Source organism: Lytechinus variegatus, chromosome 5 (genome assembly GCF_018143015.1).
Source record: "Lytechinus variegatus isolate NC3 chromosome 5, Lvar_3.0, whole genome shotgun sequence".
Taxonomy (NCBI): Eukaryota; Metazoa; Echinodermata; class Echinoidea; order Temnopleuroida; family Toxopneustidae; genus Lytechinus; species Lytechinus variegatus.
The window spans coordinates 5,680,691-5,795,712 of record NC_054744.1 but is presented as its reverse complement, the minus strand read 5'-3'; the positions used below and the strand labels follow the sequence as shown (position 1 = coordinate 5,795,712).

Here is a 115,022-nt window from a genome sequence, read left to right as displayed (position 1 = left end):
GCTTCCGTACGGCTAGTCGAAAACAGCCGTTTTAACATTTTTATACCAGCTACATAATAGGTGGTATGAATAAAAATGAATAAAAACGGCTGTTTTCAACTCGCCGTGCGGCCGCCGTAGAGCAAATGTGACCGAGGTATTAAGGTTAAAAAAATGAAGGCTGCTACTTCGTTTTTCATGATTTCAAAAAATTTCCGAATAAACCCCGAGCACGTGGAAACTGACCCCAAACATGCCCACTAAATAACAGAAGCTTGAATGTTTCTATGTCGCCGTTGGCAGGCTACATCAATCGTTTGTTTTGTCATTGAATATTTCATTTTTAAAGTGCTTTGAATTTCCTGTAGTATGCAATATTTGCCCTTTCATGCACAAATGATAATACAAAAAAAATGTAAACACAATATTGGTGACAGTGCAACAGATCCAAACGATACTAACCACCCCAAGGAGCAATCACATTACATCCAAACTGGATGCCTATATATGCGATTAAGTTAATCCATATAAATAGCCAACAAACTCAGTTATAATTATTTCCACACTTTTAAGATATACATTATCCTCTTTTAAGGATCTTATCGACTTTTTGGACTTCACAATGGGACAACGTTGGTCCTGGGATTCATCCTCTTTGAAGTTGGTAATGAGTCTTCTTTTAGATCTCTTTAAAATAATCCTTCTTGCCCCGCCTTGTCGTTCTCCACAGTTCTTAAACCCCTTTGTAGTATCTTGAAACAGGTTTTTGTTGAGACCCTTGATCTATATAGTTTGGTTACCTCGAAAATGTGTAAGGTTGATGATAATTCAACGGTTTTTGTGGCCCAAGTTCGGGTTGTCCTTTCAGGGTGTTCGATGGAGCGAAAAACGAGCGAACAATACAGGTTAATAGACTTTCGGCGGCTTAACGGGACGGGATTGTAACTGTTATTTTCATGCAATTGCAAAGGGTCGCCCCATTTCATTCTGTTGTTGTCTTGCACAACCTCACACACCTCTTAAAGGGACAGGATAGCAATTGAAATATTAGACTGATTGAATACATTTCCTGGTCACTACAAGTCAGACGGTAGTTTCGCGGGCTTTATTTATACATTTTGGCCCCCAAACAAGTTTGTCGCCAGAATCTGACCCCGGGGAAGAAGCTTGGGGGAAACAATACCCTAAACACGTTTTGCTAGTCTGTAAAAAAAGTCTTTTGAAAAAACATACCCTAAATACGTTTAACTCTGCGATTAACTAATGACTAGTCTTTCAAAACTACCCCTTTAAGAGAAATCTGTGCTGTTGATAGCCTGTACGAGTGCACACATCGGCCCGCGTCCAAAACTAAAAACACTCCTTAAAATGCGTTTTTTTTGGTCACGCGTGTGTACAGCAATATATCTGACTGCCCCAGGTAATAATTATCCATTATCTTTTAATAAATTCATTAAGTAATATTCATTCCTTATTTTTTCATTTGAATATATTCTTGTCATTTAATATCTTTTCGCACATACTTTCTGCCACTAACTGTAGGCCTAACTTGCGTTATTTTATTCATTCATTTGAAATTATATCCATGAACTAATCTATTGAAAAATATTGAGATGTGTATCTGTGTTGCACTATCGGTGAGCATGTATCCAAATAAACCTTATAGATTGATTTTCCAATCGTAAGAATTTACAGAATACGACATTCGACGAAGTCCAGTGATAATCATGAAATGGAAGAACGGATACAAGGAAATATGGAACTGACGTGTTGCGAATCCCCCCTATTTTAGCTATTTTTGTGAAACGTATGTGATCTTTGAATGCCAGGATACTGTTTGGTGCTGAGACTCTTCCAAAATTATCCACGCAGTTTATTAAAGATCTGCTGAGAATATATTTTTGAGAACTATATAGATATGTGCCAAAGATCAACGTACATTCCACTGACACCAGGGAGAAGGGGGGGGGGGGTGTTAAAACATCACAGTCCATCTTCTTAAACTTTTTAAATGTGCAATATATTTTGACAATTTGACACTTTTGCTCTAAACTTCTAAATAGCAAGTGCTCAACGTAATTGCTTATCTGTGATTTATTGGGAAACAAAATTGCAATAGTTGCTATAGATACAATAATTGAACAATGTTTGAGCTCTAGGCATGCAGAAGAAAATGATCGCTATAAAAAATGACGTGATATCGAGGGTAGACGAGTGGGTTTGGAGCGGGCGCTGTTCATATCGTCACCATTGCTGAACGCGACGAGGGAAGACAAAGTGAGTAATGCCTCCGAAGGCCATTATGACTGACCCACGATCCATTTGGGAACAAATCGCATTTTGCTCATCTTCTAAAAAAGAAACTGAAAAGTATGATTTAATGTGTGGTTGAAATTAATTGTAACAATACTAAAATAGAATTTTTGGATGATTGCGAGCCTTTAATTTGGAGTATAGGCCCAATTGGTTTCAAATTTTAGCCAATCGTAAGATTGAAATGACGTCATACCGAATGATGTTCAATTCCCTTTTATTCTAGTACGAATGGTAGCATAGTCGTATGTTGGAACTAAAGTATCCATACGATGATTGAGATATTTCATGTTTCAATATTCGCATCAAATTTGCTACATTTTATTCCAAAAATTGGGATTGCAGCCCAATGGAAAGGACCGCGGTGGCCGTTGAGAATGATGAGAGATTAAACGGAAAGGAAGGACAATTTGACAAGCGAAAAAAAAGATATCTCTCAAATCTGTTTTACTGATTGGAATGAGTAAGAGAGAGAGAGAGAGAGAGAGGTAAACAGAAAAGGTTGGTTTCAGAATGAAAGTTGACATGTATTTGAATTCAGTGTACCTTCGACTCGTGGTGAAAGAGAAACATCCATACACCCACCCATGTTACTGGAAAGGATATTACACAGATCCCAAGACCTTGGAGCGTGCTCGGATAAAATCATTCATGTTCCAACGACCCCTGTTATCTTCAGGGTGGTAACCAAAATGATGTATAAGCAACATTAAAGAAAGAGAGAGAGAGAGATTGAGAGTGAGGGAGAGGGTCATGGAGGAGGGGAGAGAGGGATACGGAGTTAGAAATGGAAACAATTATTCAAGAAACCACCCAACTCGATCGTACCCTAAATAACACGCAGACACAATACAAATCTAAAGACTGTAAATTCATACTGGATCGCAACCCCCTTGTCCGAACGATAACGAGCCCCTCGTAAATTTAGCAACTTTTATGAAAGAAAACAGGGTAATTCGAAACAAATCAAGATGCCTATACCTCGATCCCACATGTGCTTTTATTGCATAATAACTAAAGGCGACTTGGGATGAGCAACGACAGTCATTGGAAATTTGATTAAAAACTGAAGAAAAGAAAAAGGCTTGTTTACATTTCTCGTTAGATCGAGATTAACAATTTGATGGTCAATTAAGGGGTCTATATTCGAGCCCAATCACTACACAGTTATGTGTGAGGTGGTTTTATTCAAAACAAGTCATGAAGAGAGAGAGAGAGGGGGGATAGAAGGCCGACAAAGAAAAAAATAAATTCGCGTTCATTCAACAACAGAATTACGATATATCCTGTGCAACATTCGTCACCTAAATGTTGATAGCCATTTATTATCAACATTCAAAAGAAAATCGTATAATCATTGAAATTAGCCCAAGAATCTGGTGAGGTAACTGACTATTTACGAAGACACATACATTTTACTCAATTGATACATTTATATTGAAAACACGGAAATCTCTTGAAAAAGGGGATTCATGTTATTGAATTAAGGACTTGTTAAGGTGATATTATTGAATTAAGGTCACTTAGCTGAGGGCAAGAATCTACATGAGAGCCACGTTACATGCTTCATCCCCTCCAAAAGTCTAATTCATATTGACAAATATAATCTATTGGGATTGAAATAAATGAAAAATAGTCATAAAAATGAATGTAGCTTTTACGCAAAGTAAAACAAAACTACAATTTTATTGGCACATCTACACCAAGAATGTGTTAAATATACTCTATTTATTAAAACATATTTCTTTTTGTAATGAATGACAAGCTCTTGTTGGTGCTAAAGCAATTTGTAATGCAAATGAGGACGATCATCTCTCATCTGAGCAGCATACGGCAGACGATTGCTGGAAAGCTTGACGATGATATCGGGAGCGACGACCACCAATAATCGACGGCCATAGGCTGGTCACGTGCAGGAGAATTCAACCAATGAGCGCCCGAGTCCCGCAAAAGGGTTTTTCAACAGAAACGTCTGTCAGCTAAGTGATTTTGTTCGTTGGTCTTGCCTGTGCGCGCAGTGCGAGAAGAGTGGAAGGACCAACCCCCTCCCTATACATAACCCACGATTCACTCTCCGTGCTAAACTGTATTCTCAATACACTCGACGCACTGAGGTGAATGTGTGTGTATATAATATTGTCCGACCCAATGAGCCTGTTGTATATGTGTTTTGTGGTGGAAAGTATAGAAAACGGACCCGCTTGAGCGAAGACGCTGTCACTTTCGAGGGTGATGCTCATGGGTTAAGTAGGCCGGTAGATGCGGGGCTAGATTGTCGGAGCATCTCGCACGGAACCACCTGAGCACCCGGACAATTTTTTGCAGTATCTCCCTCTGCAATCTCCATCTCGCTCTCCGCCACCATCACTACCACTTTCCTCATCAGTTCGATGTCAGATCGCCGAACAACCACTCCAGCGATAGCATCTCCCCTTCACCAGTAATTGGCTACTTGTTGGTGAAGAGGCTTCACTTCAATCGGATTTAACCCACCACCTCTCGGTCTAAACATCATAAGACTTTTACTTTTCATCACCGGTGTCTTCGTCATCCTTGTTCGGTCGCTGGTCGGCTGCCGTACCGTAGACCAGACAGACTTGAGCCGCTCCGTAAAGGAGGAGAATTAGGGGCTCCAATGCTCATCAACTCACTCCCCCCTCCCCTCGCACACCCATCTAAACTGGAGTCAGAAAACACAGTTTCGTCTTTGGATCTAAGGAGATTTTTACCATTCGCCGCCATGGAAGAAATCACGAAACGTAAGTCTTACTTTTTTTTCTTTCACCCGCTTCCACTGGTCTACTCGTACCAATATCTGTTCACTCTTAATTCATCATTGCAAAATATCCTGCCTTTCTTTGATTTCCCTCCAAATCTCAAAACTTCTACCATGCACTGAACATGTTGAATGGTACGTTCTTGTAATAAAAAAAAATCGAGATGTAAATTGTAATGTGAATGGATAAAGATAAACTGTAGTGCTAAATTTTCAAGCATAATGCTTCAGCAAAATTAATAGAAAACGGGATCTTAGCGTCATAGCAGAGTCATGTATGGTTAGTTCTTGAGTTAATTCAGTATGATAGTGAAATTAATATTTTTGACTTGGCGCGTGTGGCTAACAGTTGAATTGAATAGACTTGGAATTTTGCAATTTGAATATCATTCGTCGTTTGTCGTCTTTAGGCCAATATATTTAATAACCGAAGAGAACTCTAAAAGAAGAAATGATCGCTTAAAAATTTACCAAGGATGAGACTTGATGCTGCATGCTTTTTTATGAATATAACATTATGTTTTTATTAAGTGGAAGTAATAAAACGATGTTCCATTAAGCGAAATAACTACATGATGTTCAGTGTCTGTCAAACTGCAAACATAATGATCGTCAACGGATCTATGATTATAAATTATATTTTTTTCATTTCCAGATAGAAGTAAGATCAGTAAAATATTTAAATAAATATTTAAAATAAAACCGGCGTCGGTCATGACACGGGCATTGATATTTCATATCGTGCTCATCTATTCTGTTTGTACAAGAGAACAGCGATTACTGAGGTAGATAAATCGAGAGCAGAGGGCTCAGAACACTGCAAGAGTGCATCATCTTATTATCATAATCATGATAATGAACTTACTTTATGACAATGGTGGAGCGAAGCGTGATAAAGCGGCCATTAAAATGCATTTTTACGACAGCTCTGCATGTACTGACTCACCGAACTTGTGGGAGTGCATTGTTTTCTTAAATTTTCATTTGTTACTATACAAAATACAAAATGGAAAAGTAATGCAGAACTATGTCAAGTCCTTTCCATAATTTGCGATTTGATTCATTTTTTAAATTGGTTTTTGTTGTTGAAACAGCATGTTTTATTAAGCAACCGCATGAATGTGGAATATTAAAATATTGCATACTAACGCCTTGAAATTTGATATAACATAAATCCTTTAGAGTAATTATATCAATCTCAATATCCCCTCTCAAATAATGGTCATATAATTGTTTAGTTCGTCGTTATTGACTTGAAAAGCTAGATCTCAATTACAAAAAAAACTTTGCATATATTCATATACCTAGGTCTGTATGTCAAAGTGCTTTATTTTCGTATTTAATTAAGACCCAAACAACGTAAATTGAGAAAATTGAACTTACAAAAAGCATAAAATTTTAAAATGGAAAATGCGAAATTATGCACATGTAACGTACTTTTAAGCTCAGACCAAATTTATGACAAGGATTTTAAACGTCTTCACAAATTTACCACAGAATATTTAGTATTTGCAAGTAAGCGCACACTGTCTAATAGATTGTTTAATATTCTTATCTATCATCTTCGAAATTTGATGTAAGAGGAATATGATATTGAGATTTTAAAAACACGATAATGAATCAATAATGTTCTTTTTCTTCAGTTTTCAAGTGTAAAAAAATGCAAGTCGAGATCAAACTTTCTAGAAGTACACAACACAACTTCAAACTTTCCTTACTTATTGCTGAAACAATTTTGAAAGTGCAAATCAAACATTAGTCCAACAGCGGTTTAACATCACTGATACAAGCTAGGTACTCAAACATAATTTCAATTGCTTTCTTGATATGATATTGGTTTTCTACTCGCCAAACCCGAGGTATGAATCTTTCTCATTCGATCACCTCTATTTTCTTCTACTTAGTGAACTGCAAGCCGCGGCGGGCCTCGTTGTGTGTAGGCTGCGGTGGAAGCATACAGGACCAGTACATCTTGCGGGTTGCACCGGACCTAGAGTGGCACGCAGCTTGCCTCAGGTGCGCCGACTGCAGTACTTATCTCGACGAGACGTGTACGTGCTTCGTAAGGGACGGCAAACCCTACTGCAAACGGGACTATCTCAGGTGGGTTAAGTAAACATTCTACCATCGAAGGAAGTCAAATGTATCAAATGAATCATCTATTAATATATGAGTACTTATGTCTTGGAATCGTGGACATATTTTGTTGTCCACGAACTGCGGATAAAGTTGACCGAAGTATTTGAATTAGTGACAACATCTGCTTCTTGAAAATTTGATCCTTCTCGTATTGGAAATGCAGGCCTAGTGTTAAACACTTGAGGAACGCTATATTTTTCTCCTCGCTTCCCTTCAATTTTTTTTTTATTGTATTTCAGTGTTCAAAATTATCATCACCGGTGTCTTCGTCTCCGACAATCATGACAATGATTTATGGAAACATTTTAGCATTTCAAGACAAAGTAAACATTGTATTTATTGTAAAAGGGAAGGGAGGTGTTGGGAAAATGTAAATTATATTCTGTTGAAAACTTTCATCTTATTTCACTTTTCATAATTTCATGCCATAATTACTAAGTGTAATCATATTCGATTTTTTTTACTCTTAAATCAACACTATTATACACCAATCATACCCGATATATTACTCTATTTCAATTGATTGGAAAAAATATCAGTGATAAACCTACAAACTTCTTAAAATGAATAAGTTGATGATAACATTAATCAAAACCACATTAAGGTTTAATAATAAGTTTCAGACTAATCACGAATGGTGTCACGAAGTATGCATATTGCTATTTCATGGGTGCTTACGAAATACGCCGATATTCGCTAATACGCGATATGAAATTTTGTCAGTGATATTACATGAATTTGTCGGAGCATGCACGATGAAAATGGGTGTTGAAATATATAAAGGAGCAATAATTATTACATTTACCATAACCAATAATGTGCTTGATTTGTGAAAGGTGGAAGTATAATATGACACACCGCCCTTTTCTATAACATAGACTGGCGTGATGAGAAAATTGGGTCTCTTCAATCAATTCAGTTTAAGATAGAACTGTTATCAAAACATTTGGACATAGGTAATTTGATCCCCACCCAAATCGGACACCCCAAATATTGATCGCGAGATGAGGGGGGTAAGATGGGGGCAAGAGTGGAGCCCACTTCCACCAACCGTGTGTATTTCTACCGTTGTCCCAGGATGACAGATTGGGTCATTGGTTTATCATCACACACGCACAGCCGCCAAATTAGACTTTCTGTGTCCTCCGTATGTGGCGCTCATTAGTTTTTTGGGGGGTTTTCCGCCACGTAATAAAGTACATCGTCATATATGTGAGTGTGTGTGTGTGAGTGTGTAAGGGTGGGTGTGTATGTGTGCAATACCACCCGTAGGACGACAGACGACCAGCGGGTCGCGTACGAAAACCCCCGATATATACCCTTTGACTTGGCTAAAAATCGAACAGATGTATAGCGCGCTTTTCGGGTTTGGGCCATTGGTTATTGTGTGTTCTGTAGGGTAAGAAGAGGCGAGTTTGGCAGCATACGGGGAAATGGATAGCGACAGTTGGCAAAATAAAGAGCAGGAGGGGGCAAACATACACCACAAACACGCTCCAAGGGAAAGTGATGTGTGGGGGGAAGAGCCGATAAAAAATTATAATTCAATCTGGCCCTGTGGTATGCAATGACGATTTCAATTAAAATTGTCACTTTCTCTTACATCCTTATTTCAAGAGGAAAATATAATTCGTATTTTTGTATTATAATGTAACAATCATGTAACAGAAAACGTTTTGACGATAGAATGTATTCTATTTATGTCAATACCCATTCAGAATTTGCTGAATTGTGCCCCAAAATATTTATCATTAGATTCTTGTTTCTTAATTAAAACTTAATTTATAAGAATGCCTGCTTTCGAGTATTTTCAAGAAAATGTCAGGTAAGACCAATTGGTTACGTGTTTTTGTGCATGTCAGATCATTCACAGACCTTATCGATCGATTCATTATCATAACATTTTATAAAGGGTTCAATGATTGACTTCATACACATTTGAAAATTTGATAATTTTAAATCACATTCTTGGTCATTACTAGTTCAAACAGGACTAAGATTCGTTCAGTCTTGTATCTTTGTATACATAATAGTGACACGCATAAAACGATAAATCATCCATACCACGTAAAATGACTTTCGTCCACCTTTTGCGAAACCATGTCCATTTCATAATGATCTTTTTATACGAATTTAGGAGTAGGCCAAACTACAGTTACCTATCGGTCATGTCGGTATCCACTTCTACCTAGTTGGTATCGCACATATCGGATGCATATAATTATAGGGTACTTGCCGTTTTCTCTCCATAACCAGTCAAGTGTTGTTGACAAAACCCCTTGCTTTATTTCTCTCTTTTATTCAGTGCAAGCTATCCGCGTCTCGACAAGTCCCATTGTACCACACATAGCCCAGAGATGACTCAACCGAAATCTTGAAGTTGTCTTTAAGTGCCCCCGAAAGAAAATCTACATGTGTATACCAAAGCTAAAATGAAGTTGTAAATAAGTTGTTTTCTTGATGAAAAGATTGCATCTCACCATTGATATTCATACCGCAATACTTGTTTAAAGGGGAATGAAACCTTTGGAACAAATAGGCTTGTGTAGAAACAGAAAAATCAAAGAAAAAGAATAAAGAAAGTTTGATAAAAATCGGACAAATAGTGAGAAAGTTATGAGCATTTGAATATTGCAATCACTAATGCTATGGAGATCCTCACATTGGCAATGCGACAAGGATGTGTGATGTCACTGATGATCAACTTTCCCTTTGGTGGATTGTAAAATACCCTCAAAATGTCTCTTTTTGCTTTTTCTTATAATGAAACAAACTCTTTATCCATGATGTATTTTTAAAAAAATAAGTATGTATTACATGCCCTCATGTAGACAGAACACATGAGTTATGGATAGATGTGATAAAAGAGGCAATTCTAGTGAAATATATACTAAAGTAATGTGGAAAGTTGTTCACAAGTGACATCACACATCTTTGTCGCATTGCCAATTTGCTATCTCCATAGCATTAGTGATCGCAATATTCAAATGCTCATAACTTTCTCATTTGACCGATTTTTTCTCAAACTTTCGTTGATCTGTTTCGTTGACTTTTCTGTTTTCACACAAGCTATCTTGTTCCGATGGTTTCCTTCTCCTTTAAGGCTGAACTACACAGGTTTCAGTGTAATGGATACCGTACCTATCATACTGAACATGGAACACAGGTATAATCAATGTCATTAGGTATAGTTTGACCAAATGTATTGTCAGGAAGAAATGGGCGGTGTCTACCCAATCAATAGTCAGCGATGACTCCCTCATGCATTAAGATATGGGACATATAGGTATCAAAGCATACACATTAAAACAAGACAAAACTAGGTAAGAGAGCCATAATGTAAAAAGAAAATTTATTCTGAATCGGATCCATTTTGTGGATGATCTGTTTGTTATTCCCCTGTAATCATGGTAATCAGCGTGTAGTCAATGGCTGCAATTTTCACACTGCATACTTGATATTAACCCGCTCTTCAGAATTACTCCACTGACAATTCATTGATTTTTTTTTATTTATTGGTTTATCTAATTTCTTTATCAATTTTCAACATAGGCCTTCAAATCAGATACGGAGAAATAAAAATCGAAGATAAACAAAGTAAATGATAAAATGAACAAAATAATGAGTTTAGAGTGAAATGGGCATTAACAATACATAAACGAAATACAATGAACTCAATCATTTCTTAATTAAACATTTTAAATGTTTTATTCACTAATTATTAATTAATTAGAATAAAGGATTTCCGTCGGCAATGTCCATGGTGGATTTTCAAAATCAGTTCACCCACGTCCCACATCATCATTTCCCTTGAAATAATACACATAATTAATGCATACCGATTAAATTATTCAATATTTCCGATTGACACAAAATCGAGGTTAAACAGACTGGTGCCTAGGCAGATTTATATTTATCATATTTAAACGTTTAATTGCACTATGAAATAGTCAAGTTTCTGCTTATGGATTTCATCCCTGGGTCATACAATAACCTTGTTCGTTGAAGAACGTTGTGAAGCTGCATAGGTTTTTTTTAATCTAGAGGATTTAAAGGAATGCCAAGGTTAATATACTGCCAGTGAACCTGATTAAGAAATGTAAAGCTTCTACGTACTGCGACTAATTAATTAGTCCACTTGGTATTGAATTTTGCTCTCGTGGGTTTGTTTTTCTGAAGGGAATTTGATTAGAAAGTGACTATCATTTCAAGGTGTTGTGAGAAGTATTATTGTTGATAATAACTCAAGTCTATGGATTGGAGAATTTGATGATCCAACCGATGATTTTTTTTAATAATGTATATGTGGTGTTGCCCTTGTAGCTTGTAATATCATTTTACTAATTCTGGATATTGTATCGTACTAAAATATTTAATACGATGCAAAGTAATTGTTGATAATGACATTTAATTAGGCCTTATACCTTTACCCACCATGTCCACAATGCCCTATTACTATGCCAAAATTAAAATCAATTTTCAGATGTTTCCATTGGAGCCATTCCTTGAATCAGAACTTCTTTTAAAAATCAAGAAAAAATAATGATGGCGTTCACTTTTTAGAACATTATTACAATTCCTCATTCTGGTGTTTAAGAATAAATTGCAGCGATTGAAAATTCTACACTGTTTCTTGCTCAGCTCGCAAGATGAAGAAAATTGTGCTTTCTTTTTATCAACTCCCATAACAATTAACCTTCAATATCTTGCACTTCTACTTTTTATTCTATGACCTTTAACCTCTGATTTCGAAGGATGTCCTTCTTTCACTCTGTCTCCGGATTTCACATGGTGATGTGGAAAGTAGCTCGCAAATGGCGGGCCCATACATTGTAACAATCTAATCAGAGCAACCTCCATAAAAACCCACAAACTACTCAATAGAAAGAAGGACTTGTGGGACGGAGCTCTGACCTAAAAACGAGCTACAATAATGGCAAGCGTTTTGTGCATAAATAGCTTGAGTATTTGTTTAGCCGAATTGCCGAGAAAGGCGAGCGGGACGGAGTCCCGGGAGCGAGGGCGCTGAACCCCGCTCGATCCATTGATACACGGGCTTCCCTCTCTTCTATAATGCATGGGGATTCCTCAATGGGATGATTTCGTGACGTGAGCACGGGCAGGGCGCATTTATTCTCCTAGCCCGCGATAAGTCACGGAGATTTTGAGCTCCGGTGAAAAGGCCTACGTGATTTTCAAAGAATAAAAAGAAGGCAAATGTTGACCGGGTATTCCTCCGACTTCTAACAGGCAGGAACAGCAGGGGAGGCGTGAAAGAAATTCATTTGATTTTCTGTCCCCCTACTGTCTGGCTCTCCTTTCAGTCCGATCTTTTCCCTTTACCGTTTCCATGGTGAGGAGTAATCCATGCGAGTTGGATTGATTAGCCCATGTGGAACACCGAGGGAGCGAGTCAAAATCTTCTTCAAGTAGGACTCCTTTCCTCTTCCCTTTCCTTCAGCTAAACACACACGAAGAAAATCGTTACCCGCGCTAACTTACAAGCAGACGACAGAAAATTAAACCTCGCGCGCAAAATGGTCTGTACAAGCCTAGGGTGATACACCGGGATGTAATAAGCGCGTGAATACCTCACAAAGCCGATCAATGCCTCATCCGTGTCTTCTTCCTCATCCATCCCTTCTATTTCCTCTTCTACATCTTGTTCTCTTTCATCCTTCATCTCATGGGAGACGTTTGCTTGGATGCGAACATGGCTTACCTTCTCATTACCAAGGCGATAAGTGGATATTCGCCGCTTGATTTCAATTCGCGGCAATCTAATTGCGTCCGATTGCAGGCGATCGGCGTGGCAACCCAATCTCTCACCTAGCTGACAATGCCAAGACCTTGCTAATTAACTCACCTGTATGGCTGTATGAATCCCATATAGTCTTGTACTTCCAGACCCTTCATTAAAAAAGTAATTCTTCCGCCAAAATTGCTGCTTTGTGCCGTCTTCCTTAAAAGAAATAATTACGATACAGTACTTCTAGGTCATTACATTCCATTTGTTTCACGGGTAAATTCAACGTCCAATAACAAGCTCATTTCCTGGTGTGCCGTACAAAATTGCTCGCCATAAATTGGTTGTGGACTATAAGTTTATCAATTAAAAAATATACTTATTTCATGGATCTTTGGTAGGTCCATGCATATATCATGGATTTGTGTTTTCATTTAGTAAAACTTTTGTCTTAGAACCAAGGCTGCATGCATGAACCTTTTCCTTCCTGAAAGACGTAAAAAATTCGAAAACATAAAATTATTCAAGTGACAGAGCGAAGCGATCGACCGTTTTTTCAATTTTTTAAATGTAAAAGTTAAAAAACAAATATGCCTACTCTCGGGCTACTCTTTGTAATATTTTGAAATAAAAAGGTAGGGTTTCAACCTCCGCACGGCCATGCTGAGTATATTAATAAATATCAAATTTAAAGATGATCAAGGTGATATATCAGCCTTGTAACATCCCAATTTCCATTTAAAAAGTACCAAGCTTATGCATTATTTATGAGTAGTAAACGTGTGCATATTTACCACATTCTATTGAATATTCGTTCATGATAAGGCAGAAAACATTAAACATACTCCACTACATGTACATCCCTTTTACTTCATTAGATTGGATCGCTCTTTCCCTTGACTGACTTTAAATGTAATTTTGCAAGCCCTTTGTAACTATTCCTTTGGTAATAAATTAATTTTCCTCGAAATATACCACCCAACCATGGTGAAACCGTCATCACCATGCAAACTGCCAGCCGCTGAATAAAACAAAACCCCCCCAAAATGTAATGTCTGATATCATCGTTCCATAAATTGTGTATACCCAATCATGAAGTTGCAAACAAATGAAACAATATCACCCAGTTCAAAAGGCTCTGTGTTTGTAATTATACCTCACACGCCCCGTTTATAATTACCCCCCTATTGTCTGGCACCTTCATTCATCGGTACTCGAATGTACAGCGATAGTGCGAAAATTAGTTCCGAGTAAATTTTTGTCAAGGACGGACATACGTTTATAATGTATGCCTATGCGATTTATCAATAACGTTCGTAATAATTATTGATCGTATGTTATTTCCAAAGTGTATTACTATCGTCATGCACGTCATTAGGAATTATGCCAAGTGTCATCTCATTTTGTAAATGGTCATTGTATATTCATGGACCAGTCCTGGTTTGCATGACTAGTTTTGTAACACATATCCAAGCTACATATAGACTTGCATCGTCAGGGCAAGCTCTTTCGAATTCATTGTGTGGGTGTGGGTGTGTGAGTGTGTGCAACTGTTGCAACAATAGGAAAGTATTAATTTACAACCAGTGTTGAGTTATCTAACTTCGTATTAAAATCAACAAGACTGAAAGTAGTAGATGTGTGTGTGTTTGTGGTCAATGGGTGTGTGTATATATATATATATATATATATATATATATATGTATATATATATTTTTTTTTTTGGGGGGGGGACAGAGGTGCAAGCGTAGATGCATGTACCACTTTTTCATATCATATATAAACTATAATCATAAGAGGTTTCATCCCTTCTTGTTTGATTTATTTATATGAATTTATCGATATTTAGTGTGAAATCCAATTAAAACAATCATAGAAAAATGTTAATTTTTCGTTAAAATCTCTGTCAAGAATCCACCTCAAGTACTCAGTGTTAACCTCATTCAAAATAGTTATGTTTATTACATAGATGACGTGAATTGGTAAAACCGAGGTAGATTCTTAACTGATATGTACCACGAAATTCAAGAATTGTTGGCATAATCTAGACCATATGCATGTTGGTCATGTTGGTGGGAAAATAGTATCATTGCTTTCTCGGAATCAATTCTCTCCGATTCAATATTAGGTAATTCCTAGTGTTCATTAGAAACGAATGACTGTGTTGACCCAAGTCTTTCCATTTTTACATTTGCTATTTTTATTGTTGTTTTTCGTTTGTTTTTTACCGTAGGTTATTTGGCACAAAGTGTGCGAAGTGTGCGCAAGGATTCACCAAGAATGACTTCGTGATGCGAGCGCGGAATAAGATCTACCACATAGACTGTTTTCGTTGTGTGGCTTGCAGCAGACAGCTTATTCCTGGGGACGAGTTTGCGCTCAGAGAAGACGGTCTCTTCTGCAAGGCAGACCATGAGGTGATGGAGAGGCCTGGTGACAGGGACCAAGCACCCAATGTCAACCATAGAAATTATATTAATGGTGAGTTTAGACCGAAAATAGGGACTGACTATAATTAATCTTCACATCGACTAAATTACCAAAGATGAAGAACGTACATATATTCTTAAAATCCTTATCAAGAAAATCTGGCAATTAACTTGCTATATGACTTGAAGAGTTGGGTCACATGACCTTGTTATGGTTTAATGAGTTACGCCTTTTTCTCCATATTTCTATATTTGGACGTAACTATTGGAAATCAACACCCCCGTAGCTTTAGTGTCAGCACATTCTGTTGATTTGATTGATATGATGGCAGTACTGATAATTGGAAAAAAAAATATTTAAAACTTTTATGATAAATAATCCACGCTACTTTTTCGTTGTAACATTATTTATAATTTGGAATTTTTAGAAGTAATTGTGCGTGTAATATACCTTCGCTCGATTGACATAAAATCCAACATGGGACCGTAAACCTCGGTAGTCGTAATTATGGCTTCGTAGCAACTGCAATATTATTAAACAACCTTGAACTTCACTTACTAACAAACATCTTGATCCGAAGTAGATCACATGACATGGGAGGTTCCCCAATCTGAAATAGAAATAGAACAAAAATGTAGTCAAATTGCGATTTTGAAACGTATCATGTATCTGCATTTGACAGTTGACACCGATAAACACGGTATTGGATACCCCGCTTGGATGCAGGAATCCTTAATTTTCTGGTCAATTTGGACTCTAAAGGATGAAACCTAATAATAGCCAATACAAACAGAATCTGGGTAGTACTTCCAAAGATGCGTCATCTCGCTATCTCCTAAATTGTATTCATATTCAGATTCATAGCGGGATGTCTTCGTTACCATATTTTCTTTAGCACGAAACGGGGGAAACGGGACGACGCGTTTAGATTTCAGCCATTCGTTCGTCAAAATAGGGCCTTAGTTGAAAGGGAATTGCATTTTTTTTTTCATTATTATTTCGATGCAATAGTTTATGATTCAATGTCACCAACTTCACGATCCGAAATCTTTCTCCTCACTATCCTACCCCCTTCTGCTTTCATTATTCATGTAAATATGTGTTGTGGGCGGAGGCAAACGTTATGGATATTTGTTTCTATGTTTGAGCCCCTATCTCTCTTTGTCTCCTATCTTTCCCTGAATGTATTTTAAGGGTACTTTCGAAAACAAAGACATACAATATACATGACCATGTCGCCTGTTCTTAAAAATTTAGAAGGCAGATCAACCATTTGACCTGTCAAACGATAGATCTATTAAAAGGTGAACTACGAAGAAAATGAATATAGAAATAAATAATTGAATGAAATAATAAATAAATATGTACAGCACACACATGTTTCATATTTCTTAAGTTTACAAATTAATACGAAAATTAAATTATGCTTATCATTAAAAACATTTAAAATTTTCAATTACGATAGACCTTTGTCCAGTAATCAGCTTCTGTCAATATCATGAGACGTAATCATATTAATAGCTCTTACTCTGAATTTTATTTTGAGTGAAGCCTTGATTTATGGTGGTACTACTATAATTATGTCCAATCTTTTTACGGTATATCTAGTTTGTTCAGTTCCGTTGCTTATTCACGCTCCAGCGCTAAGGGAAAGTATTGATAAGCCTGTCTGCTGAAAGTATCAACTGTCAAAAATGATGTCAGCTATTTTGGCTATCGTTATTGAAGCAACAGAATCAGGGCCCCGTCTTACAAAAAGTTACAATTGATCCAATCAGTCGTAACTCTGTGGAAATTCATCAGTGTCATAATTTTTATTGCAGGAAATTTGAACAATTATGTCCTTTGTAAACAAAGGCGATCACATCAACCTGCCAGGAAAACGATGAATATAAGAAAATACCTCATATCCAGAATTTTGAACCAACCTACATTTTAGATGTTGCTGTTGCTGGCCGTCCATAGTTTTGGTTGATCGGATCAGTCGCAACTCTTTGTAAGACAGGGCCCAGGACATCAGAAAGTACAAACCGGTGTTCCAAACAGGGAATGGTGTATCCTGTGCGGGTCGTTGTCGAATTTTTCACAGTATCCATCGTTCGATGACGGCCTTTAAAATCATCATTGAGCACATCCCTAGCCTACTCGTCCACGCTGCGTTCAGTGGATAGAAATAGGAGAGAGATGTTATTACAAAATCGAGTTTGGCGCCCTGTGGGTATGCATGCTTCACTCGAATGAATCGAGAGATTCGTCGAGTAGTGACGTTTTCCAAGTCCTCCTGAGTCAGTGACAACAACCAAATTAGGGTTCTCTTTAAAGTTGAAGATTGCGTCCATTCCTGGTTAAATGATTCATCCGTATAGAACAAAATCGCAACCATTGAGAATATAGATGTCCTCAGTAATGTAGATGTCATGTTAGATGTTCAAACATGGTTGCCCACGGTCATTATGACAATTGACTCAGCAATAATGGAATTACATTACTATTATTCAGCCCACATAGAAATAGGTTTATGGGACAACGCATAATTATGACCCGAATGTTGATTGGAATTTAACGAACATGACGAATGCTCATTATAATTTTGAATAATTAGAACATTCAAAACATTCTTTTTAAATTGTCCCACAACGATCTATTGTTTAATATAGGAAAGATTAAAGTTCCCTTTACATCTTTCACTGGCACTTTAAACTTACCTTCTGCCGTTTTCCCCATCACAGTCTTCATATGCCCTCTCCCGAGTTTAGTCATCCCCTCACCACAGGGCCTCGTGTTCACCTTCCTCCTCGCTCGCGCCGACATCATGCACGAGCTCCTTGACGATTTTGGCTTGGGGCAGGACTGTGGTCGACAGCATGTGGAGTAGGGTACATCCTAGGTCGTCCTCGTAGGTCGTAGACTCGCGAGTGAACAAAGGAATAATTTGTTTTACAGAATAGAATTGTGCTGCTCCTTGTGCTAGAGTTCTGTTAATGTTAATGAAACAATTTTAACCCACAATTTGACCTTATAAATGCCGATGATGAAGATAGAGAAGGAGGAGATATAGGAATTAACCAATTCTTGTCTGAAAAGAATAATCAGTCATAAAAGTAGTATTGTAATGAAAGCAATACAAAGCGTGCATTTAGCATGTCCACGATGTTTAGTACAATCGCATGTTAGACGGTAGGTCCGTCATGTGGACTGCCCGAATGCGAAACTAATACGGGAATAGCCACTATCATTTGATCTGATTTAATTTTGTTTGATTCATTTATTGAATTAAAGTTAAATATCAGACTTACAACCTGTTACATTACCACCAAATAAAGATTCGATTTGACATCGAACAATAATTCTCATCCTTTTAAAATAATTGGATCTTGTACATTAACGCCCCGAAAACAATGCTAATACGGATTATAGATATCATATCATAGTTATCATAGATTCATGGGACAGTTTCGATGCTTCTCACGTAAAACTTTGCTTTCAAATGTTACATGACTTACGGCAAAAAGCCTTCTTTCTCATCTCCTCTCATTCCGCCTCTCATTATTTTTCCCGTTCTCCCATTCACACTCTATTTTAAAAATCATTTTACTCCTTGATTGACATGAGAGTGGGTCGTCTGAGAAGTAAGACACGACACCCAGACAACACAACAAATCGAGACATAATAATCGGCGGTTTCATTCAAGCGACATTTCATAGTCCTGCTGCCACCTGGGGGCCCTTACACCCAGACCTTGCGGCCGGCATTTTCGGCGTAGTGTTACCTCGTCGAGCCGCTGTGTTCATGAACGTGCGGGCGACAAGATCCCGCTGCATACAACTTGCACAGATTGATTTCACCGGGCGCGAGTTGAACGGCTGTCGTTCATTGTTACCATTCAAACGGCTTCAAAGGGGGAAAATAGACTGAATTTGCAAGAAGGGAAAAAAAGTCCAGCTTAAACGAACAGACTGCTTCTCTGCTTCTCAATCAAAATACACCAGCTCATAAGTGAAATCATTCCCACTGCGCCTAATATCTTTCCAATATTATATCGTACACCTCGAAGATACATGCCTTCCGGGTATGAGCCCGTCTTCACTATCCCAGCCTTCATTGATTTATCTTTCCTTTGCTTTGGCATCTTCGCGAATACCATATCACATTCCTCCCGAGGAAATTCGAGGATGATTATGGAATCGGTGATTTTTTGTCCAAATGAATGAACGCATTTATCCTATATTTCTCTCAGTATCAGTGGCGGGAATGGTATCTAAAATTACGACTCCGTACATAGACATGACTTGCTCTTACATTTCCTTCAGAAAATGTTCATCTTGAGTGAATTTGTCATACTTTTGAAGAGTCAATGTCCTTGCGCTATGGCATCCCCTCATTCCCATGTATATAAAGTACCAAGCTATTTGTCATAATGTTTTTTTTTATCATGCATTGCAAGCCATAACCATCGGAACAACTGAGATCACAACCAAAATTCAGAGGTAATCATTAAAATGCTGCTCAATGCTGATTCGGCAACGCAACAATCAATCGACATTGTGCATACAGGCATGGCTAATAAAACATGTACTGTATCTTGAAGGTCATGTGAACTTATAAACGAGTACCTATGCATTAAAAGAAAAAAGAAATCTACGATAATGGCGATGGACTAGACAAGTATCGATTATATGACATACTAGTGAAAAAGATAGACAGAATAGTGTAAGCTGCATCTCTTTTTTTCAGGTTGTTAGGGATTTTCCCCTCAATTATCACATTCGTATGAGTATATAAAATCCCCATCAACTTATGTAGATAGACGCTCAATTACGGCTGAAGTATCCACCAATCTTGCAACCAGAATTGGTGAAAAGGAATGAAAAGGACAGTTTTCACGCGGTAATTCTCACATCCATTTGTAAATGTCAGATCGGATCTTTACGTTATGTCAGTTTCAAGTGACGCGAGAGAAGGCAGAATCGGCTTGTGACTCGTGGAATCGTGAAAACGCAACATTAAGTGTGTAGCGACTGGTTTGATATTGGGGACTATATGACTTGCAAAATACATGCGCGGATACTGGTGAATTAAACAATATTGTTTTCAAAGAATCGAAATCGACATTGCGGTTCTCGGTATATACATAATGTCTGGCATTCGTTTTATTTTTATTTCTAGTACATTCTGTCAAAAAATGCCATAAAATGATAAATAATGTAAAATTACTGAATATATTCAAAATCTATTTTCGTATATCTATCTGATTAGATATTACAAAAGCAAGATTTTTTTTTTAATTTGGCTCCTTGCCATACCAAAACTTTTATTGTTTCTGGCATATCCTCTCATTCAGATTCCATAAAGTGTGCAAGAGACACAAAAATCTATATATTATTTATATACAATATATAGTAATATAATATTATCTTATATATTTTGGCTTGTTTGTTTTTTTCTGCAACAGTGACTACACTCTGTCTACATCTACATGAGATGATAAAATGCTTAACTTTTTAATTGTTGGCGCCGCATACAATCTGACGGCGACCACTCAATTATTTCCCCTTTCACATTCATCCGCATGCATACCCCATAGGGGCACACATACCTTCTTACACACACACACACACACGCACACACGCACATCAGGCGCACCCTCCCGCACTCACACACATATATCCACTACGAAACCCCAAAGAAATACACATTTACACACACGACTGCACGTCACATCCCTCTTTAGTACATTTATCTCACACACCCTCTATTCCCTCTCTATTTTGCTCTCTTCATCTTTCTCCTCCCGTCTCCCTCTCCTCTCTGTGTATACGCACACGCCATCTTTTAGTCGCCTTTTTTCTCTGTTTTTCTTGAATTTACTTTATATCATGCTCGATTATTGTTGCTTTGCTTATTGTCAAGTACTTTTATTTCTTAATTAAGCCTACTCCTGTAAGCATTTTTGTACCAAACTCTCACTCCATATAACCTTTCCTCTGTGACTGTCTCTCTCTGCTCAAGTTGGGTCTTAGAATTCTAAACTCTCTCTTTCCATTCTCTATATTTTTTCATTTGCCATGCTCCCTTTCTCTCTCCCTCCCTCCCTCCCCCTCTCTGTGACTATTCACTTTATCTTCCGCATGCAAACATTGTCAGTCTATCATTTCTATGTCTTATTTTCTCCCTTTCATTTTCCTTTTATCAACGACTCCATTTGCCCCTCTCATCCTTTCGTTCACAGTATCTGTATCCCTTCCATTCTGTCTCCTTCCCGATTCCACCATCGTCACCACCATCGCCACACCACAGCTCTCCATCCACCTATAAAGCTCATCGCGATTAGCTCCCATCTCATGCTTCACATCTGCCTGTAAACGATGGGGCGGTTTTTCCTCGCTACCTTAATGCATATACAACAAACCAAATTAAATCTAACGTAAACAGCGAAAAGTGAGCTTTTCATCCGACGTCCCATTGGGCGCATTATGGTTTACGTGAGCACAGCTCAATCATAAATTTTCCCGCCATTTCCACATCTAGACTTATGTATGTATCTTCCCCAGCCGATGTAGCCATTCAAACATTTTATTTATCTTACATATCTGTCTCTTTCGCTCCATCTTCTACGACCATCACGCTCTATTCGTATCTCTTTTTTAGCCCTTTTCCTTTTCTCTCTCTCCCTTCTTTCCAAAATATTTCCCTTGTGTTTTCTAAGAACAACCGATTTCCTGTAGTATTCTAGAGTTTGTCTCACATTTTAGTTGATGTTGTGCTTTGTAGTCACATAACACGCTCCTTTATTTATAACAATATCCTCCATGCTAGTTGACTTTCACCATAACCACATATAATGGAGCTGTCTTTTCATAATGTTTGCGCGAAATCTCCCTTCTCTGTACGCCGACTCACGGAAAGTATGAAATATTTATTTGAATATTGAATGTTCTGCGCCGACAAGCTCTTTCATATCTAGTCACACATCTCTTATCACCACGTTCCATCTCTCAATAATCATTGTTATTTTCAGTGTTTCCTCTTCTATACCTCTACATTTCAACCTCTCTCTCTCTCTATCCCTTTCTATCCATCGTTCTTTCTGCTCTTGTCCTAGCCCTTCCCATAAAAGCGAGATGAGCACGCATGCAGGTAGGCGTGAAATCATTTTTCAGCTTGAAATTTTCCAATTAATTCTACCAGCGCGATCCGTGAAATCTAGTGCTTATGGGGTCATTAAAGATTCATGCACTCATTCCAGGCCCGGGCATCTTCTTTCCACTCTCGACTCAATGGCACGGAGGCGAGACGCGCTTCGATGTCAAAGCTACCGGCGATATAACAAGCGTCACATGTGAAATTTGTCTAATCGTGTTTTGTTTGCCGTGTTTGCGTAGATATAAGAACTAGAAAAAACATTGTGTCTTGTTGCTTTACCCATGGTTAGCGAAAGACAAGAGGAAAAAAAAAACATACCCAAAACTAACAGACAAAGATACGTTACATGACTGGGTCATCAGGTCAAATGTTGAATCTCCATTAACTATATATTCCCTAGAAGATAGATGAAGAATAATGTTGGTTGATTCCGACAAGAATACTATAAAACCAAAATTAATATATATACTTGGATGAAGGATTGATTTAAAATTTCACAGTTTAACAGAATGCCTGGTTTATAAGATTTCGATATTGATTCCCTCAACATGGTGTAAGAATAACTATATTCCCTGTAAAATAGATGAAAAATTATTTTTGGTTGATTCCGACAAGAATAATTTACCAATATATATATATATATATAAATACTTTACCAATATATATATATATATATATATATATATATATATATATATATCATTGGATAAAGGATTAATTTAAAGAGTGACATAATGCAAACGAGAGTAGGTGGTTATCATTATAAAAATGGTTTTACTATCATAAGCTGTGTTTAGTTTCAATCATGAGTATAATGTGTTGACCCACAAACTTTGGTCGATATGTTTTGTTGCTAGGTTTGCAAGGATATGATTATGATCTCCCATTCCTCCTCGATTTCTCCCCATGTCCAAATGTCTCGAGTGTATACACTACTTGTTTACGGGGCGTGTATGAATTATGATATAGCGTGACCGATGATGCAGAACGTCGTCGCTTTGCGAAGATGAGACTGGTGATAATAAGTAGCTTCAATTCGCGCTCTACTTGCCAACCGCGAAAGAGCCGGGGTTCATGCTACGGAACAAGTAACCGTTTGGGGAATACGGGGAATATTCTCATTTGTTTCGTGTGAAAGTACTTTAGGCAGCCTGTTGTAAAATTGATGGCTTTATTGCAAAAACCTGTTGCTTAGCCCAGCGCCTTAATCAAACCCCTGTCATTCCAAGTTTGTAAAACATGTGAAGATCATGACAAACACTCGGTAGTAAAAATGATGAAATGTTAATATGAAGATGAAATATACTATAGCAATGCTATTTTTTTCCATTGGATAAACCCAATGTGACAATTTGATTCTGTCGATATCGTTTCTTTAAATAATAATTAATGTTGGCCAATAATTACTTGTTATTTAATGTGAAGAGTGTACGCTTGCTAGACAATCCTCTGGCGCAGAAAGAATTGGTGCTACAAGAACTTTATGTATCCTCACATGCTGCTGGCTACCAGATCCCCCAATGCAGGACAGTACTCTACCAACAATCCTTCTTTCCAAGAACTGTCAGGGAATGGGATGCTCTTCCATCCAGCATCATCAATGCCTGAAATCCGACAGCCTTCTTTCAAAGCTTGACGGAAGGCAGAATCTAAACCGCCAATACGCACACTGCACTTGACCCCAGCTACTTACACACACTGCGTCAATCGTATCTGCAAAGAAGAATTTGATAATTGGTTGAGAATTTTCGTTGGAAAATACTACTTCTCCTTCTAGAACAAAAAACTACTGTTGCTTCTTCTGCTCTCTGCTATTCCCGTGATCTTTCTCTACTATTCCTATTGCAACAAGAACTGCTGCTAGTACTTCTACTATCATGAACATTGTCTTATGTTTTATTAGTTAATTAATTGATTGATTAATTAATTAATTTATCAGTTTATTTCAGTAAAGTAAGAAACTTATCTTGGTTTTCTGAGCTCTTATTTTAAATGCAAAAGCTAGACAATTAGAAAAAAAATGATGAATGGCTATAGAGAACTGAAACTGTGGTTGAGCTTTCTCTTTGCAACATGGAGCGATGTTCTCTTCATCAGGTAGTTCTTCAATCGCTTTACATTTCGACAAGCATCCACGATGGAGCCTATTCCCTCTCCTTTCCTGTCCATGCCAACCAGATTTCTATAGCATATCAAGACCTCTCAGGATTGTCGTTGAACGTAAGATTTTCTATAGAATTGAAACACAGACTGTATAACGAGTGACCTCCGTTTGGTTAAAACTGAAAAGAATGAATCGGTGGTCATAGGAAATAGTCATCATGGTCACGGCGTAGAAGGTGGGTGAAGAGTTACAAGAAAATCAATTTTTACAATAGTAAGGTAGAGAGCATGGAGAATGAGGATATAAAGATAAAGGAGGAGAGAGAGAGGAAGAGAGACGATGAAACGTTAGAGAAGGGAGATTGAAGGTATGGAGGGGATAGTTTTGTAGGTATTGAGAAGAGAATTCTCCATGAAACACCGATGACTTCGGGTACTACAAGGAAATGTTATAACGAAGCAGTGAGAGGAAATTGGATGAAATTCTTGATGAATTAAACATGATGATAGATGAAGAAAAAGTAAAGGAATAGTGCAAACATTCATGAAACCATACTCAAAAATCATTTAGCAGATATCATGAAGCAACTGTCAGATTTTTTCTTCTAAAAAGTGGGAAAGTGATATTGAATACACGATTACGTAGAAGCAAAGATTTTGCTTTGGCATGATTGGCTCTTTGGAAAACGCAAAAAGTTACTTATCCTACCCAAGATTTCATTCAAGATTTATTGAAGAATTTCATCATACTCCTCGGAATTATTTATGACGTGATTGGATGTTTGTCATGCTTATTGATTTTTAAAACGAAAAATATGAACATGATTAGAGTACTTTTTTATGAGCAATATGGTTTCATTGAGAGGTCACGTGATCACATCCAGGTCAGGTGACTATTTATTGGTAGGGTCGAAAGAACTCTCAACCAATAAACATACAATCATTGTGTAAATCAGTCCCAATCTATGCGATACATAGATTTATGGAAAACCTGAATGGATTTCATGACTGGCCGATTATCTCCACATGCGTTTTGTATTCCAAACTTTTCATGAATCCGAGATTGATCGAGAAGTAGGGCAATTTTTATCTCTCTTTTGTATTTAGCATCGTTCATATCTTCTTTTTGTATTGCATTCCTTCCAATCCCCCCTTTCCAATGTAAAAATCGCCATTGATGACGTATCGTTTGTGAGAGCGAACTGCAGGCCCTATTTGAAGTCCGTAATCATCGGATGTAATGTTGGTTTCATCGACGACAAAGTCGGATCCAATATTGAGTTGATTTAGTGGAGAAATTAGATTATGCCGAACAGAGTTGCCCGAATTAGTGTTGAGATATGCCGATGGTATAGACGCGGGTTGGTTTTGAATAGTAGCTAGCAATCATGGGGGGGGGGTTGAATTTCCCTTTTTCTGTCAAGTCAACCAAAGTACACAGGCTCCAGTCGAGGCTATCTTTCTATACAAGAATGAAATATAAAATTAAAATGTAAAATTGGTATTCAATTAGTTGATTCTTTCCTCCCACGATAGGGCATCGAGAAAAGACGAACATTTTGGGTCGGGTTCATCGTCGATTTTAATGAGATGTCCTCTTTTGAACTTATCCTAAGCTTAAAGTCATGTACAATATATTTTGTCACAATAAAAATATCCATCAAAAGTTAAACATTGCACCTTTCATCCTACGTTGAATATTTAAGCCGACTTTTGTTTATTAAGTCAAAGATTACGTAATAGTCTGTTGACATCTTTTTATCCACATAATTCTTCATCAATATCAGTTCAGCTATTGTATACCATGGAAGTTGATGAGGGGAAACAACAGCAAATAGATAAATCTAGCATTGAAAGGTCGGTGGCAAAACAAATGGTTACATATTTTATTTAATGCATGGTAACACCTGATCAGTGTATTCGGCAAGTCACTTACACCACAACAGATTGTAAGCTGTTAGGTAGGACATGCCAAACCCACTCAACGGGATCCTCAAACGAGTTCTTCATAGGTTGTTGACCTGTCACGCTGATTTTGAATAAGTTTGATCACGTGGTCTGCCAGCATTGTACACACCCTTGTAAATGCATGATGTTCCTGCAGGCGATAGCTCAGGCGCCATAGAATGGTTACGTCTAAGCTACGAAGGGCAGTAGCACGTATCTTCAGAATGAAAGAAGAATGGCGGGAATCTGGGGGGGGGAGAGTTCCAAAGCAACTAGATTATAACAGTCAATAAACATTTCATTACGGTTTGATTGGCGACGAGAACAAAAGTGACAGGCCAAACTCATCATTGGGAAGTTACTGTTATTACTGACATGCCAAATACCCGGTGAGAAAGTGATAAGAATCTACACCGGCTCGTCATGGTCAATAAATACTTGATGAATGTATGAGATGTAATACTGTTGGACATCATTGGCGGCCATCTTGGACTGCCATCTTGGATCTTAAAATGGGGGCTTATTGAAAGAAATGGAATGGATGAAACCGCAGGGTAGTAGAACTAGAGGGATCATAGACCTGAAAAGTTGACAATCTGATTGTAGCAATACGCAACTATTTTAATACCTTTACTCAAGAGTGTGAAAGATTGCTGAAAATCCCTTACAGCGCTTCCATTGCAGTGCTATCACAATGCTCGCAGTCGGATATCTTCCATTATTTTTTGCGAAGCTGATTTCATTTTATCTGTCAATAATACGTTACTGTTATGAATTTAATACTGGTACTTTCAGCATGAAAGAGGAACACGAACTACTTACTATTAACTGTATACACTAATGTTACGACTTGAGAATTTGTGTCATAGGCCAAAGGTTGATATGTCACCTTTTGTACACCGATTGCCATATTCTTACATTTACAATGACGAATTAGTGTGTCTGTATGGTAGAGAACACTGTTGATATTCTAATGTAACTTATATTGTGTCGTTTTCTGCTCTTACCTTTACAGCAACCCGTGCTGAACCCATGCCCAATCGGACCTCCTCTGTTCGCTCCCATGTCCATAAGCAAGAGAAGCCTACGCGCGTGCGCACAGTTCTAAACGAGAAACAACTCCATACACTACGGACGTGCTACGCGGCCAACCCGCGTCCTGACGCACTCATGAAAGAACAACTGGTCGAGATGACGCAGTTGAGCCCCCGTGTTATCCGTGTCTGGTTCCAGAACAAACGATGTAAGGACAAGAAGAAGAGCGTCCTAATGAAACAGATTGCCGAACAGCAGGCTTCTAAGGTATGTTCAAAATTAAAATGAAAAGGGAAAAACGTAGCAAACAAACTGAAAAAAGGAAAAATAAAATCTTCCTTCTTTTATGGGGTAGTTATGACTTTTCGATTCTAGTACGCTCCCAACTAACATACATATTTCCAAACTGAACGGGAAGAGGGGCGTATACTCACCTTGGGACGATTTACTGATATAGAAGGATGAGAAATCAACAAGAGTTTCCATCTCGTAGTTCTTATGTTTCATGTGTTTATAGCAATGCTGATGAATTGATTGTGATGGTGATCTTGACATGCTTGATATTGATAAAGGGACATTGATGTTGATGTTATGGACAGAACAGTTGAATTATTAAGTCGTAATTGTCATGGTTTGTGATATTGAATATTTCTTTCAATGGAAAAGCTAAATAAGTCAACCCTGATTCAGAATCTGTCATGAAGATTACTTGGCGTTCAACAATAACAAATATTCCTTTTTCATCACACGAACTTAATAATTGCAGTTGTGACACCTCTCAATTTTGAGTGGACTAAATTAACATTTGTCACATGGAGTTTTTTTTATTTTTATAAAAAGTGTTTGATATTTTGAATTAAAACGGAAGCGATCGTAAATTACTGGTCATTCTCAATTAACAAAAAATCGTTTAATCTTGAAATGTTGGCACGTGCATATCTCTAGCATCATCAACCGTATTTGTGCCGTATAATAACCGGAATATTTACCCTACATCCCGAGCTGGGCAATTTCTGCGGTCTAGTTATTTGATGATGTTTGAAATGGGAACAAACATTTGCGTTTCGCCAAGAGAAAATGGAGTACAGAAAGGAAGAGTGTGTGAGAGACTCATCGTCATACCCCCACCCCCTACAAATTGACCTACGTAATGAGAAAGCGATAAGACCGCTTAATATCACATTCAACTTGTGTGATAATGACACATTGACAGTTTGTCAGACAGGCGATCGCAGGCACGCAAACGAACAAATTGCTCGCAATATCGCGCCAATAAAAGTGGTAATATTTTGAGGGATTCCTCCGTAAGCCAATACACATCACTAGCGATCAGTCACAGTAAAAGATGAAGTGATGTGCGTTATTAAAATAAAGCCCCAGTGAGCTGAGGAAATTGAAACGCAGGATTAATTTAGGTGAGATTTCCGACCCAAAATATATGTTTATTTAAGAAGATGAATCGGCTAATTCCAAGGGGTTTATCAGCGTTGACGCTGCGCTTGATGACATGACACTATTCTCTTTAGTTAACATCTACTCTCACGTAAGAGAAATGTGCATTTATATGTTCAGAATTGTAATATTCTTCTTTCAATTTATGTAGAAAGGCAGGGTGGGAGGATTTTTTTGTATTTTGTACCCATAAATAATTCATTTCATGAAGAAACCATTTAGGGAAGATTAATTTTGTAAGACCATTTTACCCTCCGCTCTCGTTCAATTTCCCTCTCGCTCATTTATTATTCATATATTGATATAAGTTTACAATTATGAACCAGAACCGAGGCAGGACTACTCCATGGACCCCCGCAAACAGAAAACAGCATCATTACACAGCGTAATATCGTTTTCGTTATGTTAAGCAACCATACAAAACCCGTGCAAGCATGCATACATTTAGCCGGTCTAATCAGGTTGAAAAATCAAAGGCATATTTTTATCGATATTTGGACGAGGTCTGTAAAACACGTCATCTTTGAGTCTTGCGCTAATTCCATCGATCTCCGCCGTTCTGCATACGCAATTGCGGACGGTCTCCGTCGATCGCGGTAAGCACCAACATCAATGGTAGATTTCATAAGAACCATTAAATCGTTCAGTGACGACCAAGTGAGCACGCAGTACAGGCCCAAAAGATGAATTTAGGTTTACAGCAATCGGATGATTAAATGTTAAATTGACGGTACATTACTTGTCTCTGATAGATGCTTGATGATTCTTTCTCTGCGAAACACAAATGGAACAGGTTAGTGCGCACCAGTATTGCGCACACTGTATCTTACTCCCTTGAGACAAGAATTACCGTAGTAGGAATCTTTAAACAACAACAGCAACGATGTGAATATTCGGTTGCTTTCTCAGTATTTCATGTGCTCGTCATTCATGATATCGCATAATGTTACATTGCCCTAACTAATTTCAAGTCAACTTAAAGTTATGATGGTGTCTTGATCTTAGGTAGATGTGGAAATAGCGAAACTTATTCTCAATATTTTGCATAGCGAAACCTATTCTCAATATTTTGCATACTCGTCCGTCATTATATTTCATATCTATCTACATTGTCCTGATAAATCACAACGTTATCTAAACCTTATTACTAAATCTATATATACATGATCCAAGGTAGATGTTGATATAGGGGAAATTGGTTTAAAAGGAAACGAATCCATGGAACTTGCCATAATAAGACTCTCTCCTCTCTGGACAGTGTTTGGATAGCAAGTGACCATTGACATTGCGTGTATGGTGAGCCAATATTTCAACCTTGTCCAGTTTATATCAATAAGTACAAATCATTTAGCATTGACTGGTATCGATCCAGTTTGTTGGTAAGGTTACATTGATTTCCCCAGGCTCACTTTGTCGGTGGATCTTTTGTTTAAGAATCCTACTAGATTCATTTAGAACAATATTGAACGGGCTAATTAAGGGGCTAGTCGGTAATTATGTAGCTCTTTTTTCTCCCCGGTCTGCCTCTGCCCTGGGGAGTAATTAATGAAGACAGCGCTAAAGAGATAGTCGGTCGCTCCAACCAAATACTTTAGATCTTGTTAACACTAACGAATGAGGTGGTACATAAATGAATTGTTAGAGTCACAGATGAGGTTGTAGATGGATCATTGTTAATGTTTCGTAAGAAAAGTAGGCAATAGATTACGATATCTTTTAGTATCTTCATCCCAGCGATACTTCAAAAGCTTGTTGACTGCGCATTTCTGATTCCTCCCTCAGATTGTTTGGATTTTTTAAACTAGATTTCTTCGCGCTAGTCATGTTAAAAGAAATAATATAAAGAATGAAATAAAGAATATTGTATATAGCGCTAAATATAACAAAGGTATATTGCATAGGTAACATTTATGTACATTTGGACACAATTTAAAATATACATGTTAATTACAGGCCAACAGCCTTGCAAGCTTGCTTACCTTACTAATCATGTTCATTTACTAATTCTTTTGGATAAATCATTTACCCTGTTTCCATTCTCCTTTTATCAATTATGCTATCAATGCATCCTGGCTTTGATATTATAGAGGGGTAAAATAAGAGAAGCAGAATAGGATATGAAAAGAGGAAATTATCACTAATCGTTATTTTGCAATATAATGTAATTGCTAGAAATATACCTTGACTCATCTTATTTTGCAAATATAAGACCTTTCCTTATTGTGAATTACGTACGTTATAAGGCCCATAGCGATGTCTGTATAACAACAGACTGGAACGACAACAACTGTTTTCTAGGTGGATCGGTCGTCAAATGGAATTAAAGCCCGTGCCACCTCCCTGCACCCTCCTCTCGAATATATAATTACTCGCCTCTCACAGGAACAGAAGCCAGATCGGGGGTAAACTTGACCGGGAAAGAAGCACCCCGAGGAAACGTTTAGTGACATTACTCGCTTCACTTGTAATTCCCACTGCTCCACCCGCCCAGAAGGCGCAAAAACACGGATGCAGTACCGATCACATCATGCTATCCCTTACGGTGATATCATCGTCGCATCCTTCCATAGCTGCATCGAGCCCTGTATCAGACACCCCCCCCCCCTTCAACATCCCACTTCATCCTTCCTCAGTTTCTTGTTCCTCTCTGCTTCCGTGTCGGCTAGAACAAAGTGATTTACTCGTGAGTGAATCATAAGAACGGTTTGGCAAAACTCCTGTAGGTATGTAGGCTCGACGAAGCTAACCGAACTCTAGGGAAACCTCCTCTGCACAGGAGTGTGGGCTATTGATTGTCTCTACACCTCTCAAAGAAGATGACACGAACGCGGGGATCGGTCCTCACTTGTCACGCAATGAAAGCGATTGATTAATGAACATCCTTAACGCAACATACCATGCTGCTTGCCTAATATAGAATACACAGTATGAAAGTGGACTCAGAAATTCTGACTCAAATTGGTGAAACTTTATTTCTACTTCTCATGGAAATATATTCCTTATCGATTTGGTCCGTCTTTAACACATGAAACCTTCCTTTGCAATCCACATCTGCGAATTATTGGAGATGGTTCTCTTCTGCAAATTTTCTAGATGGTGGGTCGGGGTGGATGATGAATTTCGCTTCCCCAAATCTTGGTATCTTTTTCAACTTGAGTGGATGAGTAAAGTGTTGTCGTGCAGTCAAGGGTGACTTGGTCCGTACGCATCATTGGAGTAAAAGCATTGACAATCCAGTTTCGATTCGAACGTCGTCCTAGTGACATCCCCACCATTTTTACACTCCATCTGCTACACCAACCAACCCCGTCTTCCAGTTCCACTTCCAATCTCACCACCTCCCACTGTCACCTACCAGCTTGGCTCAGTCAAAGAAGCTTTTACCTCTACCTGGTCATATTTAAAAATCTCAGTTAAACATTTTTGTCACGGTTGCTGTGATGATGATCAGAAATGAATCATCATCAATGAAATCCTAAAATGACTCCCACAACATGACCACCTATAGGTGCGTATAATTATGAATAAAGTATATCAGATGTCAGAATGAATCTTGACATCTGTTGGTCACCGGGACTACTGGATTAGCTCCAACCTCATTACGACAGTCAGGAATTCGGCATCCTTTAACATGACCGGGACGTGAATGTTTGGGGAACTTAATCAGCTTTATCATCTCTTATGTTTCCTTTGGAAATGGTGCCCCATTTGATTGCTGTGGGCTGAAAGTGTATCAAGACAATTTCCAGGGACCAATCGGGATGCCTTTGATAATATTTATTGATCGAATGAGTCCTCCTCCTTATTCATGAATTACATGCATACCTCACTGGTATTTCTAAGTACCTTACTGTTGAATACAGGTGTCTTTTAATAAAAAAGTGTAAAATATACTCACTGGAATTTCTGAATCCAGAAACCAGTAGCCGATAGCAAGGTAACTTATGTTTGTCCAATATAGGTTACTGAAATTTAGCCATGATTTCACTGATCGAAGATTAAATGAAAATGAAATTCGAGATCGTCCAATCTTGAATAAGCAACTCGGAGGAAGGAATTTGGAAAGTGACATTGTTTAGATACACATTTACCATCTGCAGCCTTATTTTACATATAAAATGAAATAATAAAAACAGCTCATCAGAACTCACTTTCTGTTGATACTGTTATCAAGAAATCTCTACTGGTATTTAATCGTCGGAATGGTTTAAATGGCAGAGAATATCTCGTAATCTTAGGTTAATAAATTGATATTCATCATTCTAATATTCAATTTATAACATTATACAACTTAAGGAAGAAAAGGACGAATTCCCGTTTTGTGGATATCGTCTCCTCCTTAACTGCCGATATCCCCTATAGCTTCGATGAAAATCGTTCGGTCCTTGTAAGGGTTTTCATCACTATGTAATAGAATTTCGAGAGAATCATTTCAGATCCATACATGATCGCCAATTGTCTATAGTAAGGAGAGCCAACGAATGAAATACTTACCAACAGCCTTCATTTGCAGACCATTTTAGATTTTTTTAGATACAAAAGCAATGCATTGGCCATACAGTAGACATAATTCGAATGCTATATCGGCTACTACGTACAATATTACAGCTTTCGAATCTTGTAGAATCGCAGTCACAGATCAAGAAGACAGGTACATGTCCACTATGCTTAAGATTATTTTATCATTGATTCTTATTACGTAATCATAATGATAATTTATCGAAAGCTGTGTGATGTGTCTACCTTCATACATAGATAAAATATTAACGTAATACATGTAATATTTAGTGGAACTAAAAAGTTACAATAATCGAATCTGTCGGCTGTAAAGGTGTATTTTTCAATTTACGTCCAAAATAATTATAAAAAATATGTACTTTTATATAATTTTGACATTATCTAAACAAATAGACTCTGTTTGTTGTTAGTATGGATGATGCTATGCTTATTCAAACAAGGGTTTATTTCATTTTGTAATCGATTTCTATCAAGCATTAGTATATACAAATTATTATTTTCCAAATCACTAACATTTGAGATGTAACCATGTACGGTGGTGGTAAACGGATGACGAAGGATACAAACAAACATTTCTCTCAGGTATCGTTTTCAAGACTACAGGCATCTCGGTTCATCAGCCAGAACAAGATGAAATCCGGTTTAGGATTACACCGAGATCGAGAATTAAGCAAGGGTCTATTTACAATCGAATAGGATAAGCGGTCGAAAATTAGAAATTATAATTACCACAATTACCGCGACAACGACATCTGTGTCTGACCGCGCATACTATAATGCAACTATAGCGTGCCCCGGGGCTAGCATTGGGTATTCTTTTCCTAATCATTGAAATAAAATACGACAAATTAACATATATTGGATGGAATTATATCTATTGCTGGAACAAATAGGGACATCACTATCCTAACAAAGTAATTAAGTTGTTTTTATTTTTGGTAGTTGCAATGTACCTAAAGATACTTGAAAGACGAAGACACAATACATGTATAATGTAAAGGTCATATAAATACTATACTACGGAACATACTTTAAGCCGTGAATTGTAGGCCTGATTTTAACAAAGGATCCCAAGCTATTCACCACTCAATAATATTCTTCATCACGAGGCTCGTGTCTGAGTCATGTCACAGAGGCCTAGCCCATGGACAATTTGCCCTGACCACATTATAGTTATTTTCCCAATTCAAATGTCATCCTTTTACTATGACATTGTGTATATACTCCACATGACGGTGTAAAATAAACATTCCTCTGCTATGTCGACACGCATGTGTCTCTGCACATACACACTTGGGAGAAATATACTTGAACATGTTCTTATTCATTTGACCTGAATCGCGGGCAACCTCCTGCACTGCTCCCAAGCGCACGAGGGTTCTCCTTTGTATTTTTAACATGAACTACAAACAGTGTTGGGCTCTTGAGGCTGCGCTAACAACACTCGACATGGCGAACACACATCGTGTACCTTCCCTGAGGATATACAAGGGTGATGCGAAAAAAAGGAGGACGAAGAGATGTATGTGAATTTATGTGCGAGATTACAAGTGTGTATGTGTGTGTGTATGTGAGGGTGTGTGTGTGCCAATGTGTGTGTTTGAGGAGGGAGGGGGTGGTCGACGGCAATCTCCGCCCTTCGTTACACTACCCAGTAAAAAAAAGCCTAAAAATGACATCGTACCCAAGGGTTCGGATCTCTCCAAGGCATGCCAGATGGATGACTGAATACTGACCAGTTCATTCTTGTTCCAAAAGAAGCGGGTTATGTGCCACTCTTCATTGGCCCTTGAATACGTTACGACCCTGTTGTATTATCTGGTGTGGATGTCAGTGTTGTCCTCCTGAACCACATTGGGTGAAGATAACCCTGAAGTGGTATGATTTCGATCCATGGATAACGGACCACTGTAAGGCCACGAGACCAGTGTTCCAGAAACTTGGTCATCTTAAGCCTGTTTGGTAGCAGGTTTTGGAGTCGGGTCGACTGACGTATACAAGTCAAAGGGAGAAACTTTTCTCAGCATCCTCCCGGTCTCAACCCCAGCCCTGCCTGTATCCTATTTACATACTCGATCAAAATAGCTATAAATTATGAAATAGTTTCCAGAGAGTCAAATCTATAAATCTTCTACCTTATTGATTTATCGTTATGCTGGTTCTTCACAGTTTTGGATTGACCTTCAGCAATCAATTTCATTTCTTTCAAATCAAGCGCTGGGGGATTTAATGGAGAGGAAAGCAAAACACCTCATGAATTGCCTCTTGACTCTCTGCTCTCATTTTTGAGCATGTTCTCAGTCGGATGAAAACCACCACCACCGAATGGGACACCGCGTGATACCCAGTCTCTTCACTTGGCTTCTGAGGAACCTAATCCCACAATACTAGTTTCTTAGAGGAGACAATTACACGACGACGGAGCTTAAATCTTGTTAACGGCCTCCAACATGCACCATCCTAAACACCTACTTCATCCATCTCCTTTCGCACCTCAATTACCGTCCCAAATGTTCCATTCACAAAAAACACAGAACCAGATTGAATCCTCGACTCTAATACGCTCTTGTCCTCCTTTTTCTATCACCCTCGTTCTCCATCCCCGTCTCACCATCTTGTGTTACGCCACACGAGCCCGATGAACAGCGTTTTGGCGGGAAATAAAACTCCGCTCTCGGACAGATTTTCCCTCTCCGCCTTCGTCGTCTGGCCCGTAATTACGACATTTTATATCGGGGTGTATACATACAACAATCATGGTGGATAGCGCTTGTATAGAAAATGGACACGTGTTCGAATTGCGTGGCGCTCAAATCCTCATTTACCCAACTGGAGTTTTCCTTCGAAATGCGATCACTCACATAGTGGAATTACCACTACCTTCTTGGCGAAATTGAAGGATGGGCGGCAGAGGGGTTGGGGGAAGCGAAAACGCCATAAAATAAATAAATTAAACAACAAACAAAACACACACTGGAATAGGGAAAATAACATTTCGTAAAAATGTAAAATTAGGAAATAGTATCTTAAGCCTAGTTGTGATAAATGAAAGCCCTTCCCAATGAAAGTGGCAATGTAAAAGGATTATCATGGCAAGCTGACTGCAAATTGTGAAAGAAAATATTGTTTCCGAGATAATCAAGCACGTTAAGAATAAGAGACGTACATTATTACTAGTGAATTCTGATACAACTGACTTTTTTTGCTTGAGCCTTGAGCATGAATACACCAAGAAATGGTCCAAATTATTGTCTCATTTGTAAAACATGAGAGTTGATATCACAAGCAATTCAGATAAGGACAGTAGTACACATGATTACAACGATATGCGTCACGCTGCCGTCGGAATTGCATGCCGAAAGGCAGATAAAAGATGTCAAACGTCAAAGTATATTATTGAACCAAATTCACACCGTAATCAACTTGTTTGCCTTAATGAAACTGTAATATCATTGTCGACAGTTCAAATTATCATCAAATATGCTTCGGAATGAATTATCACACACCCAATTGAAATTACTTATATTTTGCCTCGTCCTCCGTTCAATTTGCTAGAAATGGCTAAACACACACAGTAAATTATATCCCCGGTAACGCGTGAGGATATGATTGGTAACAATCTATTGGAATGAGTGTGTGTGTGCATGTGCGTTTGTAGTGTGGGTGGGTTCTAATGAGCGTGTATGGTAATCTAGGGATTATCTTTAAATTGACCTTGCATTCATTTCGTGCTGAAACGCGTCATAATTTATTAATTTGGTAATAACCGTAACCGGTGGATAAAAACAGGCAAATGTCAAAATGTAATTTCTAGAAACAGCTGATTTTAGATAGGTGAAAGGCATTTGAATCAAAGGTAATTTGGTAAAACCAACATTCTCTTTTAAGCGATAAAGTAAGTGTTAAGCATTATATAAGCAACTATCATTATTATTATTACTATTGATATTTTTATTATCAAACATGTTATATTGCCCATTGAGTATACTGTTTAAAAAACACTGATTTTACAGAAAAAAAGAAAAATTTGCAGAAAGCAATAACGGAATCATTCTGTAAATTCAGGATTTTTGGCATTTAACAGAACAGGTCTGACTAGAAAGGGGAAAAGGGTGTTTTATTAAAGGAAATTTGTAAGGTTACATACACCAACACCAATTTTCTGTAATTTTACATGATCTGGTAAGATTACAGGTGTTATCGAGACTCTGCTGCAGGAACTTTTATTTTAAGGATAAATTTTCTAACAGTGTATTTTTGCTGAATATGCAGTTTTGTTTCGATTGTTGTTTACATTCCAGGTGAAATACTCAAACAACACACATTATGCTAGGGCGGATAGAGTAGTATACATCTTCACCCACATTCAAAGCCCCCCCCCCCCCCCACACCATAAAATATGAATATAAGTCTTCACAAATTCACAATCAAACTAAAATTGATCAAAGATTGTATAGCGTTTACGTCACATCTATTGCTCCGTGTAAAGAATTTATGCATTTTAATTATCTAAACCAGAAATATATTTATTGTGCTAGATGCATAAATAGAACGATGTCGAAAAAATATGGAATACACCTATTCTTTGGTCTAGTTCCTTTCTTGAATATATTGCAAATTAGGTTGATATATTACCGTACGATAATAAAAGGCAGATATGTCAAAGTAAAAGAATCATTAATGTAGTGAGCTAGACCGCGCATCTTTCACGTGCGATGGTACATGTATTTCCGCAAATGTGAGGAAATAGTTACCCATGGTTGTATTTTTAAGTTGATACCCCCTACCCCTCTTATCTGGAAATACTGCGCGTTTACACGCCATTCGACTCCGGCAGACGCCACCGAAGCTTGGTTTGGTCAGTGGCGTTGTGTTTATGTTGCAGCCGCCTGTGTGTCCATATGCAGTGATCGTAAATCAAGGGATGATACAGACGAAATTTGTCTTCCTTACATTTCCCCCATTTACTAGAGCAACATTCTGAGAAGCGTTAACAATTTCATTTGTTTATCAAACAACGAATGCATTATCATTATCCAGACGAGCTCTGCCGTACGTAGCACGGTGCAAGCGGATATTGGCAAAGAAATATGGAGGAATTCTATCTGATGTTCTGATGTTATTATCATATTGTCATGTACAGTTGCATTTGTACATGATTGACATTTTATGCAAAGCACTGTAAGTTCTTTATACCATCACTTGGCAAAACGTGAAAATGTCTTCACATCGTATTAGGGTAGGGGACTTTAATGCACGCACCTACAAATTACAGTATTTTTTCACATGTCATACCCCTCCTTTCGCTTCCAACCGTGACCTGAATACTTGGATAATTTATCAATTAACTATTATGTGTAAAGTGTAAGAGGGCATTGTATCAAAAGACGCTGAAGTTCTTCTACATCATTTTCTTAAAATGGCGTCAAACAAGACAGTGATACTCAGAATAGAGAGAAAACGCACTCTCGCAGTAAAATACGTGTGGGAGGAAAGTTGGAAATAATTTACTCGCTAATTTTCTTCGGTTCTTAATTGAGGAAACCCAAGTAACTGATATGAATGTGCAAAAAAAGGACAGCATACGCTGTGAGAGAATGAAATCGAGAGAAATAGATGGGCGAAATGAGGCCACAGAATTCCACTTTGCTTGCAGCGGCGATCAATACACGCTCAACTACCAGTGACTGAAAGAGAAGTGATTTTGTGCATTGACTGGTGAAAACGATTAATTTTTCAGATGACCAGGAAAAAGGATAGAATTCTATTTTCCTCGCCATTTATGAGGACATGATCTCATTCCATATTTTGCGTCGGGTATTTGTATCCACACTCTCAGTTCTTTAGTGTTTAGCTGAATATTGGCATATTCTTCTACCTCGTTCCTCTATTTTTGGATTTTGGTTATTTCGATATGCAATTTTTCCATACTATCTGATATGTATCTGTATTTATTTTTTTAGTAATGAGCAAATGAGATGAAACTGATAGACCTGCAAGAATTGCTTACAATTTGAAAAATATTGGGTAATTTTTTTAACCACCACGAGGGTAATTATGTGTCCAACCAATTTGGGGCAGTATTTTACCCAATGCGGGAAGCATATTGTCCTGTATTGAGAAATAAGCAGTAATTACTTTAGAATGGGCAAACTTATCATCACACTGGATAAATAGAAATGCCCAAAAGAAATGCCCAATGTTGGTTGGACACATAATTGCATTTTTTTTAGAGTGTACGCTGGCATGAAATACCCTTCCAAATTCAAATGACACAATATGGGAAATCATGATGCATCCATAGCACCAGAGCTATCTATTTTCCTGTCTGTGTTCAGAGTGGCCTTGCGGAGACCTTTGCATATGATTATAGATGGTTCAATTTGTAACATAGAATGGACGAAAGGCCCATCATTCCAATTTGGTTTACCTCTGCGTCTACGCTGTCAAAACAATGCCAGATTACACATCATACCTAAGCTCGTGGACTAGCGGCGTATGCAAGGAGAAAAGGAAGACAAGGAGAAACAATGAAGAAGTAAAAATGGCACCGACCGCCATTTGTCAAGCCGATGACAGTGGGGCTTTGCGTAGTATCATCCTCCATTTCATCGAACCTATTTTATCTGCCCAGGGATAAGTGTATCCTGCCTGCTGCTGGTAACGAACTATGTCCACCGATACTGCTTGAAAGGACAGACCTGACACAGAATAGAATAGCACTTTGCACTATCATGAATAAATGTCATGTCGGCTAAAATATGCAACTCCTTAAAGCATGTGTTTTCATATAATGATAATCATCTATCTACAGTACTACATTTGAAACCAACGAGCAAGCAATTAAGGAGGCATCTACATGCTCTACATTCAAAAGTCGCCTCAAAACTTATTTGTTTCTAAGCAGTTTTTGATTCAGACATTCTACATAATAGCTTTAATCCATTTTTTTCTGTATCTATTTTCCTATATATGCGCTATACAAGCATCGTATTATTATTATTATCATTACTAGTATTGATTGATATATTTCATCGATTCTGTTTCATCATTCCAATATTATAGGCATGACGACTTAAAATCGTGTGATAATTACAGTGAACTAAATTTCAAGTTGAAAGAAAGTGATCTTGTTTCTTTCCATTTCGTGTCATTCATGGTTTGGGTATTTAGCCCCAATTAAGCAATGCATTGAAGTGCAGTTTTGACAATAGGAGGTAATGTTACCTCACCAAAATCAGACTTTCATCTCAGTTCTTTGTGGTCTGCAAAAGCATCCATTTTGCCTGGATGTTCATCTCTTCTTAGGAGGTGAGAAAAAGGCGCCACTTTTTCACATTTTGCTCTGGCACTTGGCAACGGAAATCTAAATGGCTTTCTAATAGCCACCGATTCCCCCAAGCCGGATAGACAGGAAGACAGAGAATGAAGAAGAAAGTGGTAAGCATTAGAAGGGGACCGTGTGTTTTTAGGCGCTCTGTATAATCAGCCTTTACAAACATTTACTTAAGTCGAAGAAGCCAAGATTAGCAGTGTGTGTACATGCAAGCAAGAAGCTTCTGTGAGTGTGAGTACACTGTGCCTCATTAAAACGACAGCTACCCGATAACAAATTTGTATGCACTGAGCTCATGGGGTGGTAAACTGATACTCGAACCCTATGTCAGGTATCTTTTACGATTTTACTGTTCCTACATTTTACGTTTTGCTAACAGTCTTACAAATAAGAGGATTATGCATGACGAACAAGAAGCTAAAACAATGTAAGCAGTTGGACGACCCTAGATAACCATTACATGTTTAAGTACTAGTGTAGGTACATTGAACAATAAATTCATGGTATTTGGAAGTTTTTTTAAAGGAAGTTCCTATATGAGATTCCGGCTGATCCGGTACTGGGCCCGATATATATATGTAAAAGGTTGATTTGTTTTGTTTTATTGAACAAGACAGGGGAAGGCAATCAGAAACAATGAGCACGAGATATACTGATTGTTTTGTTATGAAACAATTGAAAATACTTTAAGGACGATTTCATCTAAATACCAATGGAAAATTGATTTCGATTATTATGTCCATGCGATTTTTTTTTTCGATATCGTGTAGAGATGCCCGTTCGTCATCTCTCCACACGCAACTGAATCAAACGAAGAGTTTACTCAGGCTGTCTTTGGCCAAACCGCGTGCGAGTGCGGAGAATGAAACGGCGATCTCATTTGGTTGCCAAATTCAGCCTCTATGTTACCCTCGTTGGCGATTATTGAGCGGATAGAATCTCGCGTTACTCTCCTGAAGATGAATGGGAAGAAAAGGAGAATGAGATGAAAAAGGGAGGGGAGTAGAGGGAAAAGAATTCCAAATGCATGAGAGGATAGTAGGCAGATGATGACAGAGAGATAGATAGAGAGAAGGGTACTAGAGAGAGGGCTGAATGGAAAATTCTATTCTATATTTCATTTTTTAAAATATATATTTGTCGTTTATTGTTACGTAATAGTATATCAATATCATATTTACAGGTTTGGGTTAAACGATTTTCTTTTCTAATTCATTTATCTCATTTGTCATGTTTGTGGGATTGGACATATATCATTACCAATTTCAAATCTTTACATTTATCAAAGTTTGGCGTGTATTTTGAGTAACTGCAAAATGTTGTTTTTTTTAACAAAGAAATTATATTTTGTTATGAAATTGGCTTAGTTTGTCCTGAACAATTAATGATAGTTAATCAAAAGAAGAGATTCGGTGTTAGGGAGACGGATGATTTGTTTTATGTTAAGGCTGCTGTCATCATGTCGTAATGATATACTTTTAATTTAACACAAATCCTGATCTGAATGATTGTTCATTCGTGGTCCTTTGATGGTAATGTGTTTGTGGTATAAATACGGAGAGGAACAGAGTGAAAGAGAAAGAGAGAGAGAGAGAGGGGAAAGTGGGGGGGGGGGGGGTTGTAGGAGAGAAGGTTTCGATGGGCAATGCGATTTTTTGTAAGAAAAAAGGATGAGCTAAAAGCATTCGAAACCTGTTAATGCATCCATTTGCATGCGCCCCGCGCGCGCTTTTAGCATTTCTTGCCCCAGTACATTTATCGATTGGAAAGAAACTCCCACTGTCATCCGTGTGTTATGGGTCATTACCAAACGCAATGAGAGGGGCTGTCCAAAAAGGGGATGTTCCCATTTCCAGAAAAAAGATAATGTCTATGGTGCCACAATAATAAAAAAAAAGTTGTGTGCATCACATTCACGTGTCTACCTCATTCTCCCGACGAAGTAATACTAATAGGTCCAAAAACATCGAATTGAAGTTATATTTACCATGTTGGGGTGACCTCAAACATGCACAGCGAAACAAAAGTAGATCCAAAATGTACAGGAAAAATACAATGTATGCTGCATCAAACAGGACAGAAGATTTTGAAATTCAGCCTTAAGAGGCAATGCGAACCACCGTTATTGACCGCCTTTTTTGCTCTTCTTATGTCACATTACACATCAAGCGGTAACAAGGATGTCTCGCAGAAGGGAGTATTCCTCTGCCTTGGTGTGTCTATAATGGTCAGTCAAGGATATAGAGCGTCCGAGGGTGGGCAAGACTGGGTCATGCGGAGCATGCAAGGAAGGCTTTCAGAGTGAAAGGCAAGAATAAAGAGGTGTCTTTGAAAATGGAGGCTGTCTCTTTTTTATTAGAAGTGGCAGTAATGCAATGATGTTCCAGTATTTTTCGATTCATGAAAAAAGTTATCTGACTTTTTACATGTAGGCCTAAAAATATTTTTTAAAGAACCAAACATCTGATTATTTTGGAAATCCTGAAATGATATTTTCACCCTCGTTATTATGATTATGTGTATTATTTTGGTTTAAAGACTGCTTTGGTCAAATTGCTTTCAATCGGACAAGTCATCCTGCAAGGTATCTCCGTTGCAGCGGAATTGCCTCACCGCCTCTTGGAAGTCCAATACCACAGTGTAGTGAGGTACTTGAAAACACACACCGTAGAATGCCCCAGAGCCTACATGTGTACCCCGCTTTGTCTTTCGCTCTGAAAACATCAATACGAATCTCCCCTGAACGACGTAGCCCGAACAAACCAAACCCCGATCGGATTTCACACCATTTCTTAACTGCCTTTACACTCGTTCCCCCTTCTTCGTTCGAGAGAAGCTGCCCCGAGTTTAGGAAAATATTTGAGCAAGATGAGCCGCGAAAGCAATCCTAAAAGTTTTTAATATCCCCGGTTTGGTGTCTGTCAAGAAACTCGAGTGGAAACGAGAAAGCCTATTCGATACTGCACCGCCTTTGGAGTGAGAACTTTGAGGGCATACACAGAAAGAGAGGGTAGAGGCTGGTACAGATTGGAAGAGTAAGAGAGGGAGAGAGAGAGCAGGAGGGGAGGGATCTGAGCATCCGACATCCCGTCCGCATTTTTGTTTTTGCTTCATTGGGGATATACGGCATGAGATCATTTCACCACAAGTACGTCTCCGAGCCATATATGACACATCCATGCAGATTTATTTGCAGATAATATAATTTTATGAACATACGATTTTCTATGAATAATAAAAGACTTTTTAAGAAGTGATGCTAACTGGTCACGAATGACATTTCAAGAGTTTGACGATGCATCACATTTCCATTCAAAAGCAAGCCAAAATGAGAAGAAATATTTACTAGCATTTTGTTTCTTTCTATGACACGCAATGCCCTCGCCGGCCTTACCGAAATGATCAAAACGCACGCACCCATCCGCGTACAAAAGGTATGGAAATTGGCAACCAACCTAATTTGTGTAATTGGATCTGCATTTAAGCGGAGACAAACCCAATCAGTAGGCCATGCTGGGCAACTAAAGAACCGTGCGTTTAATCTGCAACCAACATCAAGCTTGACCGAAAACACACGCCAAATTTGAATGAATTGTGACATGCCAAATTAAGACATTGAGAGGGACACACTGACATGTAAGAAAATTACTCTGCCGCCTTTTCTTCTCCAATTCTTCGTTATGCGTTTATGTCCCTATATCTTCATAAAAGAAAAGCTACTGGTTCCTTAAGGCGAAGGAAATCCCCTGATACTCTCTTTTGTCAAGTTTCTTTCATTATTATACTCACGATGAAGGCGATCGTGAATAGCAGTTGATGAAGTTAAGGGAAGAATGAACTTCCGTTTATACACACACCAGCTTCCCTTCCAAAGGAGACGCCGGATATATCGTATAGGGAAAAAATTAAAAGAACCAATTCGTTCATGTTTATTCTTGTCTTTTTCGCTGTATAAAGGCATCTTAAAATCTCCAGGCGAAACTTACAATTCATCCCCCATGAAAAAATGTCTTTCAAAAGATTTAGCCATGTACTGGTATTTTCACTTTTACTACTCTCTTAGCATCTCTCTCTCTCCCTTCATCTCTCCCTTCTATAATATTTATTTCTTCTATCCCTCTTCCATCCTTCATTACACTTTCCCCCTCTGTTTTCTCTCTTCGCCGCACTTAGTTTTTCTGCCTTTCCTTTGAGTCTTACTCCGAGCTTATTTTGCTCTATATTTGTCTCTCGGATACTCTTAACAAGTCTTGTCGGTGTTTGCGTCTTCATAATCCCGTATCTAGAGACTAAATGTGGGAGAAAAATCATCGTTTATTCCAAGATTTGTCAAGAAAAAGCGAACACAGCCAACCCGTCATATCTTATGCTGATGTAGAACTACCGGACGATACACGCCAATGATATCAATATTGCATTCAAGAGATTTGACATCGTGTAACGAAATGGAGGGTTTGTGGTTGCACCGAATGTGCATTATTTGACATCTTGATGACCTTAAATACTGTCCCCCTCCCCGTCCAATACGGATGCACACACCCATTGGTATTTCATATACCTTACGCGTGTGATCAGGGTAATAGTTTAGAAAATTACGGCTTTCTGGCTCTCCTTAGATTTTGATTACTTTTCTTCTGAACCAGTTAATGTAATTAGTAATTAAAGATATAACTCCCAATTTCCTGATGTAATTTTAAGATTATATCCATATTTCTATCCCAGATTAGGGCCTAGAAATACAGAATATGGCCTTTGGTAAAGGAGCTAACGGCTTGATTGCCTGTGTAGCGTTCAGTGGCTTGATTTTTATAGCCACACCCTCAAATATTCGTCCCACCTATCTCTTTATCCTAACAGCTTTCCATAAGTTTCTCCAGTCATGACTGGATGTCAGTGATACCGTTTCGTAGTTGGCTTCTTCATGCCCCTTATCATCTTCTTCAGAAGTATGACGGTATATATCATTACAACTGCCATTGTCACTTGCTTCGACCTTTGGTCAACCTTTAGAATGAACAAAGCACATTAAAACGCCAATCCGTTTCACTGATACACTTTCATATTCCAAGGAAATCAAACTGTCCATAAAGTATCATTATGACAATCAGCGATATTACGTTATGGCGTCCTCAACTTAGAGTCGTGCCATACCCAGGCGAAGCACAATTAGCTTCGTATTAGCAAACCATAACTTCTTGGAAGAACCAAGCAAGTTAAACATGTTAAAGAAAGAAGCAGAAGAATATGAACCCAAAATGAGACTGAATAAGTAGAGAAAAGACCAACTACACGACCCATCCATCTCCATTCCCGATCATTCAGCTCTGATTTTCATCAAGATCTATCTGTCTCCATCTTCCATTAGACCCCTGTCTCATTGCCATCATCTTAATTCCCCGCCTTTTTTCCATTCTCTCCCGATCTCTCTCCATCTTCATTCATACCCTTAATGTGGTGTTGAATCCGCACTCTAATCATCCTTGGCCCTTGTTACGCTCCAACGCCAAGTCCCTTCAATTCATCCCTTTATACAACTGTCGATTTTAACCTTAACCCCTCTATGTATACACCGTGGAAGGAAGACGATGGCGGAGGAGGAGAGGAAGAGACGGGGTCAGAAGAAAGACCGTCACTGTCACTCAAATTTGCGATTGTGTATGTTTGATCGATCCGCAGAAATCTTACACAGGCCAATTTTCGGAATAATTACATGTAGCACGATCAATCAGATGGGCGGTCTCTTGAAGCACTGCTTTTGCTTCAATTCGCAGTCTTCATCTTATCTCTCCCCGTCCTTTTTTTTTGTTCTGAAGCGGCGCTTTTTCACCTTAATGGTGCGGATAGTCACTGCATTTCCCACGTCTGTTTCCTCCACGTACAAGCGTACTTGTATCTCCATACAATTCTGCAATTTTGTGTCGTAGTATTGTCTACCCCTTTGAATCCGAAGACAAACAAAACATTTTTGTTAATTTGTGGGCATGATGTCTGGAGGCCCCTCTTAAGATCTTGCCAAGTTTCGTTGGTTATAATTTGCCACTATCAGATCTCATTTAGGACACACCCATTTTGTCATTAGGCCTATTGGCTTTAAAATGTAAAGGAACGGAGGTATAGGTGTCTTGTGTGTTAATGTGTGCGTGAGTTTGAACATTATGTGGGTGACACTGAGATATGGGAGAGATTTAAAAAAAATCCTGTTCAGACTCTTCGGTGCCCTTAAATTGTATGTTGGTTTACATAGCCCTCTTTCCCAAAATGGATTCATACACGGAATTTAACATATCAAAGAATTGTAATGATGAATTCGTACCATGAATTTTTCTGTTGAATGTGTTAGTTGTTTTCAAGATGAAATCGCCTCCATGTCCATTCTTTACCCTGAGTTGCCATATTCCAGATATTCTATGATCATATTCCGTTTTTTCCAGGCCAGCTCTGGGGGAAGAACGATGTTTTGAGTGAGCCCAGAACATCTCTCCTACCATCCAATACGTTTAGAGACTTCTCATTCTTTTCCCCGTCTGTGATTGTGGTTAGAACGTAGCTGGGAGGAGGTCACGGTGAAGAATGGACCTTAGCTAGCCCAGGGGTCCGCTTACACTAGCCCCTCAGGGTTTGCTTACCTGCCCTTAGTGACAACCCACCTGAGAGATCAGTGTTCTTGGCAAGCTGACGACATCAATTTCACTCTTTTTACCTCAGCGACCTCTTTTTCCCTGCTTCTTTTTCGCTCTTGTTCTCTCTTTTTTTCATGCTTTCTCTCTCTTTCCAAGCTTCTTTTTTTCATCGCTCCAAAGCTCGATGTTTGATGGTTAATGACCTGTTTGCGTAGGGAAAATAATTCGCGAAATTACAAGCGCGGTTGGGGATAACAAATTTATGCTTATAAGGGACTGAGGGCTTTTAGCCGCGTGGGTATGAAGGACCTAATTCCGAATCACACTCTTAAGGCAAAGTGTGTGATAAACACCCCTCGTGACAGGTTTGGATATTGAAGAATGTGGATTTCGAAGAAAAAAAATTAATTACGAGACCAGTTTCACGAAGGCCTTGCACTACAATGATGCAAAGAATTATTCGTCTCTGTTAATTCCTTCTTTTTCAGAAAGGAGAAAGTTGTGCATTTCATATTTTATTTGTATTTTGCAAGACTGAAGATATTGGGGGAAAATGAAATGATAGCAATCGAATTCGTAAACTGTATTGACGCCTTGTTATTTTGTAGTGACATGGCGACACAGTTTCTGGAAACTGTTTCCGTGAATTATCGCCCATGTTTCAGAATTTGTTCTTCAGGTATGTAGTTGTGGCTGTATGGCCAACATTCATGTTTAAACGCACAACAAGCAACTTCTCTGACTACCGAGTACAGGAAGTGGTGTCAAAGATATGAATGGGCTATCGTACTACACCGTTCAATGTTGAAGCAATGAACTGGTAACTCCTTGGTTGAAGCAATGATTGCTGTGGTGAGAGTGAGACCAACACTAGGTCAACACCCGATTCTTCACCGGGACGTCACAGCTAGCTCAACGTGCTAATCTCCGCCACAGAAATCGTGTTAGCCTTTCGTCACAAAGGAAAACATGCCTACAAATTTGCCATCGGCTGATCTGGCATAAGAACAGAGAAGAGAGAGAGAGAAAAAAAATAAGAAAAAGTCCTTATTTTCGTCGACTCTGGCACGACAAAAGAAAGAAAAATTGGGGCCCCGTGACAACATTAATCATCGCGCTTAGATAAATATTTCCAAACCCGCTGGCTAAAGCTTAACGGATTATTGTTGAAAAACAACGGGGGAAAATGTCCCATGTTTTCTCAAATCACCTTCCCATTTCAGAAGGCCGTAGTGTGCTTCGGGTATAGGATGCTTGTTAAGAATAGTGGTAAAGAGTCATGGGACTCTAATAGAATTTCATAGGTGGGAAAGACACCAAGGGATTTGTATCGGAAAATAACAGGTACGTATGGAAACCGATTGATATGAATATTTAGCATGTCCAGTAGGCGGATCTTTACAGTCAGTGGACAATTACAACTTTAATGTGACCTACTAAACATACAGTCAGACAGTATAGGGAATTAAACATTTAATAGTTTCATTTTTTATTGTTATTTTGATTGGTCACACCTTTCTTGAAGTCATTCTGAACTTCATCTGTTGGACATTGCAAATGGAACATTCCAATAAAATTTGTGCACGAACTTCCAGTATTCCAATGAATGGCCATTATCATAAAAAACGATCGGCTATTCAAATGTCTGATTATACTTGTCAACGCCCGCACTGAACATATCTATTACCACCGACACACATACGAAACCGACTCCAAACCGACCAATCACATACCATTTGAAACTTTTATCAATCTGGGGCCCGTTTCATAAAGGACTTGCAACTGTTGTAACTTTGCCATAATGGCAACTACCATGGTAACAAGGCTCAGCAGCCAATCACAATCAAGGTTTTCATGGTAGTTGCCATCATGGCAAGGTTACAACATTGCCAATTCCTTTATGAAACAGGCCCCTGGAGTTGGGTTTGTTAGTGTGACTGCAGCATAAACTCCTGAAAAGAACATTCGATCCAGACGTATGTAGGTGGGATTCCATAATGTGAGACATTCCTTTCCCATCTATAATTCAGTATGTCTGTCTGTCGGTTTACAATCATCCTTCGTATGTCTGTTTGAATGTGCACATGTTTGTCGGTTCCACATGTCTGTTTTGTGGTTGTTGAAGATCAAGAAAGCCCCTCAGGCATCGTTCCCGTTCGGTGACATACAATGTGAATATCATATCTCGTCAGTCAAAGCTTCACCGATGTGCCTATGCAAAATTCAGGAAACCACCCAGTCTAGACCGTAAGCAGATAAATTGTGTTACACTGAAACGTTAAAGTGTAAACTTACACCAATGGGTCTCAAAGGAATTAATCCTGCATTTTGATTCATAAAACTATCATAGTTGAAAATGTTCATTCATACATTCATAGTTCATTTACCAAGCCGGAGAGCCAGTAAAGGCAGAGACTTATGGAGAAAATTGACACGTAATGGATAAAAAAAAACTTTCATCAATGAAACGGTTCATTTCAAAGATGTGCCTACATGAGTGCTTGCTAAATCAAAGGAAATATAGCAGTGATTTTTTTGAACCCCTGCTTCTACATGTTCTAAGGGTTACCCATTACGACATTACGACAATAGTCGTAAATCATCTTCAACTTCATGAGCTCCTTTATACTCAGAAATAAACAAACTTTGAGATACATTAAATTTACAAGCACGTAAGACGTGAAAGCTAAATACTATTTTTCTATACAATACTTTAATTTCTTATTGGCTTTTCTGTAAAATAAGAATAAACCACGACTCAACATTCTGCAAGTACCTATACAGTCATGTAAAAGCAGAAAATTCAGATGATACTGGATTCAATCTTACGTCATCGTTACCTTCTTCGGCCTGTTGTGCAAATGTAATTTTCTTTCTAATACGTACAGGATGAATAAAATATCATGCACAATAAATGATTAATGATGAATATGTGTCGCAACAAAAATTGGAATATTCATCTTTTATCCCGTGGAAATATGATTTTTTTCATCCGGTTGTTGGTTTGTCAGTTGTAGCTCAAAATTCTCGTCTTTATTGTCAAGTTTATATCTTAACCGTCTCTGGCTTGAGCTCTTCTAACATGTCCAATGTATCTATAAATATGCAAGTCGACATGTTAGTTGAAGATTGTCACGGTTAGTGCATGGGCTTTACCAGACCAAAGTTGCAGTTAATAGATATTGAGACATTGTGTTTGACAAGAATGTGAACAGCAAGTACCTAATTTCAGTGAGGTAAAAACGTCATTATGGTATCTGTATTGAAGGCTGGATACGTTATGAAGAAATAATAGGGGTGGGGCGAGGGCGTCGACGTGAATGGTAGAGCCATAAGAGTTGAAACAAATGAAGGTATTTTTGATAGAGTACATGATAGTGTTTACACATATTCCAAAATATTCTGTTAATATTGAATTGCATCGAATGAAATGTATTTCCACATCTTCATTATAGCAGAGATACATCATTATATGCAGTATGTAATGTATCTTCCTACTTTCTATCGAAGTAACTCTTTATTTTCAATTGAATTACGATTTTTCTTTTTGTACATAGTAACAAATTTAAATGCAGCATAAATCTAAATGAACATACATCTTTGATAGCAATATATCTTAAAAGGAATGTCTGAATCTTTTGTTTAAGGTTGATAATATATTTTTCCTCTTTAATCTTAAGAAAAAAGGTATGTAGTTACTTTTTGTCTCTTCTTTCACCATTATAACCCGATATTACCCTTTAAAATCAATAACAATCACAACGAGATAAAAGATAGCGCTGCTCTCAAAACAACAAGATATTAGAAAGCGCTGTTCCCCTTTTCTTCTCCATCTTCAAAAGAGTCTTCGTCTACTATAGCGTGCAGCATCGCTCGTATCTTCTATTATCGGCGGATAGGAGTGGTGGAGCGTTGGATGGAGAGGACGTGTAATCTCCGCGTTGGTTGGGCACAAAACAGGATTAAATTATGGGCCGACATCGTACGCATGTCCCGATTAGGGGTTCGCTCGCGTCGCCCGGTAGCATTTATTCGACTTCAGTAATTTGATTGCTGTATCAAACTAATTTGAGTCGGGTATCTCTATGTGCATGTCGCTTAAAGGTACAATTCAATTTAGGGCTTATGAAAGAGATAGAGAAGCTGGGGATGTGTACACAAGAGGGGTGGATAATGAAGGAGGTCCGCTGATGTAGCAGGAGATTTGTCTTAAGAATTGACCCTGGAAATCTCTTATCCTTCCCCTTTTTCTGTTTGAAACGACATGAATAAAAAAGATATAGGCCCTATAAAAGTGATCACCTTTGGTTTCCTGGTGACATAGTATAAGAATGTTTGCCAGACATCATAATGAGCAAATCAGAGGAAACATACTAACAAATCAATTGCCTTCGACAAAAGTGACTTTTCATGTCCTCAAGAGTCTGAAATAGTATTGGTAGTAAATCATTTAAACGTTGAAATGGTAGAGTTGTTGCTAATTTGCTAAGTAAATTAATAGCTCATGAATTATAAATTGATTGAATAATTTTTTACTTCTACTACTACTCAAACTTGTCGTATCGGTCATTAAAAGAAAGATACTGCTAGATATCCCCACCGTATAGTAAATAATATAATCGTATTGTAAAAATATTATTAGAACAAACTGGAATCCAATTAAGTGTAAAGTGTTAATCCGGTTAAGTTGTGGTGTACATTCTTATACGAGGACATTTTAAACTTAACATACTCAAATCCTTCTTCATCCAGGGTATCTTTCATAAAGACTTGTTAAAGTAACTTATGCACGATTTATCTAACAAATTTGCCCATCAGCCAATCAGACCAAGTTATTTTTAGTAGCTTTTAACTTTAAATATTGTTAATTTGAAAAATAGTTCTGTGAAACGTCCCCCTGGTTGGAAAAGTGAGGTTCTCTGACCATAGTGTTCGGTCCAATCTTGAGTCGTGAAAGTCCCCTGATGTTGACTATTATTACTATTATTTTGATTGCCTGTACATTGCATGTGGGAATTGTTTGGGAATGGGAATGACCGTCAATGTAATCCTACTCCTTTTCCTCTTCTTGAAATCTGTCTTTGCAGGATCCAAACCGTCGGGTACAGAGCTTTAATGGAGTCCCAATGGTGGCATCCAGTCCCGTACGCCACGATTCTCAAATGCCACAGGGTAGCCAGGTAGAGGTTCAAAGCTATCAGCAACCGCCATGGAAAGCACTCAGCGACTTCGCACTGCAGAGCGACATCGAGCAACCACCATTCCAACAACTGGTGAGGACAAATCCTTTATAATTTTTTTTTAATCTCAGCTAGTATATATTCCAGTTTCCTCCGTTACAAGGGCCCTCCCAATCTCAGTGGCATCCAGACTTTCATGCCACAAGTATCAGTAAAAGTGTTTTCAGTTCAAAATACCACACTGCTTCGTAAAACGAATGTGTGCGAATGATTTCCTGACTCACGACCTTTTTTTTGTGAGATAAATTACAAACACTGTTTAATTGATATTTTTGTCTAATATGTTACTGTAGTTTATAATTCATTAGTTTAATAATGTTTGATTCAAAAGTCATCATGTCATCACAGCCATAATACCCATGGTCCTTATCAAGTTACATACACATTTCCGGCGAAATATGAAGGAAGCATGCAGGCTCTTTGATGAAAAATGTAATTTTCAACATCATGAACATGTTCAGGGAGACATGCAATCAGTGACGTAATCGACAATTCGATGAAGGTACACACCTATTTCTGCAAACACTTGGTAATGCTGTTGGCCCTTCTTGTCCTCTCATAAATTCCTGCAAAAAAAATTGGTGTTGATATTACACCTGCGCGGTATCTCTGCAGGAAAACACCAGAGAAATGTTGAGACAGCACCAGATTATAATCATACCGATGTCGTTTTAACACTGACTGGTGGTGTAGAAATGCCTGTCTGGTGCTGTTTCAACCCTTCTCAGTCTGGTGTTTTCCTGTATAAAACTCGGTAGTGGCGTCAACACAGGCGGGTTTTTTTTTCGTCAGTCAAATAATTCATCGATTTCATCTCTAACGCCCCTCTCTTCTGTAGTGTCACTCTATGTAAACCTAGTGTTTTCCTTTTAATGTTTTCCGATTTTCCTTCCACTTTCTCGAGCTCTTTCTGCCACTTTTACGTTCCCCCTTCCCTTTTAATCGTTTTTCTTGTTCCGTCACCATCTCCTCCTTCTCTCTGTCTCTCTTTTTCCAATTTGTCCCCGTATCCAACTGATGGCTATTTCCATTAGTATGCGTGGTCTGTTTTCTCTTGTTCTGTCCCTTTATATGATAGTTGTATCATTATAATTGAGATGCAAAGGGCTTTCGTACAGCACGCCATAGTTCATCAGTCATATATTAGACCATTTGACAGGTGTTACATTACGTATTATAGCGGTTAAAAGCGGTAAGAATTTCATATGCCTGTCAGTTCAGACAGGATTGTTGTTGTATTTGTATTTCCAAAAGGTTATTTCCTAGATATTCATGATGTGATATTTCTCTCTAAGATATGTAATTCAAACAATTTAGTCTTACGAAATCTGCCTTGAGTACATTTTGCCGATTTCCCTGGAGTCTGACGAAATAACTAGCGCTGATTTCTTAATTATTTAATTTTGTGTAGTAAAATGTACATTTGTCTTGGAAATGTTAAAAATATGCTGATCATACAGTGTCTCAATTGGCAAATGTATTTTATACAATCAAGCTTCTCTTTGAAATGTCGTTTATTTACAATATTCAATTTTACCACATGAAAGTGATGAAGGGTGGGAACTTAAAAAGTGAATTTCTTAAATGATTTGTGACTACGTTTTTTTTTACTACCCCATATCGCATATGTTGACCAATATTCTGATATGTTTGAGGGTTGATAATGGAATGATTTTCAAATGTATCGCAGGAGAGTCTTAAATGTACTTTGGAGGAAAATAAGGGAAATCAGATAGCGCTGAGAAAGTATAGAAGAAAACTTTTTTTCTACTGTCATGCTAGTGAAGGAGAAATATTCTCAAATCTGAGTAACTAACAGAAACGTAAAAAATATCTTTGGAAATTCCTTTTTTCCCCCAGCTCGCAAATATCAGCGGTGACTTTGACGAGTCCATTTGTCGTCATGGTAACCGAGTCGGAATACTCACGCCGATGAACACAAAACACACCGTTACTCACCCACACCCACCTCTGGGCTTTTATCTTAACGCACACACTCACTCTAGGTGCTGGCGTACTTAGAGTTAGACCTTTTACCGCACCTCGGAGATATGTTATGCCCGATTCATACATCATTCAACAAACAAGAAAAAAAAATCCTGGACACATTTGAATTTCATACACATGTACCTGGTACATGCATAATGCTTTGTTACGTGTGTTTCGTTTCATATGGCCTCCCATGCTGGTAAAAAATGTCATCACTGAAATATAATGAGATTAATAATTCAGTAAGCCTTGGTCGGCCTCCCTAGGGTGTTTTGAAATCGAATTTACATTGTACAACGTGGATATGTAGGGTTGGTTTGTAGGAATGATAGGCATAAGCTTTTTGCGTATGGCAAAAAATACACTTGAATGCATCTATAAATGTATATAACTATATACAAGAGAGACAAGTGGTGTTTAATGCATGTTAATTTCAATTCGTTCAATTCTTTCGCCATGTCATGGACGATAATTTTTTTTATAAATTAACACACATGTTTTCTTGGATTAAGTGAAATTTGGCGACAATTCCCTATATAGCAACGTTTATGTATTTATTTTTATTACAGAGTATTTGTATTCGCATGGTAATATATATTTAACTCTGGAATGATTGTGCGAAGTGGATACGATAATGACGTCATACTTGACCAAGTAGAATAAGAGACTAGGAATGACCTCAGAAGCTCTTAAGTGTCCCTTCTCTTCTTAAAACGACAAACCACTCTCCACAATAAATTGAGTCTATGGTATGAAGTGGTCACATGTAATAACAGGAAAGATTTTTTAAGTGGACGGATTCATCGAAATAATGAAGACAAGCAATTTGGAACAGATATATCGCCCGGTTTGTCTAAGCCTTCAGGTCGGTCTCAGGTCTCGCGTCTTGAGATTTTCAAAGCTAATTCGTAGCCTTTAACTTTTCTTCTGATATTTCTTGGTATGGATGAGAAATTGACGAGGTCCATGGTGGATTTTGCTGGCTATCAGTCAAGCGAATATGGGGTCTTTTCATCCGCTTCCTGTGTATGACTGAGCTAATATTTAGAGGGATTCATCTTCTGGCGTGGCTTGCATACTGATGTCATCCAAAGGTCTTTCCATTTTCCCATTTTTTTATTCCCTCCCTCCCCCTCTCTCTAGTCTATTCGATCTTCATTCGAGATTGATTTTTATTGGGTTCCTTCATTTCTCTTTGATATCATTTCCTCTTTTTTTAACGTAGGTGGTTAGAAAATGAAAAGAAATGACAATCAATACGGTTCAGGTTTATTCCCGGTCTTCCACCTCCACAGAGCTTTGGTAGTCAGGAGTGGCTTGTGCAGGGGTTTCAAAGAATAGTTGCAGGAATTGTGCAATGTGCCCCTTTTTACCCAATTATAAATTTAAAATCTGTCTATGCAAGGTGTAACTCTTTTACTCGATTTATAAACGATTAATGATTAGAAGAACCCAACCGGTGGAGTTACAATATACGATTCTCCTCCGAAGGACATACACGGACGTTAAGGCTATTGTACATGCTCAAACGTAAAGATAGATAATTGGTAGGTTATGTTTTTGGATTGATCCATCACTGTGGCAGACGTTTAGAAATACGGTGGGGAGTCAAATTGCTTTGCAATATTTCCCTTTCTCCATTATTTTATACGTTGGCTCAAATTCCCCAACTATGCCAACTGTTTAGAATCGGAGGCCTACTTGTATGGTTAGAAATACAAGGTGACGTCAAATTTTGATAAAGAAAAGAAACACCTTCAACTCGAAAAACATTGGAGTTGGATGTGAATTTCAATGTATTTTCTTAAAGATTTCTTGTCAAGATTTCACTGCCGATGTTAGCCAATGTCGATGAGAGAAAGCAGAGCTGAGGAACACAAATTTTATCAACCATTTCTCCGTCGCGAGGAAGATAGCGCTTTGCCGGTGGCCCAACCACGTCCCTTCCGATACAGACCATAATTCACACTGAGCATGCTGAGCAGTCAGAAAGAATCTGTCGTACTCCTGAAACAACTAACTTCCCCTATTTGAAGGTCTACGAGGACGACTGGGGGGGGGGGGTCCACTACCCATTTTGGTTGCCTACCCTTTAACTAAAAAAGAGTTACCCATGAATCATGTTAACCTGGTCGGATTCATCGTCACATATAGTATAACATATAGTAGGAATTGGAATTGCAACAAAGTGTTTTGTGTTATTCTTGCTTTATGTAGATGAAAGACAACCCAGTGCACTCCCTTCATATCGACTACACAGCCCCTATCCTGCTTCAAAATTTATGATCTGTCTCCGCACGCCCCTGCATAATGAAACCGATATGGATATACTAGAAAACCGTTGAGGAAAAATTATGGTCTGGCTTCGTGATATTTGACGGTGGCCGTGTTTGGGGCGTGTAGAAACGATGTCTCTGCTTTTTTCTTCTGTCCTCGCTGTTTTATGCGCTATTTGTTTTGCTCAGGCAAGGGAAGGAAAAGAGATAAACGGTTGATGTAATTTATATGTTTACTCTGCTTCAAATCGGGGGGTGAGTCAAAGCTGAATGTTTATCCTCAAAAATGTTAATTTGTAGCTTTCAGATTGACGTTGCAATATAATTGCAGATGACGATGTGGCCCAATCCTATCCTGGGTGGAGGGTGAGGGAGACATTTACTTTGGGGAAACACGAGTTTGCTTTAAAAGATGAGAATACTAAAATGAAACAATATTCCTCATTTCAAATATCAATGTTATCATTTTGATAGTTTGCATTATATGCTGCCAAAAGCGAGAAGCCTGTAATGATTCGATTAAATTTTTGTTTAGATGAAAGCGTTAAGTTGTTCATTTCTTTCTCAATCGTCCTTCCACTGCTTTGTGAAGTGTTATAAATTCATTCTGGACTTTTCTCTGTTGGCTTTCAATTCAATTTTAACATTTTATGATGTATCTAAATCACTGCCTCGATGAGGTGTCGACAGATTACAGTATCAGGACATTGCACCCCACCTCTATACATAGAAACGAGCACGTGGGACTGATGATGAGGTGTTCCATACAAACGTCACCCGTACTTCCATTTCCCTTCCCCTTTCCTTTTGACGATGGATGTTATCAATGAGGCAAAACTTGGAAGTCTATCTCTTGCCTGCATCCTCTCTCGTTATGCCTCGTGGAAAGTGGCTCTTGGCTTTTAGTTATGACAAATCTGCTCCACACCGTTGCTCGCCGTTTCGTCCCATGCGGCCATTTTGGATACAGGCGGAAACTCGAATCGTCCTTGGTCACGCTGTGTGGCGTTAAGGTGTCAAGAAGGTGTCGCCAGTATCACAACACACAAGCGATTCACCAATTGGTTATTTCCACCCATACGAAACTCGACCCTCAGTCTTTCCGCACGTTAGGCGGATATGATTTTATTACTCGGTCCCAGTAAGTCATTCTAGTATCGGCCCTGAAGAAAATCCTCCCCAATGATGTGTAAAAAGGAAATAGCGAAAACAAAGTGGAAATTCAAGAAACATTTTAGAAAGGATATTGAAGCATTTGAACAATTCAGGAAATTACCAATTGAAGACCTAATCCAAGCACTGTGCAGAATAAAAAAAAACTTTTGATATTCGTTATTTGTGATCTAGCAAGGCCTATAGTTTTCAGTTATACGTAATCATAGTTCATTAACAAAATTATTTAACGAAATGTCTCCTTCCTCTTTAAGCCCCTAGTAGGTCTATTAACTTTCTCCCCTTTCGTTTCCCCTTCCTTTCCCTGTTTTCTCCATCTTCCCCCCTCTCTCCATCTCCTTCGTTCATTCTTTCACCAACCACGGCGACACCTACCAACAGTCATGACAGTGTACGCCCACCTCGTCTCAATCCCTTGGAAAGTTCCCCAGTCAATATTTCATTCTATCGAATCCATCACAGATTTGATTATATTACTCAAAACTATTTCATTAACACCCTTTTAACCTTGTACATGCTCCTTAGTCCGTACCATATTTAATTATGTTTCGAAATTATATCATGCTTCAATCGAGACTATTTGATGTGAAATACTCGAACATGCACATTTGACCATGGAGCTCCGTAGCTCCATGATTTGACGACGAAGGGAAGGGAAGAGAAGATGTATCGCCAAATGAAGGAAAGTTGTAAGACCTAGCGAGAAAGAGAGAGAGATGTGGGTCTCCATCTTCCCTTCTCCCTTTTAGCCAAATCAATAATTATTTCCCATCTCGACTCGAAATGGTCGGTTAGTCTGATAATGAATTCAATTACTTTACCATTTAGGTATCTAATCGAAATTTGCCCTGTATGGATATGAAACATTTCATTTCAGTAGCTGCCTTTTTTAGTCGCTCGTCCTTCTAGATACTAGATATGAGTCTCAGAATTAATGTACTCGAAATTAATTCGAATCCCTTGGATTACAACGCGCCCAGCTAGCACTGGATTAATGAAACTGGCATGAGTCCTCCTTGCGTTTAAGTTGTGGAGTTCAGCTTTAAGAATGATGGCATTAACCTACGCGGAACATGGGATTGTGTCCGATATGGTATCGCCGAAATTCCTTCGTTTTGGATTATACACTCTTTATGTATAACATTATTCAAAACTTCTCCTTTTTCAAAGTGGTTTCCCAAGAGGAATTATAACCCTAATACTCTCATATCTCTCTTGAGATATATCCTGATTGGAAATCGAAGGCTGTGCATATAATAGTAAACCCATAAAGTTTGGCATAATTAGGAAACGCTTAAAATGGCATGTCAGGGAAGAAGGCTAACGTTTGGCTAGATATTTCCCCATTATCTTTAAAGGAAAATCTACACAGTATAAAAGCTCACAGTCAAATTGCAGATTTTGATAGAAGGGATGCCATGCAAGGATTATACACTGTAAAAAATGAAGTGCTAATTTAACACTTCCAGTGCTTGTATAGTGACTGCACTGCCAGTGCTGATTTCCTAGTTCAAATTTAAACTAGAAAATCAGCACTCGAAGTGGAGTTACTATACAAGCACTGTAAGTGCTAAACTAGCACTTCGTTTTTTTTTTCAGTGTAAACGATTTCTTTTTCAACAATAAAATGACACACTAAGCTGCTCATACAGGGTTAGACGATCTGTTACTTAAATTTACCAAAAACTAATTTTGAAATGCTGATAAATGAGTTGTCCGATTTTTTTTGTACGTTACATGTTAATTCATAGGCATATCCCTCAAATATTAATGATGTGTATATTTCCCGGGGTTCCTATGGAGGGGAAACAATTTCTTTTCTTATGAAAACTGTAAGACTTATAAGTGACCCTTTGAAGGACACTCATCTGACATGGGTCATATGGAAAGCTAACATATTTAAATGATTAGTTAGGGAACCGAATGTGATCGCGGTTGTGATTCACTGCGTGTTTAGTATGAAGCGCCGCTTGGGCAATAAATCACATTCCAAAATAGATACCTGCAGCATTCTTCCCCTCCCCCTTTATTCTTTGCAGCGGGATACTGCGAGTTCGTTGTACGAGTATCATTTTTTTTGTGGTCGAAGGAAGATTCGCGGTGACTTGAGAAAGGTGGAGGGGAGAAATAAAACATGAAACAGAGGGAAAAAGTAGAGAGAAAGTCTCTGTTTGCTTAGGCTATCGATGCAAATATTTATTGTACTTTACGATCAGGTTTTGAGTTATAAATCATCAAGATCTAGCCATCGACGTAGTGTAAACAGTACAGCCAAGTAACCCTTGGCCATGCCCGTGTCTTCTTCTTTAATTCATACCACTTCATCCTTTTCGTCTCTCTCTCCCTATTTCTCGCTGGTCTTATATCTTTTATTTCTTTCCTTTGAATGGCTGATATGGCTAATGTGTTTGGGAAGACATGCTTAAATGTTTTGCATTCGTTTTGCTAGGAGGGGTAGATGAACTATGATGATGCAACGGACTATTCATGCCATTTTAAAACGAAAAATTATGAAAGTGATCGGAATTGACAAGAAGAAACCTTCGTGAAAGTTTGGATATTCCCCTTATTTTAGTTGTGGAATTTTAATGTAAATTTGTTTCTTACTCTTTTGGTAAGCCTACTTCATGGATATCTGTTGAAAAAAACCATATCGTTTATTTTTCTCAACTTGTTGGTTCCGTCAGTGATGCCATTGTTCTTTTTTTTAATGTGTTTTATTGAATCAATATACTAAAAAACATAAACAAAAATATATCAGTGATTTTAACAATAATAATAATAATCAACAACAAAAATAAAACATGACAACGCAATGTATACGAAAAAGCAGCTTAGATGCGATTGTTCTTACCTTGCTATGTAATAAACTGTGACATCGATTTTTTTTGCCTCGCTTGCGTAGCAGAGCGAGACTATAGGCGCCGCTTTTATTCATGAAATCATACTTTTTGCTCTGATTCACTAAATAAAGCTCCTAGAATGCTATTTTTGGGTAAAAATATTCTTTATAGCATTTCTAACAATTGTGAATGAAAAAAAATCTGGTACCAAGACCAATTTCTTATGTATTTAATTTTTTTTTATTTCTTATGTATTTCTTTTTTTTTACTCTTTGTTTTATTGTTTTTTCGATGGAAATCGTTCCAGACTTAATTCTGATCATAAACAAGGCGAAATTGATTAAGTTTAATTAGTAAAGGTAGAAATAATGATACATTTATGAAATTTGGCTAAATACACAATTTGCATTTTATTTGTACATGAAATCACGTTTATGAGCAATTTGGGGTCTGACATGCACTTACATAATGTTGCGTAATGTCGAACCGCGTACCCGGGCGTCACAAATTTGGTCTCAAAATTTGCGCGAGACTTGAAAGTAAAAAGTCAGTGAGCGGCGAGGGCAAAACAATTTGCGCAGCAGATATATCGCGAAAATTGTCGAGGGGGCATTATCCCCCCCCCCGAAGAATTAGGGTCAATTTAATTGAATTACATTCCGTTTAAAGCTTCTAACATTGAGATGAACGCTACATATAATTATGAATGAGAAGAGTTGATGAGGTATGGTATATTGGGTGTGTTATGATCATAGTGATGCCAGGACAGTTCTTCACGGGCTCCACGGTTGCTTTAAGGGTATTTCCTTACACCTTAGAACTGGAAAGTGCAGAATGGTGGAAGAAAGGAACTGCTGCTATCATCAGACTCATTCTATCCAGCGTTAAAACAATGTTTAGAGACAATATGTTCGAGTCCTAAATCCTAAATAAACGAAGGGCATCCTACACGATCATTTGGCAAATCTGCAACACTCATCAACTGCGACTTCTCCCGAGTAATTGAGCAAGATTCGCCATTTCGTCTGCAAATCACCAGGCCTTTCTTATTTGAAAGCGTCACCGAATGGGACCGAAAGACTCTTGCCTCCCCTCCATAATCATTATGTGTATGTGCTGTTGCCTAGTTAGTAAAGTGTTATCTTGTGAGAACCATTCCTAAGAGAAAAGGTGGGACATGTTCGTAATAGTTTTCTTTAAAATTGATGTGTATTGGTGTCTGTCGTCGGGTTATCCGTCTGTTCATAGTAGATTAGGCGAATCGACGCATGGCTCGTTTAGTGCGGCGTATTCTTGTACTAGAGTTTTTCTTTGCCTCAAGGCGTACTGGAAGAAAGTACAAACGATACTACCTACAAGCGAGGCGCCAAAATGAGTAGGTGACGATGACATATCATCTATAAGTGTACATTCAAATTTGGTCCTTCAAAAATCTGCATAAAATCATAAAGCATCGCCAAACGTAGAGTTATATTATATATAGTCACAGGTATAATTGTATATTTTGTAAGTTATCGATCAAACTGTTAGATAAGAATATTGTCTGTCTTCCAAGAAAAGTATCAAGCTTTTGGTTCCCCTTGCTTTATTCAAAGTTTCCTCTTTCCTAAATAAAGTATTTGATGTTGGTGTGGATTTTCCATGGTATCTCCGGCATCACAGTTTACCTTACAGGTGTTTATCCCAGGGGATTTCCCGTAATCTTGCCTCATCCTTCATGTTCCTGACACACGCTTTAGCCACTCCAAAGCTAGCAAAAGGCGCGAATCGCACGGGCACAAAATCAATTTATGATGCACATCAGGATTAAGTGCGTAGATCGCCCGTTCGCGCGTTCGTCTTTCATCGGTAATCCATCACGGAAAACGACCCGCGCGGGTGCAGCAGAATCCTGCCGTTCAAGTAGGTAATTTTCACAGGACATGTACGGCGTGCGCATACGCGCATTGTCGTCTGCGAGCGGACTATCAAATCATGAACCGTACTAAGTCAGATGATCAATCAGGATTTGCTTCACTGTAAGCCAGGCAATCAATTTACGAAACAACAAAAGGGGTTAAGGAAAAAAAAGTGTTTGCAAACACGTATGGTAGCCGTCAAGCAGGGACAATGACGAGAGTCGGGAGAAAGCATTTTGCACAAGACCAAACGCATTTCCTGTATGGCGGTGGATGTGTGAAGGTGTAGGTGTGTGCGTGAGGATATGTGTGTGTGCGTGTGTGTTGCAGAGACGGAGGAAGTTTATGTAGCATAGTCACATACTTGAATATTAGTTAATACAAACTAATATGAAGGGGAAACGAGGGAGAAGCAGAAGAAAATGAAAAAGTAGAAGAGAGGGGATATGAAACGGAAGGAAAAGTAGAGGGAAAGGATGAAGGAAAGGATAAGGAGTGACGGGGGGCAAGAGGAGAAGGAAAAAGAAAAGAAAGAACAGGACATTTCATCTATATCACGTATCGAACATTCTAGTTGCTTTTTAACGTCATCTCTACTTTTCCATTATCTTTTTTTTTCTAAATGTCTTGAGTGCTCCATCATTTTACACCTTCAGTTTGTCTTGAAACAACCTCCAACGTGTAGCTACACTTCTTGAAAGTGATATTTTAATGTATCTGACTAACTGGCTTGTCCGTGTCGAGGAAAGTCACTTTGAGGCGACAGTGTGACGTGTCCCGTACAAACAGCTTGCGGACTATCACTTCCAATAATTTGTGGCTCTCCATGTGATCAAATATCAAAAAGAAAATCAATCTTTTCCCTCTCTAATGGAAATATGTCTTGATTTCCGAACCAAACTTCCCGTACTATGTCTCTCGTCAACTCGTGTTATTTTCCACCCGACTTACTGACGTCTCATTGCATGTACATGTATGTAATATCCAATCACATTTATAGCGTGTCGATTCCTATTCAAAATATTTTGGTTAACTCCGATCCTTTAAGATGAAAAATGGAAACTTTAGTCTGTATCTCAATAGAAACGTTCTTTACTTCTCTACATAATTGTTGCCTGAAGACGATTTTTTTTTATTTTGGGTAAATTGAAATACAATAAACACACGAAAGTAAGATAACCCATCGGGTTATCATTAATTACTCTGTGGACAGACCACTCCTCATCGATTGCTTTACACAGGACTCGGGGATAACCTTGAACGGTTAAGACCATCTCACGTTTCAGGCTTCCACACGCTGAGATCAAACTTGTTTCGCTGAATTATATAACCTAATTAAGATAATATATACTAAATTCATATGAATAAAGTGTTCTTCAGATTTAGTCAATTCATAGGCCTGGCGTTCGAGAGTCCAAAGGCGTCAACGTCTGAAATGAACGGGTAGTTTCTGAAATAGATATTCTGGTACTATCGTTGATTCAGTTCCTCTCTATTTCGAGTCGTGTTTCTTATCAAATCATAACTTTTGTTTTGTGTGTATACAGGTCAACTTCTCTGAGCAGAGTCTGGGCCAGACGACAATTCTTAAGGACATTCCACCTCGAGATGATGCGGCTCCTGGATCGGGAATGAGTCTGCCCCCAACCCCGGATTCCTCCGACCGGATGCACTCCTCACATCTCGACTTAGAACCACTTAGTGCCAGCGACTAAGTCCATCGAAACAAGCAAACTTATATCTACAATAGAGAGAAGTCAGAGAGCCATCTGCTAAAAACAATGAATGATCTTAGCACTTGACGAGTGGATCTTACTTCCCCAGGGTCGAATTTTGACAGCCGAGTTTTGCTATGGACGTAACAGGAGTTTTTAACGCGAATGCTAGACGTTACATAATTAATCATCGTTATTCTACAAGGAATTATACATACTTTCTCGCCTCACTTTTGTACGATTTGGAATCTTCATTTGGTGTCTCTTATTGTGCACTCTTTCGTGAAGCTGTGGACGTAAATGTGGTATATAAATTTTATTATATGAATGTTGGACAGTTAGCTTGTGTATGATAGATGATGACGATGGATTCACGCAATTTCGGGTGCTGTAATAAAACAAAAAAGAAAGCTGACAAAACAGTTTTTAACGTGTTAACGAACAACCAACGGACTTTGTATTCAAAATGGCGCGGGAAACCTGAACCTGACATTTCTGTGTGCGTCGGCAATTTTGTTGTAGCGTTTAAAATAGAAGAACGAGAAAGACAGAGACATTGCTTCAACATCTTTGGACCACGAGAAATTCAACTGGGAAATACTGGCGGCAACAGATTTTAGAATCATCGCTCTATTAACGTCGCATCTCTGTATTAGTCTAATATTATAAAATCATAGCTCCATTAGAGTGACATTGGCATTTCAAAACAAGTCATTATTTACGTAGGGCGAACACTTTGTGGGCGGCATATATATCCAAACTTTAAAATCAAATCACACTTATTATGGAACCATTTCTCACCGTTGAACGAAATAAACAATGATAATGATCGCCAACACTGATATCAATTCAAAACTTTATATATAGAGATGATAAGTGTTATGTAAACATTCACTTCGATTGTGGATAGAGGGCCTTTTTTTTTTTTAGATATTTATGGCGTCAAACTACATTTGCGAAGTAAATATTGTTATATAAGGCTAATTACACTGCCAAAGTTAATCGATAGAAAGTGCCACTTCTCATTCGGCTATCTTATTTACACATAAAATTGGTGAATTAGGTTGAATGTAAACGAAAGATAATAATTGACACATTATTCCAATATCACTTGACTTGAACAAAATAATGATATTATCAATACTAAGGCGCTTGTATCCAATGAACTCGCCTTACCCATCATGGCCGTATGGCTATCCCCTCTCCTTTCAAGAATGAAATATGCGTTTGGTGTGGAATAAAATACACTCACACCAGAAACAAATACCTATTTTTTCACGATCGGGGGTATTCCCGTGCGTGTAGAGCTGTCTAAACATTATTATTCAGCCGGAGTAACCTCCATATTGAGTTCCAGAGCCAAAAAGCTATCATCACGTGTGTAAATTAGACTCCAAATGATGATGCTCTGCGAATTTTACCTCCATTTTCTGGAAACTAAAGAGATACATGCTTGTTGTATTTATGCGCGTGGTCTGTTTTCCGCATACCGCGGATATTATCTCGATTGCGGAATAAGCCGGGGTTGTTTGAAGTTTCTCTCAAACGTGCTATCGTGCTGCTCCCAGGGGAAGCTCATTTGAATTTTGTGGGAAGAAAGAGAGAGAAAAAAAAATAGAAGTGTATTTTGGCTCCAAAATTCCTCTTCATGAAAATTCATGATGGAAAAAGCCCCTTTTCGTAGTTTCAGTTTTCCCCCGAGCCCCTTCACTAATATCTACATAGACACTATGGATTTACGATGGTAAAAAAAAGAATAAAGGGGAAAAGGGGGCAGGTAGAACAAAAAAAAGAGAGAGCGGGAAGATGAGAGGGGCTGAGGCTGTTAAGAGGGTGGCGGTTATGTTGCCCGTGGCTCGCAAAAAAGTTATGAATGGTTAATGCTGATCTTGCAGATGCTGCGTTGTAATTATTCACCCTAAGTGGGCGCAAGGAGGGGAAATATGACGTCACCACAGGGGAATTTAGCCATTCTCTCTCACAACGATACAAGCATTTATGATATATATATATATACACTGCTGTTCATTACGATTTCCATGTAATATACCAGTATGGGTTATGCAATCATAATGGTGATGAACAAGAGTGCAGCAAATTTTTCCAAGGGGTATTTAATCTGTTTATTTACAATCATGACATTAACTCACTTAACGAGGAAAATTGCTGTTTTCTGTAACCGTCAAAAGTTAACAATTTTTCCGCCATTTGTCTTTCTTACCTATCATTTAATTAGTTTGTATAACGTGAGTGATTGTCGCCTCATAAAAGTCTCGATAGTGCACTATCCATTGACAATGTCATGCAGTTATGATAAATATGTCAGCTTTTTCAAAACATTGACACACATTAAAATAACAATGTGTAGAGCATGTGATATTTGGAAGTAAAGGAAGTAATTCGACTGTTTATAATAATGACGTCCTTCAATGAAAGGGATATTTGGAATAAACTGAAGGTAAACTATACATTCGTAGAATGTAATATGAGGAGATAATGTAGCTTAAAGGAAATAACGATGTACATAGTTTCTGTAGTATTCACTTAGTAGATGACTACTATTATATCGTACATTTTGAGCATTCATTCTCTTGAAAGCTCATTCATATTAAAAGTTTTAAACTGCGTTCTAAGTCGAGAGTATAAATCATCATTATGATATGAAAACGCACGGGAAGATACTTTAAAGTAGCTTCCTTAAGCGAAGGTCCGTTTATGTTATTTATTATTTGCGTGTATGGTGAGTGTTCCCACTGTTGTATGGTTCTCTGTGTTTGATGTCACAATAACTGGCAGCAAAGCAGCATTAGTATTGTTGGTAAGAGACCTTGTGACAACAGTGTGAACGTTCTCATCCAATGTAATAATATTATTATGCCCGGGAATCATGTGCATTATTAGTGTTGTCTATATTATGTCTGTTTTATCTATTGACGTTTCAAGCAACCATGTGGTTTGACTATATGATATATTATATATATAAAAAACGAGGAAATAAATTCGAATTCTTTTCGTTGAAGAGATGCTGAAAAATTAAAAAGTTAAAGTACCGAATCGAGGGATTATTTTGTGATAGTATGCAGAAGGATGATGTTGATGGTGATTAATAAATTGGTGGTGATGATGATGATGGTGGTGGTTGTGGTGGTGGAACTGATGATGATGACGGTGATGATGGTGGGGAGGAGGAGGATGATCAAAGTGGTGATGGTGATTGTAGTCCGTAATGGGTGGTGGTGCTGCAGATAATCTTTGTGATGAAGATGGTGGTAGTGGTGGTGGTGTTGATGGTGGTAATGATCGTGGTGATGATGATGTTGATGAAGATGATGATAATGATGAGGATGATATTGATGATGATTTTAGTGGTGGTGATGATGATTATGGTGGTGGTGGTGATGATGATTATGGTGGCGGTGGTGGTGATGATGATTATGATGGTGGTGATGTTGATGAAGATGATGATGAAGATGATAATGATGATGTGTTGATGATGAAGAAGAAGATGATGGTGGTGGTGGTGATGAGGATGATTATGTTGATGATATTGATGAAGATGATAATAGTGATGATGATGCCGATGATAATAACAATAATCATAATGGCTGCAGCGGTAATTATTATATTGCCGATTGAATAGTTGGTGATTAGATGACGATAATATTGCAGATGACGGTTGCTTGGTAGGGATGATAACGAGGAGGATCATAAATATGTGAAGTTGATGTTTCTGCGGCCGCACTAGTTACTACATACTATCGGTGTTCTTTGCCGATTGAAAAAAATAATGATACTAAAAGAGTCAATAATAGCTGGTGGTAGTCTTTGGTGTAAATTAATATAAATATTTAGGTTGTTGCTTATCCAACATTCGATGTGCAACTTAAGTTTTCAAGAGATATTAGTGGAGATGCTTCTTCCGGTTCACAAGATTTATTTTGATTTTTTTTCGACAGATGAGAGGAATAATGGCTAATCTGCGAACACTTTTTTTTTAATTTCTTAGGGCTTTGATATTTTTTTGTATTTTAAATGATAAAATATTTTGGAATAAAAATGAAGTGTTAATCTATCCCCTGGTTAAATCAATTTTTATTCATGAATTGAAAAGTACGCCCCGAAGATATGGATCTCAGCGAAGGTATCTGTACTGCTCCCCCATGTCTTTGTTTTTCAGACCCTTTTCAAGCTTTTTGATCGTCACTCAGCTTCCCTCTCACTCTCTCCCTCTCTCGTATTCTTTCTTTCCTTTATTTTCCTTTTTTTGCTTTCCCTCTCTTTGCTAGTTTTTTCTTACGTTCCTTCTCATTCTCCCCTTCCCTGTGTCGTTTCTCTCCCGATTCCCTCTTATCTATTCCTTCTTATAAGGAAGATATAAAAATCATCTCCACTTTAAATGATCAAAAAGAAAATCCCTATATCCCCCTCCCTCTCTCTTGCTTTATCTCCCATACCTTTCTTTCTTCCTGTGTGTCTCTCTCCCAGTGTAATCGACTCATAATTTGCACTCTCATTTCTCCCCATTTCACACAATTCCATTACAATTCAGTTTTTTACCCCGCGGGTGTATTTTCCGTTAGAGGATAAGCATTTTACGGTATTAACAACTTTCGTATCGCACCTTCTCAATATTCATCCTTATTGAATAAAAGCGATATACTCTTCCCAAACGATGGATGATAAATTTCATAACGCGCGAATTATTCCAAGCATCCCACTGAAAAACAGACACACATTAAAACGAATAAAATTCATATTATATTTTCTGCATACAATTATAAAGCCGAGTTCGTCCGAACGAAGGAATTATTACAGATTTAGCTAAGAGAGTCTTATCCACGAAAGGATAAAATGGAGATAGAGAGATATAGAGAGATAGGGACAACTTGTTGATACACCTGAGGGAGAGATGCATATGGAAGGCTTTTAGGGATGAGACCCACACTTCTAATGGAATATAAGGAGGGAAGGGATAGGAGAGGGTGGGGGAGAGAAGAGATTTTGCCCATAGTCCGTGACTCTGGGCGACATTTTGCCCACCAATCTAAAGGATCAGGTAGAAAATGGGTTTTTTGCTACGAGATAAATCGAAATGCTTTTAGTTGGCAACCCCGGCGATGGCGAGGAGCGAGTGTGGCTCAACCGCAACGAAGCAAGTAACCTAAGCCCAAACCGTCTTGTTTTATTTATAAAAAAAGAAGAAGTAGAATTAAGAGGTGGGAGTATTTCAAGTATTATAGAATAGTGTAATAGCTTTTTTTTTAATAAAACGGCAATAGTTTAAAGTAAAATGAAGATTAGAAATAAGGTGAAGATTGTAAGTCATTGGTGGGTGGCAGAGTTAGTGATTTAGTGATAAAGTCTATTGCCACCATGATCATATTTTTTTTAAAAAGATATGTACCAGTTGTGGTAACGATCTAAAAATGAGTCCGAACAGAATCAAATGAATACCACCAAAGTGTTTGTATGTATGTATAAGAAATATGTGCCAAATAGTTATGGAAGAAAATGTGTAATTGCAAAATAAGCACGGAATTCCATCAAACGTCGGGTATTTTTCCAAGCAATATTAATGCACTGTCCCACATATGCTTTTCTGTGTTAGTGATCATCAGAATTATCGATTTTGAGGTACGTTTTCATGATTTTACAAAGATAAGTTTATACTGATTTACCAGATCTAGATGTATGATGATATTTTGACAATTAGTCTTGATTTAAAAGATTCTCTCATTCTCTCTTTGCTGCAACTTCTGTCTTTTACCTTTAATTATGCACCAAAATATTACATTTAAAACACATGTAAAAATGAATTGCAACAACGATATAAGTGTAGAAAAAAGATGGTTCTTGAGTAATGAAACCTCCTAGAAGCTGAATATTTCACAATATTATTGCTCAAAAATTGTATTGGGAATAAAAAGAATGACCAGAAAACACGTAAGTTGATTCCGCAGTAGAAAACAGAAAAGAAAATGTTCCACGCAATCGTGGTAAGAAAAACTTATGGAAGAGAGCGGGTGAGTGTGTGTTTATGTGTGAGGATGGTGCTTGTGAGTGTGTGAGGTTGTTGCTAGGGGGTATGTATGTTTTATATGTGTGTGTGTGTGACATAGAAGAGAAGGAGAAAAAAGAGAGAGATAGAGCACGATCGAGGGGGAGAGATATAACGAATGGAAAGCATGCTTTAATAGTTCGTTGTGTATGAACAATATTTAAAACGAATCCTGGAATGAGACTACATACAGAATACGGTTAGACGGTTATCTAGAAATATTTCTCCTTGAGGAGTCTACATCTGTAGAAGATAGAGAGAAAGGACCGAAGAGAGACAGAAAGAGTTTAGGGAGAAGTAAGCATTAACGTAATGGGTTTAAAGGTTTGAATTGGTAGAACGGAAAGTATCTATTTGGTTGTCATTACTTGTTACTTTTTCACCACTACTTGTTACTTTTTCATCTATTCATCTACTTATTCGTTCATTTATTTATATTTGCTTGTACAGCCATTTATGTATCTATCCATTTGTTTCCATATTTCAATAATATACTATGCATTTGTTGATTAACCCATCTCAAGCAAATCACTTGATTAAAGACCTTCACCAATAGACTTTAAGCAAGCATAATTATTTGACGCAAATGAAATTCCCTTATTATTATTCCAACCTGATAGAAGAGAATCGTAACACCGTCTATCATTCCTGTATAAATCTTTATGAAAGCATATTTGCAACTATTTGAAATGTCATCGATCAAATAACATCGCCTTGCTGCCCTTCAGATGGATGGGAAGCCATTAATGATTACTAAGATAAAAATGTTTCGCTTTTACAACAGGTTTGCATGCATGTAGCATGTGTATATAGGGCCAACGTGGATGAGTGCAATGAAGAATAGTGCATATACGCTTTGTCAAGATAATAATCTATTCCGCTTTGCTCACCGAAGAATGCTACCACCTGGTATAGTTGAACACTTGAATAAAAATGGAAATGCACACATTTTGAGCGGAGCAAGCAAATCTTGGAAAAATAATCATAATATATATATATATTTACAAAACGAGGAATATTGATAACATTGAATTTGATACTTAAATCACTCTACATATTCTCTAAACTCGCTATCTTGAGGAGTTAAAAGTTCATTCCCAAGTAGAAATAATGACCAAATTAGAGGCGTTACGCTATACAGTTGCCGGCTGTCGATAAACGCTGAGCGCTCTATCGCAAAGTAGAAGTGTGGAACAGCGAAAACTAGAATGCATCTTTAAGATGCCCAAGGGATCCAGTTCGTAAGAGACAAATAGAGTATAGTATACCAACCTTACAACAAATGGAATAAGAATAAAAAGAATAAGAGGATGAAGCAAAAATACTCCCAGGAATAAAAGCTAAATGGATTGGTCGATGTAATAGGAGGAAACGAGTGGAATATAGCAATGGGCCATATTCGTATTATGCTTGATTTATATCTTACTACCAGCCATTTTATTCTTCCCTCTGCATTTTCTCTGCCCTCGTTACTGTAAAGAGAAATGCGATGCAGTATTTGGTGTATAGATCTTGATGGTTTAAGTGAATGCAGTTTAGGTTTTGCCTTTTAGGACGACATAAAGTGGTTTGATCGTTACTGATCATTTTCTCTTATAGGAATGGGAAGTTTATATGTTCTAAACAGGTTTCGTCGTTTTTGCATCATTGTCTCAGTCGATTAATGTCACATCGTTTGCCGTCCCAGACCCCCTCATCCTCTCCTGCTCCCTGTTTTTCTCTATCTTTTTGCCATACACGTATCCTTGTAAGAATTTTTTGCGGTATGTTATGATATGTTATGTGATGTTATGTGCTGTGTTCCATGGGATAGAAGGTGAAAAAGTTGTTTTATTTTCTCTTTCCTTCATTTCTCTGTAATAATGATTTTGAATCTTTCCTATAATTTATGCTCTGCATGGCACCCCCCCTCTCTCATTTCTTCTCATCTTTGTCAACATCTCTCTTTCATTATTCTCTTTTTATTTATTATTTTCTCCTCATTTTCTATTTTCTTCCTTCCCTCCTTCCTTTCCTCTTTTATTTCTTTGTTCTTTTTCTTTCCTTCTCTCTTTTTTCTTCTTGCTTACTGTCACAACTTTCTACCAATGGCTTTGTTTTCATTGTACATATATATCATGCTTATCTAGTTGATATTTCATATTATTATTTATCAATGTGTCGTTTTGGTGACATTGTATTTTTTTCGAATTTAAGTATTAAAATTTGAATTAATACCACGTGTTCACCTCCGGATTGAATATACTTAAATGGTGTAAAATCAAAGAAACTTCTTTAGAAATCCAGGTCCAGTGAGCCTCATTAAATAACGAAAAACAATACAGTAATTCCATCAAATATGTTTGTAGATTCTGGTTATCTATGCACAATATTAATACATTAAAGAAATTTTAACTACTTAGTACTGTCTCTTCAATGTTTTGGTACAAAATTCTATTAAATTGATGTTGGCTAGTTCTTTACTAAACGCTTGGGCCCCGCAATACCTAACATTATGGTTTGCAATTGATTTTTCGGTTTATTACAATTGTGGGGGTAAATTTTCTAATGGATTCTGATGATTATAGAGGCATAAAAAATTGCAAATCATGGGCAACGATTGGAAACCATTGTGCTGCGACGCCCTGCCCATTTTTTTTTATCTTTTATATCTGTAAGAGAACTGGCTTCATTTCTTTTTCCGAAATCATGGAAATTGTGTTGGTTTGGCGATTTCTAATGAAATAAGTCTCCTGCGTTCATGTTTATGACAATGTTTATGATTCGTATTCATAGGTTTATACCAACCTACTTAATTTTTAAAGCTTTTTTTTAATTATCGATTTTAAAAAAATTGATGTGTTTATTTGTAGGAAATATCTGAACGTAGAAAAAGAAATAACAAACTCAAATTGTAAAAAAATAAAAATAAATTTTAAAAATAATTAAAAATTTCTTCAGGTTTTCAAACATTGGTGCTAACGGCCTGACGAGGTAATCTTGTAAATTTCGATTATTTTTATACTGATAATTATATTTTGATATAAAATATAAATTCCCAATATTGGATATTAGAAATAAGATATTAAAGATAACACCAGATGTTGTAAGATTTTGTAAGTGTTCTTCGTCGCAAACTTTAAATCAGGAGATAACAATGGAAAGATGGCGTTTATCAGAGTTCAGCCCCACAAACTTTGGCGCTCTGAAATATTTTCGTTATTTTTACAAACTTCCAGACTCTTTGAAGTACCGCTTCTCTAACATAAGAAACCACAAAAGCTACTCTTGTAGTCCCACTCATTCGAAATGACTACGGTTGCGTGTAATAACATGTAATGTTCTGACTTCTAATCAGCAGTGTATTGTCTCACTGTGTCTATGGTGTCTGTGTGAGAGGGTGGTACAAAGTATAGAAAGAACATTGCTGTTTCTTTGGTCTGTTTTGGCGGCGAGTTCTTTGGATCTCGAGGAGGAGGCTCGCTTTAAGCACATCACTCCTTGAGCTTGTTACACCTGAATGGCTGCCCACTGTGAGAGTAATTGATGAACTATTATCGGCCCAGCATGGTCTCTTCCCATACACGAGTTGTCAACCGCTAACTTGTCAAGCCCAATCAACGGCCATTGTTCCGAGCCGTCAAGTGAAGGCAGAAACTCCTCCCAAGTTAGCCCAAACAATCCGCCGCGAAGATCGGACTTTTTGTGTAAGGTATTGTTGTTCGTGCCGTGCCATAAAGAAGGCCCAGTCTAACGTAGCCCAAAGCGTTTAAAGTATCGATAATATGATTGGTACCAGGCGTACTAATCGATTTACTTGATCAATATTTTAACACGGTTTTTTCTGCTCAGTCTTGAACTACGACCCCTGGGCTAAATACTGGGCTAAATACCAGTCTTAATGAATTATTGATGGTATGGGGTAGCGATAATCTAATGTACACATATTGGTCTAAAATTGTATAATCTTACATACTTAGGCTATTTAACATGTTTAAAGAAGATGTAAAATCTTCGACATCGAAAGCAAGTTAAAGTTCTTCTTTTTAGAAAATAAGTGTCGAGAGGTATAGGTTATTTTCTTCAAACATTCGTCGCTAAAGTAAATAAATTTAAATAGAGAAAGTGCAGGTATAGAAAATAATGTTGTATTAATAGACATATTAATCAATAAATATGTATAAAATAAAACTGAAATCAAGGATAAGCCAATGCTCACTTTCTCATGTCATTCGATTTTTCTCTTTTTTACCTTTCCTCATTTATCAATTATCCATAGAGTTTTGATTAAAATACTGTATAGCCTCCTTCAAATGGTTGAAAGCTGATGTTTTCATTCACAAAATTTCAAATGCAACCAAAGTTGTGATCACATTTTGTGTGTGTGTTTTTTTTTTCTTTGCGAAAAAACATTATTGACATTGTTTAAAAAATCAAAATCAATATCCAAGAACGAACAAATGAATAAAGTAATCAATCGAATAATCGTTGTGTAGACAGATAAAACCCGATCAAGACCTAAAGCAGACCTAGATCTAAACGGGGACGACTAGAACAGCCAACAGCAATGATCTTATAGTCCCACATATAGCTTTTTGACGGACGTTTATAGCCTTTGTTAAAACACCGCGTACAAAGGCCAGATTATAGACCCAACTCATAGTTTGAGCGAATTTGTAGACCTAAACGTGTTTGTTCGTACTTTTCTTCTGTATTAACCATTTTTTCCCTCTCCGTCACTTTTTCTTTCTTACCTTTTCCCTTCTTCGCCTTCATCTTTTCACTCTTTCTTTTGGTAAAGCACACACAAAAAGGTAAGGTATGCAATGTATAGCGAGGGATAGCTTGTTTTTCCTCTGTGTTCGTCTTCTGTTTGCCCAAGTTTTAACGCGCTGTCTGTCAGGATTTAGTCTTCACGAAATGTGTGGTTTTGCTGGAAGCGAGAAGAAAGAAAGCAACAAAAAAAGTTATAGCCTCTTTCTTCTTCACCTCCAGTGCCTGTGGTAATTTGTTCGAAAGTTGAAAAGTTTACTTTGGAATAGTTGATGTACAAAGGCCAAAATTATATGTAAACAGTCTTAAAAAGTGAACAGTTACGAAACGTTTATCGAAGGTTGTTGAGGTATTATCCCCGTCGCCCTTGTATTGTTTTGTGATAAACGCTTTTCAGTATAAGCTATAGACATACCCTCATGGAATAGTACCACTTGACACTGGTGAAAATAAATGACACAGTCAACATGGCTAAAGTGATTATAAATTGATCATTAAAGAATGTAAACCATTAAACTTAATTTTTACCTTCTATCATTCACGTACCATGCGTACAAATAAAAATAATTTCTTAATCGAAACTAGAATCTTTATGCGATTTGTATGACAAACCAAAACGACATTTCATGTACCATCATATTGGTAACATTTCTACACTCAAAACTTGAGCGACACTTTATCGCATCATTTGGCAAAAATTAACAACACATGTTTGTTGAATAAAATAAATGCAAAAGTTCTGTTTTATGGGTAAATTTACACAACATTGCTTGACCATTACACTGCATTCGGCGTTAGTTTTACCAACAAACTGCAAATTTTCCTCCTAGCCAACATTTGGTTCACCAAGGGCTTGAAATGTAGATAAGGGACCCTAGTTCCACGATTAAATATAATGTACGTAAGTCATAGAAGGAGAAAGAATGGGAAAAGGGATGAATAATGAAATAACTCTCTGAATATTATGTCAAAATCAGTCACAAGTAGATTTTCAAGCGATTGGTGCGGGTGAAAGTCAAAATGCAAGCGTGCAAGCACGTCGACTGACAATACAAGGTTCCAACAAAAGGACGGCGTGCCTGTACAACAAATATTGATTGCGTAACATTCGGAAGTCTTCCACCATCGACAACGACCCTAGCTATAGGTAGTCGGTCAATATTGATCAACATCTTTAGTTTGATTAACATCTGGAAGTCAAGCATTGGATGACAATAACAACCACCCTCTATGAGACAACAAAATACTCCTCCCCGCCCCTCCTCCAAAGAACTTTTTTGTGTGGAAAGTTATCGTGCGAAGTCCTCAAATGATTAAAGGGTACTACTATTTGGGGGGAAATGATGAAAATATATTTTAAACAAGGAACTCTAACGTATAGGACTATTCAATAATAAATTATAGGAGAGCTCCCCACTGAAAATATAAATCAGTATAATCAGTTTCAATTTTGATCCTACAATACGCGTTTGATCTTCAACCTCGGCCTTACTTTATTTTTAAAGAGATTATCATTATGATTCATTGACAAAAACGAATACACCCAGTTTTCACAAAACTCTTCAGGATCTGTAACTGGAAGTATTCAAAGGTGCGTATAAATGTATCATGTTGTTTGGCCTGAACACACAACAGAACGTTAGATAGCTATACCTTGGACCAAGAACCATGTACAGTCCCACGTGGACCCTTTAAACGTAGCCTAAGATATTGTGCAAAGTAATGTGAAGTGCTTGTTATAGCTAACTTCACAAATTAACAGTTTCCATGTAAACGAATGTCTGTTTTTAAGACGGGGAGCGCCCATAAAGCGAAAAATAGCCATTCGTTTGGATTCAAATTACATAGACCTAACTTACTGACATCTGATCTAAGATTTATGGAATATTAGCATTCTTACAGTATTTGTCGAACAGGGAACGCCACAAACCTCGGAAATACATGTACTCGAGCGTTATCTACAAGAGTCCACAAATTATGCCTAAAATTTGTTATCACTTCCAGTATTCAATTTCATTATCATTACAGTAATGTCAATCATAGTCACTGCCACAGCAATGTTGTCATTATTTTGATTCATAACACCAGGAGCAAGATCATTATCATTTCCTTATTAACTTATGGTAATAGGATATTTAAATCAACTTCGTTGAATATTAAGATTAAATATTTTTTATGTTAATTAGCCGCATCGCCAATGGGCAGTTTAATTCCATGAATAATCCCCGGCAAATCATTTGTAACTACTGGTCAACATCGTAAGGAGCATGAAAGGTAATTGATTAGGGTACCGTTACACAAAGGTTAGCAATTAATTGTACGCGTGATCTTCACGATTGATTGTACATTCTACTCCAATACAATCAATGGTAAACAAAATGTTGTACGACGTTTGTTAAGCTTTGTATTACAGAACCCATTTTTTTTTTTTTTACTTGAGCTTTGATTAGATTTCCAGAACTTGGCAAATCATTCATTTGAATGCAGTGACCACGCCATGGAATTCCTACACGAAACTGCAGATAAAGAACGGCCCTCTATCGCTGAGAATTGCGACATCTATCAATAAACAATGAAATAAGCTTTTTATGACGTAGGTAATATGTATATTTTTTGTTGAAATTAAGAGCCAGCTTTTGTGGGATTTTGTTTTGCATTTGTCAGGGAAAAAGAAGTACATCGAAGTGAAGTCCATTTGGACAGGTCCTGTACGTGTGGGGCGTTATATTACTCTCGGCCAGTACAGAAAAATCGAAACATTTATACATTTAATTGTATTTGTCCAGTTGTTTGGAAGTGTGAGATCAACCTGCTTTTCGAAGCAGGTCGCGAGAGTTCTCTCCAAAACGTGCGATATTTTTGTCTTCGGACTTGTGTGTGTCTTGTTCTGGAACTAGAGCACTGCTGCCCATAATTTGATGGTTAACAAAAGAATTAAACCAGGACACTGGGTCAAGCAAAGAAAAAAAAAGAAATAAAAAAAAGATGTAGCCTACAATTGGAAGAACTAATGAGGAGCTAGTGTCAAAACACTTCTGGATATTTTTAAGGTGAAGAAAAAATAAAATGTAGAGTTTTAAGACTGGACAAACGTCCGCAGGCAAGGCGACCATGGGTCAGTTTGGCCGTGGCCCGATTTGAGCGTCAACTAGACCTACTGCACCAATATGGCTCCCGGCCCATGACCGGCGTGTCGGCAAACAGAAAGGGGTCGTACATAGCACCGTACTCGAGATAAAGTAAACTGCTGGATTATAAGCCAAACAATCATTTCTCTTACGGATTTAGGTGTGATAGATACACTTATTGCGCGAAGAGAGATGGAAGGAACGTAAAAAGGAAAAGATGAGAAAAGGTGGAAGAAAAGGAGAAAGGAACAGAGAGAGTAATATTGAAAAGGGCATACAGACATGCCACTAAAGTATATAGATAAAAATTAAACACGGGCATTGAAAAAGTTCCACAGGAAGAAAGAAAATATGTGTTGAAATGAAGGAGAAAAAAGAAAATCAAAATCAACTGTTTTATAAAGGGGAAAGTAAAGTAATAAGTGCAATAAACAAAGAAACCTAAAAGATAGGGTGAGCGAGAGATGGGAAGTAAGAAAAAAAGAATTAAGGGAAAAGGAGAGACAGAAAAATAAAAGCAACAGTGTGGGGGGGGGTGAAGAGCCGGAAGGCGCATTCTCTAGGGCCTGACACACGTTTCCCTCACTTTGAAGATTATCACGCAGAAAAAAAATGGATGGAAGATGCGGATTTACAAAATGGTAACTGTTCCATTTCAGATCTTATCTCACGCCTGACTTGATGACCGTCTCTACTTAGAAAGATTGTTGCTGCTTCTCAAGAGAGTTAAGCCTTGATAAATACCCCAGATTAGACGCCAATCCGGTTACCATTCTACTCTTTTGTACCGAATGATATCAGTTTCATTTATAAAAAATCTCTATTTTCTACAAAATTTGAAGCGCCTTTGTGGTGATTATTTTTACACGTTTTTCTTTCAATTTCTTTTACCATTGGTATCTTTTACTATTACTTTTACTATCTTGAACTTTTACGCTTTCCCATTTGTTATGCCATGCAACTGTAAAATATGTATATAGCATGTACACGTCTAATAAGACCTTGTGATGTGTGCGCGGGGGGGGGGGGGGGGTTGGTGAGCGGACGCCAAAAGAAGTGACACAACACTCGGACCTCTAAATGTATTTGTGGCAATTACAACATGTGCTTGTGTGCGTGGGGGTAGGGTGTATCATGGACGGTGTGCGTCTCGATAGTTGCGTTAGGATGTTATTCCTGACATTGTTAATCAGGTATGATTATTCACGTCTGGGATCAAACTTTGATGTCACTACTGTTATATATTTTATAGATTAAATGCGATTTCAAGGACCGGTTTTCGAACTCCGGAGCTTCGATAGGAATTGGCAGGTCGCTCGGCCACAGAACCTGGGAAAATGTCAAGTCTCCACATATACAGAGTTTATAAAAATCTGGTGCAATTGGCGTGCGCTAGAGTGTGTTCTGTGTGCGTTCTGTGGGTTCGTGATGGGTACAGGTGTTGGTGTGCGAGTGTGTGTGTTTGTGTGTGATTGGATGTGAGGCTAGGTGCCATTTTGTGTTGGTTAGAACAATTTTTCCTGAAACTACTTAAATATTCTTCACGAAATTAGTAAAATTGAGATTTAGTAAAAAAAAATCCCATCTAATATGAATTTCAAGAAACACTTTCATAATCTTTAGCAAGACATTTTCGTTGTTGACATAATGATTTTGATTTCTCCCGATCTGTAATAACCATCTGAACAAAACCTCATCACTTTTTTGACGTTGTGTTTACCAATCACTATTTTCGGGACGCAAACGATCGTTTCTAATCCTCTTAATTAGGTCTAGACCGTGCAATCTCTTTCATGTCAGCTTTCGTCAGCTACGCATCAAAATTCCTTGGCAGCGATAATGATTTCCATTTTTCCTATCGTGCAATTTTTGATGACCAATTTACTACACATCATCTTTTGAAATTGGCTCATCTGTTAAACAGTTGTCTGGATTTTCCGGGATGGATTCGATTATCGAAGTCTACCACACAGAAGGCTTTCTTTGTTCTCGACGCCATCTTCGGAGCATCGAGAAGCTCATGAAGAGTGATTTCTTTCTGAAAAAGTAGGAATCTTGTTCCGCTTAATCCAATCTTAGTTTCCAGCATGTCATGCACCTCTACATCTTCCCATGAGGATATCATTTAAGTTGTTATCATTTAGCCCGGTCCACGGAGCACTCTCCTCCATGCGTTCCGATCTCTGGTTGTGTGACGATGAAATTGGTGAAAAATAAAAGCCAAGAACAATATTACATTTCGAAATTAAAATGACATTTATGAATTTAATTCATCTTTATCATGTTGATGTTCCAGGTATAAGGTGCAGTCATTATATGCATGTAACTCGGGGTTGCTTTCGTTGGTGCGACCAGGGGGTGTTTCACAAAGATTTAAGTATGACTTAGGTCGCACTTAAATGTCGACGCGTACATGATATGCAACGCACAATCTTATTGATCAATACGCAGTAGTGCGCGTCCTCTTGGCATGATTTGACCAATGCTGTCATGCCTTGCTATACTGTGCGCAACTAGATATTTAAGTGCGACACTAAGTCATACTTAAATCTTTGTGAAACACCCCCTGGATCCCCTTACATAAAGGTTAGCGATTAATCGTACGCTTGGTTTTTCCGATTAATGCTACATTGCAGTAAATGCATTCAATCATACAAAAGTTATCTCCGATTATTGCCAAGCTTTTGGTTACAGACCTAGGGTATTATTTCCGCTCACAATTGTTTGAAATTGCCACAAAGATCAACCAATATTCGGTGATTATTCTATCACAATGTATTCAAAACAGTTTTTTATAAAACAGGACCCACAATGACTCAGGGCCAATAATTGTGTGTTTTTCATGTTTTATACTATCCGAAATGGTCAATCCAGAACAAGCCTTTGACGAGCATTACGAAACACATTTTTAAAACATGTCGAGAGATTATTATTGTGGAAATTAAGATATACCAAAATGAAGCATAACCTATCAGCCATTTACATTAATTTTTTTTTTACATAAAACACCTTTTTCATAAATATGTTTATATACTGTGTCAGTAAAGTTCACATCACTGATAGTGAATTTTTTTTCTTACACAATGGCGACAAATTCCCATTCAATAAGTATAAATCTCACAAATAAGATCGTTACCACAAATGAATGATTCATTAGTTTTTAGGGCGAGATTCGGACGGGAACCGGAGTTTTTCATTATGGATATTTATTTTCACGACAAAAACGGACAGAGACTATCTTCAAAATGACAAGGTAATTTCCCCTTTTGGGGCATGTGATTAGGAGACCAATCAAGAAATAATAGTGTCGTTAAAAACGAAACAAAAACCCCTCTCAATCTGGTTTACGTTCCCGCAAGTGACACTCTCATTACAGAAAACCGATTTTGATATAGATAGCGTAATCATGGTAATTTTGCCAATTACTAATAATCAAACGAAATTGTGTTCTTTTCCCATTGACAAATCACGTCGAAATTACAGCAACAATCTCAGTAAGCCTAATCATCGGCGCAGAAACAGACATAAAAATGCAACTTCGAGCGGTGCTAGTTTCGGCCCCAATCAGACTTTTTAAACGAAACGGAAGTCGGTTTAAGGTAAACTTTTATTATTATTTAGATGAGAGAAAGCTGAAAACGCATGTAATGTTGATTATTTTAATGATGAACAAAACCTAGATGAGACACGAGAAAATGAGATTTTTAGAATCGCAGTGAGTTCGCCGCACTTTGTTAAACCGGAACTTGGATAAAGGATGAGACCCTTTTCCCCAGCATCCATTCTTTTTGGACGGCGAGAGAGGCAGGACCATGAAATTGATACGCTTAATGAGTGGGAGCAAAGTCCCTGATCTTTTCTTGTTAATGGACAAGTTAACACATTGGTGAGCTGTGTAAGTGAGACGGTTCATGTTCAAGGATGGGGGAATGGTATTCAATGTTTCATGCAGTTTAAAGTTGAAATTGTGATTTGTCGTGATTGTTCGGTCACTTTAATGAACAAATTTTACTGCTTCAGAATATAAATTTTGGTAAAAATGGTCTATGAAGAGAAAGACAAGCGATTTTTTTTTGTTCATGAAAGACAGACGAAGTTCGAATGCGATGGTGAAATCTGTTAAATTTAACAAGAGCATTTATCTCCTTTCTACGTTTTTCTTTTTTTTCAAACAAAGTTGTATTCCGATCTTATTGCCTTCATCTACAGTAGATCATAAAGAACTCATGGTTACGGGTGCTTCCTGGACCGAACATGAAAACAAATGAAGAGTATTAAGGGCAAGAGTTAGAACTAAACCAACAATCTTAATACAACATTACATTATCAAATTTTCGAGGTAATGATAATGGTTGTCACGGAGGCAATGGAGTTGGCGGTGGCGCCGTGGCTGCGGCGGTGGTTGTTAGGATAGTAATAACGATGGTGATTTTTCTAGCCTTACCTATGACATAGGAGAGAGCTTATCGCAAATGCGGATGAGGGAGAGAACTTAAGGAGACCCGAGTCTTGAGGATTGGGGTAAGAAGTCACTGTGTAGAAGAAAACACATTTTTGGAGTGTTAGAAATAATCCTTAGATAATAATTTTGATTTTTCATAAACATTTGTTCCCCCTTTATTGTGTTTCCTTTTTTTTAATTATTGAAACTGCCAGTTTCTTATCCTCACTGTTCGAATGCCATCGGTTGAGATGCGGCTTTAATGAATGCGATGGGCATCGCCCGTTCCAACCCGCGCTCTTCCATCCATTACCGGAGTGGATTACAAGTAATGTGGACGAGTTAAAAAAAAAGGAAAGAAGAAGGATGAAGAGACACTGCCTGGCAATGCTGATTGTCTGTGAACGAACACGCAGTCCCATTAACGTCTGAATTTACTAAGTGAATGGGCGGCTCGCCGAGATGAGGGGGGAGGGTCGCGTTTAATTGATAACAAAGGAAAAAGTGCCGGCGACTGCGATTCGAAACTAACGGCGCATGCAGAAGTAAGAAACATGTAACTTCATATCTCTTTTTACGCATTGTAATGGCATTGAGGATGATATAGGAGTAATGATGGCGAGCGTGGTGGTGATGGTGGTGGTTAACCGGATGTGAAAGATGCGGTGCTGGTTACCACTACGTACCAAGGATACATGGATGTGCATCCTGACAGGTTGCGGATTAAATGAACATCGTCGGCATGGTTAGTGAAGCGATAGCGACTCGATAGATTAGAATAAAATTTGGTCCGAGTTTAACTACAAAAAAGTTAACGAGATCAAATGCTGATGAGAAAGCCTATTACACATCTAATGAAGATGTTAAAACACTCCAACGTCCTCCCGACTAATTAGCGGGTTGTTGGGCTTTGAATTGATTGCGATTGATGATGACGCTATAACGTGAGATTCAGCGACCACAATCAATCCAGATTTGTTTCTTTTCACTTTTATGTTTACAGTGATCATGGTGATCTCCTCAACTAACAAGGAGAGCCTTCTACAGAATGAATGCATTCTGGTAATCCTTTGTTATGTGTCTCCCATTAGGCAATAGTATGTATTTTTAGTGTCATTATTACATTTTTATACATTGGTATATCCTAAGTTGTGCGCTCGTTTTTTTAAGAACATAGTAAGTAATTCAATTATGTGTAGATTATCATTCGTCCATCTGCCAAAGAGCATTTGTATTCCGGATTTGTATTATAAATGCATGGCAATTTACCAGGGCCTTTTTAATCAGATATTCATCCGCTTGCAAGAATGTTTACAAAAAAATATAACATAAAATCAATTACATATGAAATTCGGTAGATCTTTTTGCTAGGGGATAACGCTGATAATAGGCAAAGTATATGTATGTAAACACGGTATGGTTTACCGTAAAGGTATTAAAGGGATAGTCCGGGCTGAGAATATTTATATCTAAATAAATAGAGTAAAATTCACAGAGCAAAATGCTAAGCTGAATATTTGATCAAAATCGGATAACAAATAACGAAGTTATTGAATTTTAAAGTTTAGCAATATTTTGTGAAAACAGTTATATGCACGTCGTCATGAATATTCATTAGGTGGCTGATGATGTCGCATCCCAACATTCCCATCTCTTATGTTATTAGATGAAATCATAAATGTTTCTTTTTTTATACATGTGTAAATGATGTGTCTCCATTATGATGAAATAAGTTGCAGCAATAAATAACTAATGCACTTAATCAGTTGTCATTCCAATGGTTTTAGTTCTTGGTAGAAACATTCTTAATAAACCTAATTTCATATAATGAAATACAAAATAACAAGTGGGGATATGACTTCATCAGCGAACCTAATAAATATTCATTAAGACATGCCTCGAACTTTTTCACCAGAATAATGCAAATATTTAAAACTCAATAACTTTGTTGTTTGTTATCAGATCTTGATCAAATTTTCAGCATTTTGCTCCATGAATTCTACTTCTTTTAGTTAGATGCAAATATTTTCAGCTTGGACCATTCATTTTAATGTCAATTGGAGACTGGGAAGCAGGAATACGGCCATTCGTCGGACTTCCCTTGGATGCGCTGCCTATTCAATCAAGAAGTTCTTGTGAAGCGTGATCTCATCACCTTGTTCATGTCCAGGCGAGAGAAATCGTGAAAGAATATGTGTAGGGTGGATGAGATATATATCGCAAAGGATCAGAGTTCGGTGGTGACCACGTGGAAAACTGTCGGACCACAACCGAAACAATACGAACTTCTTTTTAATCAATTAGGTAGCCATGAAAGTACGGTCAGCATCTCGGCTAGCTTGTCATGATGTTGCAGTTACACCAAATGGAATCACTGATCAAAATATTTTGCTATTTTAAATGATGACAAGATATCATTCAGTTTGGAGTTGGTTTCTTTGGTGATACTGCAATGCAATTGTGGATGTTTTTATATACCTTATTTGAAAACGTAGCTATGGTTTTTGGATGGTTGGGAGGGGTTCATGACTAATGATAATTATATAGGATGTTTGTATAGCGCACGTATCCACCTCCTTTATTATCTCGGCTAAGTTCGGCTACCGATTCTTGTACCACTTACCCCACCTGGGTGGAGTGCATCACATTGCAGATCATTTTCTTGCACAAAGAAATTTCGCCATGGCTGGTTTTCGAACACACAACCCTCTGTTTCAAAGTCTGGAGACTAAGAATCAATTTTGTTTATTGATTAATGTTCCTAAAATCAGCTATCTGCATGATCTAAGGAGTCGACTCTACTGACCACGATCCGTTAACGAAGATTGTGTGGCCACGTAATCATCTTCAAGGTATCAACTGCAAGGGTGCCCCGTAATTATCTAATTTATGCAATATAAGATTATATTTGACAAAGAGGGTGTCATTGTATTCTTCGGCAATTCAAATTGCAAAATTTAAATCCCGAACAAAATTTTAATTATTAACCCCCAACTTAAACCTAATGAACTAGTGAAACGGAAGTCCGCTTATGACATTTCCCAAAGTAAAACCCTTTTGGATAATGTTAGAACAGCAAGGCCTAACACCAAATGACAGGGCAACGAACCTTTCCATGTTACCCCCATCAAACCAATGTTTCAATTGAAAGTTCCATTTGGGGTTGCAGCTTTGTGCTACAGTCACAAGAACCAAACCGACCCCAAAACCCACCGACGGCATGTCATTAGAAATAACGTATTAGATTTGATCTGTCTGGCCTCGTTTTCACCGGTGTGACTGTTGCCTTGCTCCTCCTCCTTAAAGTGCGTGATCTCATCAACCTCTTTGGGTGATTCTGACCCTCTGTCAGGAGGTGATCTATCATGTCTATGGCGTGCAACAAGATGTATGAAGCGCCAATAAGGTGTCTGTTACATGGTTCCAGTGTACAGGTGCGTTATCTTGTAAATTGACCTCCAAAGTCCGCCAGAAATGGATCCGGAGAGTGCTGTTAGGGGATACGACATGAGGGGTAAGAGTTGGATGGTATTGGTAAGACGATGCGTCAGTGCGTAGTGACGTGTTAAGTTAGGTGAACTGCGAATAGTTCTAACGGCACATCTTGTGGATCGTTGCATATGTTGTTCTGGGCTATATGTATCGCTGTGGGGGTAAAAAGGCATGCGAATCACTTCATGTCTAAAGCCTTAATTGTATCCTGGGTCTACTGATATACAAAGATAATCAGGCAATCATTATCATATCATTTTTTAAGCTTGGTTTTACATATTTATCAATTCGTTTGTTTTTATTTTCATTCAGTTATTCATTACTATGTTCGATCAGTGACTTTGCTTTTTAGTGGATCCCCCTCTTTTCCATTTATGCTCTATATTATACTGTATTTTCTGTTTTACGAAGAATGCCCTATAAAATTGTACTTGATTTGTATTGCTTTATATTACTTTGTACTATGTTTTGAATGGAAATGAAATAAAAGAATTGAATTGAAATTGAAATCAGTCACTGCCATTAAACAATAAAGATATATCATCATGACCGTGGTCAGGACCGTGGTACCCTAAAACATTTATCGTGAAAATTTGAATAAAGATTTGGACAATACACAGATAGATATTATGTAAGAAATTCGAGTGCCATAACTGTTTAGATAATGATTAAATAAATAGATTCGTCACAATACTGATGCCACTTACTTACTTTACGAAAATAAGGAATGTAAAATTATGAAACTTTCTACGAATCATAGTTGAACCACTTTCCACTTACAATACCAATTAATGTTTGATATATTCTTATGTCACATTCTACCCTACACGCTCATAAATTCACACACAAATCAACCGTCTTTCTCATGCACTCACCCTTAAAAAAATATGTGGAAAATGTAGGTGGGTGCATTGCCATACTCACCTGTCTGTCACACTTGCACCCGCATCCTTACTTTTTCAGGGTTTTTTTTCTTCAAATCATGTTTTTACCCTCACATACGCACACATGCATCATCATCACATCCATTCGCCACCGCAATGGCGCGCGAACACACACCACACCGCACTCCCACTCATCATCCCATGCACACACACACTCTCTACCCCACTCTTGGCTGCCTAATCATTGGGGCTCAACCCAACCTTGCACTATTTCATTACTTATCATAGAGTCATACAGTGAGAAATAGAGGAGGAACAGATTCTCGTCCCAATCGCTTGGACAGAATGGAGACCAGCGAACAGGTGTCCTGCCTGGCGCCGGAATTTGTGGCAGCCAGGATGCATCATGATCCGTTCATTATCTCACCGTCCCCTCAATATTCATCAACAAGATGAATTTTTCCCATCTGAGGAGATAGCCAGAGGAAGAAAGGGAAAAAAAGACAGGAAGATTTGAAAGAGTGTTGGAAATCATTGACATTGCCTAGCTGAATGCATTATTTTAGCTTCGCGGAAACATAATGGAACGTTGCTGAACTATGATCTTATACTAGAGGAGTGGCGGTATTATGATTTGTGTCAGTCTATGACTGATTTTAATTACTATTATTATGAAAAAAATATGTAGAAATATATTGTACATGCTGCAGCTAACGATGTCACAATAATGAACAAAGTAGATAACTATTTTATTGCATTAATTGCTTACTGGCCAAAAGACGTAATTTTATTCAAAATGTGTATATGTCAATGACCCTCGACATATTGTGATGACAAATCCCATCTCTAAATTATTTGCGCGTGCGTAGAACACAGATTCACACCTGCTGCTCCGATATGATTTTTTTTTCTTTTTTTAAGTGCAGGATGCGAAGCCGTGCCTCAGCATTCGAGAAACAATCGATCATATTCGCATTTTCTTGAGAGCAATGGAGAAAACTACAAAATGCTGGATAGGAGGACGGTGAGAAAGATAAAAGGGAACTGTTTTCTGCGGAGGTGGGAAAAGGGGAAAGATAAATCAAGGCCTTGGCGGGAAAGATGCGCGCCACTTCGATCTATCCGCATCTTTTTAGCTTTCACGACCACGAAAGATGGTGGAATTTGAGACCACTCTGCTCGGTAGCCGCATCCCGCACTTGTCTGTATCGCACTTTATTATTTTCTTCATTTTGGGTTCTCATCGCTTCGTCTCACCTCACGTAAAACAATGAAATTTAAGATCCGTTTACTTCCACTTTATTTCTCAATTTTTTTTTTTGGTGGTCAATTCCTCGTTGTACTTTTGTTATCTACAGTAGATCTGTAAATCGTATCGCCATTACCATTGCCTGACATGTCGGTGTGTAATTGCTGAACTATTGACTGATTTTTTCTCTGCCCCCTCTCAATATCTCTCTACATGATTAGTGTTTGCTTTTGTTTTTTTGTATTTTTTTCTTTGTTCAATTTAATCTTTTGTGTTGATGTTCGTATTTCAATATGTTTTTATACCAATATTTACCGCACATAGATTTTTGCAAATTATTTTTCTCATCACTTATCTTCCATTATTTTAATATCTTATTCCTTAATCTTTTATCCTCCCCCTCTCTTTCTTTTTTTTTCTTTCTTTCTCTTTCTTTCTTTTTTCCCCTTCTTCTACGTGATTGGATTGTGTTTTTATGTTATTCTTATTCGTTATATTCGTCGTCTTCTTCCTCGTCTTCTATTACTTTTACTTGTTCTAATACTACTGCTACTATACTACTACTACTACTTCTGCTGCTACACTGCAAAATCTCCGGTGTTGTTTTAACACCAGCTCGGAATCTGTATATGTCCACACCAGATAAGTATTGAAACAAAACCAGTTTGGAATCAAACCGATGCTGTTTTAACACTAATAGGTGTTGTATAAACACGTATCTAATACCAAAACAGGTGTTGTTTAACACTTCTCTGATGTGGGCATATATAGATTCCGGGCTGATGTTAAATCAACAACGGAGTTTTTGCAGTGTACTTCTATTACTACTACTACTACTACTACTACTACTACAACAACAACTACTACTACTACTACTGCTGCTGCTGCTACTACTACTACTACTGCTGCTGCTGCTGCTGCTACTACTACTACTTCTATTACTATACTACTACTACTGCTGCTGCTGCTGCTGCTACTACTACTACTCATGCTACTACTACTACTACTACTACTACTGCTACTACTGCTACTACTGCTACTACTACTACTACTACTATACGACTTCTACTACTGCTGCCGCTTCAACTACTACTACTACTGCTACTACTACTTTACTATTACTACTACTTCTTCTTTTTCTTCTACTACTTCTCATTTTTGGTGGGGTTAATTTTTTTTCCTTTTGTATCGTCCCCGTCTCTCTTAGCCCGCTATATTCATCCACATCCTTGTCTATCTTTTTCTCTCCATCTTTCTTCCATCTTCCCCTCCATCATCTTCGAACCTCCCAGATTATCTTCCCCTCGTAAGTGCGCGCACGAGGTCCTCTTGCCCGTTTTGGCTCCATTTTAGGGGTATTAGTTTTCAGAGATGCGGCGGGTAGCTCTTGGTAATCGGATAGCCAACATGCTGGTCATGTCCACCTTCAACATTTCCTACATCTTCTACAAGACATAAACTACTTCATGGGCGGCTCCAGGATATTGACCAAGGACAGGGGGCTGTATGTAGGATTCTCCACAACAGTGAGTGGTCAGCCATGTCCTTTTGAAAAATGGTTTGGGAACGTTTCTTACTAAAAACTTTATAAAGAAGCAAATAGAATACAAACGAAATTACAAATCAAAACGATACGAGTAAAACACTGACAATGGAAGTTCATGCACTAAAATATATGTACCTAAAGTGATAGGGAACTAAATTCGCTCACAGAAGCGTATCAATCTGTAAACTGTGTCACAATACACACTCTATAAAGAGGTTTTGGATCTTTATAAGTCACAAGTATTAGTAGTATCATTACTATTATTTTTATTATTATTATCATCATGTTAATCTGGAAATAAGGATTAGAAAATATGATTATGAAGCACATTGATTTGATTCTAATTTTTGTCATGAGATTTCGATTCACAAAATTGGTTGGTTATCCTTCGTGACGATGAAAGAAGGGGGCAACTTATCTTATATCTTACAAATTAAGGGGTTTATCACTACCCCTTTACCCCTTTCATCTCTCCTCCATGCTATCCATGAGATAGACAAGACAGTGGACGTGACAGCGAGGCGAGGAAGGGAAGAAGACCTCCGAGAAATCGTGACAAGTTCAGAAAAACAAGGATCGATGCACACTTGTTTATGTAAAACCGCGACTTCGAGCTCTCACAACGGATAAGATTTTACGATGTTATGAAATTATAAGTCATTTTCATTACGATTTGAAACAGAAACATACCTATATAATTCGTTGTAATTTAAGGATCATTATTTTTTTTTAGATTATGAACACTAATGAGGAACGAGTATGAAACTTGTATCCTCCTTAAAGGAAATCTTAGATTGGACGTTCCTACTTAAACAAATGTTGTAGATTGGTTTATATTGAATACACAATGATAATAAAGGGTAATAAGACAAGAACCTTTAAAGGAAGCAACAATTTTCAACAGTGTCTGAATACAGTCATGAAACAAATGAAGAAAAAAAATCGAACAATAAACAGGGCATTGGTAGAAAGACAAATTAGTTCTTATTGTACACATGTCTTATATGTAACTTTTATAAACCCTAATGTCATGACTGTTTTCGGAGAAAAATAAACGCACCATCCGAATATTGGTAATTTTTAGTTGGAATTCGTGAACCTGCCCACTTGTATTATTAGGGCGAGTGCTCATGTGAAAACATGGCGGGTATATAGGCCTAATAATGAGACTGATTTATTAAAGACGAATCGAATGAATGGGTTCTGGAGACAGATATTGCCTACAGCGGTCGTGTTACGGTATTGCGGCATTTCTACGATCGAGAATGGCCTCTGCAGTCATTTCACCGTCATTGTCTTGACCGCCAAAGTGATCCTAGCTCTAACGTGGGTGATCTGAACTGAATACAACTATAAAAACACGAAAAAGTGATATTCTGATTTACGTGGAAGGCATATGGTGTATATGAAGTGAATAAAGGGACCACCAAAAATGAACATTTTCCCCATCGCAAATCCGTGTTTATTATTTCATATGTAGCGTGAGTGACGGACGGATCTTGACGCTTGAACTTTGGTAATATTACACCAAGTTAGATTGTGACAAAAGTGTTCCTTTAACGCTTGAAGAAAGGGAGTTGTGTTTTACCGCGATTAGTTGAATTTCATTTTTCTCAGGACACGTTCTGTCTTGCTGGTCGACAATGATGATAGCAAAAAGTTTTGTTATGATAGTCATTTTGTCTTAAAGCTAAAATCAAAGTTCATTTTCGTTCATTTTAGGAATCGTAATTGAGATATTGAGCAAAGGAAAGGGCAAAATCAACGATTTGAAATTGTGTTCGAGGGATATCTCATCTTCATGAACGAGACATGACATATTCTTTCCGCCATGTCATAACAACGTGGCAAAACCATAACTAAATAGTACTGGTAGATACTTTGTGGTCTATTTTCTTGCTTTATCATAATACTAATCTGCTATTATTTTGAATGGTAAATGTAACTACTCCAATCTGTAGTAATATAAACCTTAATTCAATATTGCTAAACATGATGATGACGGTAATGATAATGATGATATTCATATCTTCCCTGAGTCAAACGACAGCATTGACAAGATATTAGAACATATATCTTGATCCAAATAGTATTTAACCCTCTGATATTGAGTGAAAAACTCTACAAGCTTGATATTTATTTTTCTCTCAGAACATCACCAAAAAAGGTAATTTCATATCAAATCTTCAAACATTCTTTCGCCTCATTATATCAAATATACTGAACTAATGTCAACTTATTTCGACGCTTTCTCATTCGACATTGGTTCAGAACGTATATCACACTTTCAGTACTTTCATTCAAGTTCTACGATGGGCAAATTAGGGGTATAGAGAAAAGTTTTCCCCATTACAAAATATGCACACTTGGTCTTATGGGTTTTTTTTTAAAGAAATTACTTACAGGTTGGTTATACAGGTCAGCTTAACATTACTGGAAGTTTACATTTAAAGAGATTGGGCATCTCTTGAGTGGCATTCCTACAATATTTCCTATTTAAAGTTATAGATCATTTCGCAGGTGAATACCATTGGCCATCATGTATAACTTGAAAGCTAGCAGTGGTGTTTTATACAAATATTGCGAAGAAAACATGAATTAGATTCGATGGTACTTGTCTACCTTCGTGTATACAAAACACTGGTATTCTATAGTGATCTGTATTCGTACCACAGCTATTCTTGTTCTGTATTAATGAAAATATGACTTTACTAATTTGTCTAGTTATGCTCTGTTTAATGAGACTTAATTGAAAATTGGTACATTTGCTAAACGTTAACTTTATAATGCTGGCAAAACCTGATTGTTTATGCATTTTTTTACATTAATCATCATGTTGCTCAGGTAATCAATAATGATGGTGTTTGTAATGAATATGACATTGGTGAATTTAGGTATCAAACCGTATCGACTGGTGCTGGGCAAACGTTTTATAAATTTTCACAAGAATGGCTTCACATTTAATTACTTTAAAAAAAGTACATTGGAATTCCAAGGTCCGTTTCTGAACCTATAAGTTTCTAGGCCTACTTTTTAGTATGATAAACTTTGCTAATTGTTCGACATGTTGCAAAGGTAAATAAAAAAAGTATTCGCCGAAAGTTATTCCCAAGTTATCCAGTTTCTAAAGATTCAGAGAGGAATGATGTTTTCACCATAATGTTGGGGATATAGCCTGTACATAGAAAATATTCAATTTCAAATCAGAATGCAAACTTTTAATAAACATCTGGTAATGAACAATTCAACTATTAATTAAAAAAAGAGTGTTGAGTCTGTGTAAAAAAATTAACTCCCAAGAAGATCTTTTATTCCGGAGAAATTGAGGCCAAAGGGGTTTGATTAAACACCACTTTTTCATTTTTGCCCCAGGATCAAAAGTCAGAGAAAATCAAATATGGACAGAGCGTGAATACGTCTCATGAGAAAGCATTGATTGAATTGAACGACTGAATGAGAAGTAGAAAGGAGTGTGAGGGGAGGGGCAGGAAAGAATTAAATTAAATACAGAGAGAGAGAGAGAGAGAAAGAAAAAGAGTGTGTGGGAAATTTATATACATTCTTTACGCGCGCGCGTGTGTGTGTGTTTGTGAGCTTGTGCAGGTGCGTGGTTGGGTGAGTGAGTGAGAGAGGGAGAGAGAAAGAGAGAGAAAAAGGGACGGGGTGGATTTAGAGGAACCCATTAAGATATGATTTGAACATTGATTTTAATTAAAATATTTACTATACATTTACATGCATAATAGCTTACATATTAGTGAAATAATAAGTGCAAAATACGTGCAAAACAACAAAACATTATTTTGTAGCCAATATATTAGCTACAAAATAAAGTTTTGTTCTTTCAAACATTTCAGGAATTTCCTTATATAACTAAGAATAAAAATGACTCGTTTCAAAAGAGGAATGGTTGTTCTTAATATCTTCACAGTTTCCTTTTTCTCAATCATATTAAATCTAACGACGGTCTTGGCTTAGGTGAATTACGCAAAGAGAAAATCATTCCTGAAACAATTCAAAATGCAATGCAGCATTTCTGAAAACGACGAAAATTTAGGTCTTTATTCATTTCATGTAGCTCTCTCTCTCCCTTGGTATAAAATATGTCACAATGGTGGAGTTGTAGTCATGTTGTAACTATAATAAATTCTTACTTAAATTGTGCAGAAAATTACGTCAGAATTTAATTTCAATTTTAAATTCAATTTGCTGCCGACTTTTCATATTTGCAAATTTAATCATTTTTTTTAGAGACGAAATACTAAGCTAACCACTCAATTTCATTACTAATACTTACTCTTATCATATCATAGTCAATTATTTTTTAAAGATATTACTTTAAGCCTACTCTAAAGTCAATTTCACAACTCTTAGAGAGACAAAGGAAGTAATGATGAAGATGCCTCACCGTAGTGTTCCTGATGATATTCTGACACTTAACATTCTTATTGTGCCTTATTTAAAATCAAAGGGCGTGATCGAGTTGTTAGAATGACTGTCTGTCTTGTCTTGTCTTGGAGGTGTTGCACCGAGCTATCTCCGGACTGTATGGAATGTTTTCTCTCCGACATACGGGATCGATCGCCTTGCGGGGAATGTTTTCGTCTCTCGGGATGGGAGAAAAAAGACAGAGAGAAGGGGGAAAAAACCTCTGGAACCTTTCATAAACACATCGGCGAACATCAAGCAGGAACCGCGACTTGAAGAGGTGTGAAGGAGATTGTGGTCGTCATAGCGGAACGGACCTAGCCCCGTCCCCCGCGTCTCTGGGCGAGAGGGCATCCTAGCCTGGCGGCCAGCAGGAGAGGCCTAAATCCCTATGTTTACATTCGTGGGGATTGGAACTCCTGCCTGTTCTTCTATCTGGGTGACACTCGTAAAGGAATTCCTTCGCTTATGTTCTATTCTAATTTCGAACGTGAGAAAATCTTCTAGGATGACTTTGATAATATGTGACATTATGTCGCAAGATTCCTAATGGGAATTCAAGTTTAAACATTTTGTTTTAGGCGAAAGAAAGAAAGAAGACAAAAATTGAGAGGGAACCTGGTAAGAAGATGGGGTGTTTAAAACGTCAAAAGCCTTCTATTTGCCTGACAGTCGAGCAAAAGCCGATAATTTGATACAAAAAAATTGAATAGTAATAAGTTTTTTTAAGAAAAAAGAATAATAACAATCTATACATGATAAGTATTCTAATGTCTAAATTGCTACTTTCAATCAACTTTCAATTTTCTAATTGTTTATTTTTCTTTTGATTTTATTAGGGTAACCCTTCCAGTTATCATAATGTTATAGGGTCAGCAAATCACATGCAAGGCTTGTTCCTTTCTTGCTGTTCCTCTCATATTTAATCCAATGTTTAGTTGTATTTATTGTTGTTTCTAATTTGTGAATATGATTCTTTGTATATGTAATGCTCTTTATTGATTTATATGAGCAAATAAATCAAAATGGAATAATTGAAATTGAGATAAAGCTATTACGACCAAGCAACAAGCACTCAAATGTCCTCATTGACGCATATGAATATATTAGATAATGATACATGCTCAGATAATAACTAGGCCTATATATTGACCAATAATCAAATAGAATTTAAGATGAAACACTGTTACAAAAATGGAAACGAAAAATTTAAACCAATACCAAGCACCCTTGAAACAATGTACAATGAACATTAGAATAATTTTCTAGTCATCACTTAATCATTTGCTAACAACTAAATACTCAATTTCACGGAATTAATGTAGGAGAATATAAAACATTTTATCCCAACTCATTTTTGTAAAAGTTGGCAACCCTATGAGTACCTCATATCTCACCCCCCCCCCCGACCATCTCCCAGGGCCCTCCTAAACGTGATCGGGTAAAAGGCTCTCTTCATTAGGGTCCATGCTTTCAAGCCCACTTAGCATTTCCGTTCCCTAATGAAGCCACAGTGGTTTTGAACTCGAGTTGATCCCCCAAAGATCTGGCAGCAAAGAGACACAAAAAGTCCTCATCAAAAAGGTTTTTAAAAATACGGTTGGGTATTGGACAATAAAGCAACACAATTTTTTTTCTTTAAAAATGAAAGCCCCAATATAGAGAAAAGTCTATTTCCGGCACCATATGTAACACATCCATTAAATTCTGACTAATAATTTAAACACTATTGCACTAGTTTAGTTGACTGCCTTCACATCTGTACCTTTATACTGCACCCAGTGAGAAGAAAAGTGCAATTGTGCACCCTTCAGATATAGTAGCAAAGGTTCCAATTTGCACCCTATAAGAAGCTTTCTGCACTTTTAAAGGTGTAGTTAGCTACAGTTTGCATGATTTCAGGGAGCAGAGTTGTACCTTTATATTGCAGGAATACACGCACGTTGGAATTTGCACCATTTAGTGTGAAAACGAACATTTTCAGGTGCAAACAAAAATGATGCAAATTGTTTCGCCCTAAGGTTGTTGCTAGTGTTACAATAAGGGCGCAGACTTTAACTGTGTGTGGGGATGAGTAAGAAGAATATGACACGCAATTGTGTTTCAAACTATGTTAAGGTGTTCTTATTGTTTAAAATAAAGGAATATACTGTATTCAAACACCCCAATACCAACCGAAGTATTAAGGATGAGTGCGTTTTGGGGCCCTTGACATTTCGTGGTGTGTATTTTATGTGCACTGATATTCGTAGACGAGACTTATCAGATTTAGTTGAAGCGTTATTTGCCTAATTATGTTATATTAAAAAAAAAACAGTTATCGTCATTTTAAAACGCATTTTGAAATACAGACCGATAAATTTCACGAACCCTGTAGTTAAAGTCCGTATTTCGTACGTGCGGTAAAGCTTGCCGTACAAATGAGTAATTTTGTTTATTTGTAATTTTGATCACTGAAAGACGTTTGCGTTGAGGGTCGCTAAGTGTTATGCCCATGCAACAGATAAATATGCCAATGCATGTAATAGATTAATTGGTCCATGATGAGCCATTGACTTCATGCATCGCGACCCATTGGATCATCTCGGAGGTCATATGAATGATGCGAAGGCAGAAAATGAATACAGTACGTACACCTTCAATGCTGTTATGTCCCATGATGCATCTGACCTAGAAAAATGACACATTTGTATATATACTTGATGTATACAAAAAAAACATGAGCCGAATAGAGAGTCACTAGCTGAGACCTCTACGTCACCATCGCCAGGCCTGGCCGCCCAAGCTGGCCTAGTCCCACCTCGGTCTATACCAGATGGCACGATAGGTGACATGCCTAGTCTGGGTCGAGAAAAACAAACACGGTGAGAAAGCGGAGGCCAATTCGCACAAACACGACCCAGCTAAAGACTGGCCTCCAGCTAAATTATGACTTTCAACAGTGACCAGATTTTTGTGTTGATCTGCTTCCATAACTCCTTGTTTCGAGATGAAGGGATAGAACAGACGAAGAGAAAAGAACGGAGGACCTGAATAGAAAACAAAATAGTGAGATCTGGTGTGAGAAAACTGCACTCGAGAGAGGGAACGTAGAGAGGGAGAGCGGAAGAGTGAAAGAGAGAGTTGAAGAAAGATAATGTTCAAGTTAGAGAGAAAGACGAGAGCTGTCTTGGAGCAAGAAAAGCTGAGAGGGTGTGGGTGCTTGTGTGTGGGAAGTGGGTGTGTTTAAAGGTTTGATGATGTGCGAAGGTATGTATTGGAGAGAGCATGGAGCTCTTACAAAGTGCGTGTCTCTGTGTGAGCGAGGGTAGGCGTTGCTGGCAATTAATACTATCAGAGGTATACATGCCTGGTAGCTATATAGGTCCAATTTCATAAAGATTTTGTTGTTAAATATAGTCATTTCAAATCCCGTTGAAAGCATGATTTTGATTGGTTGATGATGCCTATTAATACGGTAGTTTAAAAAAATAAAAATGTCCCAGTCTTGCGACCATGGATGATGGCTAATCGATAATCAAGGTCATGCTAGAATCCATACAGAATAAAAAAGTTTACCAACTTAAGAAGCATAGACTACAAGTTAATTTAATATATCGGATCATAAATTTTAAGAATTTTCTGAAGTTGATGGCTGAACCAACATAAAAAAGGAAAAATTTTAAGTGGTTACTGCATCATTAACGTGTAATTATGGTTATCCTAGCAAGGAAAACATTTGATTAAACCGCTTACCTTTATTTATCTAATAAACATCAATTCGCACGTTTCAATATTCAAAACTGCGGATGAGAATAATAAAAGTAAAGTTTATCTTTATCGAGCCATGTTTATTTAAAGAGAGTGAGAACACAAATATTTTCTCTTCATTTTTTTCTGTTGCTCCGAAGTAAAATCAAGTGGCATTTCGACGATTTCTTTTCCCTTTCTCAATGACCACCGGGGACATGCACTCGACCTGCACTATTCGAGATGGCAGGCCGTTAAGGCGGAGGGGAGGGGGGGGGGGTGCTGCTTAGGCTACGTCCATTTATTCATCAGCGGTCATCAAGCATTCTCTGTTTATTTCCGCCATGGGCACTCATTACACGCGTCATCAGCACAGTGAACTCCGACCTTTCAGCAGACACGGAGAAGAAAAGCGATGTTGACGTTGATGTCGAGATGACAGTCGGAGATGTCCGTCATAGAACATGGGCAGATGGTGGATGATCATTGTCGTGGTATTGGTGATGGTGGTTGTAGTGATGATGATGATGATATTGGCGATGGTGATGATTTCTTTTCTTGTATTCATTTTGTATTCATTTGTACTTTAAACTTGACAAGTCCAATGTTTAAAAACTATTCAGCCAATCGTTGGCTCACTGGCCCGAGGTTTTTTCCCCTCAATTATGTCTACGATGGTAGTGGTAGATGTGATGATTGGGTGAAGTTGGTGCTGGCGATGGTGTTGCTCTACTGTTTGCTTATGTTAATGGTGATGATGCAAATGTTGACGGTGGTGGCGATGCAGGGGTGGTTGTACGCTGCTGATCAATACATGGTGCATGCAGATGCTACTGCTGCCACTTCTATTGCTACTGCTGCTGCTATATGATGAAGATACATGTATATGTGGTTGTGGCAGCAAAGCATTATTACCAATAGTGCGGAGATTATGATTACGAGGAAATTATGGATAAGAATACTAATGATAGTTACTGTTTTACCAGGATTATCAAGTCTTACTTTAAAACAAGGTTACATAATGTGAAAAGTAATGGTAATGGTGCTTACCACATACATTTTTCATCTTGAGAGCAGATGCAATATCGGTACGCATGGTACTGGATTGGAGAAATAATTTGCCTCTTTCTTCTTAAACATATAATTGGATGCTCCAGTTTCGATAGTCATAATTTTACTAAAGCAATTTTCTGTAAGAGACATTTTGAGCTTTCTTAGATGTAGGCCTATATACCTTTTTAGTATCTATGAAAAGATTGAAAAAGGATTTCGATTTTCAGCTACACCCTGTAAGGGTGTCTTGTATTCATTTGTACTCTAAACTTGATAAGTCCGATGTTTAAAATGTATTCAGCTAATCGTTGGCTCACTGGCCCGAGGTTTTTGCCCCTCAATTATGTCTAAAATTTGAATCAATAAAGATTTTGCCGTATAAGCGTCGAATTCTCGAGTGGGGTGCGTTGACCCAACTAAAACATTCATTTTCACATCTCTCTCTCTCCTTCCTCTCTCTTTAACTGGTTCTCTACTTTGAATTCTTTCCTCTCTTTATATTTCTTCCGTTCTTACTCTCTCTCTCTCTCGCTCGATCCCCCATCAACTCCTCTTCCTGCCCCCTCCAGGTCCGTCTCTGCCCCCTCCATCCACGTTGAGTGGTGAGGCGTGAATTGCGCGATCCATTCCCGAGTATTGATGTATGATTCATTTTCAGTCTCTCCCTCCTCTCCATCTCCCCCCATACATAAACAAAAGGGAGCGAGAAGCAGGAGGTACCTTTCGGTGGTGATGATGGGGGTTGATGGCATGGATGGGGGTGATGGTGATGATGATGGGGGTTTGTGGCGGAGGGATGGTGATAGAAAAGACAGAAACCGCCCGACACTCTAAAACGTATTTGGGACACCTGAGAAAATCAATAAATATGCGGCGAGTGAAGCATTGATCATTCGGTGTGTGGAACTTTTTCCCCCTCCTATCCTTTTTTTGAGGGATGGAAGGGGGGGGTGGGTACTATTGGAAGAAATGATGAATAAGAGGACAAATCACTTTAATATGTTCAATGCTGTGATAATTCGATGTTTATTTTAGTTTTATTAGCGATGGAGTTTCAGCTGACCAACTTCCGGGACGGGGCCAAGGAAGATTCGAATAGTAAAAACTGGGTTTTTTTCTTCCGAAAACCTCTTTATTTCAAATCTGAATCGCTAATATCCTTCATATCTTACATAGTTTACACATTTCATTGATAAGAATTGATATCATTACGGTCCGACATATCAAAATCCTCTAAAAGAAAAAGCCCCAACTGCCCCCGGCCCGACTATTTACCAAATTTAGTGGAAAAGTTATAGATTTACCTGAGAGTTCCCTGGATTTACATGTGCTTTCCTAGACAATAAACAACCTCGGCTTATGAATCCCCTGATAAGTATGATCATGTGCACCATCTCCATGTGTATATAGGTCTTTGGTATGTCCCCATTATGAACATGCATGGAGAAGAAAATATTAAAAAGATACGTCATTTTAAACAAGAGTATGCTATGATTCATAATACATTTCATCAAGGTGTCCCTTCATCTTGCAAGACGCCCAAGTGACACCTCCGTGAACTAGACCTCCATTCGACGCATCTCCACAGCTACCTCGCTCTGACGACATAACCCTACGACCTTTAACCTCTCCTCTCTCAAGTCTGCCGGTTGTTTATTTACGTCTCGGGACCGGGGTCGCATTCCGGGTCGGCTTCTGTAAATATCCGAATAGTTGAAGTCGGTGTCGGGTATCAACGGCAACGAGATCGCGGGCAAGATGTCGACGTTGAACAACGGTCGGGTCACGTCGGCGGGTAAACACTGAGTTTTTGTTTACATATATCCGCGTTTTAAGTATCTCAGATGAGAAAGTAAATGTTCGGCAATTTGGAGTGAAACTGTCTGTGACCCATTGCACCGACACTCATACAAAACGAGGTACTTCCACCACAAGTCTAGAAAACTTAAAAACTAAAAATAAAGTGTTGCCCGGATAATAAAGGCAATTTGCATTATTTTGATGTGTAAAATAGCATTCATGAAACTGGTCAGATAGAGGTGAATATCCCGAGCTCTGGATGTATCTCCCAGGCGTAGCACTTATAGCAAGATATTTATCCACATATTACTCTCCGCCTAGGAAAAATACGCCCGTGCTCGGAGTTGATTAAGAATGTTTGATAAATTTCAAGCTTTCATAATCAGACATGAATTCCTAGTTGTAAATCCTAGCTTCAAACGCTCTTGAGGGGAGATGTCATTGTAACGTATACTCAATATTGTCAAGCGCATTGAACATTCTAAAGAGTGGATACACCAGTGTCATAACCGCAATTATCATTGTTCTTCTGTATCATCATTATCGTTATTATCATCAATATATTAGTATTTTTTATAATTATCATATTATGTAAGAAAACATATTAAAAGGATAATACACAAAACGGACCTTTTAACCTTTGTTGGCATTAATATTATTAGTTGTGTATACCGAAGCTGGAAATGAATTATTATAAGTCATGATATCAATTGTTCAGTCAGTTTGTTTCACATCAGAAAAGGCTATCGAATTGTGTTATGTGTGTATCATTGTGGTCTTGCACGCATGCTCAACTTGTGCTGTAATAATGAAACAAAAGGACTATGTGTGTGCGTGTGGTATGTGCGTATGGATGTGGGTGTAAAACAAGCCAATTCGAATTAATGCGGTTTTTTATGCAATGTTATTTCACTATTCAAAACTGTTAGATCGCAGTTTAATGAATGTGAAAGAAGATATTAGAAAAATATGTATTGAATAGTTTCAACCATATACATGTATATATAAAGCAAATTAGTGAGGAAAGGTAAGTTAATTGCGGATCCCTTATACGAACAGGAACATATTCTGTGTTGTTTTTGTTTTTTTAAGTTAGGTGGAAGCACATGATAGTTCAAAGATGAATTGTTGTCTCAAAGATGTCAAAATTGATATAGAAAAGATATCCCGGCGGACATAATTATAGCATTAACTAAAAATTCGCATTTCTAACAAGCTTCTTTTTCTAATTAATCCAATCAATGTGGTTTTATAAATGCAATTATCCCGCTAAATTTGCTAAGATTCTCCAATCTATCTCTTCTTGACCGAACGCCCGTACATCAAATCTGCTAAAAGAATATCTCTGTGAGTTTAGAGGTTATGCTTGAAGGCTACACATAGCAAGCAATATATATTTCAGAAGAGCTGTTACAAATTCGCTTACCAGAAATGTTAGATCATGAAAAGAGTAATAATAAGCGACATTTCCGACCAATTTAATAGAGTAAATTACCTTCCGTCCACTGGTATGAGAAGGCTTCGCACTGATACACACTACGCATCTATGCACATGACATTAATTGAAAAATCTATAAAACAATTTGTATTCGAGGAAATAAGTGAAACGCGAGCGAAACGCCAAAACCACAATCTCACCGATCTTCACCCCCGTCTATCCCCGAAAATTGAACAAAAATGACGTGGAATGATTCCATTTGAATTTTTGTCTATATAGCCTTCAGTTTTTTTTTTTGGAGGAACTAAATCATGATCGATATCCCCCTTCATTTTTTTCCGGTTTATTGATTGTGAAGGCAAGTGCTACTCGACAGATGATTCCTTGAATTCTTAACTGTTTCCTTGAATATTCCCTTTTTTTAATTGCTTCAGAAAATAATCATGATGATAGAATTCAAGTCTTACCACTTTAACATAAAAATCATATATCTAAAGAATACATTAGTAATTTTTTAATACATCGCGTTCAGCCAAATGAATCGGTGCGTGTGTGTGTGAGAGAGAAAGAGAGAGAGAGGGTGTGTGTGTGTGTGTATGGGTGTGTGAGGGTGGATGTGGGTATGGCTGAGTGAGGGTCTTTGGGCATGTGTGTGATGGTGTGCGTGGGTATGCGTACATGGCCATTGGAAGCGGCGATGCTTCGGGTGCTTGCACCCCAATAATCTTTTGGTGGTGCTTTGTATGTTCTACACCATAGGCAGCACCCCTAGAAATCAAAATAACCTTCAGTTTGGAACGAAATCACTCCTTTTTGCTCGTTAGGTGTTTTTTTCCTAACCAGCAAACTCTCTTTTAAAAATCGTTCACAGGCCCCCGGGTGTGTGTGCGTGTGGGAGGAAGAGGATACGTGTGTTTTAAGTTGTTTGTAAAGTCTTAACGTTTAATGTGGCTTAAACGATTACTTTCCGGAGAACGGGATGCAGGATGGAAGTTGTTTTTTGATTTTTGTTTTCGATCAGTTGGGGGGAGATTTCTGTTTCTATGTGACTTTGACACTTGAAAACTATATGAAAATGCCCCCATTTTATTCAGAAATGATGAAGTCTTGGCAAGACTTAAGGAAATTTCGTTATTTTGAAGAGGAGGTTAACCCTATTATAATCAATAATCAACATATTTGTATAAAAGGTAAAACAATTTTTGACAATGATCTTTTCAATAAAGGAATATTTAGCGTTGATCAAATCTTTGATAATGGCCACTTAAAGCCTGTGACTTTTTTTTCAAAATCTCGGTATTACCGCAAATCAACTTCTCCAAATAATAGATATTGTGCACGTTAAACCAGCAAGCTGGAAAATTTTTAATAGTTCAATAAAGTTTTAAAAATTGATTTCGTAGACTTTGGGATAAGTATGAATATAGGAAAACAGGAAACAGCTTTTGAAGTAATTAGATAAAAAACAATTTATAACTTGTTTATTACTAAGCTACAAGAGCTATACAAATTAACACTCAAGGATGGTCACAGTGATTTTTATTTTACTGATGTAGAAATTTGTAAATTATTTGAATATATCAGGAGTACAACTCTTATAAGAAAACAAAGGGAATTTCAGTTTATGCTTTTACATGGAGCAATATATACAAAAGAACATTTGGTGAGATCTGGTTTCGTGGGAGATAATTATTGTTCGTTTTGTTGTACAAAAACTGAATCACAATTTCATATACTCAAGGATTGCATAAAGGCTAAACCTCTTTGGCAATTCTGTATTGATCATTATTGTTTAGTTGAATTAAGAACTTTAAATTGGAGGGAAATATTCTTAGGATTACCTGGACATTCTTGTAGAATTAAATGTGTCAATTCTGTTATTCTTTTCATTAAATATGCAATTTTTAATTCCAGAGCTGAAGGCCCGGTACCGTCATTTACTAAAATACAAAAATATATTACGGGTTGTATAGAAGAAGAAAGACGCCTGGCAACGAAGTCAGGCAAGTTAAGTTTACATTTACAGAAATGGGATGATCTGAAGGTGAAAAGGGATTTGAATGTGAACAGGTGGGATGTGTCTAGTGTGGTGCGAGTGTGAATCCTGGTGTGAATGTTGATGATTTCCCTTTTTTTTCTTTTTACTAGTTCTTTTCAATTTCCCCTTCTTTTGTATCAATATGTTTTGCAGGTTTTTTTTTTCTTTCTGTATCCTATTGCGCCAAAATATTAAACGTTCATTATGCAGATTTGTATATATTATGTTTGTTTACGTATGCATGGTATGTGCATGGTTGTATGGGTGTTTAGGTGGGTGTGTGTATGTGTGTATAATTATGTAAAGTTATGTTGAAGATTGATTTAAAATGGGATACAATAATAATATATGTAGGTTGATTTCTGTTTTCTTGCAAATTATTTATACATGTATAGCCATTTAATATTAATTATTATCAAAATACATAGAGGGTTGGGGACTTTCTTTTTTCAGTTATAAAAGTATAATTTTATGGAGTTTCATTCCGTCCTTATTTGCTTCAGTTCTTGGTAAATATATACGTATCTTTTTTGCATATCCTTGTTAATATGAAATGAAGATTTGTATATTTTTGGTATTTATCTGCATTTTTGTAATTCATTTGAATGAAACCCTAATAAAAACATGTTAAAAAAAGTGTGTATTTTTTTTCTTGCATATCCTTGTTGATATAAAATGAAAATTTGTATATTTTTTTGCATTTACCTGGAGTTTATGTAGTCCATTGAATGATATCCGTAATAAAAACATGTTGAAAAAAAAGTGTGTACATAGGGGAGAGACCGGGGATAGATACAGACCAAGCGTATATTATTGCGAATTACTTCGAGAATTCAATCAGTGCAATGGACATCGTCCTTTTAATACAGATCAATAAACCGAACGTCGTATTAATTGATAGATTACTTTATCAATAATGATGTTATTTTCTATTCTTTGTCGTAGAGAACCAATAGTCGAGCAATCACGTCACACCTAAATGCCACCGCACACCTTACGACTGTTTGCGATCCGAATTGGGAACAAATCGCATTTTGCTCATTATCTGAAAAAGTGAATGGAACATATCATTTTATTTGAGGTTAAAATTAATTGAAAGAATACTTATATAACCATTTTGAAAGATTGCAAGTCTTTATTTTCGAGTAAAGGCTAAATGAGTTTCAATTCGTAGCCAATCTTATGACTTCTATGACGTCATTACGACTAGATATTAAATTTGCTTTAATTCTAAAAAGGATGAAAGCATAGTCACAGATTTGAACATATGTATTCGTACGATGATTTCGAACATTACACAGTAAGATATTCCAAGTCTCAATATCAGCATCAAATTCTACTATACGTTTTATTCCAAAATTGAGTCACAGACCAATCGTAAGGTGTGCGGTCGCCTTAACGCCTTTTTGCGCATTTTTGGCGGCTACATTTTCCACCCAGCCACAGGTAAATATGTCCATCAATTCAAAATCTACAAGAAATGTTTCAACTAATCCCTTGAGAATTTTGCTCGGCAATATCATAAATGTTTTAACAGGGCACACACAGATTTCAGATAAAGAACTCCCTTCCATTCACTTGGCCTATGTTTACGACTGAATTTGAATCGACAACTTCCTTCACTTGACATGAACATTTTGTTTTATAACATATACAATGTTAGCATGAAATAATTCTGACAGAATATCATATAATACAACATAAATATATATATATATATATATGTAATAATTCATATCACATAAAGTTTTAATTACGCGTGATAAAATTCTCGTGAATAATGCAGGACAAATGGGAAACATTTTTATGTAGCACACTTCGTGATATTTTAAAAACAATGATTAAAAAGATATTAGTAAAACCAATAATAAGTTGGGTGAGTCGGATGCGCTCTGAGCATAAAAATTAAACTCCTCGTTTGATGGTTAACAAAGTTAATAACTGAATCACTCTTCCGTGCATGCCTTCAATTGTACCAATGTGTGCATGGTCCTCCTTTAAAACACTTCCATGTATTGTTATTTCATATATCTATTTTTCTCCATTCTATTGATATATGCAATAAAAACGGAGAAGTCGTAGAATACCCCTTTTTCGTAGGACAAGTAGGTCTCCTTGATCAGGACAAAACACTGTAGTCGGGACTGGAGTTATCTGCTCGCATTACTGTCCTCATTCGTTACAAGTAAGAATGGCGCAATTAGTGCTATTATCCTCCCCCTCTAAATCGGACCGAGGGGCTATTATGACCCTCTTTCGATCTGAAGAGGGTGTCAATGGGTCCTAAGTGGTCCCTGATAGCCTTACATACGATTCAGTGATCAATTAAAGGAAGGATCATCCTTACTTGAGTCGACGTCAAGGGGTATAGAGCTAATCCCACAATCGGGGTCCCGACTGGATACATTTTTATAAACCATTGCGCCGACCAAAACCAAATGCTTACCTTCATTGTTAGCGTACTTCAAGCGGATGCTTTTGATGTTTTTGTTTTGTGTCAACGAAATCGAAACTGTATTGAATCGTACCTGTGTCGTCAACGTTATTTTAATCCCACTTTCCGCTCGCGTGACACCGCATGATATCAAGCAATCTTTTTTTTTAAGTGTCAGATTTTCACTTCGGTGAAAATTGGATTCAGGAGAACGTCTGAGCGCGATTGATTTGAGAAATGAACAGTTCTCAAAAATGTGTTTTGCTGACTTTGCTTGCCCCCCAAAAAGAAACGCTAAAGAAAAATATGATAAATGGAAATATCAACGTTTTATACCTATCGAGGAGAATCGTCTTGAAAATGTTTATAGAAGTTTCAATCTCAAATGATTGAAATTGAAGTCAACGTGTTAATTCAGGAATTCCATACAATTCTCCATGCTGGATTGTAGAATAAGGCAGCTGCATACATAACCATGATAACAGAATTGACGAACATGGCTTGGTATAATTCTCGAAAAAAAGTTTACAATGTATTCTCCATTTTGATATTAAAGACAAATTGTGTGCCTTTTCATTCCATTTCATATCCGAAACAATGCACCCTGTAATGACCACGGAATATGAACGTAATGAAGATTAAATTATCATCAAAATCCTCCTTGTAGGTTCACGGAAGGTATTCAGTCAAGCTGATATTACTTTTGTTGTAATATTCACTCATTTTCTCAATATTAGCACAAACATCTAACCACACAAATAATATTGTGTTATTCACACACATATCGTGTTATATATAATATATTTTATTGTTATTGAATTCGAATATATTAACAAACTTTATTCATTTGGCATTAACATTTTTTAGAATATACAATAACATAAACAAAACAATACATTTTCCATAGATTTCCAATTATCATACAGATATACATCTATATACAAAGAGAAATGACGAATTGAATTTAACATAGAGAAAGTATAGCATAATGCAATATACATAAGTTATCTATTTATAGAATACATATCAGGAAGTATGAATGAATAGAAAAAATGTAGTTGATATGAAAATTCACCTCTCTTATTTGGGTAAAAAAATCATTGTATTATTTTAGTTGCCGAGTATAATTTTACTAGAAAAAATACCACATGTAAAAAGTACTCAAATTTCATGGAAACGTCCACGCGCGTATGAACCGATACAGTCTACGGACTTTGAAACAGTGGGTCGTGGGTTCAAATCCCAACCACAGCGAATTTTCCTTCAGCAAGAAATCGGTTCATTTTGTGCTCCATTCAACCTAGGTTACGTGAATGGGTACCCGGTAGGAGTTATTCCTTGAACGCTTTAGCGCCTAATATTGCCATTATAATGATGGCGGCTCAGCTATATACAGCCGGGGTAATGATACCAAGTACCAAGCACAGTAAAGTATATGGATATAACTTTTGTAGCAATGCTATATAAATGGACCATTATACAGTAGGAAAACATTCAACATTGAAATTCGTGTCTATTCTGCAAAATGATTACGGCACTGGTTTACGTCTTGGGCGACGCTTTGCATCCCCCCCAAAAAAAAAAAATCACCACCAAAAAAAGAAAAAAGAGAGAAATGGAAAGAAAAGGAAAGAGCGAAGAGTGAAATATATTGTGTCAAAATATTTGACAAAATTGGATGTAAGAAAACGATGCCTCCTTTGTGATCTCATTTATACACTCAAACAAAATTTTCATTAGTAACTTGCCTGCAGCGGGAAATAATTCAGTTATATATTCATTCGAGCTATCAGAATGTTTGTATCCTTCAGGAGATGCAACACGAGACTCCGTAAGAGCACTTGTCTTCTACAGTCGTTTTGACGACTTTATGACACTTCGGTCCCACACGTTGACATTGATGATGGGAATATCGGCAGGTGAGGTGCACGCTAAGCAAACGGTGCTGTTTGGTTAAGGCAAACGGCTTTGACATTTTTATAGACCCATGGTGATGGGTGATTACCGTCGTTTAGTAGCAAGTTTAATGAGCTTCATTTAATTCATTCAGCGGAGAATTTCACTAATATTGATATATTGATGTGTGGAGCAAATGAGAAGCATGTCTTTTGCCTCAAAATTTCCCCTTTCCTGCATGCGCGTACGTGCGATCGTTATTCCATTTCCAATAGAAATTACAACTGCTGAGAGGTTATTTCAAATAACTTTTAGGAATCATTTGACTCCACAGAGCCATAACGCATTTCATTTTCTTATATTTCTCTTCTTATCATTGTTTAACCATTTCAGAAGGCAGAGGACATGGAGGAAGGGTACAGTTGCCATGGTTGCAGTCTTGAGGATGTAGTCGCAGTCAAACGCAACAACAAAATAAAACACAATTAGATGCGTGGATTCAAGACTTAAAGGCTTGAAAATTTTGTTATCTATCTGAAATATAGATGGCCCATCCGAAAATCGTTGAAAGGAATAGTTTGAACACTACTCGTACTTATCTGGCTGGTTGAATTATGAGTAACCTACCCGCATTTCCAGACCACTGTCAGTTGCCAGATATCATTTTGAACCAAATATATTTTATCAATAATCTCGATTGGAGATTTTAATCACACTGTTGGCGTAATAAACCAAACATTTTGACGGACCATACATGGCGTATGAGGCAATTTTTTAATACTTTTTTTTCAATAAAAAAAGCAAAATTGTGATAGATTTTGATGTAATATTTAGAAAACAAAAATATAACCTATCACACCTGTTCCTTTCCTTTTCTTTCATTTTCTCCCTCTTTTCTTGGTCATGGAAATTTTTGGGGCCATGGCCAGCCAAGTCCCCCTCCTCCATCTGTACGCCTCTGGTGAGTATTTTTGGTTTATTATGTATTTTTAGTCCCTATAGTGTCGGCTCCCTTTTTCACTCTACAAATCAATTTCTCCCGTCACGGTTTATGGAGAGTGACTTTCTACAGTTTCCATGGAAACGCAGCTTACGTGCTGCAAATTAATCACCATGCTGCAATTTTTGTATTTTTTTATTTACATCACAACGACTGAATGTTTAATGAGATCGAAAAAGCTGCGCTAATGAGTTATTTGCCAACAAAAAGTTGATTTGAATAAAAAGAGAAAATTCAACAAGCACAACACTGAAAATTTCATCAAAATCAGATGTAAAATTAGACAGTTTTTGAATCGCAAAACAGTTATATTCACATCCTGGTTGGTATGTAAATGAGGAGACTTATGACGTCATCCACTCATTCTTTCTTTTGTATTTCATTTATTACATGATATTCTAATTTCCCCTAATTGTCAAGTGAAACATCGATTAATTCCTCCCTGAATTAGCTTTGTTCAATACTCTGTGATTCAGTCAAGTTGGTCCTTATTGGCAAATCTGTAAAAAATAAAATATTGTATAATTCAAACATTAAAAAATAGATAAATACGGACATCATAGTGACATCATGTGCATGTCACTGAGTTGTACATATCACTGTTTTGAGAAAAATAAGAGAAACTTTAAAATGTCATAACTTTCTTATTTTACATCCCATTTTGATGACATTTTCAGCTTTATGCTGGTTTAATTTTCTCTATTTATTCAAATCAACATTTTCCGGGGTGGACTTGACCTTTACGGTGCCTGTAAACCGACAGGTTATTTTGGTTTTAGTGGAGTATAAATATACACTGTTAGACAATTTATCCTTAAATAAAAGAAGTTCCTGCAGCAGAGAACACCTGTAATTTTACCAGATTTCGTAATCCTACATTATATCATGTACAATTACAGGAAATTTGTATTTGGTGTATCGAACCTTCCAGATTTCCCTAAATATATAAAACACCATTTTCCCCTTTTTAAGCAGACCTGTTCTGTTAAATTGTAGAAAAATTCCTGTTTTATGAATTTACAGTATGATTCTGTTATTGCTTTCTTCAAAATCTTGTTTTTTCTGTAAAATCAGGGTGTTTTTAACAGTGTATGTATTTCTTGTTCAGGTTAGAAGATAAATATCACACATATTATATTAATTTGGATATTCATTGGAATTGTTTTTTTCAATCCATTAAACTTAGCGGAAAAGCAGGATGATATCTAATTCAAATCATTCACACTAAATCAAGAAATTGATACACGAGATCATTAGCCTATCAAGGGTGACATCTGCCGGTATCAAAGTGAAACGTTGCCTAATTTATATGACAGGCACGCGTACAAAAATTCACGTGCACATGAAGACTTTTCTGTGGGCATATATACCAAAATCATAATTTTAACTTAACATTATTTTAGTGCATTTATAAAAAGATTATTTAAAAAATCATCATTGTAGTAATACCAAAAATTCAAGCACGTGAGTGTAAACATGCTGGTTCTTCCACTGCATGCCGGCGCCCTTTTATATCCACAAAAACCGCTACTGTTCCGTCTGACGGGCAACTCAAAGACCGTTTTCCTTCTAAGATCCGGGGGGCGCGTTTCCGTTTTACACCCTGGCGAAGGCATTTTCCGGAAAAGTAGCCAAAAAGCGACTAGTGAAGAGTCTACACACGTCGCTGGTTGGATGCAGCGTGCGACACGGGCGATTCCACCACCGCATGCAATTTGCACAGTTACTGATCAGAGCACAGAGTTCCTCGGCACTTCATGTACAGAGAGAGCGGCAGTCAGGAGTGAAATCCGAACATGCTTTTGCAGTCGCGTTGTTTATGATAGTTTTTTTTTATAAAAATAAATTATTAACTAAATGAATAGAATGACAGACAAAATCAAAATAAACAGATACCTATATAATGGAAAGACAAATTGAAGTTTGATGGATTGATACACTTAGAAGAAAAATAGATAGAAGACTGATAAATAAATAGAGACAAGATAGACAGATAGATAGATAGAAATAGAGAGAGAGAGAGAGAGAGGTGGATAGATAGATAGATAGAAAGAGAGAGAGAGAGATGTTGTAGATAGAAATATGGACGGACAAAGAGAGAGAGAGAGAAAATGCTAGAGAGAGAGAGAGATAGAGAATTTGAGAGACAGATAGATAGATGTTAGATAGATAGAAAGATAAAGAATGAGAGAGAAAGAGAAGATAGACAAATTAACAGATAGATAGATAGATATATAGATAGAGAGAAGTAGAGAAAGACAGACAGATGGATAGATAGATAGAGATAGATAAATGTTAGATAGATAAAGAGGGAGAGAGACAAAGAATATTAACAAATTAACAGATAGATAAGTTAAAAAAAATAGATAGATAAATACATAGAGAGAATAAGAGAAAGACAGACAGATGGATAGAAAGATAGACAGATAGCCAGAGAGAGATATTAAATAGATAATTAAAGAATGAGAGAGACTGAGAAGATTATTAACAAATTAACAGATAGATAGATACTCTAATTAAAAATAGATAAATAGATAGAGAGAAATAGAGAAAAACAGACAGATGGATAGAGAGATAGATATCAGATAGATAAAGAATGAGAGAGAAGAGCGACAAATTAACAGATAGATACTGTAGTTACATAGGTAGGTAGAGAGAGAGAAATAGAGAAAGACAGACAGATGGATGAATAGAGATTTGAGATAGATAGATGTTAGATAAAGAATGAGAGAGACAGAGAAGATTATTAGATAGATAGATACTGCAGTTACATAGATAGATAGAGATAGAGATAGAATTTGAGAGATAGATGTATAGACAGATAGAGAGAAAGACAGACATCAGCAAGTCGGCAATGCAAATGATCAAACCTGGAAAGTATAAGCTCATGCAGCTGCATTTGCAAGACAGTACGGTATGTTCTGCGGATAACTTCGGTGCGGACTTTGGATCGCGCGCCCAGCTGATAATGTAAACAAACGTAAACGTAGACTCTTCACTAGTCGCTTTTTAGCTACTTTTCCGGAAAATGCCTTCGCCAGGGTGTAAAACGGAAACGCGCTTCCGGGGCATTGGCTTTTCGATACGTTGGAAGTAGACGGCTCGTCCATGGAAAACAAGAGGGAGATTTTCTTGTTTATGCTATCCGGCGCCGTGGCATCTGCAAGGGCATTGCCACCGACAATGGCACGGGGCAGTCCCGCGAGAGGGTGGATTGAAGACGAGCATGCACTCCACGAGCGACGCGGAACGAGCACGGTACTCAAGAAAATGAAAGAAAATCATAAAATTTCTTTCATATTCATATTATCAAGCCCCGTTGCCGCTATCTTTTCCGTCTGTAGGTCTGTCTGTCAGACTTCGTGTTTCGTGCTAAGCATGAAACCTTTCCATGTCTCTGTGATTTATTTTGCTTCCTTCATAAAGCTACCTATTTCTTAACTTCTGCCTTGATAATTTGTTGTTTTTTCGTCCGTTCACACTGCCGTGGTTCATCTTGTTTGTTGTACATAAAGGCGCGTTTCGAATAAATAATAATAATAATAAAAGTAATGATACAACATTTTATGTCTATGTCTTATTTCAAGCTTTGATCATCTCCTTCCCCCCCCCCCCCCTCTCTCTCTCTTTCAATCTTTGTCCATTCCTTTATATTATTGAGGGTGCGGTCAAGATCGGAGGTGACGCCACAAGGGGATAGAGCAAGAGACGCTATGACATTTCAAGTGACAGAAAGAAAAAAAAGAAGAAAAATAAAGAAATATGGAAGAACAGTGTTGAAAATCTGGTTTTGGGTCTTGTAATTATGTAATCCTATTTTTCAATAAGAAAAACGGCATATTAGGTTAAACTGCGCCCCTCCTCTTACCATTAGGCCTATGTCTTGTCTCCGCCGCTAATATTTTGTTATATTGATAAAAATACAGTTTCAAATTTTAAACAGAAATGTGTGAGACAGGTGGGTTCTGAAGGTTACCAAGTAGCACGTCACTCGTGTAATAATTCACCGGGGACTCCCGCAGAAGGTGTAAAGAAACAATGGGCGGAGGAGAAAGGAGGGCGACTTTGAGGGACGCAAATGACATTAATAAAGACCATCTGGAACTGGAAGAGGCATCAAACTTGAAGAGCTGATGAGGGTTCAAGTAAGTTCAGGAGAGAATTGGTGATGGTGGTGTTGTAAGGTGCCGGTGATAATGATGGCATTGATTGTGATGTTAGTGGTGTTTCTAGTATTGTTTGTGGTGGTGATGGTGCTTGTCGTGGTAGTGGGGGGTGGTGGAGTCTACCACCAACTTCACCACCACAACCCTGGCGCCGCCCTGTCTTCCTGGTGTTAATGCTGCTATTTGTGGTGGTGGCGGTGGTTGTGTTATCGTGGTAGTGGTGGTGAAGGTGGTGGAAGACTCTACGACCACCACATTTACCACCACAAACACCACCAGAAAGACGGGGGCGGCGCCAGGGTATTTTGATAAGGGTCAAGACGGCTAAAAACTGACGTCATTCTTTCTCATTTTCCCTCAATTCTACCTATATTCTTGTTTTATTCTCCTCTAATTGACAAATGTCAGGGGGGGTTCACCCCCTTCGCACATGTGACATCTCCCACGGTTGAAGATATTGCAAAGGAAGAAAGTTGGAAAGAAAGCTTCGAGAGAGGTGCATTGAGAGGCTGTAATACGTGAAATTGGGAGGTGGGGGAATAAAATGGTGGCGGAGCCCATGGTGCTGTTACTACTGCTGATATTGAATAATGTATGATCACGATGACGACAATATTACTGATGGTGATTGTGGCAGCAATGCAGATGCAGGTGATAGGGTGTTTGTGATAAAACTCCCAGATTTTCTCACTAAACATTACGATTAATATTGTGTTCTTATATGTTTGACTGAAAATTCCGTTTTCGATTTTGTAGTGTCTTTTTGCATTTTGATGGAAATAAATAAATCTGTCTAAAATTGAACTGTTTTATATACA

The 115,022-nt window shown here is 37.6% G+C and overlaps 1 protein-coding gene across 1 annotated transcript; it reads left to right on the top strand.

Annotated features, from left to right (window-relative positions):
• The first annotated feature begins 4,288 nt into the window (after positions 1-4,288).
• Positions 4,289-65,937, top strand: LOC121415134 (insulin gene enhancer protein ISL-1-like). The gene is made up of 6 exons (XM_041608256.1): positions 4,289-5,051; positions 6,973-7,171; positions 15,187-15,434; positions 27,593-27,879; positions 52,626-52,811; positions 64,505-65,937. The coding sequence occupies exons 1-6, from the start codon at positions 4,928-4,930 to the stop codon at positions 64,670-64,672; spliced, it is 1,212 nt and encodes a 403-aa protein (XP_041464190.1). The 5' UTR covers positions 4,289-4,927; the 3' UTR covers positions 64,673-65,937.
• The last annotated feature ends 49,085 nt before the right edge of the window (positions 65,938-115,022 follow it).

Excerpts from the sequence above, each read along its gene's own strand:
- LOC121415134 (XM_041608256.1), top strand. The coding sequence starts at position 4,928 with ATGCTCATCAACTCACTCCCCCCTCCCCTCGCACACCCATCTAAACTG. Across the intron at positions 7,172-15,186 it reads TGCAAACGGGACTATCTCAG|GTTATTTGGCACAAAGTGTG; the intron begins GTGGGTTAAGTA and ends TTTTTACCGTAG. Across the intron at positions 27,880-52,625 it reads CCGAACAGCAGGCTTCTAAG|GATCCAAACCGTCGGGTACA; the intron begins GTATGTTCAAAA and ends CTGTCTTTGCAG.